The following is a 132948-nucleotide window of genomic DNA, read 5'->3' on the forward strand; positions in this document are numbered from 1 at the left end:
TGATGGGCCAGTTTATCTGAACAAAGTCCGAAACAAACTGTTTTCCCCTGTTCAGTGGTTTGCTAAGGTCCCTTTGTTGTCAAGGTTGTTGACTAATAACAGTCAAACTTTCTCATTGACAAAGTAAAAAATGAGCAAGCCTTTCGAGCGCTAGCACTCTTCCATAACGGAGGTCAAGACAAGAATGCAGTCGTAAAGCGGTCACAGCAGTAACAGTGTTTTATTCCCAACTCAAAACATTGGCCGCCTGTGCGTCCGATACTCGAAAAAACCTATTCCACGCACTCAACGCAACAGTGACCAAAGGAGGTCAGATATAATAAATATAGTAGTAAAAAGCAAGAAAAAAAAAAAATCAACATTAAGAAGTCCATAGTCTTTCTCGGCGCTTGCAGCATGGACCGCAGTTGCGCAAGCCGGCACATACTTTGCTAAACGTCGTCGTAAAATGTTTGAATGGCAGACTAGCTGAGCGAAGGATCTCTACTGGCCAAAATGAGGTACAAATTTAGGGATCTGTGGTTATGCAAAACAAAGGAAACGCCGAGGAGGCATGTTTCCTCAGTGATTACTGCTGTCGGAGTCGTCAGTCCGAGCTTCGCGCACCAGTCTGCGCCATCCCTGGACTCCTGAACCTGAAATGTGTTGCCAGTCGGGAAATCTGTTGCCAGCCGGGAAATTCGACATGCAGCGTTTCACCTGGCATTACACAGCCGTCTTGACTATGCAAGTTTTCATCTTTAATGGACCACATGAAAGTACTTGGGGAGTCTGTTGCTCGGTCAGCATTATAATATATAAGCATTATAATATCCCTGGGGGATTAACATCTTTGGGGAGAGAGGGAATTCCACTATTTTATGTGTGGTCTGGGTAGCATACTTTCAGCTGTGTTTGGGAACCTGTATATGTGTTTGCCCCCTTTTTCCAAGTGTTCTTTAGTGTCACTATTTTGAGAAACCTGTAACCCAGCCGTCATTTTCAGAAATCTGAAAATGACGGCTGGGTTACAGGTTTCCTTGTTAATGATCACTAAATTTTCTATTGAATATTGTCATACTGAATATGACAGCGAAATGCTGAATGAACATGCTTTTTAATGGATTTTTATATTTTGGGTGTTTTAAGATCGGGGCTTTTTATTTGTACTTGCCAGAAGTTTTGACCATGTATTGGACAGCAATGTTTGTTCATATGTAATATAAAATCACAATTTATACTTGGCACACATTGGCAAAATCGTGTTGCTTTAAACTCTGAAAATCTGAATCTCAACCATATGCTTGCAAAACCACCACAAATAGTTTACATCATGAAGGGTTTTCAAAACATTATTGCATTAAGATAACTTAGTTTGGTGCTAAATGTAAATCTAATGCCAAATTGTGGGAATGCTCGGAAACTTCTCCAGTCCAACTGACAAAAGAAAACCTTTGGAACTCCTTTCAAGGGAACATTCTCTCGAATTTATTTTTCATTCCTGGCTTCTTGGGCACATTTATGTTGCCCAAAATCTTATGAAAAGCCATTCTTCCGAGCCATCAACAGTGCGAGTCAACTTTACAGAACATTGGCTCTCTTATTTTGGCTACAATGCAAGTCTTACGCTATTGCTTAATGCTAAGAAAGAATAAATGGCATACTAGCAGAGTGCTACTTTGGCTATGCACAAGTCTTACGTTATTGCTTAATGTTAAGAAAGAATAGAGGGCATACCAGCTGAGCGCAAGTGATTCAACGATGCCAGCATGCGAATCATGAACGAGGCCGGCACAGTGATGGTGTCCTTGGTCTCTTCAAGCATCACCTCATTGCGTTTGATCATCTGAGAAGAGCAAAAAGTGACCATCCAAGAGTTCTCAGACTTGCATACAATGCAATCTCAATACCAGCTGCATTGTCTTAGAAACTCCACTAAGCATACCTCAGCAGCCTTTTCAGCATCGAAGAAGGGCTCTTCTTTGAGCGGAGCCCAGATCTTGATATCATAGTCTATACCACTGGATGCCAACACTGGAAAAAACAAAATATTTTTAACAATGAGTGGCACAGAACCATTGTCCACGGTTCAATTAGCACGACAGATCATTGGACATATCCAACGGTTTGGATGCTACTTAAAGGGAGGTGTCTAATTGCTTGGTTTTTCTGGTAATCGCACTACAGGAAAGACAAGTGCAAGAAAGCCTTAGAATGGCAACTCTCCTTTAATCACATTGCACTGTTTGCACCGAAAAAGAGAGCTTTTCTTGCAAAATGTTCATCCCAAAGCTTCTTTAGCATTCACTTAATTTTCCCAACAGTCAATGTAACAAACTTAACAAGGTGCAATGAAGCACTTATGCGTTTGGGACTCAGAAGAATAGGGAACTCTTTTTTCAGGAAACTCTAATGTAGCAAACACTTGAAAATAAAAAAAGGTTTGATTAGAGTCTAGTTAGATGTCCAAGTCCAAGTGCTCGGCACAAAGAGCTTATGTAAAACCCCTTTGCTACCAGAGGCGGATCCAGGAAGGGGGGGGGGGGGGGGGCGACGGGGGCGGCCGCCTCCCCCCCCCCCTCCCCCACCTCGGAGATCAATTTGACATGGGTGGACCGCCGGTGCGCACGAAAGAATGGGAGAATAGTATCCTTACAAATTTTCTGCCCCACCCCCAAAAAACAGAGTTCTGGATCCGCCCCTGTTCGCTACAAGTTGTTTTTCCAAGTTCTAGTGTTTGTCAAACAATAGCATGAAGGTCTAACATGCATGCAAAAAAATCCTCCCCTACCACACTTACCTGGGTCAAAGGGATGAGGCTGCAGGCAGTTCACAACATGATGATCTGCCTCCATGATCATGACCAGCTCGCAGGTCTCCTTGTCCCAGATGAAGATGTGACCACAATCCGAGCCGCTCATCACAAAGTCGTTGCCCCAGAATGTCGCCTCTTTTATCTTTGGCAGCACATGGGAAGGGAGACACAACATTTCTTCACGTTAGCCAGTGTCACCTACACTTTTCTGAATGACCGAGTGTCCCTTTTTGTGGCCCCTGCACTGGCACAAAGAGGAACAACCTTGGAGGGAGCTTCCAGAACACACAAGCTGCATGCAGTACACCGTTTTCCTGATTTCCAGTTTGAGTTTCTTTCGTATGAAGCTGCGTGGGCGTGGAACGAGCGAGCGCGAACATTCCTTCGAGCAAGGAAGCCTCTTTGCATCTTTGAGTTTCGGTGACCGAGATTAAGCTCCCAAAACATTGCTTTTGTGCCCATTGTGGTTAATCTTTCACCCCCGAATTGGTACAAGTAAGCTTCTCCCCTCCCCTTCCTAATGGTGCCCTTTGTTTCCTCGATTTTCCTAGAAAGGAATCCTCGAACCAAGTCTCCGACAGGGGGCAGCAGTTCTTCAAAAGGTGGTGGATCATGCCATTGGTTACCAAGTGCCGTTAAATAAATACTGTATGGTTGCCCCAAGAGTGTGCAAGGGCATTGGCAGAATGTGGTTTTAAATTACACGTGCTAAGAACAAGCAACAGCAGGGATGAGCAACTGCTAGGTATGTGCGAATTGTGGATTTTGAGTTCGAAGTAAATTGGAAATGAATAGTGGTTTTAACCGGATATTTTCTAATCGAATATCGAAGAGTTTCTCTAAGCCTTTCACTACAGTACCATGCTTGGACGACGACCCAGCTGAACTCGTGAAGGTTATTCCCGAGCTTCCACTTGTCCATTTCTAAGCTAATTTTAACCTAACTATATTTAAGGACTGTGGCCTCGGGAAGACCAATGCCTACATAAGGATGACAAGTAAGCGACACATTTGATATAGCATTAAACCTACGGAGATGCCCGGCAGTACCTCATCACGGAGATGCCCGGCAGTACCTCATCTAGAGGTACTGCCGGGCATCTCCGTAGGTTTAATGCTATATCAAATGTGTCGCTTACTTGTCATCCTTATGTAGGCATAAGGATGACAAATCTTTTTGTTAAAATTGAGCAGTCCTGCGTTAATTTACAATACAGTCAAAGCAACAGCTGCGACATGTCACAACGAAATCGTTGGGCATTGGCGTTGCATTCACGCACCAGAGACATCTGCGGTAACCATTTTGCTCGAGCCTTTGTTTCTTTTTTTGTTCTGGAGCACGTGAAAACATGTCCTCCGGCATGAGATCTTGACAGTGCTACAACAACCATTTGCTAGCGGCTATTCTTTTTTCCAAAGAGCATGTGCAATGGGCATTGGGTACTACAAAAACTTTAGCATAGAGCGGGTAGTTAACGCTGTGGCATGGCTCGGTGGTAATGCCTCTGCTTCTCATACAGAAGATCTGGGTTCAATTCCCATGGGCAGCAGGCAATCTTTTTCAAGGATTTGGCAACATTGACAACGGACGCCCTACAAAGCCAACTACAACATCAACAGTGACAGCAACTACTACTACTACAACATCAACAAAGAACATCATTTCCTGTGGTGGGAAAAGCCCGTAACAGCTATCGCTGTAAAAAAGACAATCGTGAATGATGAACACAGGTTGTCAGGACATCTCTCCCTAACATATACTCTTGCATAATAGCCACATCCTAGTTTTGAAAACGTTACTGTAATGTAGATACGTATGTATCAACATTTACAAAGTTTCCGTTTATTTCTAAATACACCAGGCGTGTGCGTGCACTATCCCATTTTGAAAGTGTGCTTTCCTCCTTGGCATGCAACTGCAATATTTGTAATTTTTTCAGTGTTCATCGTGACGGGTTACCCTGTTACGCACGCTTCTTACCAAGCACCGGTGCACCGTGGAGAAGCAAAACCCACGAAAATGAGCTCCGCGGGTGTTGTCTCTCCGCAAAGTTTCTCCGTAAAAAACGCGCTCAACGGGGCTAACCCACTGTGATCATCATTTAGAAAAATATGAATACTGCAGTTCATTTGGAAGCAAATACCTAATAGCGTATTGTATGAAATTACGATTTGAAAATTTGAACATTCGCAGAACCCTAGAAACTGTGGCTTACCATTGTCCTCGAGTTACGGTGACCGGTGTATCTTCTGCGGGCACTGGGCCCTAGCACGAGCCTTGGGCACGAGAGCTCTTCCACCTGATCCTTTTCGAGTTGCGCGTCCTCAGCCATGGCTCGCAGGACGCTCTCGGAGGCAGACATCACCGTCTCTCTGCAGAGACAACGCGAGCCAATTATTTTTAGGAATTATGCTGAAAAAGATTTGTAGACATATTAGCTTCCATGTCCTCATGTTGCTTTCCTTTATCTTAGTAATCTACGCTTTCCTTTCTTGCAGGAAGGAAAGCGTGGATTGCATCCATAAAAAAAGAAGGGTATGATTTGATTTGACATATGCAACATCTTTCCACTCATTCTTTGACATTCCTTCTCTTTGCAATGATTAAATGGGGAGGAATAAATTGTTGCCCAGACTATACTACACACTTCTGAAGACGTCGGAAAGCAATTTGAGATTACAGTAGTCATCGCCTGCGACGTTAAAGGAAAAAGTATTTAGTAACAGTCAATGTCTAACCGCAAGGCGACATCTGTAAGACTTACTCGGATCTTGACAGTGTTCTTCCAAACCGAGAGGCCTCCCGTGACAGAGGTGGTGACTGAGACCGGGCGTGTGATTGTCTGTGGTCATGAAAAGAAGATGTAGCCTTAGAAATGCTACCACAGTGGACCCTTTCACTACTCTGAAGAGATGGCCACTCCCAAAAGACAGTCCTTGTGCACATGACTTTGTGCGATAAGGTCATGTACACAAGCACGAGTGCAAGCTGGCATTCGAGGTCTTTGGTGGAATGTGAGCGACGCAAAGCACATCCTTGAGCAAGTCAGGCCTGCATGACTTGTTCAAGGATGTGGAAAGGTTGAGGGTCAAAAGTAGGTTGAGAAAAGGCTGAGGTTGATGACCAAAAGGTTGAGGATAATTGGAAAGGTTGAGGTTTAAAAGTAAATCTTTTGCAATGGTTGCTTTCTACTACACTTACATCTAGTATAACCGGAAAGCACTGGAGACAATTTATGCAAAACATATGGGCAAAACGCAACATTTACAACCAGGTTGAAGTGACGTCAGCTTACCTTCTCCAAGGAAAACTTCCGTCCTCAGTCAAATTTGTGCTTTCGTCCTCGCTTGTGTTCTCTGCACTGAGACTCCTGAAGGCCCTGGAGGAAGAATCTGCCACGAGGTGGCACTTTTAATTGGCGTGCAAGCTTCGCAAGAGACAACATTTCGTGCACATATAGTATTAGATGTCAATGAAAATGTGCAAGGGCCCAATCCAGACATGTATGGAAGCTTTTGTTGACTGCTCTTGTCCCACTATATTTGTAGAGCCAATTAAGCTTTGACACCACAATGTGACTTGCACTTTAACATTCGCACCTTACTAGCATTACTCTTATCTACCATCTAACGTTTGAGACATAAAAAAATTGCGTCATCCATTTCACTCCAAGCAGAGCGAGTCTTTGGAAGCATGCTGAGCACGGTACTATCACCTCAGGTTTTTAAAACGGAAAGGAGCTGCCACGACCTCTAGGGCAACCACTTACCTGCTAGAGGGCGGTCGTTTTTGGGCGGCAGCAACGCATCGTCCGATGACGGCTCCCCTTGTCCGTTTTCATGGGCAGGTGATATGTTCTCTGCTGCCGATTGGAAGCACTCGTTCTCCGATATGCTTTCCACCGAGTCGTGAAAGGCGACATTCTCGTCTTCGTCGTCGTCTTCATCATTGTTGTCGTTGCCGTCGTCCTCCGGACGATCCGGCGGACGAGGACCTTGAACATCCGGCGTCGTGTGCGACGCACTGTTTTCTGTTGCGTTGATTCCGCTGTTGCTGCTGCGTCCGCCATAGTGCAGTCGAACCATGAGTTCCGTGCAGTGCCTGAGGGTGTCATGCTTTGCGTTAGCGGGGGCACCAATGCCATGAGGCAGCGAAGCGTGTCTGTGCCGTTATGCTGTGAGCAGAACAAAGCAGTGCTTGTTTTGTTCGCATTTCGATGCAGGCAGTTGGGCTCGTGCAGGTCAAATTGTGTTCATGCAGGTTGCAAGGTCTATGTGAGATGGATTTAAGAAATGGCAAACTATTGAAGAACTAACCGGTTCGACTGGTGGCATGCACCTGGGAGAATCACTGTGATGTTGGCCATTCTGGGTTATCATTACTCTTTCTATGATAAACTTGGGTGGGTCTCAGTCGTCCCGCCACTTGTCGGCACTTGTTCTGATGTTTTAGCAAACTTTCCCACATTTTCCTCTCGTTCTAACAACCTCTAGTTAGCACTTTGCTTTGAAAGTGGTTTAATTTTTATGTTTTCGGGCCAGCAGGTAAACTTTAATTACTAAGAATAAGCATTGCATGTAAAAGTATAAATGGCAAGATTTGAGCTTCCTAAAATGCATTTTATGGTAAAAAAAAAAGAATACAGCAGATTTGTATTTACATTTTGGCAGCATGGAACATAGCAAGGTTTGTGGTACTCTTCCACCTCACTGAAATTGTGGTATTACACTCTGACAAATGAGCACAAAAAAAGACACTGTATCTAGAGTTTGGGCAAGGCAATAGCAAGCAGAGAATCAATACAGACGAGGCCTTGAAACACCTGAAGAAACACTGGGAACATTTCAATTAGTATATTTTAAAGCAACAGGCCACTTGTCTAAGTGCAAAGCTTCAGTTTATGCTCCCATGCTCGTACGTTTCAGCTGGATAGCCAGAAGACATTTCTTTCCATCACAGATCCATCAAAGAGTGCATTAACATTAAATACAAAGGAAAATTCCCAATGAGCAAATCATCTGGGTTCCAAAGACCCTTTCCCTAATGTCTCTCCAGATGTCGACAGGCCTTTTCCATGCTCGAATTAAGCTCGACGAGAATAGTCGTGTAACGATGGTTCACCGTAACCATGTCCTGAAGCATGCAGCAAAAGTGGTGCAGGGAATTAGAAACCGGTGGCTTCTTGGTCAGCTTTGCACAAACCGAAAGCACAAAAGCGCGACATTCCACTGCATGGAAGTAGAGACAGACTTGCCTGTTGCACACGAGACAAGAGGAGTCTTCTGCTTGCTGCCGACTGCTTGACTCATGTGAAGCCGCCGAGTTGGACGTGCCTGCCTGGGACAGATCAAGGACAGCAGCGGCAGTGGATGAGGAGCTGGAAGCTGCAGCAGCCAGATCTGAAGTGGCGGCATTCTCGCCATCTGCGTCAGGTATTGCTGCAACCGCTTCCGTTGTTGTTGTTGCTGTTGTTGTTGTTGTAGTTGTAGTTGTTGTTGCTGCCGTTGTTGCCGCCGTCGCCGCCGCCGCCGCGGCTGCTCTGCTGGCCATCTTTTGTCGGATTCGCTGTTTGATGGCTACACATAGGAAGAGTTACCACCCTCATTTTTTAGACAGAAATGAAAGCACTCAGCGCATTAACCCTTCGATGGTCAAGATTTTTTTTCTAAAAGAGGTTTTCCAGTTGTTGAATTCATTTTCGAAGGAACAGTATAAAGAAGGGCTCAATGCGGAGGTTTTTTTTTTCTTAATTATCCAGCGGCAGCACATACGGTGCTTGCAAGCTGTTCAGGTTCTTCCATTTGGTTTTATTTTGTCACGTCTGCTTCTGCGACATTTCTGCAGCTTCAGACTCCGAATTGGACGTACAAAACAAAGCTCCTCCACTGAATGGTAGGCTTTCATTCTCTAAATTCAATTTTGAAAAGTTTTGAAAGTTTGAACCGGAAGAGCTGGTGCTCCAATTACTGCCGTAGCAGCCGACAAGCGAAGCGACCATCTCGCGAGGATCATGAGCACAAAGCGTCTAATTTCAAAACTATAAATATCCCCAGCAATGTAACATTTACGGTTCCCCAACCCCATCCCCGCATTACAATCTCGTGGCATACCTTCCTGTGCTGCCTCACTTCCGAGTCTTCCTGCAACTGTCAATTAATAAACGCTAACCAAGCTGATGTTTCGAAAAGGAAACAAGGAGGATGCTGCTGTTTCCCTCACACCAGACACAATAGACCTCTTAAAAAAAAATACCAAAAATTCCGCGCTAAGTGCACAGCAAATTACGGGAACGCTCTGTATACTCGTCTTTGTCCCCTCAGCATCTACAATGTGACACTGAAAAGAGAAAGAAAGAGCGAGAGAAGGGTAGCGTAGCTGTTGCCTGTCCTCACCTGCTCGCCTGCACATCCTCCATTGCTTCCAAGGTCACCTGCTTCAGTTCGATTCAAACTGAATGCTTCAGCGTTCAGTTTGATGCCGTGAATTCTGCGAGGATGCCTCAGTCGTCTGCCACAGCCCGTTCTATACACTCAGTTCCCAGCATTCAGTTTGATGTCGCGGAAGTCTATTCTGCTCGCGCTGGTCGGGAGGACTTCTCTATAACTATGAGCCAGCACAACGGAAACCCACCTCTAGCCAACCTCAGGCTGCGGGAGTGGCGTGCAACGGTGGCCTCGGCGTCTTCGTCGGTGGAGCTCTCCCCCGCACTCTGCACGGGCGAGGGGGAGGAGGAAGAGGAGAGGGAGGGGGCTGCCCTGCCGCGGGACGAGGACGCCGTGGTGCTCGAGTTGAACATGCGCGTCAGGACGTCCGACATGCGCTGCATCAGGCTGGCGTGTAGGGAGCGCGGCTGCTGCTCGCCCAGGGCTGCATGGAAACGGTACGATGTAGTCTCTGTGAAATGGACCCCTTCTGAGAGTAAGAGCCCTCCAGAGGCAGTCTCAAAAGCTCCAATATTTCTGCACTAATGCCGGTGATCGGAGAACACGTTCAGCTAGATCAAGCACCCTCGATTTTGTCGATCAAAGGCAACATACAAGCATCTAAACATTAGAATTCATTCCCCGCTTTCTGCTCTACGCTCTCGAAGACGTTTGCTTTTCCTAGTGTGAAGAAGCTGTGCAATGCTGCCTTTAGTGTGCCGGGTTTGGCTCTGCACAGGGTGGGTAGACTGACTTTTGAAAAGTGTTGAGATTCTCACGCATGTCCACAGAATGTTTTGTGTGAGGGAGGTGAGGGTGGAATCAACGAAATATGTTTAGAGAGCACGATCGGGACAAATGGCTCGGTAAAGGCGGGCAAAAAAAAAACGAGACAAGTCAAAGCTGTACTCACAACCAAAGTTCAAGAGATGAAAAGGGCATGAAGAGAGCATGCCCTTTTCAAACAATCAGGTCGAAAACACACGCATAAACCGACTCGTCAACCAAGAACCACGTCAACACCGAGATAAGAACCCTACGCAATGCAATTTATTCTTAGCCGCAGGAACGCGACCTCCTTTTCAGATAGAGCCACAGGTTGGTGAATCCTTTAATGTGCATTTTCAGCCTGGTTAGCTTACTTGCTTTATTTGTGCCCCTTTATCTATTAAACTTCAGTTGCAAGTACAGCTTTGTCCTTTCTTTTTCTGTGTTCACTGAGCTGTTTGTCCCCATCACGTACAACATTTACCAACAGGCCCGATTTCCTAATATTTATCATTGATTTGCAGCAAAAAAACTTGCTATTCACAACCTTTAGTTATACGTCAACCCATAACTTTTAGAATGAATGAAAAAGAAAAAAATGAAAAAGGTTGGTCTACATTCAAATAAATACATAGATGGCTCACACAGTTTGCTGCACTACAGAAATGATGTGGGCTGTCTTAACGCACCTCTCATCTCGCACTCGGGCCTCGCATTGGGTCCAGTGTCCGACCAGTCTCCTCGCACCCTCAGTCGTTTCATTGACAGGCGAGCTTCTTTCTGTTTGGACTGAAACATCCGTGGAATCATCGCCTTGCAACCGTGAAGCAAAGTACCCTGCAACGACTACCAACTCAATCCCCCGTGCACACGTGCAAAGAGTAACAAATATTGTAGTCTGCAAGCTCGACTGATTTGCCGTCGTACTTCAAAAGATAATTCCTCCCGATCCAATGTAGGGTGCCAATGTCTCTGCTTAGTTCTCCACTGTCGAGGAAACATTAAAGCGGAACCCTCCTGGTTAGGATATGTACATAGAAATTGGTTTGCAAAATTTCTGAGCGTTCGTTTCATAGCTCGGAAGATAAGAAAATAAACAAGATGTGTTCTTTGCCTTCCAAATAGCATTCGTCGCGTGGTCTACAGCAGCTGATGTGTGTGCCTTCCGAGAGTTCATAACAGGAGTAGGGGAAATACTGAGAAACTGCCTTCATCTCGGCAATCGGTTACTGCCCAAGTTGAGCAGTATTGGATAATCAAAGTGGCAACCCGGCACCATTAATTTTGGGCAGGCCCCTGTGCATCATACTATTATAGTTTAGTGCAAATATAAACAGATAATGTCACTCATAATGCAAATGTATCGAAGATACATAATGAGAAACTTTGGAACCACGAACAGAAAGGACAAGGACGACACCGTCCCTTGTCCCTTTATGAGCTGATGCACATTATGGATGTGCACCAGCTGCGTTTTTACTCTAATTCCAGTATCAAAGATGCTGTATTGCCCCAACATGTTACTAACATTGTTTTCTTCTGGTTCAATGTACAATAGAAATATATAACAGAGTAATTTCCAATTCATACTGCCGTTGCTCTTAAATTTCTAGGTCACTCCTGAAATTCATCTGCTATAAACAGTACAAATTTATAAAAATACAATTAGTTTAAGGAGTGGATGAGCAAGAATCTTTGTATAAATAAAATAACCCCCTTGCGTTGAAATAAGCTTAAAAATGTTAGCTGCATATATATTTATTTTGGAGAAATATTAGAGCTAATTTAGTAGTTTAACACTTATTTCACACAATACGCTACCGTTGAAGAGCTATGTTGCATGTAGGCAACTGAAAATTTTTACCTTCAGTGATAACAAACAATTTGGGGGTGAAGCATTTCAACATTTTCAATGTTTTATCACATCAATATTTGTAATTACTAAATTTAATTCCAACGATGATTATTTCCATGTTACAACAAACTGAATTCCAGCAGCGCGATAAAATTAAAAGGTTCTACAGCTGAATACAAAAGGAAACAGCGTTAAAGTTTCATTAAACTTTCCTCTCACCTTCTAATCAAGACCATTTGCTGTGGTCATAATCAAGCTTGAACTTTTGAAATTCCTATAAAGCATAAAATGAGGAGCACCTCTGTGGTATTTGATGATTTTCCATCTGCTCCATAGACTTTAGGTTCTTGTCTACACCCCTGCATGAACAAGGCACAGAAAAGGGAACTTGAGTTGATCGAAGCACTAACAGACTGCACATAATTTGTGATTGCTGCGGTATCTGCTACATTAATAAGAAAATTACGGAAAACCTTGTAAGGCTTGTGCCTGTCATCAGAAACCCCCAGTAAGACTATAAAAACGACAAGTTCGAGCTTTATGCATGTACAGCTGTATATGCATGAAGCAGTTAGCCCAAACATACAATTGCCTATTTTTCCCTTTTTTTTTTACATGCCTAAAAAAGCTGCCATTAGAACTGCTATATCTAAGTATAGTCTAAGCTCATTACAACAGACCTGGTTACAACAGACATTTGGACATAACATACCGATTTGTGAAGTTCGGTTGGTTTTCCTCTACATACCATTGACTCAACTTCATATCTGCATACAACATACTCCTTTTACAACAGACCGAAATCTTGGTCAAAATCAAGGTCTGTTATAACGAGCTTAGACTGTATTGAAATGAAATAGTGTAAGAGGATGTTTTCTATGAGTGAAAGGCAGCAAAATGCTAATGTCATGTTTAGGCTAACTGTGCTTTTAGGGTACTGATTTGACTGGTAGCTTTTCTTGCTTCATAATTTTTTAAAGGACATTTTGAAGGAAAAGAGAATGAAGGAACATGAGTCATACAGAAATTTCCAACAATCGTTCCCTCGTTGGAATAGTGAGAGACAGTGCAAAATCACCAGTAATCAAAGATATAATACTTCATAAATGCCAGAGAGTGCAGAATCACAACAATCTTTCTTACCTCTGCGTCAAACAGATAGACGTAATCTGAAGAGTAGCTGACTAGCATCTCACGACCGTTGGGGCTGTACGTGAGAGACGTGATCCTGTGGCTCCGCCCCTCGAATTCGGGAATGACGAGCCTCGATATCATGGCATCCGAGCTGTTGCTCATGTAGTTCCCTGAAGAGAAAAATCGCATTCACACAGCATCATTGCATTTTAGGGTCCAAGTAATTGTGCAAAAATATGCTTTAAAGTTCTAGGAGTCCAACTGTTAGGGCTTGAGGTCCTAACGTAAATATTTTATGCCAACACTACATTCTTGCCTTCCAAAGTGTTTGTTAAGAATTATAAAACTACACCACAAGAACTGAAAATAAACACGCCAACACTTGTCTAAAAAAATTAGTAATTAACTATGATTAAAGGGAAGCTACGGAGCTTCTTGAAAAAAATGAGTTAGAAGTGAATTCTAGTGTATTTTTACCTCGTGAACCCGAATACCCAAACCATTTGCTGCGCAAGTATTGTTAAACGCGAGAAAACGCGAAAGAAAGTCGCTGTATGTGACGTCACCGACGGATCTTTTGGCTGCCCAAGGCTAGGGAGGCGGGGCTTCAGCCCTATTTTGAAACTGTTCTTATGGCTCTCCGGCGCGTCGTGTTGAAATATAGTTGTGATATCTGTTAATCTAAAGGCCAAATGAACGCAATTCAAGCGTTTTTTCTCAAATGCAGAAGTGCCCCATCTTCCCTTTAAAACTTGAGAGTTTATTAGTATACTATGGTGCTGCAAGTACAGTCGCCGACCGATTTTTCGGACGCCGATAATTCAGACTTGTTTGATGTTTCAGATCTAAAGGAGGAACCGTGACCTACCCGATAGATATAGTGCATATTCACGACCGATGTTTCGGGCAGCTTGAAATCCGAAAGTCTGACTTTTCTGACAAAATCGTTGCGAGCGATCAGTGGAAAACATCACAGAGAAGCCGCCATTTTAGGTTCTATGTTGGCTGCACATGGATTGGCTTGGTTTGGCGGCACTAGTTGAGTACTACTAACTTAGTACTAAGCCCTGCCACTAAATGACGCTACGCTATGGCTTTTTTTTTTTCTTCTCTAACTGCGCGTCATTATCATCATCATTGTTACCATTTTGCTTTGTTCATTCGACATTCTGCGGTCATGGACTTGCACCTCTCATCTCGTCTCGGTGAATCATGTTTTCGGACTATGCTGGCTCGGATGTCACGGCCCCATCTGTTCTTCCGCCGCCACGAAGTGATGCTAAGAAGCGCGGAAAGTACTCTACCATAATGCTTGAAAAGAAGGCAGCGATTCTCAAGCTAATAGAAAGGGGCCGAACGCTTTATGTCTGTGCGCCTTGATTCAGGCGTAACCTGAAGCAAGGCACTATTGACGGCTTCTTTTAGCCCGCTTAGAGAGTTTTTTCATCTGCTGATGTTTTAGACTGCTTTATTATTCGGACGTTTTTTTTGGTCCCTGCAAAGTCCGAAAAGTCGGTTGGCGACTGTATAGATCAAATGACTGAACGTAACTTATTCTTGCCAACCAAGTGATTTTTTTATATATGTGTGCATGTCCTACAATGGGCAACTAAGATTGCCGAAACAAATCCTGAGCTGGTGCATACCTCTGAACAGTGCAGAGCATCGATGCATATGAGAATTCGGTACAACAGCTGTCAAGAGAGGCATTGGTTCACCTGTTGTGCGTGTTCCCAGCATGCGCCTGTCGAACACCCTGACTGCAGAGTCGGAGCACCCAACAGCCAAGTGGAAGGGTGTCAGGGGATTCACCGCGATGGACGTGATGGCACGATGACAGTTGATCAGCACATCCTGGCCAGATCAAAGCAGAAACATGCGACATCTACAGACCGTTCCAATAATCGCCTTCTGCATGCCATCATTTTTTGTCTACTGGGCTGTCGAAGGCGTTCTGAGCACGCGCAGTAGCAGTCTCTGCGGAATATTTGATGCTGCGCATGCGTTCACAGCCCAGCGACTCTACAATTTTGGCACAGGTTATAAGCACTGGAAAGGTGTACAGAGGGGGCTTATGTATGCTCTCCAACACATGGTGCACATATTGTCCTTGGATGCGTTCTCGCTAATTATTAGGTATAGCACATTCGCCGTAAAACAATGAGCATTTTTATTTCTAATCTACATTAATGACTTGCATAATCTTCTTCAGTGTGCTCATTCGTCGACAATTGTGCAATTTGCAAATCTATTCATTCACATAAGGATCAGGTAACTTTTCAGAATGAAACTCACTGATGCCCAAAATGACAAATGGCTTTGAATTTCAATAAATATAAATCACTCTCATTCTCACGCCGTTCACTTGTTGCATAATTTTCGTGTCACCTTGCTAGTGATGCCTTGTTCATCATACAAATACTTGGAAATCCATTTTACCTCTGATCTATCATAGACTATTCGCAAAACCTCTGTCATTGCTAATGGTAACCATACTTTCGGATTTTTTTTGCTGTAACCTCAGACTAGCGACACTCTCAGTAAAACAACTACTAGCCTACAATACATTGGTAAGATACAAACTAGACTATGCTTCCCCAGTATGGCCGTTCAAAATGGATAACTTTGTTTCATTTATTCTGACTACTCTCCATATACAGTGCAACCCACTTACAACGATACCACATATAACAATGTACCGCTTATAGCGATCAGTTTCTAGAGTTTCTAGACTCGAAATTATCAATTTATAGTCCAGATACAACGATAATTGGCTATAACGATTGAAACTTCATGTTTTCTCATTACCGTTATAACTGGGTTGCAGTGTAGTAGCATTTCAGTATTATGCCGGTCAGCTAAGCTGGACACACTTTCTCTTTGCTGGAGAGTGTTCCACCTCTCTCTTCTTCATCATATCTTTTATCACAACGAACATCTCAAAGAACCTTTGCTATTACCTGCTCACCAAATTTTCTCTCGCTTCAACCATTCTTGCAAACTACAAGAAATTTCATCGTCCAGAGTCGCCTATCAAATGTCTACATTACCATTGGCCAGAAAAGACTGGAACACACTACCTGACCACATTGTTTCTATAAATACCACTAACATATTTGCAGCTGCCACTACCCTTTTCCTCTCTAACCCCCCTATATCTATCTCAGTGTTTTAGCACTTGTTCAAGTTGTGTTGATTGTCATTTCGTACAGTATAAGTATATGCTACCCCTTGTCTAATAAATACCCTTTTGGCTCTTTAAGAAAAATAAATGATGATGATGATGAAAGACGTGATCGTTTGGCCAATTGCGCATCGACCACAGCAACGCTTTTGGTTGCACATGCCATCAATATAGGGTGACCAGACGTCCCGTTTTGGCCGGGACAGTCCCGTTTTTGAGGTCCGTTTCGGCCGTCCCGTCTTTTTGTCTCAATAAAGAATGATGTCCCGTTTTCGCAGGAGTGTATAATTTCGAAATTTGCACAAAGCGAGTTGAAGCAAGCGGAAACTATGCCAACTTGTTACAAGTATATTTAACAAAAAAAGAAAAAAAAAAGGCGTAGGTACTTTAAGATATTTACCCAGTAAAATTGAGAGAACTGTTCTTGCCCACAAACACGTCTTTTTGTATTAACTCGTCAATAGAAATATCTTCTTCTTTTTTTTTTTTTAGTTACTGAATACAGCACGCATGTAATACGTTAACGCTTTGAAATAGCAGTTCTTGCATTAAATTTTTTCTCTAAATCTCAATCTTTAGTATGCCCCACTCCCCTCCCCCCCCCCTCCTCCTCCTCCTCCTCCTCCTCCTCCTCCTCCTCCTCCCCCCCCCCCCCCCCCCCCCCCTTCCGGGGTGGGCAGTCCAGTTTTCTGCCTTGAGGAATATGGTCACCCTACATCAATAGCAATATAGACATTCCCAACAACCACTGTCTTAATATCTCTGCTGATTTTCGGGGTTGAGTAAAAGTTGATGCTCAAAAAGCAGGCTGCTCCCCTACGTCAGAAATGTGAACACAAAGCGCCAATAGTACAGTGGAATCTCATTAATTTGAACCAGAGGGGGACCAGAACTTTGTTCGATTAACGCAAAGTTGGAATTACCGGGAGTTTCCTTTTAAAAACACATAGGACGGTACCTCCATGTTAGTAGTTTGAATTAGGGATTTTGAGTTGACGAGATTCCACTGTACCATGTACGAAATAACAGAAGCTCTATACTTCATGTATGATAATAATACATCAATAATAATAATATATCATAATTATAATTGTTTCTTATCTGTGCCAGCTTTCAGCGTGGCTTCGCACCTCGGAGCACTCCTCGGTGGAACAGCTGGTCTTGGTGCGCAGGTCGAACCACCGCACTGTGCCGTCCTCGCCGCACGACAGGAAGCTGTGGGGGTCGTTGGGGACCGTCGCAATCTCGTACGCAGTGCCGAAGTGGCAGCTGAACAGGTTGCGCAGGCTCGTCTCGGGGCGCTCCACATCCGAAAACAAGATGGCTCCATCGCCGGAGCAGGATACCAGCTGAGTGAGAGCAACAGGCCTGGTTATTCTATGATGCCAGCAATCAGCCATCATGCCATGTTTACAGTCGACTGACAGTACTGAAATGGCCCGGTTTGCCCACAGTATGGTACAAAAATGAGAAGCTCCCGCACAGAATTGGAACTCGCATACCGCCAAAGAACTATCCAAGTCACATTGCTTACATACACATGCCAACATGTTGTTAACAAACAAGCCCGCGTTTGCCCACACCGGGTGTGGGCACCGACCAGATTTGCACGAAACGAAACGTCTGTGCAGGCAGAGTACCGACAGCAGCGCCACTGCAGCGACCCGACGTCATAAAGTTGAGTTTCGGTATACCGGAAACATGACCAGTAAAACATACATGCTTGTTCTTTTTCAGCAGTCTACAGCTACAACGCACCTCATTTTCATATAGGTCAGATAAGGCGTTGGCGTCAGATAGTATAGAAAAATAAGGAAACCCTTTTGAAGGTAAACCTGCAAACCTTGCTCCAGGAATGATGCTGGTTCGCTTAGCTAGACTTTCTCTAGGGGAGAATGATCAACTGATTTTCTATATCTTTTTTGCAGCTAAATACTCACCAGTCTATCTCCGGAGCTTGGCAGGAACTTGGCACTGAAGATATTGGCTGTGTGGCCCGTTCTAATGAAGGCCAGTATCTATAGAGATGCAAAAGGGAAAATCATTGTCAAGCAAAACAAATCTGCCTTTGAACAAGCTTGACCTTTACCGCAGTCCCATCTATTCTAATAACAATGCTGTGTAAGCTTACCGTATGCGTGTGCGCATTTGTGATGCATAGGTGCTGATCGTCCGAGCCTGACAAGATGTAGGTGCCAGCTTCGTTCCAGCATATTGTGTTCACCTGGAAGGTATACGACCCTTAAAATGTGTATCAGTCAATCAAATTTTTATATGTATGTGGTTTGCACTTATAAACTTACTAGGCAATTTCAATATTAACTAGGCACCATATGAAGCTAGTAGAACTAACTGTTCACTGATTTTATCTTAGAAACAAGAATTTCCAAACACTGCTAATCTGTGGAAAAAAAAAAAAAAAAATCTCAAAGATGTGCAGATGTTTGGTCGTTCGGACCACCAATGAGTTCACAAACGGCTGAAGAGTGTGCGCTTTCAGATGGCAGGAAGGAGATTGGTCACTAAATTAACAAAACATTGGGCCTGTTGTAACACTAATATTCCAGATCAGACATTATGCAATTGATAACTTTTCAATAAATATCCCGACACTGACTTCTGGAACAATAAATGGCATCCACAGAACTAGCATTTAAAAAACAGGAGTCCAGTCAAGTTGCTGTGAAGCAACGTTCAATCTCCGTCACAAAAACTGGGAGGTAAAAAAAAAATTACCAATGCATAGGTCATTTCAATCAGCTGTTCAAATGCGCATCAACTTACGCAACCGTTGTGCACCGGTAGTTTCACTTCCAGTCGTAGTTTCTGCACGAACGATCGGCTCCCTGAAAACGTCAAAAAAGATCGGAAGAGCTTCGCAATATGTGTGTCCACAGCAGTAACTCCTACAACATCCGAGGATGACAAACGGGGCAGTGTGAATGGAGCTCGTTTATTTTTAGAACGCATAAATCCGCCGACGCGCACATGCATATGCTGCGCTTCCTGGCTCCAGAACCAAGGGCATCAAGGTTTACATTGAACATACCGAGTCCATTATACTTTTTTAAAAAAAGCGGCTCACCTTTGGCAGCATCGAAGAGTTCGTACGGTGTTGAATATCCGTAGGGAGACCCTTCAATCTTCCAAAATAGGCCTTTTTTACGGTGCATCCTTGACTGCGTCACTGTCACTGCTACCTGAACTGGGAAGCGGACATTTGCCGTGAAGGCAAGCGCTACATTAACGATAAATTCGGGGCTAGGACGTCTAGAAAACAACGCATCCCGTTCGCGATTCACTATGTTGCGATCGTAGGACGACAGTAGCCTATGCTGGTAGCGGGAACGGTGGCGCTGATCGGGAAATCAATCTCGGGATAGAACTTGCATTTTGGTCGCGTGGGTATTTTTAATCGTTCAGACCCAAAAGTTGTGATACTCAAGTTACATCTGACGTTGATCAAATCACGTCGTATTAGAATTGATCACTGGACAAATGTCAATTTCGATTTCGGTTTCGTGTGTCGGGTTTGTTGTCCGTCGGGTGCTGCCATCTTTCCCCTATTTTCAGAACCTCCCGCGAGGAAGCTAGGCAAGCCGACCAACTTCCGGCTACGCCCACGCGACCTTGAGCCATATGCTTGAGCCTGTTTGAGCCCTTGAACAAAATGCCTTGAGCTATCTGAGCAGCCAGCTGGAGGGCTGAGCCGGCTAACCTGAGCGACGGGACAACCTTGAGGCGGAAACGCCCATTGAGCAGGACGAGATTATTATATAAGGGCAAGGGCATAGAGGTCTCGTCCTATTTCTGTGGGTACGTCCACTGCGGGACATTGTAACTTTGTATCTTGTCGTCTCCCACGGAAGAGACCTTGTGCTAGACCGAAAAAATATCTATTTACTCGTGTGTTACCCTGAACTATTCCGTTCGTATTTTAACACAAGTTTGAACTGCCGTTCACATCAGTGGCCGCGTTCAAGGCCGCGATTACGCGATACACAACATGGGCGCGGCCATGTTGCACAACGTTGGTCACTTTGGCATCAAAGAGGGCTCTAAAGTGGGCAAATTAAATCGACCTCGGTAATTTCAAAATTTACGCTCCTGAATTAAAAATTGCGTGCATTAAACTTTTATTATATTTTCTTTCACTCGTAAACTGGCTTTTTAGCTTTAGATCTTGTTTAACAAATATTGCTTAAGTTATTTATCTAATGATGATGGTAGCTATTCGATTTTACTATTTGTTGAAGTAGCCAAGCCGATCCAGCACGGGCAAACGAGCGTTTTTATTTTTTGTGGATTTTGGCGAAATTTTTGTTGTTATGAGTATGCCCTTGCGAAGTTGTTCTGGGATTTTCGGAGAGTTTTTAGGCGCGTCAGAACAGTGAACCTAGTGATCGAACCGCGAAGTATGCGACATGAACACTTTCGTAAGCGTCCTCATTGCTGTTAGCGCTGCGCTTTTCGCCATCTTTCACAGCTACCCGGCTCCGCCGAAGTCCCCCCTACTCTACCAATGGGAAAAGAATGACGGGGGATCCTATTTCATCGCGGACAACTACGAAATTTTTTACAAAGGTGAGTTTGTGCCTCACTACAGAGGTTTCGTGGCCATGTCCACATAAAGTAACGAAAAGCGTTAGTATTCTTCGCTCATCTCGGGCGGCTAGCTCCGAGAAGTTTAAAACGAAACATTAACAGCTCCAATATTCAGTTATTTCGTGAATAAATTCCAAGACGCAGGAGTGAATGTTATCCTGTAGCTTCTCGCCAATAAGTCGCCTCATTTCAGTTTTCCGTGGTGGTCTTGTTGCGTGATATATAGGGTGCTTTATTGATGAGTTGTTATAAGTGTCGTAATTAAATAACGAAAGAAACGTTGCAGTGTTTTCAAACATTCAGAATAAACACTTCAAAGGCTCTCAGTGTCGGGCATATTTTTTATTATTCATTATATCCGTAACCTTTTTGTATGGGAGTCCTTAAAAATGTTAATTTCAGCTAACCTCCTCTGAGAATTCACCAGGGACACCATTTGAAAAGTCACATTTGTGGCATATAAATGATGTCTACTGTAGAGGTCAGAGCTCACAGTAAGACTGCTAACCTTGGGTCTTCAGCATGCTATGCAGCAGTGAATGTTCTGCACAATGCCAAGTGTGACACAATGTGTGTCACATTCAGAATGTCACGAAGTCTGCAGCATCTTTTAGTCCACGTGCTGTAAAGTCATGCTACATTAAACACGGCCGTTCACCCCAAACCCCCCTACAGTTCTTTGGATTTCATAGTTTTGTGTTGTGACGGCTTCACACATGTAATTCCACTCCGCAGTCGTCAGGAATTTAATCAGGTCTGTCTGCCCCTCCTCTCCCCCAATTTTTTAAATTTTTGTTTAGGCTAATTTAAGTTTTAAATTGTAAAATGCTCAGCCTCCTTTATTTGTTGAAATAAAATAAATGTAGCACTAGCGATCCTAACCAGATAACAAAGTTTCAGAACTAAACATTTTTTTGTTTAAAAGTTATAGGTGATTTTCTGAAAATTTCAGTTAAAAGATTTGAAGGTTCTACGGCTGCCATTTTCCCAACGAAAATTTAAGAAAATTGCTTATTATTATCACTTTATTTTCGGTTTGAACTGCTAGCAGAGGCTAAGCATTTTGAAACACATAATTTATTTTTACAATAGAAAAAAACCCTGTAAATTTTTTATTAATTTGTTTACCCCGTGTACACTTGGGGTCTTAAACACCCAATCCGCCTGCTTGCTGGGAAGTGGCCCGCAAACAATCGGCTGTGGACCCCCGTTCCTATATCCCGAGCACTATACTCCGTGTCACTAGTTGTGCGCAGTGCAGGTAAAGGCAACGCCAGGCGAAGAAAGAAAGGGCGAGCACTAGGAAGGTGGGACAAGCGAGGAGGGTAATGACGGGCAAGGGGAGAAGGGAGACCACTAGGGTTGTTAGAGAAGATAGGAGGTTTTTCTCTTCCTTCCCAGCCTTCCCAGTGCTTGCCTGTTCTCCCCTTGCCGGCTTGTAGTTGTTGCCTTTGCCTGTACTGCATGCAACTACTAGTGACACAGACTATAGGTAGGGCATGTGTCATAATGACCTCATGTCGCCGATTCATTTCCTCTTGAGATGTAGCTCTGCTTTATTACATATTCACATAGTTTATACTATTCTGTGTTTCATTTTGATTTTTGCTCCCCAGTTTTTTGCAATGTCAATCACCTGGACGGCAATTGCGGTACTAGGCTGCAGGCGTGAGCTCCTTGCTCAAGGATGCACCTCGGCTCCACAAACTTGCTCGGCTGGACCAACTGCAAACGATAAAACTATGAGCTTGGTATTTTTGCGTTCAGGAAATTTCACTGTTAGACTACAAGTATTCTCCCAGACTACTGCTATAAAAAACGTCAGGAAAGCAAAAACTGTCGTATGAAGAGTTCTTTTATTTTTAGGCATTTTGAGCTTGACTAATTCCCGAGAGAATTGAGCAATGAGAACGACAATGTGCTGACTCTCTTCTGTTCAAAAATGCCGGCACGTTGGTGGTGTAGTGCCCTTTTAATTCTTGTTATCAGATTAGGTAAGGGCCCAAAGTACCGTAAAATACCGTGGAAGCACCCACTTCGTTCAAGAGGCCACATTTCCCAAACTTGGGAATTCTGCAAATTGTACGTTAAGCGCCTGACTTGACCGGTCAAGCGCACATGTCAAGATTGACCCAATTTTCAGTGAAAGTGGGGTGGACGCTCCTCCGGTATTTTACGGTAGTCCTATAAACAAATTGAAGCCACAGATGTCACTGGAAAAACTGTGAATTTGCAAAAAGCAGAGATCTTGAAGTCTCCTCTTATCTCTTGACCCTTCTGCTTTACGTTGGACCTCGACCTTTTGGAGGTGGGCTATCAGGCTCCCCCACTTAAACGAGTTCCCCCTGCTATACATCAGTGGAAGCTCAAAGGCAGGTTCGGGGGTTTAGTATAGTCAAGAAATAACAGTGAAGTTTGCACCCACAACAAATATAACTTGCAGACATATCAGATAGCAAATTAAATCTGTGTTCTTGTTTTCAATGCAGATGTGACGGGGAGTGCAGACAGTGAGGACATCCTGTTGTGTCTCCATGGCTTCCCGACGTCGAGCTTCGACTTTTACCTCATGCTGCCCTCGTTGCGGAAGATATTTGGCAGGATCGTGTTCTTGGATTTTCTCGGACTCGGTTACAGCGACAAGCCCGTGAGTTGCGACCTCATACCTAAATTAGGGTTGTAGTGCGACAATTCTTAAGTTTGAATGTTATTTTTTTTACTCCCCTTATAGAGGTTTCACACCTACTCCATTTTTGAGCAAGCCAATATCACCGAAGCTTTGGTGGCCAGGCTGAGGCTGAGGAGAGTGCACATCTTAGCACACGACCTGGGGGACACCGTTGCCCAAGAACTTTTAGCGAGACAAAAGTAGGTTACGCTATTCTTTAGGCATTAATCATTGGGCCGTACTCCTGCCTTTTTGTGAATTTAATGCATGTTGGCTTTTCCACGGATTTGCAGCGAAGGGTCCTTACCATTCCAAATCAAGACTCTGTGCCTTCTAAATGGAGGTGCGTGCCATAATCTGTTCTTTGTGAGCGGAATGTCGCCTCCCCTTTTTTCACGACCTCAATGTTCCTTCTTTACCAGGAGTCCTTCCAAAGCACCATCATCCAAGATGGTCTCAGAAGGTGATGTTACTTCTCCAGTCCTTTCTCTCTAAAGCTGCCTAACCTTGCTGACTGCTTTTTGAGTGTGTGAGCATCACAGATTGTCGGAACGCCCATTTTCTAACGATAACCACATTTTTAGACTAAATATCTGCACAAAATTGACAAATAGAAGTTTTTACCACTAGACATAATGTTTTTTCGTGCCAGGTGAAAAACAAGATTTAAAGTGGAGCCACACATGTAGCAGTGGGAGATCCGTGCTCACAAACTTGAGTCTATAAGAGTTACATGTGCTACCACGAAAATAAATATTTCTCCCATTTCGCATTTTAGTAGAACTGTACCTATGTGCTTCAAGCCCCACTAGAAAAATAATATCTTTGTAATGGTTGTTTCCTTTCAGCTTCTGCGAATGCCTGTGGTCGGAGTTGTGGCCTCAAGGCTAATGAATCATCTAGCATTCAGAGTTGCGTACGTGTCACCTATGCTGTTTCTCTTCCTTATAAATTATTATTTTTGGGTGTGAACTCATACCTTATTTTCTCCTACACAAATTCCTTGCAACTTTTCCGAGAATGCAGTGTTGTAAGCATCACCGGAAGAAGTAGCGAAGTACCTTATCCGACATGGATGAAGAAAGAATAAACAATTAAAACAGGGACAATTCTTTCTTCATCCATGACTTAAACCAACACGCTCTTCTACTAAGCATACCTTATCCGTTACTTGCAAATTAAAAGAATGCGTTACCAACTTCCATTATTTTAAAATAAAAGGATTGTGGTTATTGTTACCAACAAAACGTAAGGCACACTACTTTTGCGTTACCTTTTATTTATGAATCAAAACATTTTTTTCTTTTTTTTGACGTTACAGGTATGCATAAGTACATTATTTCAAGAAACATTATGTCCATGCAGATACTTAACCTAGTTACCGTATCTTTTTTTTACAATTCCACCTAGATTTTGCCTCTCTTGGTTTCACCAAGAGAGGTAATGATGCCACACCTGCACCAAGATGGTCTTAAAAAAAACTAAACATAAACATGTTTTAATATTGGTCAATCTTGGTATTCAGACAAGTGGAAGGAGAGGTAAATGGTACAAATATGTATTTCACAACATCTACACTCGCTTCGTTTCATCTTAGGTTGGAGCACAGTCGAAGGCTCGAACAAAGTAATGTGTAACCGGTAATGCTGCTACTTGTAACGCATTACTGCCAGCATTGCGAGTATGTCATTGATATTGTGCGAGCTTTCTGCGAACATACTGTCCCCTTCAATTGAACATAAGCTTTTGTGAAGAAGGCATTGCATGTTTACCTGTTCAAAAGTTACCTGTCTCAAACTCGCAGACTGAGCGACGTTTTTGGCCCCAACACCAAGCCCACAGCAACTGACATCCACAACTACTGGCACCTGGCAAGGCTTAAAGATGGCTACAGAGTATTCGGACTGTAAGTAAGCTTTGTTAACTTCTAGGATTGATCCATTTCAAGCATTCCTGTGCTGTGTTACATGTGTGGATATTATGTCTGGAATTAAGTCTCATAAAAATCGAGGGTCAGCTACTAGCTCTTATTAGACTTGCACATTTTTTTTCCTAAACTCAAAAAAATTTTAGAATTTGCTAAAAGCAAGAGGGGGAAGGGAGCTTGTCTAAATCTGGTTGCATGCTTGGCATTTTATCATTAGTGTAAATTTAATTAAGTGAATATTGTCAAAGTAATTGACATGACTTACAATATGAGGTGCTTACTGGTACTATAAAATATTGCTTATGTGCACATCTGCTTGACACATATGCTATTGATGGAGGTTTTCTTGCATGTTATTTTGCTGCTTCCAATTAATGCTTGGCCCAATGGTATCCACATCCGTTGTTGCCTGTCCAGCTGTGTGACTGAGCAAATAACCCATTTTGGAAGAAACAATCCCATTTTTCTTGATTTCTGAATAAGGCTACTCCAACTTACTCACGGAGATGTCGTTAAAACCTGATTGATAACATTTGCATGGAAAATGGTTCGTAAAGGTAAATTCTTTTGGTATTGAATTTTTGTTTTGCAAAATCTACCATTTGTAAAAAAAATAATGCTTTTCCTGTTCCCGTACCACATTTAATCAATGTGAAGGGTTTATTGTGCCCAGGGCGTAAAATCGGGCATTCTACATTGTGCACTCCAAATCTCATTCAATTTTTATACCGTAAGTTGATCCCTAAATGGCTTATATATGGGTAGTAAATAAGCCATTTATTGCAATCTGCATCTAAATGTGGATATGTAAGGTATTGGCATACCTTGCATATCCACATTTTGCAATTATAAATTGTGACTCTTTTGCGTTCACAAAGCCTAAGAGCCACAAAGGATTGAAACACTCTGAAAAACACTACTTACATTCTTTGCTGTTCAGTGTTTAGCAAAAGATGGAACTTGTAGAGAAACAAACCCGCCTGAGAAAAGTGGTCTTCCCCTTGCGAACAAATGCACTGCGGGAAAGCGGCCCGCGCGACACCGTCCTGGTAGTTGTTGCTTAGCCGCAATGCATCGATGCTGTGGGGGGGGGGGGGCACGCACTCAAGAGGGCTAAAACATTGCCACTGCTTCGCTTTTGAACAATGCCCCAACTGGGGCATTGTTTTTGCTTGCGTGCAGGATCCAAAGCTTGATTTTACACCCTCACGTAGAAGTGTTTTCTGAAAACTCTAGTGATATTTATTACCCCTGTTTTGCGCAATCTTCTAATTTTTGAAATTGTTTGTCCCTTTTCATGCTAACTGGCATCTTTTATGGCTCAGTAAGTGGGTACTGTAAAATATTTTGTCCAACTTGGATTTTCACTTCTGTAGCTGCTAAACACAGCTTGAATTCAGGTGACCTGATTTGCATTGTAAATCTTGTTTGTGCCATTTAGGATGTTGTCATACATCGATGAAAGGGCCGAACACGAAGACAGATGGGTGGGAGCACTTCAGAAGTCGGCGGCCCCAGGTATGTAGAGAATATAAAAAATTAAAGCCTTTGCAGTTGTGGCCCTATATCCGCTGGTGGCTGTCACAGTCGCCCTCTTTAGAAGTGCGGTTACCCCCTTGCTGTTTGCCCGCCGGCCCTCTACAACGACTGTGAACGACATGTTTTGTTCAGGGCAGTTGGCACGTGCACCCAAGTCGGAGTAAACGCAATGAGCTAAGTTGGACACACATTGATTGAACAATTAATAACAATATATACTTAGGGAAAAAAAAATATATCGAGGTGCCTGTGTACAATTGTTGCACAAAGGCAACAATTGCAAAATAACAAAGCCAAGGTTCGAGTGGAGCACCGCACAATAATTAGAAAATCCGATAAGATGGCGCGCTACAACATTACTAGGGTTCTAAACAGAATGTGAGACAATGCTATAAAAGAACAAAAGAGCGGATGGCAGAATAAATTGAATAAAACTAAGTCGGAAAAGTTCGAGGGACAGGCCTCAATCAAATTGGAGCCTAAGGGGCATCGTCGGGTTCTCGGCGGTGGTAGTCCAGCAGGAAGACGACGGATGCGACGATGAAGAAACTTCAAATATGGTGTCGCCAGGCTGCCGTTTTCGCAGACCACCCCTCAACCACAAACGTCATGTCCCTTTGACGTCCCCACACAAAAAAATCTCTCCCTGCTTGCGGTCCGAAAACTGTCTCTCTCTCCCACGTCGCATTCCCCGCTTCGCCAACACCGATGGCACTCCCTTCACCAAGGGGAGAAAAAAAAAACGGGATTCGTCTTTTGTGCGAGGTTGCAAAACCCGGGGAGGCCCTCTAGGCCCATGCAAAACGGTAATTGGTGAAGGACCACCGACAAGCAGCAAAGATACATTCAAAGAAAAAGACCATGGGAGCATCGGCCGTGGCCAGGGTTTGTGAAAGTGGTGTACATAAGAACCAACTGTAGCACTCATGTTTGTGCTCTGTACAAGGTGCCATAAAAGCAGAGACACCACATGACTTCCAGAACAGAATTCTGGATTTAGATACATGAATGATGGCAATCCATTTTCTACGGCATATACAGCTGCCCGAACCTAATTTTTAATGAAGGCCGTTCAAAGTCTAAATACTGGAATAAGTGCAGAAGCAGTGCAGGTTATTTAGTATTTTATGAACGACTAGCAGACCTGATTTTTATGACACTGCCAAAATCCTGGAATAAGCGCATAAGCAGTACAAATCATTTAAAATTTTATTAACGACTAGCGCATTTTCTATTTTTACGAAACTGCCATTGTATGTCGCGGCAGTCTGATATTTCTTTTTATTCTATACCAGCTTAATAGAAAGCTAAACTTAGTGTGTCTAGAAGATTGAATAATATATAGATAAAATCTGTGCTGAAATTTCATCTCATGTTGAGCACAGTTTGTTTTATGTGTATGTGAGGAAACATTACTATTTAACATAGAAGAACTACATTTAGAATATTGTACCAGCTACAACAAAGCGTCATGAACCTAATATGCCCCAATAAAAATATAAGAAACAGTACAAGTCAACTTGTACCACTGTACTTGATTTGCTGAACAACGTTCTACAATTGTGAATGTGACTGACACCTTCTTTTCAGTTCACATGATTTATGGCCCCGCTGATCCAGTGAATCCTCCTCCTTTCCAAGAGCACTACAGGCAAGCTCTCTAAAAGATTTTGTAGAATCACACGATGCAACCTTGAAACCTCAAGATGATTTCATCCTTAAAAAACCTCTGACACGCCAAAAACATTTTTTTTTTTCTGATTGCTCCGACACCTTGTGGTACACTCTTACGTCACAGTGCACTGGTAAGAACTTTGAATTGGGCCTCGTATTTCTATTTTTTATAAACTCTGTAGTGAAACAATTCTCTTTTAATGTCCTGATATGCCATTTCAATGCCTAGCATGAAAAAAAAAAAAATTTTTTTTTTGGCGTGTCAGAGGTTTTTAAGAAACAGGGCGACAGCTGGATTCCACTTAATATAGTTTTTCATACACCCAACACATTAGTGGGACTGCCCATAGGAGACGGCTTCCCAGACATGTCAGTTTTCCAAAAAATCACGTATTTATTTCGATTAAAATTTCTTCCACAACATTAAAAGAAATTTAGCTGCATGACAGCATCCCTCTCCATGTTCCAGTAGCTTGTTGATGCAAAATTATGTTAATTGCCCAGTTAAAAAAAAAAAAAAATTGTTTATTAACGAGGCCAGTAGGTCATGGATCAGTGTTGAACTGGGCAAGTTGGTTATAGTTTAACACGCTAAGAACAACAGGTAAAAAAACGAGGACAATGAAAGGAACACTTGCAACAGGACAACAGCTGTATTCGCAATTGATCTTTATTACTATCGAATTACATGGTGTGCACACAATAAAAAGCCCTACATGTGACCTTTATTGTCAAGAGGGGACTACTAGACACCACTTGTGCCACTCATGGTCGGGCTTTCGTTGTCCTGTCGCAAGTTTTCCTTTCGTTGTCCTCGGTTTTTGGAGCCGTTAAGTACCAACCACATGTAAGCGATTTCGGCGAGTGACGAGACAAGCGATGGCAACCCGATTCGCGTCGCTCGGTCGGTCGCGCAATGAGGCAAACCGTATGAAAGCAACGGGAGCAAGAGACCAGGGCGATGAGCAACGTTTTCTAGAAATCCAAGAACCGAGCGACGCGACGGGCAACAGTGAGCAATCTCCATCGCTCGTCGCAGACTCTCGTTGCTTGTTTCGTCGCTCGCTAAATCGCCTACATGCGGTTAAGCCTTTATTCCTATCATGTTAAACCTTGTAGGTCTTCTTTCCTGCATAGCGTAAATTGTGCATTCCTATTCATCGGCTAAACGTGGCACCACTCCCTCCTCCTCGTGCCCTTAGGAAAGAGGTGCCAAGTTCGAGCATTCATGTTCTTCCCGAGCATGTCGGTCACTATGTGCAGTTAGAAGCACCACAGGAAGTCATAGCTGCCTACTTGCCATTCCTGGAGGCTAACGGTGTCAAGACCAAGACCATATCAGTCACCATACCCAAGAGACTCATCTGAACGCCAAGTTAGTACTAATTGGTTACAAGACATGTCCTCTTTTGAGGTACCCTAATTGCCAGCAGTGTCTTCTCATAACTTGCCTATACTTACCATTCGATTTATGTTTCGCTGTTCCTGCATTCAGTGTAGTGTTTAAAGAGTTCCTGTCGACACCCGTCTGATCTTGCTGTGCTTCCTTTTGGCCTTAACAGCTCATGCAGAGCAAGGCATTTTTACACCTGTGCATGGGCATGCAGGCTCTCTTATTGAAAACAAAAGCTTCAGGTTTCAAGTGGTTTTGTAAACATTACCTGGTGGCTACAATGCAGAAGATTCAATGTCGTTTTCCTGCAGAAAGCAAACTTTTTTAGCATGCACAGTGTTGTTGTGTGGATATACAGGATGTATTGTTTCTAAGGCTTTACGGATGTGTCTAAAAAAAAGTTGTGAAAGCTACGCTAATGTGGCTTGTCCAGGTGAGTTATACAGCCAAGAGGACATATAATATAGAGAGCTAATTGTCACAATAAGATGAAAAAAAAAATTGTTAATTAGCTTTTTAATTTGTGAGAATAAGTTTATGGTTCCATTTACAGACTTGCCGAGCATCATCTAAAACCACTAAATCAGTGGTTTTTACAGAGCCTTCGAGCACGTGGGAGGCACAGTAGTACACTGAAGTTCCCACTTGTGCAACAAGCAAAAGGCTAGTAGTGACAAAACGCAGATAACAAGAGACGGAAAAACCACGTGGGTGCGTTATCGCACCCGTAGCCTTGCTCCTGCTGCATGAGTGGTCATTTTAGCGTTCCAACGTGCTTCCCACACGCTCAAAGTCTTTCTAAAATTGACTGATTTAGTGGTTTTTGATGGCGCTCAACAAGTTTCCATGATTGTAACCATATGTTTATTTCCACTCCTTAGTAAGTTGATTAACATATTTTAGTTAATTAGCCGACTTATTGTGATGATTAGCCCCCAGTATTATGTCCCCTTGGCCGTATGAAGCACCTGCACAGACCACATTAGTGTAGGTTTTTAAAGACAAATCTGTAAAGCATAAAAAAAGAACACCCTGTATATCCCGTTCGTGCCTTCAGCCGCTTGTTCTTCGACCTAGATTTCTCTGGGTCTTGCAACTCTGGGGTAAAATTGCTTGCCAATCTCACCACTGTAGTGTAAGTAACTTCTTTTTTTTTCTTTGCACTAGTATTTTGCATCTACAAAATCCCAAGTTAGGGGCAATATTGTATCAAAAACCACCAGACTGTTGAAATTTGAAGTATCTTGCTCCGATACTGAAAAAACTTTCAGCATCTGTTGCCAGCGTGGATGTCTCCCAATGCCTGGGTGGTGATATTGTCTGAATAGCGAGTTTTCGGCTGTTGGGGCTTTTTGGGCGGATTTAACCGTCATACTTAGCATATTGTGTTCACAGAAGCATTCTGAATGGAAAAGTGAGACATAAAAAGAACACATATGGCGCTCCTGTGCATCATTATTATTAGGAATTACCAGATTTTATGCTCAACAATGAATCTGATCCAGGGGATTATTGTTCGACAGTTGTCTCGCAGAACTTCCCCAGTTTTTGCCGCATGTGTAAATGTGGTTTTGAGTCGGATATTCTTGGGGAAAGAAATGCCAATCTTTCAGTTCACTCTTCTAGCTCCTGGTAGTTGTCTAATGACAAAGGCCTACCTAGGCATTTGTGATGATGACTTCACATCAGATTAGCATTGGTCAGCCCATGGTAGCACTCTTACATTCTCTAAGGATGCATGCTAGGTGAACAGGAAGTTAAGTTTTCCTTCTAAACTTAGTGGAAAGAATTATGTCACATGACCTATGCACCAAATCAATTTCCCTGCTAAATTCAGCGAAAAATTTACGTCGCAACTTATGCACCAATTCAACTTTAGTGGGAAACCTGAATGGGTTTTTAGGTTCCGTGATGTCGGATTACGTGACATCAATTTTTCCACCAAATTTAGCGGAGAAACTGAATTGGTGCATAGGTCACGTGGCATCCATTTCTCTGCTAAATTTTCTGGGGAAACTGAATTGGTCACGTAACATAAATTTTTCCACTGAATTTAGCAGGGAACCTGAATTGGTGCATAGATCACGTGACATCAATCTTCCCACCAAATTAGGGTAAGCGGGGAAATTGAATTGGTGCATAGGTTGTGACGTAAATTTTTACGCTAAATTTTGCGGGGAAACTGAATTGGTGCATAGGTCGTGACGTCAGTTTTTCCGCTATATTTAGTGTGGAGACTGAATGGACCATTTGCTAAATCCCCCAAGCGCCCCGGCCCGCACTCGAGAAATCATGAGAACGGTGTTCCTTCAGCTCCCTAAGTGGTCGGTAATTTCATCCACTTCTAAGGTTACAGAGTCCTGGGTGTGATTCGGAGTCACACTAAACAAGCGTCGTACAGTGCCCAAGGACCTGTCGTACCACTTTTAAAATTTCTCGTCAATATAACAGTTTTCGATACTGTGCATGCCGTCACCCGTCAACCTGGCTGAGCTGCAGAAATCTCTGAAAATATTATCATTCTCTTACAGCTTCAAAGATGCTGATATTAGGTTATTAACCCTAAAAATGCCATAAGCAGCCCCTTTGACTCCAACTAAATCCTGTTCTTTTTTTTTTTTTGTGAATTCTCGGCTTTTTAAGCGATTCCTGCTAAAAGAACAATCACGAGAATGATAATATTGTAAGAGATTTCTGCAGCTCAGTCAGGTTGAAAGGTGGATCGCATACACAGTATCAAAAATGCTGACGTTGACAAGAAATTATAAAAGTGATAGGACAAGTCCTTGGGCACTATAGGATGCTTGTTTAGGGTGACTCCGAATTACACATAAAACTGTGAAACCATGGAATTGGTCGAAATTATCATCACTAGGGATCTGCGGGCCGGGGCACTTGGGAATTCAGCAAATGGTCTATGTGTGCACAGGTCGTGACATCGAAGTTCCCACTAAATTTAGTGGGGACGCTTAATTGGCGCATAGGCCACATGACGTCAATTTTCCGCTAAATTTAGCAGGGAACATTAGAGGCCAGATACAGAGAAATCGGTGATGAGTAGATTAATAATGCTATCGCATTAGAAATATTAAAAGAAATAACTGAACTTTTTCCTTTCGCAGTACCAGAAAGTTGGCTTTTTTTTCTTTCGGGGGAGGGAGGTCGGAATTAAAAATATTACTACGAATTTTTCTATTTGCTTGATTAGGTACATGAAATCCCAATTATTTCTGTGTTCTTTCGTGTAATGGCTCAGAATTTTCTTGCAGATATTTCATTAACTTAGTTTATGTTACGTTAACACCCTTTTTCCTCCATGTATTACAAGTTATCGACAATGCTAGTAGTATATTTGTTTTTAGAAGGAAATTCTAACACGCTTTTGTTTGCATTTCAGGGTAAAAATTCCTTGGTTCATTTACTGCACAAAATGGATAGTTCTCTCCAGAGCAGTATGCAGTATACAAGGACTAAAGAAGGTCAGCACAATGGCTTTGTAAGGATTGTGATATGCAACATTCCTTCAAGTGGATTCTACATTCATAAAGTACAGGAAAGAAATGTCGAAAGCAGGAAGACAAGTGTTGATGGGTCGGGTTGTGTGGATTTTATATTCAGAAAGACAAATGCCAAGCTCTACCAAAGGTCTGTTTAGGAAAACATGCAATATCGGTACACAATTTTTTGTGTAACAAAAAGTGGCACTTTTCTAACTTTTATGTGTCCTACAAATACATATTGATGAACATCACTCAAGGCTAAAATTTGTTCTAACATATGTTTGATTTCTGTTTGCTTTTCGCATGCCTTCGAACAACTTTTGTATCTTTTCGTAGTCCTTGGGAGACAAGACATTCCACAGGAAGGACACCTTGCATTATTTTGCAGAAGAATGACTCTTTATATCCCGTTTTTTTGTACATTATTAGGCAATAAATGTGCCATATGAGAAAGTGAGTGCCTTTGATTACTGAATAAGTGTTTTCTTTTGGTACATACAGAGCTGTTTCCGAAGAATGCCGACCTCTTCGTTCATTAAAGCTGTCACCAGTTGGGAACTCCAGTCCTTGCCTTGTGCCACAGGCAGATTGTAGTCACGTAGAATGACCTTGATCAGGGATGCAGCTAGACAATACTGGCTGCTATCAAGCTCCGTTTCTTCCGAGCAGAAGAGGAGGGATTGCCATTGTTTTCTGTAAATGCAGTAGTTAGTTGAAGTAGAGAGCCAGCTCTAAAAGTACAATTTTGATGTAAAAAAGACGGCCATCCCAGTGGACTTTGTACACAAAACAACACTGTTCGGATAATCTAATAATGAACAAAACCTGTAACTAAATACAACTATACTTTGCATCAACTTATTTTGAGTTACATTGTCAAGGTAAGCTGTTTCCAGTCTGCTGCAGCCCTGCACTGCTGTGAGAGCACGTGGCTTCGCCTTGTGTCTCAATTGCACATGCTCTTGTGCGAAGGAGATGCCAAACGAAGCCATGCTCACCCGCAGGTAGCTTATGACAGCGTTGTATTGATGCAGAAGCTATGCTAGCCTTGACAATGAGCACCAAAATAGTTTACACCCACTATAGCACTACTACATTGATAAAATTCCCGAAGTTTCTCCAGAAAAGCAAGGTTCCTTATGCAGCTCATGCAGCAAAATTCTTTAACTTGCGATGGATTAATTGCCAAATAGACAATACTAGAATGTTACCTGTCGTGACTCGTGCACAGCAAGGTCCGAATGACTGCCTTCCCATTCCAAGAGAGCCCTTCTTTGGTGAAACCAGTTGTGGTGCTTAAAAGTAAAAAGGATTGTGAGGATTAAAGAACAGACACCTCAGGTCAAAGTACAAACCTAAGGACATTCTTGCTCTCAAGGAAATCCAATTTAGACTGAAAGTGTGGCATTGTGTTCTCGTGCAGCGAATACAGCTTTACCAGGTGATCTGAAATGTGCAAAGCGGCGCAGAATCGGCATTATGTATAACTAGGGTTCGGAGTTTTCGGTTTAAACCGATAAAAACCGATAAAAGTACGCCGAATCCATTTTTGGAAATTCGGTTTTAACCGGAAAAGGTCAGTTTTTAGGTTCGGCAGTTTCGATTTAAACCGATAAAATTTCGTCGAATCCATTTTTTTAAATTCAGTTTTAACCGGAAAATGTCACTTTGACCGTCCAGTCGTACCGCAGAGCCGTGGCGAGCGTGTTTTCAAACTCGTTGTGAGGAAGACTGACTAGATGCAAGCTCTGCATGTTGTATTGTGCTTCAAAACGTCGCACCGCGTCTCTTTCGGCGATTTTGGCTCAGGCAGCGCGTCATCTCCTCGGCCTGCCAGCGTCCAGTGCTAGCGTTGAGAGGGCGTTCTCGAAGCTCAGTGTCATATATTAACAGGAAAGAAATAGTGTGGATCAAGAAGGAGAACCTGGGGAAGTACATGTTTGTGTGTACTATAATGAGATCACGTATTCCTGATGTACAGAAGGTGAGGTTGCATGTTTTGGGGGCATAGGCTTCATATCTGACTTGTTTGTACTTCTGCGTTTTTTTCTTGTTTCTTCTACAGTTGCACACATTTGCCAAATGAAGTGTCCATTTCTTTTTCAACGTATCTGTTCCGTTATTCTTTGAGTGATCACAAATATCAGAGCTACGTACAAGGATCATCTGATCCGGTGTCCGTTGGTGTTTATTTTATATTCACCGAAAAAAGCCGATAAATTTTTGCGGGCATAAATATACGCCGAAAAAAACCGAAAATTGAATTTTAAAATAAACACCGAAAAAAGTACGCCGAATTTTGAAAAAATAGAAACCGAAAACGCAGAACCCTATGTATAACGCCTGCCCAGATCTGGAGCTCACCTTTTGTGACCACAACCACGTCATTGGGGTTGTCGGGAAGCACAAATCCGTAGTCGAGGAACAGTCTCCTGTTGCTGTGTGGACCATAACTAATAAAGACTTGCTCATTGGCGTCATGACTCTTGTGACTCAGGATCTCGAAATTTTCTCCTACCATGGCAGTTTCAATCTATCGAAAAAGGCAGAAAAAAAAATGTTTCTCGTCAATCGGGGACGAACTAGAACCAAAAGCACTGACAAACACGTTCAATGCTTGGGAGGCACTAAAAAGGCCTGTGTAAAGTATGAAAGGTTAGTACTCGTATACCGAGTGGTTCAGCAAAGACAAAAAACGCAAAAAATGGGGTGGTTGAGAAATAAAAATTCTTTCCGGGAAGATACTGCTAGCCAAGGCAGATGTCAAGGATTGCAAAAACCATATAACATTTTAATTAGTGAAAATAAACATATGGTTCCTGTTAGAAATTTTGTGAACATCATTGAAAACTACAGCCTCACGAAAACCACTAAATTAACTCATCTTAGAAGGATATAAGGCAGCTACAACATTTTGCGGCATTCCAAAAAAATGCTTAGGATGAGCGTGTTTCTAGGTTTCGGCCTCCTATCAAAGCGAATCGGTAGTGGTTCTGAACCCTTCCCCCACTTGGCCGAGATGCAAACCTACCGCCTCGCTTCCTTTATAGGATGGAAAAAAATATGGCGCACAAGCATTGGGCAGTATATTCTCTCGCAGTGATACCAGCTGTGCCGTCTCTTTCCAAGCAAGTGCGAATTTGGTTTCTGCCTACACGCAGTGGCCACACCTCGTGCAGGAACTGCGCATTTGCCCACACCTCGTGGGGGCTGCGCGTTGGCCTATAGCAAGAGTGCGCGTGCACATCTTTGACAGGCGCTGAAGGTGTGCGGGAAGTGGTACCTTTAAAATTAATTTCTGCATCTTTTGTGCACTGAATTGAAAAATAATCTCAATTTTCGTGATCCCGGAGGCCAAACGAAGACGATGTAAGTGTTTTTCTCCAAGTACACAACCGCTTCAGTTTGCCTTTAAGTTTTTCAGTTTCGGATAGAGCTAGCACAATATTGTCTACTATAAAAAAGAATGCTACTACTTTAGAGACTAATTTTTTTTTTTCTGTTATTGTAATTCTTACAGTCTTATATGTAGCAGCTAAGGAGGTCTTCCAGAGGACAAACCAACCTCCGGGGACCACAGTTTAATGCAAAAATATCTTTACAATCGGATATTTTGACGATAACTGCGTCTTCCTCCTTATGAGGAGTGCACACACGCCGGTAACTCACGCTTGCTTTCCAGTGATGATTGAGACAGTCGAGAAACGGTGCGAGCGCGCAGTGGTCGTCCTCCCACAAGGAACTGGAATTGCTGCCTTGCGCGAAGATGCAGCGCGTGTTGACTGCTGTCCAGGCCCACACAAAGTTGTTCCACGTGAAACCGGTGCTCAAACACTGAACCTCTGGCTCCTCTTCGACGTGACCTCCAAGCAGCACCTTGAGCTTGAGGAAGGTCCTTTGGATGAAGGTTATCCCCGTCTGCACCTCCTCGCGCAGGTCCTTGGGGAGGCTCTCGAACACCTTCCTTCTCAGAAACACCGGGGTTGTGAAAGTCCTCGGCAAGCTGTCCACAAACGGCCACCATCTCGATGCCTCGCCGAGGAGCTTTTGATCCAGGACGAAGAGGGTCAGCACATCAATCGGCGTAAGCTTTGCATGGTGCCTGTGGAAGGAGGGGTCAATAGCTATTTGCTTAGTTATTGCTGATTGTGCTTGGCTCTATGTTTACATGCAATAAACTACGGTAGAAAGCAAAGCTTACAGGACATATGCACAAATGAAGAGTACTTGTTGGCCCTATTAAAATTGCTTCTGGCAAAGCATTTGGTTCGCAATGCCCCAGGCTTCTTGGTTTTGTTCGAATGCACTTTCACGATTACTTAACAGTAGGAAGCAAGGTCATGCGAATAGATCTTGCATATTCTTTGGTTCGGGTGTGCTCATTCACAATATTGCTCCTATGCCAATAAGCTTAAAATCATGAGTAATACAACCAGTTTTGGCCCTGGTCCATCGTCCTGCAGCCAGTGCTCGACTCGGCTGGTTGTGATGCTACTAGTAACAGCTGCGACTTCATGATACCTACCTTATTATGAACGAGTGTAGACGGCTTTGGAGAGCTGTCCGAGTGCTTATGAGCAGGCTTGCGGGTAACTTGAGGAAAGTTTCTCCGCCAACAAGCTTTTCCAATGCCACAACTCCTCTCCCAGTATCTTAAAGAAATATCGCAGAATTATTAAGGTTTTTGCTCGATCATAGTCCATCTACTAGTCTGTATGATAATTTGATGCAGCTTGGTGCCGTTTTTGGGAAACGACACGCTCAGAGCCGTATATTGAGAGTTTGGTCAATGGGAGGTGCCGACGGGAGCTGGGGTGGAGTGGCGAAAGTGTCGCCGCCGCCAGTGCAGCATATTCCTTCGTAATGAACTTGCGAAGTAAGGATGTGTTGGGACGACTGCGGCACTGGTCTTATGTTTCTGGATGAGGCTGAGAGTACATGAATAGGTAATTGTAAGAGATTGGTGTAAATAAAGAGTCTCAGAAAAGTTTTCTGAGACACAAGGCAAAACTGCGAACATAGGGTGCGCGTTCTGGGTTAGGGTCAAAATTCCCACGAAGTTGTGTATACGGTTTAAACTGTTTTCTTGATCGTTGCCGCGGCTGCAATCAGAAGAGAGATAGAGTGCATTTTAAATGTCACTGTGCAGCAATAATTAATGTCATGCGCGTTGTTCTTTCAGTTACGAAGAGTCGCAAATTTCAACTCTAGCGTGCTGAAATGAAATACTTTAATACATCCTTTTTAGAAATTGTGATTGGAGGGTATTTGTCAAGCTGATTGCCTCCGGTAGGGGAACATTTGTGGCTAGTGGTTGGTCACAAGTAGAGTGCCTACATGTCTGTCTGCAAAAGCGCGCGTGTGTATGAAGGCACTCTAGTCACAAGAGCTGTCAATCGTCGCACCCAAGGCCACTGAAACGATTCCGGCCAATTGACGTGCCCTTTTTTGGCCCTATTCTTACCAATTAGTGACCAAACTCTCTCCATTTACGGCTCTGGACACGCTCTACGGAGTCTGAATTAATACCTGGAAAATCGCGCAAGCCTAGCTTGCTGTGCAGACGAAAACCGTTCGCTTCCATCCATGTCAGGAGGCGGCCTTCGGAACCTCTATTCGAGCGAGCGCCACTCGAAATAGCCAGTCTCCGTCTCGTCCTTTTTCTGTGCGTACGTCCATCGCGGGACATTGTCGCTTGTCGTCTCGCATGGAAAAGGCTCTGTGCTATACCGGTAAAATATATATATTTACTCGTCTGTTACTTTGACCTATTCCATTATTATTTTAACAGTGAACTGCCGTTCCCATCAGTGCACCACTGGCCGTGTTGCGCGCGCACATGGGCGCGGCCATGTTGCACAACGTTGGCTACTGCGGCATCAAAGTGGGTTCAAAAGTGGGCAACTTGAAATGATCTTGGTAATTTCGGAATTTACGCTCTAGAATTAGACTTTTCGTGATTTAAAACTATTATTAAATGACTGTTCACTCACAAACTGACTTATTAGTTTTATATATTTTAAAACATATATCGTTGAATTTTTTTTTTATTTTAATGATGATGGTAATTACTTGTTTTTAGTGTTTTGTTAACAAAGCCAAGCCCATCCAAGCCCCAAGCCGGCCAAGCTGTCAGCTTTTCCTTCCACAGCGTCGCGCTCGCGCTTGTGTGTTGTCGCTTTATCGGGCTTCATTTCTTTCCAGCTGCGTTTGGTATCCAGGATTCCTACGCACTGTTCTATTTTTTCGCTCGTGTTGCCACCGAGCTTGTCAAATGTCATGCGATTCGAAAGGTCTTCGTGAATGCCGTTAGTAGTGGCCAACGTTGAGTAGCGGCCCGTAGCTGCTCGGAAATCGAACGCCAGTGGTCGACCTCGGCAAGATCATGGCTACATCCGTGGTGGCCATGAAATGGCTGGAACTGCTCGAGAAGGAGTTCGACAGGGCCTATTTGGACCTGGACATCTTGCTGGGTGAGCTGGACGACGAGCAGTGCGACATCTCGTACGAGGCACGGCGCAAGATGACTGCCCTGAGCGCCGCCTTCTCGCAGCTCTGTCACAAGGCCCACACAGTCTTCGAAACCAACGAAAAGCTGGAGGTAAGCGTTTCTAACCACTCTTCCTGCGTTATTTATCGTGGAAATACGTCTAAGAACTAAGAAGGAAGTAAGTCGTCACCGAACCGCTGAGACTCGGGCAGCAGTTTTCGCGACGATCAGAAGCTCAGCACGTCGTCCTCGTCTTGTTTATGATATGATCACATAATCATCATCACTAGACACTGCACTGCGCAACGTTGACAGCTCGGGCCTTTATAACACGTGTTTTTTTTTTTTTTTGCCTTTTTGCGGTGCCGCGCCTCAAGCGGTTACGTTGGTCGGTCGAACCGTGGCCGAACTAGGTCGAACGGTGTTGATGTCAACAGGTGTTGTAAAATGCTCTACTGCTATATATATATATATATATATATATATATATATATATATATATATATATATATATATATATAAAGAGTGACGAATGTTGACAAATGCTTCCGTTGATATATGGGCAAAAGTAATGTGCGCAGACACAGTAGCCATAGGATGATAAAAATAAAATTCTAATTTAATGGCGAAAAAAGTCACGCAAGAAAAAAGGGTGAAGTGCCGAAAAAAAGTTGTATTAGTTTACGGGAATAATGAAGACTAGGCACAAGAACGCTAATTACGCGGGAAGGAAACTTTTAAAAAGGACGGAGTAAAAGTCAAAGTTAACACACAAGACCTTACAATATATTACAATTACAATTATATTACTTACAATATATAACACACAAGAACTTATATATATAAAGGAGGCGCTTTTATATATATATATATAAAGGCACCTCGCGAGTCGCGTGGTTGGATCTGCTGCTGCAAAATCAGTTAAACATTGGTAATCCTTGTTCATCAAATGGCAGTATAGTATCTGCAGTTCACGCAGCTCTTTTTTTTTTCCTTCCAGTTACGTATTCCTGTTTTCTGTAAAATGGCCCCATGACTACAAAGTCAAGATTGTAGGCCAACAGGCAATGGACATTTTGGCGAGTTGGTAATAATCCATATTGAAAAACAGTGTGAAAACCACACGGAGAAAGAGAAGAGAACACAAAGGACAAGGTGCTGACTATCAACTACATAGAAATTCACGCGAGGACTGCTTCTTCTTTTTCGTTTTCCACCAGTTACTCATCATTTAGTGTGTACCATTATAAATCACATCAAATTAAAACTCACCAGCACATTAAAACACACCAGGCACGTTTTCAGAATAGATAGTTGATAGTCAGCACCTTTTCCTGTGTGTTCTCTTCTCTTTGTCCGTGTGGTTTTCACTCTGTTTTTCAATACAGACAATACACACTGCACAAACAAAAGTAGTGTTTGGTGAGCCCCAGGAGTTTGGTGAAGGTTCTTTGAATGTTCCTACTAACATTCACAACCAGGCCGCCCCAGGACCACAAAAACCCATAAAATTGTTTCCCATTTTTGCTAGAGGTTGTGAGAAGGTAAAGGTTCCAAGGGTTCGGGGTGTTCATACAGATACAAGACGAAAACACGAGCAGCGTACGCGTCCCGAGATCTCTAACGAGGCTGTCGTTCGTCTGTTCTGATCGAAAACAATTTGCGATAGCTCTATCCACAAGTCGCCCTCAGCGTTGGCAGAGGCACGGGCGCGGCAGGCTGGCTCTGCAGAACGCTTTTGTGTGCACGAGCAATCGCGCGTAGATAACCCTGTCGAAAACCACGCGCTCGCGCCTGTCCCGTTGCCAGTGCTGAAAGCAACTTGGTAATTGAAATAAAAGTTATTGCGCAGTCAAACCAATAATGCGTAGTTACGAGAAAAAAAAAATGGGACACGCACGCACACAAGAGGACAGGACAACAACCGTTGTCCTTCTGTTCCCTTTTGTGTGTCCCGCATCTCCGTTTTTTAGTAGCTTAGTTACTGATGACACATTAGCGGCCATTGTGGTGGTCTTGCTACTGAGCTTGTGACCTTCTGCAGCGTATATGCAGAGCGCAAGTTCGTCTGCTTCTTGCACCAGGGTTGCGATGATGTCAGAACACCGAGCTCTTATTGGTCGATTGAAAAAAATAGTGGGTAGACCTCGAGGCATCAAGCATTGAGGTCTACCCACTATCCTTTTAATGAAAGCCAATCAGAGCTCGGCGTCGTTCTGACGTCACTGTAACTCCTGCGCGAAAAGCAGACGACTTGCACTCCGCGTATGTTTCGCACCCCCGGCTAATTTCGAAGGAGCGAGCCGACGATCCCTCCTCTTCTCTCCGCGCAGCTGTTGAATTCTATATTTTACTCTGGAGGAAGGTCGTCGGGAAAGGTTAGTCGCCACACCCTGACTTTCTGTAAATATTCACGCTCTGCGTGAGCTCATAGGTTGGTAGTGTACTAGACCGATCACACCAGCAAGTTTGACTACGGCACCGCTGCCGCAATGCATCGAGGGAAGTTTAGTTTTTCTGCACGTGCGACAACCTTGCTGGAGCCCTGCGCGTGTAGAGCACGAGACGGCACGAGCCGCCTCGTGCACCGCAGCCTGCCTCCTGTAAACTAAAGTTATGGCGGCGTCACGCATGCGCTGAACGCTTGGCGCAAAGGCCCTTTTAGGTGCCCGTCTGACAGGGGTTATATAATCTCTCCCAAAAACAGAGGCATATATATCATTCAGAATGGCGGTAAATTTTATACACTGTTACTGAGCATGTATAATAAAGTTTTGTAACTAAAGATATGGTTACACACCCGGATAGTCGTTTGTGAACCAATAACAAGCCGCTAGGAGAGAAGCGAATATACAGGGTGATTCAAGGAGACGCCAGGCTCTTTAAATCGACCTCAAAATTCGGTTTCTTAACCTATCGCGCTACGACTTTGTGCAGCGTTGCCCACAGATGGTGCATTTGTTTTTTGTAAAATTTGCGAAGAGCGAACTTACCTGAGGAAAAAGTGAAGAAAGAAAAAGGCTTAGCTCCTATGGAAACGCAGCGACGCCACCGGTCTTCAAACAACACGGCGCCGTTTCGCACGGGAGACAAGAGATGGCGCAACGAACGAGCATACGGCGCCGAGAGCCGGCGTCTTTAGCAGACAATCTTTTCGACTCAAAAGCGGCGCGCGTTCCGCAGGCGGCGACAGTCGCAGAAACAAAAACTAGGGAGCCTTCATGTGCGCTTGGCACCCTAACAAAAACAGGCGCAGTAACAACAAGGAACTGCAGTTCCTTGTCTGCTAAAGACGCCGGCTCTCGGCGTCGTATGCTCGTTCGTTGGCGGCAGTTGGCGTCGCGACCGCTTGCGCCATCTCTTGTCTCTCGTGCGAAACGGTGCCGTGTTTATTTATTTATTTATTGAAAGTACCCTCAGGGCCCGAAGGCATTACAGAGGGGGAGAGCACATACATGAAACAAAGATAGTAATATAGTAACAAGTCAACAATATTAAATATACAACAAACAAAGAATAATAATAATAATAGGTCATGGGTCACTGCTAAAATAGCTAGTGATGGAATTTCTAAACAGGTTAGTATCAGTTATAGTAGCAATCAAACCAGGGAGGTGGTTCCATTCCTCGGCTGTGCGGGGTAAAAAAGAAGATTGAAATGTTGTGGTAAACGAACTTGGAACTCCAACTTTATGCTGATGGTCAAGACGGGATGAAATGTAAAAGGGGGGAGTAATCATCCGATTGCGTAGGAGAGGGATATGAAAATACATTTTATGAAATAGACATAGGCGTGAAATTTTACGTCGCAAGGAGAGAAGTGGTAAACATAAACTATTTTTCATTGATGTGACACTAGCAGTACGATGGTAGTTGGAAAGAATGAAACGGGCTGACCTATTCTGAATGGATTCCAATGCAGTGATTAGAGTATCGTGACCGGGATCCCAGATGGAGGATGCATATTCTAATCTAGGCCTGATTAATGTTTTGTAGAGGATCAATTTTAGTGAAATAGGTGCCAATGAAAAGTTGCGTTTTAAGTAGCCCAACATGCAGTTAGCACGGGTAGTAACATACTGAATGTGGGGTTTCCATGAAAGGTTATTTGTTAAGTGAACACCAAGGTACTTGTACGTTGCCACTTGCTCCAAAAGGTTGCCATCTAGGTGGTAACAGGGACTGTTGTTAGGCTTGCGGGACTCTCTCATCTGTTTACATTTACTAGTGTTTAGTTTCATTAGCCATAATTCACACCAACGAGATACAGAGTTAATATCAGACTGAAGTGTAGACAGGTCAGAATCGTGACAGATTTCACAGTAAATTACACAGTCATCGGCAAAGAGACAAACGGATGAAGACACATTAATGGGAAGATCGTTAATATAGATTAAAAATAGTAGTGGGCCTAAAACCGACCCTTGAGGAACTCCAGAATTCACAGACACGGGAGGAGAATTTTCGTTGTTAATTGTTACAAATTGTGAACGGTTATTTAGAAAAGACCGAATCCATGCGAGAACGTTAGGGTCAATGTTAAGTTTTGAAAGTTTTAACAGTAATAGCTCGTGACACACCTTATCGAATGCCTTGGCGAAATCTAAGAAAATGCAGTCCACCTGGGAGCCTCGGTCAAGAATAGAATGAATGTCATGAGTGAAGGATAGGAGCTGAGTATCACAAGATAATGATTTACGAAATCCGTGCTGTGCTTCGGTGAAAAAATTATTCGACTCTAGGAAATGTACGAGTTGGGAAAAGATAACGTGTTCCAGAAGTTTACATGGTATGCTGGTTAATGAAATGGGACGATAATTGTTAGGGGAATACTTATCGCCACCTTTCGGAATTGGAACCACCTTCCCCACTCGCCAATCACAAGGTAAAATACCATCTTGCAGCGACTGTTCAAACAATTTTGAGAGAATAAGAGATGAGTATAGTTTAGTGTTTTTTAAAAACTTGGAATTAATTCCGTCCACTCCTGATGAGGATGATAACTTCAGTTCATCTATAATTTTTGCAATACCAGCAGGATCAACAAAGATAGAATCCATTGGCAGATAACAGGAACAGCTCATCGAAGGGTAAGTTATGTTGCGAATATCGGAGAAAGATTCCATAAATATACTATTTAAGACATTAGCACATTCGTCACTGGGCACGCTGTCACCACTAGAAGTTGTAAGAGAAATTGAAAAACGGTCCTTTTTGTTAACAGTATTCCAAAATTTAATGGGGTTATTTACCAACATGTCTGGAAGACTATGTGTGAAAAAGTGAGATTTAGCGCCTTCAATCGCTTTTTTGTACACTTGTACAGAATTGTGATATGCGGCCCAGCGACGCTCACACTGGGAAAACTTGGCCGCACGGTACAAGCGCTTTTTTTTATTTGACAGTCTCTTCAGGGCTTTCGTGAACCAAGGTGACTGATTATTTTCAAGTATATTTCGGAGCGGCACGTATTTGTTGATAAGGGAGATTACCTTATCTTTATACAAATTCCAGTTTTCGTCAACCGAGCGCCCCGAAAAGTCTGTCAAATACTGGTCAAAGAAAACCGCAAGATCATTGTTGATCTGATCAAAATTCGCTCTACTGTAATCGCGTATTTTCTTTCGTTGGTCAGTCGGCCTAGATACCGATGTTTTGAAATGAAAATGTAACATAGAGTGATCACTGATCCCTCGAAGATAAGTTATGTCACTTGCATGTTCAGGGTGAGTAGCCAATATTAGATCTAAAACACTTGCTGTCGTCGGAGACACTCTGGTGGGATGAAGAACTAATTGCGACATTTGTTTGAAGACCGGTGGCGTCGCTGCGTTTCCATAGGAACTAAACCTTTTTCTTTCTTTACTTTTTGGCACTAACCTGTCCTGCTGTGGAAATGATGAAGTGAAGCGAACGGAATAACAGGACACAAAAGCTGAAGGTCGCGTTACGGCGCCGCCCATGCACAGCTGCCTGAAAGCATTTTGTAACACAACGAGCAATTTCATAACTTTTTTTTCTTCTTTTTAGTCTTTATAATTAATGAAACCATAAACTCTAGCAGTTATTGTATTGCAACATTCAACTAGAAAAAAAAATTATTATGACTGTTCCCACTCACGTGGTCGGGCACTTTTTAAGCGTGTAGGCTATTAACAACTGACCTTTTTCTTTCTTTTTTTTACGTGTGCATTTAAAATATTTAGCACTGTCGCGTTTAGCGAGATATATAAAGAAAAAAAAAGTAAGAGCTGAGAGAACGAGGGTTGAAGACAGGTTGGCAGCCTCGAAGACATCACCCTCGGTAATTTATTCTTCAACAGCTAGAAGTAATGTCTATTATATCGAAATGTACGTAAACGATACACCTGTTCTGCACCTTAAAGGACACATGCAAAGGAAAAAAACATTTTTTTTAAACGGCTTAGATGGAAAAAGGACGCCATAAAACGCTTTTACAACGAAGAAAAAAAATTTTTAGAGCTATATTTACGGCGCAAAACGAATTTGTAGTTGGCGCCCGCGGGCACCGCGGAAAAGTGGTCTGTATTTATCACGTGACTGGTCTTTATTTATCACGTGGTGCTTGCACTCTTTCGGAAGCTTCCTATGGCCTCTAAAAGTAACTTATTCATCTTTGTTTGAAGTATAACAAAAAACCAAGACGAATAAGTAACTTTTCGAGCCCAAAGGAAACTCCTGAAAAAGCGCAAGCAGACGTGTAGACCTGTGCGCCGGTCAGACGACGGCGGCGGCGCCCCGAAGCAGACGAACTTGTGCGGCGGCGGCGACGGCGGCGTGGAGAAACGCGTTGAAGCGGCGTTCGCACAACGCCCAGCGTGCGGCGGCGACGCAGCGCGGCGGCGCGCGGGTCTACCACGTGACCAGCGGCGGCTCCCGCGAGCGCCAACTACAAATTCGTATAGCGCCGTAAATATAGCTCTAAAAATTTTGTTTCTTCGTTGTAAAATCGTTTTATGACATCCTTTTTCCATCTAAGCTGTCTAAAAAAAATTTTTTTTTTCCTTTGCATGTGTCCTTTAAAGCGCCTCTAGCTTATAGCACAGACATTGGTTAAAAAGAAATTATCCTATTGTTGTTGTTTTGTCTTAAAAGCTCAGTATGTCTGAACATTAAAATAATAATACAACTTGTATTTTGAATGATATGTGCTACAATGTGTAATAAATTAATGAACCATAAAATGCTAATGCGCCTCCACAATAAAACCTGAAGAATAAGTTTGAAAATAAAAAGAAAAATCCCGGAAGTTCTAGAGGGATAGCCTGAGACTCGCGCGAGAGCTACATTTTTAATGAAAATTCGTTATGTATGCTGTTGTGCCAACCAAGTCGGAACTTGCAGCATGGCTTCGCGTATACTAGAGTTCCACAAAAAAGCTACCGCGCTCGTTTAAAAAAAAAAAGAAAAAAAGAAAAGAAGAATAGTAATAATGTGGTGGGAGAAGTTTAGTTACGCTGAGATTTCGCCAGGTGGTTCCTGCGTGTAGCTGCATAGTAGGCAATATGAATGTTCTATTTGTGGAGACGTAGCACCTGGCAGGCCTCTCCATATGCGTCACGTGACTTGCTGGGCGAGAAAAAAAATCTGTGAAAAAAGTGTGATCTGTGACGCACCTACTGGGAAGAGGTGCCTCGTGTGCACGGCAGCTTATCGCACTCAAGGTTGTCTTTTGATTGAATGTCACCGTTAGATTGGGAATAGAGACGGGGGAGAGAGCGACCTTGGGGGTCTTGATCTCACACAGGACGCAAGGAGTTGTCGAGCTGGCCATGAATGTGCGCCGTGCCTAAGGCGATTAAAAGTACCACGCACAATCCGGTCAGTGTAAGCTTCCAGTACTGTAGAAATGTATCCTCGAGTTTATGAAGGGATCGATGAGTCCGCCTGAAAGCAAAACGGCAGAGTTCAGGTCCTGATAAAAAGCAGGATATCTATATACAGGTAAAAGTAAAATATTGGTTTATAAAGAGAGACAAGTATTTGCGGGGGTGACGCGTTTCGGTCACTGCTCAGGTTGGGTGCAATGGTCCAAAAGAATCGCGTGGTCACTACGCGGAGGTAGCGCGGGTTCGTTCCGGTCTCCATGAGTTGAGCCGTGTCCGTTTCTATTTCCTTTCTTCGCACCACTGCAGCAGCGTGAGGGCAGGCGCTGGTGAGGGAAAGCTATGCTCCGTTCACCCCAGGCTGACAGAACTGCGGAGGCTACGCGCTGGACGGACCAATCAACCGTCTGCCGCCTGATCACATGGCCAAAGATTGACGCGTGTATGACTGGTTCAACGAGCACGTATATCTGCCACCGCGCTGTCAGCTTAGCGCTACAACATTGGTCGAAGAGGGGCCTGACGAAGCAATATGACGTACACGGAACTGTGCAACCTGGGAAGAACGGCGTATTTGAGTGTTTGCTTCTAGTTCACTTTTGGATTTTTCAATAAACAGTGACGACACACTACTTAACGTCATCGTAGTACTCGTACTCTGCGGTGCCGTTGACGGACGTCCTGGCCAAGGTCCGTTGCAAGGGGACTGTTGCTGACCTGCCTGTCACTGGTCTTGTGGAGGGCATGGTGGGTGTTGAGGCGTTCGTCGAGACGTTCGTTGCCGCCTTTAAGCACGGCTGGCGACTGCAGGGTTCAGACACGAGCCGGCGTACCTCGTCGAGCGTGCTGTTTCCGGCGGCGAAGACGGCGTTGACGGCTCCCCTGAGCAGGGCGGCCACGTGGTCGCTGTGTCCCTGCAGCTGGTCGCTGATGCGCTGGGTGTCCCCCTGGGACCTGTTCCTCATCTCGTGGATGATGCGCTCGAGCAGGTCGTACAGCTGGATCTCCTCCTCCTGGATCCGGTGGCAGGAGGAGATGAACGAGTTCTGTGCCACGAGCAGCGTGGCGAAGCTGTGGTCCACGGTGGCGCTCAGCTCGGAGATCTTGCGCTCGAGTCCCTCGCTGAGCAGGCTGAGGCGCGGCTCGATCAAGGGCAGCGGCTCAATCTGCTCGTGCAGCTTGCGGAACTCCTCGCGCACCATGACCCGCGTCCGATTGCCTTGGGCCACGGTGTCCTGGAAGGCCCCGCGGACGAAGTCATCGGTAGTGCGGCGCAGCTCGTGCAGGCCATGGATGCCGTTGATGACCTTGCGCGTGTAGCTCTCCACATCAGCGTCGATCTCGTTGAACTGCTCGGTGCCCGCCCGAAGCATCTTCTCGACCAGGTCGGTCAGGTTGGTCACCTGCTCCCAGGACGGAGACTCCGGGCCGCTCCGGCAGGCGGCCGAGGTTCTCGTGGCGTCCGTCTGAATGGCGCGCAGCAGGGACGCCACGGTGAGGATCTCATGGCTGAAGAGGTCCATCTTAGCGTCAGACCGCTTGATGACGTCGGAGACGTCGGCGCGGATAACAGTGTCCATCTGTCGCTGGGAGGCGTCCATCTTGTCCAGGGAGTCTAGTATCTTGGACACGTCCGACTGGAGCCTAGCGCGGGACTCGTCACCCCTGGCGATCTTCTCGAGCGCGTCCTCGGAGGAGTCTTGCAGGTCCCGCTCCATGAGCTCCAGCTTGTTGGTGAGTCGATCGGCGCGCATGTCCAGCTTGGTCTCCAAGAAGGACATCCTGCAATGCCATACCCCAAGGTCATCGCGTGTCGCACCTCGACGCTCAAAGCCCCACTCTCGAGAATTGCACAGAAGGACAGGGAGCATTCAGCCTGAATTTGATGAGCTACAGTTCGAACATGGTTCGTTGGTGCTCATGTTGGTTCCGAGTGTTCCGAGAGCATCTATACTCTTCTTTACTTGCGCAAGATGAAAACAAAGAAGACGTCTCGGGAAGGGAAGAAAGAAGTAGTGAGTCGCTTCGTTCCTTCGCGGCACAAAGACGCCTGTTGTAGGAACGCCATCATTATCGCGTGTTTTCGCTGTGAAGGACACGGCGCCCTTTGATTTGCTGTTTAATGTTCACACAAGGTACCAGGCGGAGCTTCTCCTGTCACCAACTATAGAATGGTTAAATCACTATACTAATACGGGATTTAACATCTTGATTCTAAGCGGACTCAGCTTCTTCAATGCAGCGTATTATTTCACAGTATATCTCGTCCGATCATAATTGAAAGGCTCCATTTTATATTTGAAGGAGACAAGTCGGATTAGGTGCTCTGGAAAGGTTCAGTGGACCTTGTTTATGCCTTGCAGCACAAAGTCGTGAGTGCAGTGGCGTCACTAGGGGAAAAAAAGGGGGAGGGGGGGGGGGGGGGTCCTCGCGGCGGTCTGCCACCCTGGGTGCCACTGACCCTATTGACGCCACTGCGTGGCTGAATTTAATAAATCAAATAGGATACCCCTCTCACGTTATAGACTGCAAAATCATAACATATTATAGTTATTTTTGAATTTGAACGAGCATTCGATGAACTCAACTCTTTCCTATACACCCGCTCACATGCTTGCATAGTGCAGGCTCATCGTCCTCCAAGAGCTCTTGAACGCAGGTACGGAAAGCCGCCCACATTTCCGTTTCAGGGTCGAGCCGGAGGGAATTTAATTTCTGGTGGTTTATGTGCCAAACCAGCGGAATTCCAAGAAGCGAAAGTATGTAGGCGAACTGTTTAGGAAGCATAATAATCGAAACCCTAAACCCTGTCGTCTTGTCCGTTATTTTGTTTCTGCATGCATCGGGTATTATGATGGTACAACGGAATTCATTCAGCACGCCCCAGCAAGACCGATCTATTTTGGTCACCCCAACGTGCACTCGAAATCTGAGTTACGTCTCGGGCTGTCCTCGTGAGATTGCGGCTGGAATATTCTGCTCGGACTGTGGACCCGCCTGCCTCGGGGCCACCAACACGAGACGTGTGGACAGAACAACAGCGAGAAAGAACCACGGCGACGCTCACTTATTGTTGAGCTTGTCGGCAACGGCTTCGAGGCGCCTGGACAGGTGTTCGTCGTTGCCCTGTGCGACGCTGTCTTTCCTGCTCTGGGAGAAGGCGTCACTCTCCAGGCGGAGGTCCATCTTGGCCTCGAGCCTGCCCAGCCGGCTGTCCAGGGCGTCCAGCTTGCGCAGGGTCTGCTCCAGTGAGAAGTCGATGCGGGTGAGCCGCAGCGCCGACCCGAACGCGTCCAGCCCTCGCAGCCGGTCGTCGATGGCCGTCAGCACCTGCATGCGCGGGACGTGTGCCCCGGAGACATTGATGCATCATTCCAACGGTCGGAAGCGTTCGCGAGGCTGCTGTTCTTTGTTCCATCACATGTCCGAGCGGAGTCGAAGGCACAGACACACACAACCACGGAAACACGTACTAAAAACGCAAGTCACTGGGTCACTGGAGTCGGGGAAGAGAGCTCCTTGGGGTTCTTGATCTCACACTGGACACAAGGAGTTGTCGAGCTGGCCTTCCTTGGACATGATTGGCTTGGCGAATAGATACAGAAACATGACGAAAGTGATGACATTGTGTTTTTGAGACTGATTGATTGGTCCCACAGAGTATTGGCGTAGCCGTAGCGCTAAAAGAGCGCACTGAAGGTACGAATGACGCAGCGCTATTTGATTTGAACCGTGATTCGCAGTCTTTCCTGAAAGTTTGCTTTATGCCCGCTGACAGGCATGACCCAACGTAGTACGCTGCGCGTCACATTCGTATTTTTGTTGCAGTCTTTCGGTTTCAAGAGAACAGTGAACAAACGGTGAACAGCTTGCCCGTGCCCGTTTCTTTTTTTTATTTTTTTTTAGAGCGCAGCTCTTAGGCGCCCGTTTCCGGCTTGAGCGGCGTCGCCGTCGGTATAACTGCGCGGTGCATTATGGGTAAATTTCCCCGCTAAATTTAGCGGAAAAATTTCCCCGCTAAATCTAGCGGAATAATTTCCCCGCTAAATCCAGCGGAAAGTTCCCCCTAAATCTAGCGTAAAAATTTCCCCGCTAAATCTAGAGGAAAAATTTCCCCGCTAAATCTAGAGGAAAAATTTCCCCGCTAAATGTAGCGGAAAGATTTCCCCGCTAAATCTAGCGGAAAAATTTCCCTGCTAAGTCTAGCGGAAAAGTTTCCCCGCTAAATCTAGAGGAAACATTTCCCCGCTAAATCTAGCGGAAAAATTTCTCTGGGGAGTCACGTTATCCACCAGAGAAATTTTCCCGCTAGATTTCACGTGACCCCCCCCCCCCCCCCCACCCCGAGGTCACCTGACCCCACGTGACCTCGGGGATGGGGTCGCGTGACCCCCCCCCCCCCCCCCTCGAGAACACGTGACCCTCAGTACCCTTTCCTCCTCCTCCTCAAGAGCTGCGCTCTAATTCACCGTTACAGGGAGTTGTAAACGGCTTTCTTTTTTTTTTTCCGTGATGCATTTTGAAAAGACGCGACGTGCGCGGCGTCAGCAAAGGACTTCTCATCGACGGAAATAAGAGGAATGTAAGAACTTCAATTTTTGACGGTGTTCGCATTGTTGCTTTGAGAAAGCAGTGATTTCAAGCGTCCATCGTGCTAATTACAAACACCATCGAACGTGTTGTTCCCAAGGTAATGACGCCACGAAAAGGAACCATAGGAGGGCGCTACCAAAACATCTCGTGGCGGTAATGAGAGGTGACCGCGATCTGGATGTCACTCTTGCTTTTGTATTTGTTGTCTTTGTGACGCGCGAGGGAGATTTATCATTCGCACGTGGCTTCAAGGTCGGTTTCTAAGTTTCCCGGAGGATTGCGAACGGCCTCACTGGCGGACACGTCACCTCGTGTTGCGCGCGTGCTCTGTTCTGCGCGCGCTCGCTCCAAGAATCTCGAAAGACGGCCGTCGTGACACGGGCGGAATCTTCATAATCATGGTACCCGGAGACTGACCAGAAATTGCCCCTAAAGGCTATTTCTGGTCCCGTCATTTCCGTTTTGTCGGAATACTGAAACTGACGGTTCGAGTGGTCATGCCGCGTGTCACGCTGTTCGCGACTGAGTTTCATAAGCGACTTGTAATTTTATATTCCATCAGTGTTGCAGCAACACTGAGCGTAGAGCACCGAGGGGCGGACGCAGGTATTTCTTGAGGGGGGGGGGGGGGGGGGGGGGGGGTCAGGGTCAGGTGTTGGTCAGCGTATCATATGTTTAAGATCCTCCCCCCTTTCCCGTTTCCACGCCCTAAATTTGTACACATACAGAATTCAAGAGGAGGTCAGACATCCGAACGGGTCCATATCACATGAGCGAATGACGTTTTAGCGAACAGCGACATTTGAGCGAATTGACGTTTTAGCGAATAACGGGGGCGCGCGTTAACCCATCCGCCGAGCTGCGCTTTACGCCGCTTCGCGGCGACAGTCTGCGGCGGCTCATTACAAAAATGTGAACCCATTTGGCCCACCCGAAAACGCCGCTTCGCGGCGTCCGACTATTCGCTGAAGTGTCATTCGGTGAAACGTGGGCGTTCGCTAAAACGTCATTCGATCAAGTGAGCGCCTCCCCATCCGAACCTCCCTTCTAAATCCGCCCCTGAGAGTACCTCTCAAGTTAACGCGCTTGTTACATATATATATATATACACACTCTTTTTTTTTTTTTTTATCAATCCAACGACGGTTTAGGAATTCCGGTGAAAAGGTTACCGCAAAACCGGTGGATGCGGATAAAAGCTCACCGGCCATTGAGCGTACGCAAAGAAAAGCGCACCGATTATTTTTTTTTTTCTTCTTTTCATATGGAGGCTGTTGGATCATGGGTAACATATATCAATTTATTCTCATTAAAATTCGTCATCTTTGTGTAAAAAAAAATTAATATCATTTTTTGTAATATTTGTTAAGCTCCGAAATTAATAATTGCGGGCGAGTGTTTTCTGTGGTTTAACTCTGTAGGCCAGTGGTTCTCAACCATCGATGTTTCGCGGACCCCTTTGTGGATTGATGGAGATGATGGAGGACCCCGTTTGAAGTGAGGGGAGGGAAAGGTATAGGTTAAATATAATGATTTAAGAAATGTATATAACTAAGGGCTAGTGTGAAGTAGACCTCTCATATTGACATACACACGAGGAAACTAGCTCGAAAACTCAACATTTCTTCTCGACCTGAAAAAATGGGACTTTTATCGCCGGGCTTGGCTGATGCGGCAGGGCTTCGCGGACCCCCATTTGAGGACCACTGCTTTAGGCAATGAAAGCCTAACTGAAAATTTTATGAACTTGAAGAACAGGAAAAAGTTCGGAAACTAAATTATGTCTGCCTAAAACCTAGAAAGCAAAACTGTAAATGCCGAAAATCCGCAAGTGCATGCGCAACAACTCGGTACCCGAAAATCTCTTTGAAGCTTCGGTTAACCTTTGAAAACGGGATAGAACGGTCAGTAGGATATCGAGGTTTCTTGCTTCCACGGACATGCACGTTTTCTAGCCGTTCGTGCTGGTGTTTCCACACGTTGCCTTTGTGTGATAGTGCCCTTCTACGGCGAGCCATCCATGACCTTCGGAGCTGCACACTCGCCGTTGTTACTCGTGACTAGTCTTCTGTTAGGTAGCGCATTGGTAAACGTTATACACGATGAAAGCCGCTCAAACGACGAAGACGGAGTGAAGACAAACATGACAGAACGAAGCTGTTCTCGCAAGTAAAGTTTCATTAGCGAAAATAACAGAAAGCGATAACAGCGTAGCCGACACTGATTACATCAACAAACACTTACTTATCTATCAGACACCACACAATCTTCGGAGCTGAAACGGTTCACCACACCGCTATTCATATTAGCTCTCAAAAACCAAACCTTTTTATCTGACAGAGCCACTGACGGCGCGCTGTCAAGCTGTCAATAAATTGTCTTTTTTACGGGTGTCCGATGTTGTGATTTTATACTTGCGGCGTCATTAATAAATGAGTGATTACTAATTTCTGAGGAATTAGTAAATATGCCCAACGAACTTGAAGAATATTAGAAGAGGACAATTATTTTTAATGAAGTGAGGAATTCTAATTGTGTTAAATTGCCACTTGTGACGCACAATCCGCTAAGCCCCCCCCCCCCCCCCCCCCCCCTTCCTAAAAAAAAATTAAAAAATCGGCGAGCCTTTTCCGCATCCGCTCAAAGGCCGGTGAGCTTTTCTCCGCATCTGCCGGTTTTGGGATGAGCTTTTCTCCGCCGCCCACGGTAAAGGACTTTACGCCAAACTTCGCTCGCATGATTTTGTTTAACCACCGCGGGGGCATCGCGAGGTTGGAAAGATATCACAAGAAAAGGCAACGGTCTCTCGTGGCTCTTCCCTGTGACAACTCTTCCAAAGCAGCAACTGTCATCCGTGCGACGAGGGCCTGTTCCAGTCAGAAGGTTGACTGGAAGGTGTGGAGATCTCCGTTCGTACTACATTTCTCAACACACTTACGCAGAAGTGCCAGATCCCGAGCAAATAACTCGTATCGCCCTTGTTGACTCATCGTCTACCCTTGCTGTCATCTGGACGGCGTACCGTACTCACCTGCCTGAGGTACGGCGGGACGCTGTGCCAGGCATCCAGGGACAGGTCTAGACCCTTGGGACTCGGCTGGACGTCCAGGAGAGGCTCTCTCCTGGTCCTGGACACCGGCCGCTGTCCCTCGACCGAGCCGGCCTCGACGCCGGTCCAGGAGCACGCGATGAGCGCGGACAGCAGCAGCAGCAGGAGGAACCTCATCGCTGTCTCTAATCGCGCCAGATAGCCTCTCCTCCGTCGGAAGCCGCCTGGTTTCTCGGTGCTTTGGCGGGCCCTCGGGGCGACGAAAGGGCTCGCCGCTGCTGGAAGCGTCTCGCGTCTCGGCCTCCTCGAGGAAGGGAAAGGGAACCGCGTGTTACATGGGCCTGGAAATTTCGTGTCTCTGAAGTCGCCGCCGCCGTCGTCGTTGCTGTCGCGGTCAAGCATGCTGGTCTTCGTCAAGCAGCGGGGACCACCCACTGGAGGGGAGCGTTGTCGTTCGCCGTCGTCTTGCGCTCTTATTTTCTTTTTTTTTTTCTTTTTTACATTTTTTTATATTTGTTTGTGGTTGGTTTATCTGGTGCTCTGGGGTTGGCGAATATGTAAGACGGATAGATTATGCGCCTCTGAGCGAGGAGATCTAGACGCGGCGGTGCGACCTTGAGGGTGCTGTGGGTATAAATAGAGTTTTTTTGGGGAAAAAGTCTCAAAAAAAAAAAAAAAGAAAAGAAAAAAAAGAAGAATAAAAACGAATCATGTGGACGGGCAGTTCATCGGTGCTGCTTTGCGTGTACCGAGCTGTCTGCGTTTTGAGTCCGGGAAGTCCAGCTTAGCCCAAAGGAGAGACAATATGCCGATAACGGCCACGTATGTTGCTGACTCTAATTATTACATGACGGCCCGCAAATTAAATATATTTAATAAAATAAAAACAGATTTGCCTTTGCTTGGAAATTATGTGAAATATTAGGCCAACTAGTCTGTCGTTTTTATGGGGAACCTTGAAAGCTAGTGGAACGCTAAACCATGGCCGGACTGGAAGCGCACGCTCTCTTTCTCTTCTTACGGCCTTTGCAATCGCCCGGGAGTCAATGGCATTTTTTCTCCGTATGTAGTTCACTTGCTTGCCGCCAGGGGCGCAACCACCTCACTCCACTTCACCCTGTTGAAGCAGTCTTTGGACGACTAAGGTCCATGTGTGGAGGAAATGACATGCTTGATGCAAGGGCTGTCACAGCAGCCCTTGATCACATTGTCAAAGAAAAGGCCCCTTCTAAGCAAATAGATTCTGAGCAATTGGCAGCGGCTGTGCCCGACTCGGTTACCACTGACCTGAAAAAACTGAAAGAGCCTTGCGCTCCATCTCCATCCGTGACATACTCTGGTCTGGTGTACGTTGGTGGCTATCTGGTGAAACTCATTAGTGAGTTTGGATGCGACGCCTGTGTTATGCTGTCGACTACGAGTAACAGAGGTGGTCCTCTGTTCGTCTTATTGCAAAGCCAGGATAAAAGCGGATTTCATTATCCAAATCCTAGGTTCCTCGCACTTCTGCAAAACATTGTTGCTTTTTTTTTTTTTTAAAGGCAATTAAGCACCTTCTGCGTACAAATTTGCACGAAGTTCTGCAACTACTCATTGCACCCTATCTTGAAGACGCGCCAATTTTAAGTTGCCCAGAGGGCATTGACAACAGTCACTCAAAGCGCTTGGCTGGTTTAATTTGCAACAAGTTCCTCTGAATACTTCTGATTAACCATGCAAAGACGGTCACGGACAGAAACGAAAAATCAGCTGGCTATGTGCACAAGCCCTCGAGGAAGCACTTTAGACTGTAATATGCACTGTGCGAAAATTGTACACACTACTACACCCTCGTCTAGAGCAGCTGACCGACTTCATGTGCGGCCTATAAAACGATGATGCAGACCCCGGCAATATGTAGATTGGGCCTGCTTACATTTCGCGAGAGTGTCTGAATTATTTATCATTTAAAGTTCCTCCATGTAGAAGGGGTTTGTCTCCTCCTGTTCTTGAGTCGCAACAGAAGTCCTGGAGGTAAAAACGAGTGTACTTTTTCCGCAATTGCATTCGCTGTCTCTACTTAGTACTTTTTACTCCCGAATCTCTCGGAGATGTGCGTCAAATATTCACCGTTTTGGGCTCATCAGAAGCGCATTCAATAGTGGCTGAGGATCTAAACATAAGAATCAGGTGTCAAAGCCCATAAAAATCTCGGCCGCAAGTTGCGACAGCGCTAAGATACACTGTCAGACGCGCTCTATGCAAACGTTAAAGGGTAGCCCAGGGGTGAGGTGACAGCGCTCGCCGCGAATTGCGGCGGGAGGTGGCGATTGCCCCAATTGCAAAGGCCGTAAGAAGAGAAAGAGAGCGCGCGCTTCCAGTCCGGCCGTGGCTAAACATTGTGGTTAGGAAGTGGCACATTATTGCGGTATGCATGATTGTTGGAGACAAAGTTGGGCATATACGTAGAAGACATGTGCATGTTGATAGCTTGTCTTATGCTTGGGAGTAAACAGTCATCAATATTAATTATAGTTTTTGACAAAAGAGATTAGGGAGATGTCGAGCGTGCAGGTATTGTGCATCAAGTTGCCTGTCCTGCACCGAGCAAACGCGGGACATCAACCCGAATGCATTGGTGTAATTCGAGTTCAATTAAAAATTGATTTCAATGAAGGCAAGCTGGTGTGTTTGTAAACCCCAAGACTGGAACCCCAGTGTCCGAGTTTAGCATCTTGTTCGAGTTTGACTACACATAACTTGTATTGATGTCACACTGGCTGACACTGTGGTGGTCTAATACCATCTTCAGCATACATTTTGCATCACCGAGGGTCCCTATATCGTTTCGTCGAAACACTTTTCATAAAAACTCGTTTCGTAGATACCTGTTTCTGCGACGTTTCATCGGCAGCATATTTTTGTTTTCTGAGTGGGTTGGATTGAATTTACTGGATTTATTTCGTTCGCTGACAGCATACGGGAACTAAATTGGACTCACCCAGGTAGCTCCAGTAGGGAAAAAAAAAAAAAGGTTCTCGAGTCCTGTTCTTTAAAGAACACTGAATCTAGGGAAAAAATTTATTCCTTCCTAATTAGGACAGTCAGTTTCCAAAATAAATGTCCGAAAAAAAAAAATATATATATATATATATGTATTTTTGCCCAATATTTGTGCTATACTATAAATTTTTCGATCTGCGGGTGAAACCGAAATTGTACCCCTGTGGGATGATCATGATAGCGTTTGTACACGACTAGTGTGCACTCTGAAGGCCCGTTCACACTCTTGCGACCTGTTAAACCTGGGTTCCTTAAAACTTCTTAAACCAGAAAACACACTGGCGCCATCTATTGGGAAGCAATGTAAACTCAACGGTCTGGCATATTTTTTTTTTTTTTTATTTCTCGTGCATTATCTTTTCTTTCTTGGCTCGAAAAACTTTTGTCATTGTTATAAACGAGCCTTTCTATGGGTGTTACGCACATTTGACCTCGGAAATCCCGCAAAACCTTCGCTCTTGTGAAATGCAGTTCCAGGGTCACCGCATAGATAGCGCCACAATACCAGTGTGTTCCCTCATTCTAAAAACATTTAAGAAGTTTTAAGAGATCTCGTTTCTCTCAGTCGTACTCGGTCGCAAGAGTGTGAACGGGCCTTGAGGTCCAGCGATCTCGGAGCGCACACTAGTTGCATACAAACGCTGTCATCATCATCATCCCACAGGGGTTCGATTTCAGTTTTGCCCGCAAATTCCGAAACATGCCTGTCCTAAGCAGGTAAAAAAACATTTTTTCTTAGGTTTACTAGTGTTTTTTTTATATATACATTTTTTTTTTAAATAGTCTGCGCAACGTGCAGTCACCAATCACTCTGCTCGGGGAAGCTTTAATATAATCTCAGGCTCGAGCTTGCACGAAACCTCATCGGAAGTGCCAAGGGTTCGGCAAGCTGGTCTACCATCCAAATGCATGTGTTTTACGCAGTCTGTTGAGTAAGAGGCCTGTATACATGGTGGCTCGGCTGGATTTTGTTGCGTCTTTTTAGCGATTTCTTTAGTCTACATCTTGCAGGATATGAAACAATGACTTCATGTTGTCTCGCATCCTCCTATCGCCCATGTATTTCGTTTGCTTTTATTATAGGACACTTTGTCTTTTTTTTAAGCTTGTTTTCGGTAGTTTTCCGAGTTTTCGCTGATTTCTGGACGACGGAAGTGTGCCCACCGCAATGACGTGGCTGCGGACCTCTCCCCCAGAACGAGATGTCCGAGCTGAAGACGGACCTGTACGAGGCGCAGTCGACGAGCGCTGTGCTGAATAAGGAGCTTCAGCACCTGGTGCTGCAGCTGCATTCAGCCCAGCTGCAGGTGTCTGCCCAGATGGGACACGCAGGGGACTCCTCGGCCATCAAGCAGAGGCTGGTAAGCGCCTGTGCAGACACTCAAGTCACCGCCTCACGCTTCTCAGTTATTCAAAATGCCTTAAAGACCTTTTCATCTCTTTAGTTGCCTGGCTGGCGGATAGAGGACGCTGACGCACTCTCCGCCTTTAGCTTGCTTCAATTAGTTTGGTTTCGATTTCACCGTGTACTCGGACGTGTTGCTGTTTTATGCCGTTTTAGCTTAATTGTATCGTACAAATGTGTCCCTCGTAGCACACAACCGATGAAACAGTGATACTAAACTACTTTCTAGCTAAAAAAAAAAAAAAAAAAAAAGACTCAGTTTATGCACGAAGAGAATTACCATTGTCTACAGTCGTACCCGCTTGCAATAATTTCCAGCAAAATAAACAAATAAAAAAACTAATACATGAATGATGCATCGTAAAGATGCATGTCCACAATCTGATTAACAGTGTATTGAGTTGTGAAGAACTGGTTCTGATCACTGTATGGTTCTTGTGGACTCCAACTTCTTGTGAATTGTGCAGACTGGAAAAGACATCTATAAATGCACAGAATGTAAAAGAAAGTGATATGTGTAGTCTTGTTTTCTTCGAATGAGTTAAGTACTCGAGAAATATTTAGATAGTCCAGTAGGAAATGTCTTTAACTGTTGGTTCTGTTACAGCACTCATTAACAGCATTTTACAATATTGGCCTTAGTAAACAGTAAATTATTTGTTTTATGAACATTTGCTTACATCGTTCTAAAGATGCGAAATAAGTGACAGGCCCGTCAAATGAAGTGTGACATTTTTGTTCCGTAAGACTTGGAAAATTAAGTAAAGGGTGCAAGAGAAGTGTGGCCTTCCGTGAACCTGTGTAGACAGATCTTTATTTGTCTTAACAGATGCATTTTGTGGAATTCGGCATTGCCAGCATCTAAAAGCAAAAATTTCTTGACTAATTGACAAGACAATCCTGCGATTGGGTAATTTTTCCGCCAATGGCTTCTTTTCGGCATTATACTCCAGACCCCTGCACTCAAGCTATCTGCGACAGTATCTTACCTGGGCAGCCCCAACCTTTGTGCTGAAATAAATAATTAAATTGAACTGGTTATCTTAAGAAAATAATTAAGGCAGTTAAAGGAATTCAGCCATATGGGACCGAGCACAGTATGTTATTTATTGAAATTATTGAAATTTATAAATGAACCAATCAAGCTAATGTTAGTATCGAAACAATGGTTAAGAATGTCGAACACATGTAGATGTGACACTATGAACAAACAAATCGCCGGATGTTGACGTATTGTTATTCCTAACATGACTTTTTTTTTTCGACAGTGAAAATGCATTTTATATTTCTGTTAACTGTGTTTTCCACGAGTTCCTCCGTATAATCTAAAGCAGCTGTTTTTGATCTGTTATTAATACAAAGAATGATGGTTTCAGGAAACACGCATATTGGCCCCTTACCCTGACTATAACCGTAGGCGAATTTCGACATTCTCAATATCATGAATCTTGGAAAGCGTGGGTTTCGGGAATATTTCGTGGGTACAAAATTTTGCGATTGGGAATGGTATGTCCTGTATTTTTTACCACGAAGTAACGTGTTCGCGTGATTAATTTTTTCCGATATTTTCCAAATCGCAAAGTTTGCCAAAATTGGGGTTTTTTGAAACTTGAGTCCTTTACAGTACCTTGCACCCTTTATTGTGAATGTTCTGCCACTATTAATAAGCAAGTTGTCATAAGTAATTGGCCTTTTCTAAGACAGCCCTTGGGCTGTCTTAGAATCATCTACATACTCAATGTGCATGAGCGCTTACGCTGATTCCTGTGCCTCCTCTAGCCTCTTCACACATATCCGGTACGCTGACGATGAATATATGTCAAGAAGTGTTAAACAGTTAACTGCAGAATTTGTACAGATACTGATGTAACGTAGTAAATAGAAATATCGGGCGACACTTTACAGAGCAAGAGAAGGAACACGGTGAGGTGCGACGAAAACCACGAATGCAACATGTCCGCAAAGGCGCGTAGGGGAGAGCAGAGCGACGATTTGAAGCAACCTACTAATGGCGGCCGCATCACATGATTCCAAGATGGCAGCACACATGCGACTAAGGGTGAAAAGGTCTATAGTTTTTCATACACTTAACACATTAGTGTGACTGCCCTTGAGGTGCAGCTTCCGGACAGATCACTCGGTTTTCCACGTCATGGCACCCGCGCAATTTGCTATGGAAACTGCTGCGCTGCGCCCGTTTTCTTTGCTCGCATGTCCCCTGCTTAAGTCGACGGTTGGGGCCTGATGCGTTCCATCGTTTCCCGTTCCCAGGAGCAAGAGATGAATGTGTACCGGCTGAACCTCGGCCGCGAGATGCAGCTGGAGGCGGAGGTGTCACAGCTGCGGAAGGAGAACGAGGCCCTGCGCAAGGACGTGGTGTCTCTGCACAGCGAGGTGTTCGGGGCCAAGCTTGCCGCAAAGTATCTCGACAAGGAACTGGCCGGAAGGTGGGTGTGGGCACTGGGCTTAAGATAGTGCCGGGCTGGATCGAGGATACGAAACCCGATTTTTTTGGCCCCCATAAATTAACTATGCGTCGCAGGAAGCGGAAAGCTCGGTGGAAATGTGACGCTTGCGGTGGTGATGAAATGCGAAAGTTTGAGTGTGTGACGTTACCTGGATCAAGAAATACAAAAGAAAAACAAACTTTCTATGTTGGCCCACATCCACCTAAGCGTAATGTTCATCAAACCAAGATTTGAGATTGTGGGTGCCTCTAGCATTCATTTCAGTTAAAAAACGAATCAGCAACAAAGAAAATAGTATTGTCTTTCATACTGACAAGTTTTTTTCACTAAAATAAATGCTACAGACACCCACAATCCCAAATCTCGGCTTGATGAACATTAGGCTTAGGTGGACGTCGGTTCATAGAGAAATTTTGTTCTTCTTCTGTATCTTTTGACCCATTTAATGTCATGTGCGCAAACTTCAGAATTTCATCGCCACCGCTGGCATCACATTCTCACGGAGTTTCAGCTTTCTGTGATGCATAGTCTATTTATGCGAGCCGAAAAACTGGGTTTTATTTTCTCGATCCAGCCTGGTACATCTGTTCAGCTATGCTATTGTCAGCTTCATTGTTTAGTTTTGTCTCGCTCTTTTGCTTCCTTTTCGCAATGCCGAGAATTATTATTCTCCGCGTATATAGAAGAAATTTTGGTTGAAAGAACAGCCGTTGTGAAATGCTGCCAAAATTTGCAATGGTCACTGGCATTAAATGTATGCTGTGCTCCATTTTGCGGTGCTCTTTTGGCGGTCCGAAGACTGCCCGCTCTTCGCTTTTTTTTACCTATTTTCACATACTTTCTTTGCTTCGTTTCCTTTTGTGCACCACGCTGAAGGCGTCATGCTGTTTGTGGGCACGTATCAAATAAATAAATAAATAAATAAGTGAGAAAATGCAGCGACTCCATGCACCATCCTTCGCAGCGCTCCGTACCGACGGTTGGCACATCAAAATAAATTTGCCACGAGGTTTATATTTCTTGTCAATCCTTCAGTGACATATATGCTGGTTTATCAGTCCAGTTTTGTTACTCCGACCGTGCGCGCAACCTGCGCAAAGGTGCGACTTGTTCTGGTTTGTCCACAGATACACCACGACAGTATTAGCTAGCACTGGAAGTAGCACTGTATTAGTGAGTCAGCCAGTGATGTGATTGCCAAGCTAAACTGTGCTCAAGTGCTTACCCTGCTATATCCTGCTACATTTTACCAAAAAGTGATAAATTTGTGCCAAAACTTAATTTCTCTTTTATAATACCGAAAATATAATAGCTCAGGTCTCGCTGCCTGGCTGGACCGTTACTATATGCTTGTGTGAGTTTTCAGAACTTTTGATTGTCGTCTCAAATAGCATACTATTCGATCGCATTCGGTATCACAACTGACAGTACTTGGAAGTTCCGCAACAATTCTCATGTTCATGGTCTGTTCCGGTGGGTTAGTTTGACTCGTTGAGTTCTCTTCTCACCGCACACTGGTGTACTGCAGAGAAGCGTCCACCACAAAGTAGGCATAGCGATTTTGTGTGCCTTGCTTTGCTGCAGAGTACCCGCATGCTAGGGGAAAGCACTCCTCCAAAGTGCGACATGACACAATTTCTGAATTTCACGTCACCTATGAACGAATTCAGTTTCTCTGCTAGATTTAGCGGGAAAATTGATGTCACGTGACCTGAATGCCATTTCGATTCCCTGCTAAATTTAGCGGGGAATTGAATTGGCGTTGAGGTCACGTGACCTCAATTTTCCCGCTAAGTTTAGCGCGGTTACGCCGACGCCGCTCAGCCAGGAAATGGGCGCCTAAGAGCTGAGCTTTAAAATTAAAGTGTGTGGTCATGCTCCAGAAGTTCTTTTTGCTGCTCCAAAATGACTCTGACCAATTACATCACTGTACAGCACTGCATCAGTGCTGTTGTTTTGTTTTGCTTGTTTGTTTGGTGTTGTCCAGTGAAAAGGCAAATAGCCGGGAGAGGTGTGGGAATTCTTTATGAAGCAAGTCGCTATCAGTGCTGTTCTTAGTGCTGATTTAGCACTTCAATGTATATGTGACCCAGCCTTCCTAGGAAAGCACAATGTAAACAATACAATGGTGCATCCTATAGGCAGGAAAATTCACTCGTTTGTATGCTCCCAGGATCCAGCAAATCCAGCTGTTGGGGCGTGACCTGAACCCCAACGAGCATGACCGCCTCTGGAACCAGCTCGAATCAGAGATCCACCTGCACCGGCACAAGGCGGTGATCCGCGCCTGCAGGGGCCGCCCGGGGACGGGGGCTGGCGGAGGGCCGCCCCCCCAACTGAGGCAGCAGCAGCAGCAGTCGCTGCGCAGGCACCAGTGCGTGGGGGACGTGCGCACGGTCTGCCTCTCCAAGGGCAAGGACGAAGGCCTCGGCATCTCTATCACGGTGCGTCATAGTACCAAGAAGCTCTCCCCGTAAGGTTCTGGGGCAGTGGAAGCAGCTTAGTTTTGTCTAGTGATACCAAACTCCCAGGAAATTGTCCCTTTCCCCCACCACCATGGCAGGGGCAGGGGTAATGCAGAATGTGATGCAGCATCAAGCTGTACTTGTTACATTAAAAAAAAAGTTCTGCGCATTTTTAAGCGCTGCTTAAAGTATAGTTATTACGAAACTTTGTTGTCGAAAAGAGAAACTACAGTATGCTTTTGGCCTTGGAAACTTGTATGTCTCGATAATATGAGGTGAAGCTAACCTAGGATGCACCTACGTATATCCTAATTCAATGCATGAAGGGGGAAATTGATAACGTTCCGCAAGGAGTTGGATATTTCTTTACTACGGTTCTTGAGGTGAATACTAGTCTAGATGCGATTGCAGCGCCACCGCTTTTGACTTTGCGGCAACTTTGGCCCCGTAACTATGGGAGTGTGACATAACGAAACAGTGAAGGTGAAAAACTCCCGCCACGGTGCGTCTTCCTTGTGAACAACCCTATCCAAAAAGTGCACTAAGATATAAAAAAAAAAGAGTGTGCATGTTTGGCAGATACGCTAAAAGCCTAGAGGGTTTGCTCATTCAGTGCTTGCTAGGAGTGGAGCGCGTCGCTGGTGTCTGTGTTTGATCCCGTGACATGATCCCCGGGAGTAACTCGCATCCGCTCGGCAAGACCCGCAGCTGCCGCTCACGTCCAATCGTCGAGGAGACGAGCGCTGCATCAGCGTTTGGCTGGCACTCGCGTTTTCTGGTTTCGTCTCGTCACTGCAGCAAGGACCGTCAACGGTCAGATGTCAGTCATGTAACACATTCTGTATTAAAACGTTGGGTAGGACGTATATGTCACAAAATACATGTCACATGAATGCTAGCTGTGAAAGTGGAGATACTTGCAGTTTCGATGGAAGTTCTCTCACTTGTTCAAAAGGCTACCTTTCATCTTTATTACCAATTCCCAGCTATGACTTTGACGTAAAATGCTGTTAAACCATGCAAGTACCCAGTTTTGCATTGCAGGGTGCAAAGGACTTCCTGGAATTAGGACTCACCAGGGGCCAATTGTAATTTTTTCATTTGAATGAAAATGCAGACACTGTTTTTCTAAAAGGAACTCACACTTGAAAATTGATAAATTGACCGAGGAAGGCCAGACAGTCACCTCTCTGGAAAATAAAGTTAGAAAAGGATTAGTTTCGCACATAATAGAGTCGCACCGTCGGAAGTTTGTCACGACGACACACTGGCATCGGAAAACCTCAGCTGGGTTTAAGAAGGACTGAACCTTTGATTGATGCCAATTCTTCTGCAGGGTGGACTGGAGCATGGTGTCCCAATCGTCATCTCGGAGGTGCTGCAAGACATGCCAGCCTGGAGGAGTGGAAAACTCTTTGTTGGCGACGCCATCTTGTCTGCCAATGGTGTTGATCTCAGGGAAGCCAAGCACAACGATGCGGTCAAGGTTCTTTCCAGCCTGGTGAGGAACGAAACTTGTCTGGAAGCGACACATTGTAGCTGGGCGGTGGCATTTAAATTCAGCCAGTGGGGTGCATACATATTTTTTCTTTTTATATGTTATGCCTAGGGTGTGTACTTTCCGGTGTTTATTTGTGAGAAAAATCGGCGGATGTTTTTCGGTGTTTATTTATTCCCAAAGCACCGATGTATTTCGGTGGAACGTCTCGCGACTAGGCTAAAATCGGTGATTATCGGTGGAAAAAAATGCGATGGATCACAGACAGAGAGTTCCAATTTTATTCACATATTTCATACACTTCTTCTCTGGGAAGAATTTATTTTCACACTTGGTTATTATAGTAGATGCAAGCATACTTCGAGAGGCTTGCATCCGTCATGGCAGCACGTTCCTTGCGGTTCAGAACCCGCAATTATGAAAACGCACGCTCCTGTACGACACGGACGTTGGCAGTGTCTTCCAGGAACCACGGCAGCCTCTGAATACATGGCTTGCACCGACATCACTTGACCAGACACAATGGGGAAAGCGCACGTGAGAGCCTACCCTTTACTGCGTTAACTTTTCCACAAAAGGGGGCCATGGTAGACACAATAGGGGAAAGGCATGTGAGAGCTTAGCTTCCAATGCGTTCACTAGACGCTTTTGACCGCCAGAAAGGAGGGCAGACTGACGCCACGTGCAAGGCATGTATAAACACTGGAAGAATGCAGGATCCACGAGATAACACGTTTGACGAACCTCTACGAGGAAAGGGTTTTGCTAGGTCGGAAACATGCAACAGCCGGTGTTTTTCGGTTTTAACCAGGGTGAAAATATCCAAACACCGTTTTTTTTTCGGTTTTAACCGATTTTATATTTTTGTCACCGACGGATGTTTATCGGTGTTTTTCGGTTAAAACCGTAAAATACACACCCTAGTTATGCCGTGTACTTTACAGAAAACATTGTTTTTTTATTTGAAAGTTCAAACATGTTTAGTTTTTAAAGAAATAAAATCCTAAAGGAGCGGATAAGAACGGTGGGGTTTCGGCGATTGTCGTCGATGACATGTTTGATTTGCGCTCAATCAAAAACTGTTAGCAACAGACTGGCCATATTTTTTTAGGGTAATAAATTTGTAATCTGGTCAAACAAGCTTTTAAATAATGCTTACCTGTAGACTAGAATTTCGTAAGAAGTCCCAAACACGCCTCTGTGGACAAGCTTGCCCAAAACTTCTGATGGTTTTCCGAGTAGAATTTGTGGAGTATCAGATTCAGAATGGTGCTATGTAGTATGGATGTCACTGCCTTTCAAACTATAATAAATTATCGAAGATACATTTTCAAATTTGTAGAAGTTCAGCATGCTTAAAAAAAAGGCCATTTTAATTATTTTTTTCTCACCTCACATTTTTTTAATGTCATTCTTTTAGCCAACACATTAAGTAATATTTGTTTAGTATAGGAGGGCCAAGGTTCTAATTACGCTATACAACGTCAACTGCAACTGCCGGCGGCGGGTTTTCGACACTTGTCGTCTGTGCCAAGTTTTATTAAGTGTCAAGCCACTATTAGAGGTATATGGCCCATAATTAAAAGGGAGGTTCAAAGTTTCTGAAACAGATAGAAGCTAGATTTGAAAGTTTGAAACTTGTTGCGCCCCTGAACGAACAAGATTTGGAAGTTTGAAGTTTAACGAATTTCCGAGCGTTATAGACTTGAAAGCTCAAAGGAATTTGTTGAACCCTCTTGTTTGATCTTTAACCCTTTAATGCCTGAATTATCAAGGGCGCCCCAGAAAAAATTCTTAGGAAACATTTTGGCTTCGTTTAGTCCGTGTAATCGAATTCAATACATGTTTCGCGCAGAAAAACACTCTTGGGCGAAATTTTTGGTATGTCGCGAATTCGCGACAATGGGCACTTAAGCCGGAAATATTATATGCGGTAGTCGCAAGTAAAAAGTTTATTTCTTGAGTAATTTCGAGTGCCAGAAAACTCCTCAAAAGCATAGGAAAATGTTCGGTTTTCAAGAGACACTGCAACACTTCTCTTACAGCGTCCTAAGGTTGGTGAAAATCAAGAAAGCAGTTGACATTCTTGTTTTGACAAAGGTGCACTTGGCATTTCGTGCACATGACAACTGTCTGGCCTTTGCATCCAGGTCGCTTGCACCTCTGGCGCACGCTGTCTACAGCTGGCCAGTGGGCTGTGTTGTCCGTGCGGATGCTCGCTACTGGCACGGGCTTCATCGGGCCTCTCTTCTTCTTCGTCTCCAGCTGAGTTTCCAGTGATGTTGACGGCCGTCCTCTTCGCTTTGGGGTGGTGTCCTTGCCCTGCTTCAGCAGACGTGTGGCAATATAAAACTTGAACTTCAGGAGGTCGAGTTGCCGTCGGGCTGGAATGGCTAGTGAGTCGCAGTCGCGCCTGTAAAGCAGCCACGACACGACAATCACCATGTCGATGAAATGAAAAAAAATCTTGAGGTAAAATTTCTTGGACCTGATGTGTATTCTGTAGAAGGCAATCAGGGCATCATTTTGGTCCACACCACCCATGTGCTTGTTATATGTACGCACCGAGCTTGGGCAGCGACTTGTACAATCCGTTTTTGCATGCGTTCCCACCTGTCAACAGATGCCACTGGCTGAACGCCTGCAAAGGTGCTTGCTGTTGTCACGGCGCGGTTGTCATACCACCTGACAATTATGATTTTTTGGCCATCAATGACCGTCTCAAATTCTTCGAAGGTGCCTCGGCCTTTCTTTTTGAGATCCGCATCGCTTGGCAAAGGACAGCCTTGAAGACGGTTTGCACGCGCAGTTCCAAGGCAGTGAACATCCTTCTTGGCCAGGGCAGTGAAAAGGTTGAGATGTGAACCAGTTGTCACAATATAGATGATGATTCAGGCCAGGCTGAATCAACTTGCACAGCTTGAGAACCACGTTACCAGACGCACCCAAGTCTGGTTCGCCAGGAACAGCGTCGATCTTCCCAGTGTAAATGTCAAAGGAGTGTACGATTCCTTGCGAATCGCAGAGCAGAAATATCTTATAACCCCATTTGTGTGGTTTGCTGGGAATATATTGTTTGGGGCTTGAGCGGCCCTTAAACGGCACCATTTGATCGTCCACGCACAGAGCTTGGTTTTTTGGAATAGCTTCAAACTTCGGGAGGAGAGAATCAAGGAGTGGCCGAACCTTGAAGAGACGATCCTTTCGCAGGTCATTGGGTGAGGGCATCTCATCGTTGTTGTTGAAATGTAAATTTGATTTAATCGCTTCCCAGCGGTCACGGGACATTGTGTCAGTAATGGTAGGTATTCTGCTCTCAGCAGCCCAGTACAGGCGGGTTCGTGGGAGGCTACAGAAGGACATGAATGTGACTGTGCCCAGGAACTGCTCCAGCTCTGCACGAGTCAAACCCAGTGGTTTGTTAGGATTTTTCTGGATGGCAAAGAGGTTACTCTGCTCCACGATGTATTCGAAAAGCGCATCATCAAAGAACTCCTTGAAATATTCTATCGGGGTTCGAACGCTCTCACTTTGAGGCAAAGAACCATTCCACGATGGAATCTGGTGCTCTTCTTGACAATTGGTTTTTGCCCACTTAACAGATTGTTTGTTAGTTGTGATGCGCGCAGCCCGCGCAGTCACTGTGCCACACTCGTCATCTTCGTCGCTACTAGATTCTGACGCCATTAGGGAAACACCTTGCGTGGGTGGGTTGTAGTCTGGATAGTCTTCATCACTGTCACTAAGACAACTGTCGTCACTTTTATCCTCAGGTGGAAGGCGCGTCCGAAGCGTTTTCTGTCCATAGAAGGCGCCAGGATTCATTATCTGCCATCAATCAAGAAGAGAATTCGTCAAATGAATAATCACCGCTTATTGTATCATGACACTATCACTGGATCAAATGCCGAATGTCGCGAATTCGCGACAGACCATGTAATTGGCCATCATAGAAAAAGAAACACGTGTCGTGAACTCACAATATGCTGTGGGTAATCTCTAGGATGTAAGCGAAGAAAAGCAATTTGTTTTAGACCTGAACTCACCTTTGTTTTCCAGAAAAGATCGAAGAAATAAGGTCCGTAGCACGTGTTCTGCTTCTTTGGTAAAGCGGCGGACGAATCTGGTTATAACTTTATACCACTGCCGCTAGATGGCGCTACGCGTCCGTGGCGAAAAACTGGGTTTGTGGCGAATACGCGACAACCGGCATTTGGGCGTGCCAACACTTCGCTGCGGCACTGGGAGCGTTCTGCCGGTATGTGTCGAATTAGCGACAACCGGCAGTAAAGGGTTAAAGCCAAAGTTCAAATAAAGTGTTTGCTTTTTTTTTTTTTTTTTTTTGTCTTTTTTTGTCTTTTTTAATTGTGGATGAATGGTGGCTGTGCTCCTTTTGGTATGCATCACGAGAGTCTAGTTTTTTTCTTGGGATTCCAGGAAGGAGACATCACGCTGGAAGTGTTCTATGTCTCCCCCGAGGACGACAGTGATGAGGAGGCACAGGACAACAACCAGTCTCTGAGGTGAGTACCTCTCGAGAAGCCCGTGCGATTTGCGCGACTCTACCGGTGGCCAGGAGAAAGAGCGGCCTTTGGAACTCGAATGTTGCCACGACTCAAAAGGGTTCAGTTGAAGGTCGCTTCTACGGTACTTCTTTCAGACGAGGTCTCTTTGTTTTGAATGGGATGGCTCGCAGATTAGCAGTGCACTGAAAACCATTTTTAACCGAAACAGGCGAGTTCACCTCCAAGGGAAGCTGAAGAAGTTCCTAAAAGTAATGAGCTGGGCATGAACTCTTGTAACCCCCTGAATTCGAGCATGATGACTAACTATTTGCCCCCAAAATATTACCGAGCGAAATACGACAGCCTCACGCCACTGGCCGTAGTGTCAGAAAGTGACTTCTGACTGCCCAGCAAATGGCCACTTCACGCTCAGGCAGCAGTGCTTGCAGGCGTGGGACACCATACTCCGCTTCATTTCGCGGTGAACTGCAGGGGACGCTATGCACCATCGAAGCCAGCCCAGTGCGGCTTGACTGTCACACGACCCTTGGGTGTGACGCTCCCACACGAGGGTCATGACACGTTCGCAGCACTGAATCGGCTGGGATGGCTTCTGCTATGGTCCCTCGTAAGGTGAAGCAGACTATAGTCGAACCCGGATATATTGAATTCAAAGGGGATCGTAAAATAGTTTGATATGTCGATAATTCAATGTACAAAGTTACGTTAGTTATGATAACTTAAAGACCTACGTGCTATCTCGGTTTTCTGCAGAGAAGATAATCCTCTTTGCGCTCCCTTCTCCTGAACTGCAAGGGGAGCCAAGTTGGGGCAAGGTAAAAAGTGGAGAGGATATGGGAAAGGAGGAGGCAGGCAAAAGTGGAAAGCGCCAAGTGTTGAAATCTTGCGCATCTCTGCCAATACTGAAGGTTGTGACAGACGGGGGTTTACCAAATGGAGCATCCAAGAAGTGCTAGATACAGTAGAACCTTGTTAACGCGTTTAACTGCGGGCACCTCCGTTTGCGCATGCACCTCGTTGCATCTACATGCGCGCATGGTTGCGACTCGACAGCGTGGGTAACGTCACATGAAAGTAATGAAAAAATGAAAGAGAGAGCGGAAAGACTGGGATGTGTTAAGAAAACCTTTCTTTTTCCATTCAAAAAAGGACAACAGAAGAAAACTGGGGTGAAATCAAGCAGCAAAAGAATGAAACTGAATAACGAAAAGAAAAACGTCCACACACAGCGTGCTGCGATTGTCAGCGGTAGTTGCTGCATTGTCGAAAGGCATGTTGAAGAAGATTTGCCTTCAGCCATTGTGCTGTACAATGTTTGCAATGGGTTCTATGCTTTCAGTAGAATTAATGTAGGAGATGTGTGCTTTGGTGGAACGATTGTGCAAAACGTTGCATGTGTTGGAGAAGGACACAAAGACGTCCTTTTTTTTGCTGAAACATTTTTTTAGAATGGTTGTGACCGTGCCTGCGGTGGAAGAAGCAAAAATATGTGTGCAAGCTGTTCGTTAGGGGCGTGGAGAATACACGAGAATGGAACCTGGGCGGCGGCAGTGGGGAAACAAGGTAGCGAAGCGCGACCACCTGGTATTTTACAATGGTGGCTGCAAGAGAGAAAGGGAGGGAGGAAGGAAGGAGGGAAAGACGAAGGAGGAGGAGGAGGAGGAGGAGGAGGAGGAGGAGGAGGAGGAGGAGGAGGAGGAGGAGGAGGAAAAGGAGGAGGAGCAGAAGAGGAGGAAGAAGTCATCATCATCATCATCAACGATGCAAGAACAGCGGTGGCCTACAGGGGGGAAGGTACAGGGGGGAAGGGAGGGTGGAGTGAGGAGAGCCTTGCCATGTGTGAGGAATGACAAAGAGAGGGAGAGCAGTGCCTCCGCTGTAGAGTGGGGTTTGGCGTTCGTATTTGAGTATTTTTTGCCGGGAAGGGACACTAACAGCTGCTGCTGTAAAATGGCGAAAGGAAAGGGTAAACAAAGATAGACAAGGCGTTCAAAGCGCGATTGTGCAACCGTTGTCGACACACTTGACTAGCCAATTTTTTTTGGGGGGGGGGGGAAGGGGTGTTTAGGAGTTGAGGAGGTGTGTCGTTTTTCTCTTCCGCGGCTTTGCATCTTTTTCTGCCCGTGGCCAGAGTTGTTTATCCCTCAGCACATGCAAACTGCACGGCGACAGCAGTGTTCGGGGAAAGCCTCCCTACCAGGGGCTCGGTTCTATGTATCGAATGTCCCAGTTGGCGATTAAGACATATACCTATACTTTTACGTGAGATTTTCGAGAGAATGTTTTGACTGTTTGAAATGGACAATGTATTGAGGCACCTGGGTTTGATATAATTGGGCTCAACTGTATAGACCTGATGTCGTGCGTGAAAATGTGACATTCCTGTAGAAGTGAAGAGAGCAGCACCCGAATAACTTTGATCGGCACTCGGGGTGCTCGAGCGTCTCGAACCGATTGAGGTAAAGGAGAGCTAAGTTTCGAAATGCACCTGTGTCGCAGGTACCGCTTCTTCTATCCCGAGGACACGAGTGAGAACAGCACGGCTGCCAGTGACGAGGAAAATGGCTTCGCCAACCGGTCCCTTTCGCGATTTGCCACATCGCCGCATGCCACCCCCAGCCACGAAGCCACTCCAGCGTCAGCCGCCGCCGAGCCGGCCGTTGCCAAGCCGACAACTGACGCGAGGTCCGGTCCTAAACCACCGGCTCAAAATCAGCCGCCTGCAGAGGTCAACAAAGGTGGCATTAACGAGAACAAGTGAGTGCTTGCTCGTTTTTACTCACTCGAGACGTTTTGGGATGGGGGCGGGTAAGCAGAAGTCTGCGGGCCCGCAGTTGGTAGAGGGATGGACGCAAAAAATATTTTTTTACCTTGTTTGGCGGTGAATAGTGTGGAGTTGCAAACGCACCTGTTTGCTTGCTCGTTAGCTCATGAGGCTGGCTCACTGTTGATTGGCAAGACTGCAAAATTACGACGCTGCAAAAGTTTAGCTGCCGAGGTATGTTGCCTATTTGTAAATCTGTCTGTAGAAATACCAAAGTTATCCAAGCCGATAGTGAAAGGAAATGTGCCTGCGACAAAAGGAGGTTCTGCCTTGGGCACAGTAAAACAGACAAGCATACCTCACAGTTAAGTTTGTGTGGTCAAGGAAGACCTACAAGTTTTCACACATTTTGCCAATATTAATTTTCTTATAAAGATTTCATTAGCAAATAAAAAAAATTATATTATCTGTCAGTTGATTTTTAAGGGTTCTTAATGCTTCCTTCAGGTAAGTTTGCTCTGTCGCTGTCAGTTGGGCGCTGATCTATTGGCTCTGTTTCCGGCACCATCCAGTTGTTACTCTTTCTTTGTTTCTCATATTTAGACAACCGGGGTGGTAGGCACAACATTTAGGGTAGGCCTTCATTTTGCGGGACTCAGCTATGCAATTTTAGTCTTTATGCTAAAAAAAAAATTTATGATGGAGCTGTTTGTTTTGTCAACAGGTATTGGTGCACAGAAAATGTAACCACAGTGAAGGTGGCCAATAAGTTGATAACATCAACCTACCATAGAAATCTGAAGCTATTTTTCTCTATAGTTATTGAATGACCAGTGTTAGCGGAGAAATGTATTTAATATTTTTAACAAGATTTTAACAGACTTCGGAGGACAGCACACAAAAAGATGAACACAGATGCGCTGTATTTACCTTATTTACAGCATGTAAACTAACACTTTTAAGGCACTTTAGACGGCTTGCAAAAAATGTTTCTCTACTTATAATGCTGCAATTTACTACAGAGGTGCAAGCAGGTAGTAGATGTTTACAGTGAAAAAATCAAGGAATGAACTTGCCTTGTTCAGAAGAAAAATCATGAGCGATTCCACTCTTTGAAGGTAGATGACCAGCGAAGCTGTTTAGCACACGACACAGACCTGCCCCGATGAGCCGGAGGGAACTAGACACGGGCGATGGGACCGCCACCCGGCGGAAAGTAGACACGCGCGACTGGACCGCCACCCCGGAAGAGTGGAAGGAAAGAAAACTCAAGCGCTTAAAACGACGACAAAAAGAGGGTGATGCGAGCGTAGACATGGCCGACGCGGGTCGCACAGCGGCAAATCTTTTGAGAAACCTTTATTATCTACCCGAGAGCCTACTGATCTTGAAAATGGTGCTTATTGATAACTAATCTACAGAATAGACCTATTGCTAAATTACCCAAGCATCAAGGAGAATGCAGGGAATGGTGTTCCATGCTCCGCACGTGCCGGCATCTGCAGCAGTAACTGTTCTAAAGCAAAAGTCTAAAACAAATGGCATCTTGCACACGCGTTCGTCAACGCTTTATTTTGGTTATTTACTTTGAATTTTTATACGGGGAGGGCATGCACGTGCGACGGTGCGAATGTAGAGTTTTTATTCACTGCACACGAAAATTCCACAAAACCCTAGCCACTAACAACATCGCTGTAAAAAGAAAAAAAAAAGCTGATATTGGCAATTTATGTTGCCACTTCGCAGACGATGCATCCGTAGAACAAAGTGCTGTTGACAGATGACTTACGCCACGTCGAGGGAGCACCGGCCACTTCGGGTTAAGATGGCAGACAATATCGCAAAAGAACCGATTTTCGCGGGCCGTCTAAAGAGCCTCAGAGGCGCTAGTTCACATTGTAGCCACGAATCAACTCGCCTACATCGCTACATTAGTTCAGAGGACAATCTGTACAAGAGAACGCATAACTGAGAAGAAACAGTATGTTAATTGAGAAGAAAGAAGAAAATTTAAAACATGAACCGACGAGAATTGAACCCATGACCCCACAATTACGAGCCCGACAATTTACCACTGCGCCAAAGGGGGAACTTGCAAAGAGGAAAGAACATGTCTACTCACTGTTCGAACGCCGAATGCTGAATGCTGGCGTTCGGCATTTGAACAGTGAGTAGAGACAGAGGCAGCTAGCTCTACGTTTACCCATTAATAATTCCAACCAGAGCTTGGTGCCCCGACACCCTCACCCACTCTTATCTCCTCCTTTCTCTCAGTCTCTGTCCACGTAACAAAAGACAATTAAATGCAAAAAATAACTGCAAAGTCCGTCACAAGCCCCAAGGAATGTTGCAGAAACACACTTTGTGTATTCCCTTTTTATCCTTAGGATGAAGATATTTTTGGGTTACGCGTTTTGTAAAAGGTGATTGTGCTAAGAGTTCTTTTTCCATCCTTTCAGGAATGTGACCACGTGAAACAAGGCGAGCTTACACGGTGCCTACACGAGCTTTGGATTGTGGAGTGATGCAGGGAGCATTAGGACGTGGTGAAGATGTCGCACGCTTTCCTCGGGACTGCTTCCTTCATCGACAGCCATTCATTCCTCTCATTTGCTTCCCGATAACATTAAAAGGTGTTGGAGGCAGGGTTGTATCTTGGGTTGTTGGCAGACCTTGGAGGCGAGTTTTCTACTTTATGGGGGATTGCTTCTTTCCAATGTTATGAGCTTGGACATTGCTTTGTTCGATCTGAAGAATCTCATTAGCTGCTCACTTTGGACCTTTATGCTTTGCCATGTTCCAAGGCAGCTACAACTTCTTTGCAGCTTCTGCACTTTTTGTTGTTTGGCATTCTTCAGACTTTAGCAAAAACAAGGTGCTTCATTGTTCGTGAAGCTTGCGTCTTTTGTACGAAAAATTTACATTTAACTGATTGCTAGAAGATGGAATAAGTTTGCCACCAATACGAGGATGATACTAAACCAGATCCCATCTACCCTGTAAGCTAGGTAGAGTAGACGCTCATGAAGTTGTCTACCCCACTTCAGTCTAGTATCTAAGGCTATTGGAGCTGCACTCCTACAACAAAACAATGTAGGAAAGCCCACTAGAAAAGGATGGTCGTGGACAATTCTTCTATAATCAATACAGTTGACTCTCATTAATTCGAACTCTCTTAATTCAAACTTGTGGATAACTCAAACTAACATGCAGGTCCCATCCTATGCATCTCTATAGGAGGAAGCTCCTGGTAATTCAAACTTTGCTTTATTCAAACAAACTTTCGGTCCCCCTCGAGTTCGAATTAATGAGATTCGACTGGATCAAGGTATTATTGAAGTAGTGGAGGTTGCAGAAGTGTGGTACAAAATGATACCGCTCGCAGGCCATTCTCTGCAGTTATTCAAGTTAAGAAAAGAGTCAGTGGGCCAGAAAAATATGTGGGTCTGCCCTGTCCTCTTAACGTCTGCAGATTTGATTGTGGTTAAAGGGAACAAGGCCATGCAAGTGTACTATTTACATGTAAGAATGTTTTTTACATGACATCACTAAGCACATTCGATTTACTTGTCCTATTGTGCGCCGATGCAGGGCAGTGTACTCCCAGTGCATGTTGCAATTTCGAGGTAGGGGCAATCTCGCATCAAAGGAGGCATGGGGTACATCTGCAGCGGTGCAAAGGGAGCAGGTAAATCAAACGCGCATACTGAACTTGCCTCGTGATGAGCTTGTGCCAAGGTACACGCTGGTTAATGCTCCTATAACCAAAAGATATCCTAGGTGTTCCTACCGCTGATGTCAGCTAGTCATGTTTTCTATGTGAAACGTGTGTTTATGTTCATATATTTACAGCCCACTTTGAATAAGTAATAGACTCTCATGAAACTAAATACAAAAAACAAGGGTGCCTCTTCATCAAAGTGGAAGGCGTGGCTCCAAGATTTTTCGACTCTGCATTGACTATCTAGTTTCCTTGCATAAACAAGTGTGTGGAAGTTGAATGTACAGAGCTTTCAACAAACTGCTGGTTGACCACAAATATCCTAAATATAGATACCATTATATTTTCATAGTTTTTGACCGTTTTTTGTGGGTACTGTGGTATCTTCAAATAAAGGAAACCTTTGTTGAGTATGTTGTCCTTTCTCATTGTTAACTTCTTTTTCTCAACTAAAGTACACTGGGCTCAGGCTCACGCTTGCGGTGCGTCGTAAGTGTTCATATAGGTGGTATTCATTGGCGGCCATACTCGACTCCATTGTTGCTGTGCGCGGGGTTATGATGAGCTTCCAGAACGCTTCTGCAAAAAGCATTCCACATCACCAACGTTGTAGTTCTTATAATACTAGAGGGGGCTCGTTCTGAGCATGTGTTGTGAACACCACACTCAAATATGACACCCAGTCAGTACCCCTTAATAAGCCATTTACTAAACATATCAACTTGGAGCTTCCTCCAGCCTAGCATCGGACAGAATGAAGTCTACTAGTGCTGTTTGGATGCCACCCATAAACTGTTGGATCTTATGTCTGCCAATTGCGTTCAACTCTTCGCCATTGACGTCAGTTAGGTAATAATCGCTACTCTGTGATGCATACTAGGCCCCATCTTATTAATTGTGCTGCACTAAATTTTGTTCAAGAGTCTATACAGGGGACAGGTAAACCTTGAGCTCTTGCTGGCCGTCTCTGTCTCTGTCCCCTTCTTCGTCTTTGTTCATTCGGCGCTTTCCATTCAATGGCCGTAAAGTAATTTTTTGTCCCTTCACATGGAACAACATGCCACAGAAGGAAAGATGTCTTAACATGGTTAGCCAGAAATTTAGTGAGGGAACTTGGGTTCTGCTTAGCATGGGTATGATGGTTGAATTCAATTTTGATAACAGTGGGTCAAAGTGGCACTTGCTCCAAGCGCTCTCTAAAACACTTGCTTGAAGAATGTAGAAGTGACACTGACTTTGTAGGGTCTTAAGAAATATTTTAATGAGGCAGCGTTAAGGAGCTCGTGTTGCAGAAAAGCCGGCGTCGGTGGCGTGCGCTAAAATCTAGGATTGGTCGGTAGTCACGACGTCGCAGCCATATGAACTCGCGCAGGAATTTCAAACAACGCTCGCGTGAAATGTGACATCACATGTGGACTGAAAGCTGAAAGCAACGTTGACTGAAAGTGATTAAAAAAACATGACATGTAATGCGAATTAAAGGTCACCATGTCTCAAATTATTTCACTTTATAAAGTAATTCATTTGCCTTAAAGAAAAATTTAAATAATTTTAGGTGCAATTTGAACCCACAACCTTTGGGCTCCGAGCCAAACAGTACTGGTTAAGCCACGCAAGGCACGCTTTGGGAAAGAGTGGGGGTTTATGTTTTGCTGTCATGTTCCACTCTAAAAAGGACACTGACACCCCCCTAAAAAATTTTGTTTGTTTTGTCAAGCACTCTATTATGGTGTCAGAATAGTACCCAATCAATATTTTGCTACAGCGTCGCATATATTTTTAATAAAGTAAAAAAATGCAACTGCTCGAAACCGAAATTGGACTGGGAAGGAAGAAAAAATGTAGAGGAGGAGGAAGTTACAAAAAATCATGTGGCTGTGCAACTTTTTTTTTTTTTTTTTAATCAACATATTTGCAGCTTTTTAGAAGCCACGAGAGGTGGGTATCATATTTTTGTTCATTTGTAGTATTAAGTGTGTGCCTTCGATGACTCGCGACTTCGATTATCTTTGGTGGTTGTGTCTAAACCATAGGAAACGATACGTGACCACGGAGAAGAGTGTGGCCGAGACTCAAACCGGCCATTTCTCGATTAGCTCGATTAGCGGGTTTTCAGGCGGAAGGAAAACGAATTTTGAGCCGCAAATTATGTTCTGGGTAGCTAGGCTCTCCTATGTCATGTACAAATAAAAGCCTTCGCGAGCATAAATACCCTGTCAGTGTCCCTTCAAAGACGAAGCTTATTTTTATCTTGGATGTTCACACCTTACGCCTGATGCTTGGAATATGTATAGAGGTAACCTGTTCTTGGAGACACCCTTGGCATTTTATTCCACCTTGCTCGAGACAAAGCAAGCATTTTTTACAACCAAAAAAAGTTTATTTTGCACTGTTAAGATTTCATCTTGGAAACCGTGTAAACAATCACACAGGTCAGCGCGCAGTTTCCACCACCACAGAAGGAGCAAAAAGAGAAACAGGCAAACTTTTTTCAAATCTGCAACTGTGCATGAATGTGCACATTAACATACTGTAAATAGCATATGGACAATCCTGCCAAACAATGTATAATCACACACTCTGAAAGCTCAACAATTTCTGATCATCAATGGCTGCTAGGGTGAAACAAGTGTCGGCAAATACATCAGTCAAATAGATTAACAAAGAAATAAATAAAGCAAGGGCAAGGCACAACCAACTAGCGAACACAGTGCTTCCAGAAACCTTACGTGAAGCTGTACACAATTGACAGGATGTGACAGAGACGTACCTACTCAAGGCAAACAGTAAGCTGTTTACCATGCCGTGTGCTGAACAAAGCTGGAAGTTTTCAATAAAACCTAAATCCACCAAACTTTCCTGCTAAACTGTTAGCAGGAAAATTTGGTGGATTTATTGAGAATTAGGGTAGTTTTAAAAAAATCAAGTCAAATGTGCCCCCCCCCCCCCCCCCTCTCCCCCAATGTTTCAAGCACTGCAATTTAATAAAATCCAGCAAAAGTAGGGTTAAAAAAAAAAAATTTGTAAAATATTCTTACAAGCTGGTAAAGAAAATAAAAGTCATGGTGACTCCAATGAAAATGCATTCTTGGCAATAGAAGCACACTTCCACGGACTTGTATGCTTACTCTCTGCCCCATCGTAAAAAATTCTGGATCCACCTGTCAACAACAATCTATTGCTTACTTGCAGCATGTCGCACCTGTAAAGCATGTAGACGGTTCAGAATCTACGCCAAAACACATTGAGCAGTCAGAATGCATTCATGCCTTGCCTAAAACTTTATAGTCAATACATTACACTATCAAGGTGCCCTTACGTGCTTGTTATTCACAGGGAAACAAAAAAAAAACAAGTTGTGAGAAACTTTTCCAGGAGGAAATGTATAGGATGCATTTTTTTAGAGGTTAGTAAGCAACAAGTCATGTATTTATGACACAAGGCATTCCTCGAAATATAAAAGAATTTCTTGCAACACGCACACAAACAACATGGCAGATGTGACGACGGAACAATCTCAGGCAGTGGTAATCAAGCAAGCCTTGGATGGGTGCACAAGCATCATGCTGCAAAAGAAGGCAAAATCAAACTGGGTTAGAACGGATAACTGCAACTCCATTTTTTAAACTCCAAAAACTGCTAATGAGGAAGATTATTTCGGCACACAAATTTTATTGAAAACAATTTTAGCTATGCAAAGGGAAACATCCTCTGAAGACAGGAAAGAAAATTAAGCTTTAACACATCTTCAAACGTGGATATAAACTTAGCATAATGCCATTTCTGGTTGTCGTATTGTACTGGTATTCTGGCACTGCTGTTCTGATAATTTGCTTCAACATGCTGGTTAAAAAAAAAAGTATACATACTAAGGTTGGAGAATAACTAAACATATTGAAAGCTGCCAAACCTAACTCGGTAATGTTGCACTGTAAGGGTCATCACCACTAGAGGCACCAATTTAGATTTGTGATAGTATTATCTGCTAAGCTTTAAAGAGAAAAATACTCTTCTATAAAGATGCAGTAACATTAGGGTATGTATTTATAAGTTTCAGAGTAGAAAAGGCAAGGCAACCACTCTCCGGTGCCCAGAAGTGCTTTCTGCCATTATCAGTAACATTCCCACTCCTATCTTTGCTGGCATCACCTTCTCCAGTAGCAACTTCACAACTGGTTCGGCATGAACACTGCAACGCCGGTAGTGTGACTAAATACATAACCACTGGGCATTCACATTTTACTTGCATGGCTTTGAGACAATCATTGGAACTACTGGAGCACACTGTGTGCAGAGAGGAAAACTTGCGCGATAGACTTGCGGTGCTCATTGCTAACATGCTGAGTAAAATGCGAGTGAAAAGGGAATATCCAGTGGTGCTGATAATTATTTCATTAACACTGTTCATGGGCCAGCCATTTCATTGAAAACATGTTAAAATCTCACTACTCCAACATTTTTGTTGCAACTATACTCCCCAAACCGATTACTCAAACACGCAAAACATGCTTGTTAATACATAATTATTTTACCCGACATAACCTTGCCCAAAGTGTGGGAATTCAAACTGCAAGTGCATTGAAACGGGCAGTACTGGGAGTGTCCTTCAGAACTCGGAGACCAGTCCCAGAACAAAACGGAATTGCTGTTGTCAGCACATCTTGGGTTTGTAGTTCCCCTTGAGATTTGTCTCGTGGAATTTATACCGTAGCTAGTACAAAAGTAATTGATATTCATCATTATGTCCTGTGCAAGTCTGTCGCATCTTTGCCCATTACAAGGAAAGGTTTTGATCTCTCTTGTGTTTGGACCCCCTCGTTATCCACTTTATGGCCACCATTTGGGGAAACGCATCCCGTCCCAGAGACTCTACAAAGTGCAGTGCTGAGACCTTCCTTCTTGAATATCAATGATTTGTGGACACTGGATAAATGTCCCTCCAATAATCTGCCGATATTGTTGCTTACAAACGTCCTAGCGACAAACTGTTCAACGTGAAATTGTTCAGGCGTGTTTTCTATGAATTGAGATGTCAATAAAATGGGGGCCAGTGAAGTAGGTGCTACTGGTTAAAAGGTGACGCACAACAACATCCCCCCCCCCCCCCAAAAAAAAAGAAAAAGCATGATGTCATTGATAGACATTTAATTGCTGGTCACTTGCACTTTGCTCAGACTAGCAATGAGCACCGGAAGTTAACGCGCAAGTTTACGTCACACAGATCAATGTGCCAATAGTTCCAACGTTTGTCCCTAGGTGAATGAGCAAAATGCAAGTGACTACCAATCAAATGTGTTAGGGGTGCCGTCCACTGGGCAGCACTTAGATCGCGAATATAATGCATAGCCAGGCAAAAGAGGAGCCCTTTAAACAGCGCGGCTCACTTTGATAACAAATCAAACTCAATGGCAAAGAACCAAACACACACACTGTCCAACTGCAGGTCACACGCAAACGACTTGCAGCCCCTTTGCCCTTTAAAGCATGAAAGATTCTCCAGAAGAGCAAATGAGAGTGGACCCATAGGCGACCACTCTCATTTGCTCTGCTTCTGTGAATGCAACTCGTCCAGTCCGATACTAAATTTGCCAAGCGTCCTCCTCAGACGTGAGCATGGGTCACTCTTCTTTATCTTCCTCGTCTTCGGCTGCTTCTTTTCGCCCCGTTTCTTCGTCGTCGTCGGCTTCTTTGACAACCTCTTCGTCGCTGCCTTCTTTGACGGCCTCTTCGTCGCTGGCCTGCTTGGCGGCTTCCTCTCCGTCCATTTCCTCGTCTCCTTTTTCATCTTTCTTCTCTTCCTCAGCTTCGTCTTCTTTTACGTCTTCCTTCTCCTTTTCGTCCGCTTCTTCCTTCTCGCTTTCCATCTTCTCTTCGTCTTCCCGAGCTTCGTCTCCCTCGCCCGTTCCTTCCGCGTCCTTCGTCTCTACCGTGTCGTCTGTCGCTTCGGCATCGTTAACAACGCTAGGCACTGCGTCCTCACCTTTGTCGCCTGTTGCTGCGATGGGCTCGAGACCCTCTGGCACGACGTTCTGCAGGAATTGGGGGGAAAGAATGTACGAGGGTACGGTGAAAAAACGGCACTCGCAGGCTGGGGCAGACTGAAGCGCCCCTCCTATTGAAGGTGTGCAGTTTGCATTTTAGTATGTGCGTGGCCTGCAGTGTGCTGCTTCAAGCGAAAAAACTACATTGTTGCACATGTTTCTGTGGTTTTAAGAGCCCCAAGGATTGTCACGATTTCGTACCGATACACTATGAGAATAGTTGTGCATGATCTTGCACGTTTTGAGACCAGACCGATTCTCTCAGTGAACTACAACTACAGCTCCAGATTGAACTGGGCCGAATGCAGAATGTTACAAGAACAAAGTAAAATAATGAAGAACACAGATTCACACGATAAGAATGTAACAATCCCCACAGTAGCACAGTAGAGTTACTCCCTTGCACAGTTGTCACGCTTTTGTAAATTGGTGACTTGTGTAAGCTTGCCATGACTTGGAAAATTTTGTAACTACAGTGCAGTCCACTTATAACGATACTGAGAAAACCCAAAAATTTCAATCGTTATAACCGATTATCGTTGTATCTGGACTAGAAACTGATTATTTCCAGTCTAGAAACTCCAGAAACTGATTGTTATAAGCAGTACATAGTTATATGTGGTATCGTTAAAAGTGGATTGCACTGTATTATGCAGTATAAAATATCATTTGAGCATTCCAACACCTACAGTTTTCTTGTTTCTGCTTTGATCTTTGGTTTATTACCCTCTACTGACATTTTCTTTAATTCTTTCATTTGTTGTTTCAATGCTTGTTAAATGCCCTGAGTAGTGTGGACATTGACATGTTGTGTTTCTAGTTACCCATAGAGGTCCGAGTTTTCTTAATTTATGTGATGCAAAATTTGGGAGGAGTTTTTCAGAGTTTATATTATGTCGCAAATTTGACGTTCATCAGTCTACTTCCGTTAAATCTCAAATTCTCTTAAATTTAATGTTTATTAAAGTTAAATTTTTGTTACATTTTCAATTCCCTACACTTATGAATAAAATGAAATAATATTTACAAATGCCCCAAAGACATCGGAAGCCATTTCAATTGTGTTATATATAAACATAAGATATGCAGAATCATAACTTCCACTATTCAAAACTTTCCCCCCTCTTGTCCTTGTAAGATGCCTAAATGGTAAAGGAACATTGACCGAAGAATCATCCAAGGTTACAAAGGAGAGGAGGGCACCCTGTCCTTAGGACTACTACCCAGCATGTTACCAAGAAGAATGTGGAATGTCTCATTTATGTTGTTTTTGTCTTTTCTATGGAGTTTGGAATACTTAAATTTTTTAAATAGATTTAAATTGTCAACTTTTCTTACCACCAAGTGATTTTTGGATTTTTTGGGTTACTTAAAATTACAGAGCTCTAGCTATCCATCTCTCGATAGACACGGTGAGCATACGACAGCGTTGTTTGCTTTCGACAGAGTACTGCGGAATGTTCGCTGTCTCTATTGAGAGATGGCACCACCAGCACAAACCCTCGGTTCGAGAGCCAAAATGAAGAGTTTGAGGTCACGTGGTCGCGTTTGCGATACGAGCAGCGAGGAGTTGGGAAAAGCATTGATTGTCCGCAAGCGTCTCCGCCTTTCTGCCCGCTTCCGTCTTTACCATACGACAATGCAACGCAATGTCTGCCATTAAATGCTTCATGAAAAGACGGGTTCATGACTAACAAAAAAAGACAGTAGTCAGTGGCGTAGCCAGGGAGGGGGGGGGGGGGGGGGGGGGGGTGATGAAGGGTTGAAACACCCCAAGCAAGCAAGCGAGCGAGAGAGAGAGAGTGAGCTCTGACCTTTTGTTTATTACCCTTTGCTGACATTTTCTTTAATTATTTCGTTTCTTGTTTCAATGCTTGTTTAATGCCCTCAGTAGTGTGGACATTGACATGTTGTCTTTCTAGTTACCCATAGAGTTCCAAGTTTTCTTAATTTGTATGATGCAAAATTCGGGAGGTGTTTTTCAGAGTTTATATCATGTCGCAAATTTCCCTGTTCATCAGTCTACTTCCATTAAATTTGAAATTCTATGAAATTCAGTGTTTATTGGAGTTTAATTTTTGTGATATCTTTAATTCCCTACACTTAGCAATAAAAGGAAATATTTACAAATGCCCCCAAGGCCCACCTCAGACGGAGCAATTTTGCCCAGCAACTTGACGTCGCAACACGGGCCGCCCGCGTTCACACGCAGCAACCGAATTGCTACGACTTGCCATCATCATCATGAAATTGTATTTTTCTTACACTCTTTAGACACATAATTACGTGCTATAAACGTCTTTTTTATTAATGTAAATGACATTGAGAGTACTAATGCATCTTTCTGCAACAGTTTATTTAAGAAAACAATCAATTTCAAACCAGAACCAAGTCTTAAGGCCCGCTTCAGACAGGGCAACTTTTCCAGCAATTTTGAGGTTGCTGGCGGGTTGTTCCCTAGCTTTCCCTAGATCGACGCGAATTGCTGAGATCGGGTCCGGCTCGAACAAGCGAGCAACTCGGAGCAATTCGAAGACGGTTGAAGCGGCTGCAGCCAATCAGAGACGCAATATTTTCATGTGACACCCCTGTGGTGGTGATGATGACAGCTAAAGACTTAGTTCTGGTTTGGAATGGATCGTTTTCGGAAATAAACAGTTTCAGAAAAATGAGTTAGTATTCTCAACGCCGTTCAAAGATATAAGAACGCGTTTTTAGCGCGGAGCTGGGCATCTAAATAGTGAAAGAAGAATCAAATTTAATGATGATGATGGCAAGTCGGAGCAATTCGGTTGCTGCGTGTGAACGCGGGCGGCCGGTGTTGCTGGTGTTGCGACGTCAAGTTGCTGGGTGAAATTGCTCCGTCTGAAGCGGGCCTTAGTTGTCATCATCACCGGCACGAGGTATCAGATGAAAATATTGCGTCCCTGATTGGATGCACCCACTTCAAACATCTTCGAATAGCTCAGAGTTGCTCGCTTGTTTTGAGCGAGGCCCGATCTCAGCGATTTGCGTCGATCTAGGGAAAGCTAGGGAACAACCCGCCGCAACACCAAAATTGCTGAGCAGGTTGCTTTGTCTGAAGCGGGCCTAAGACATAGGAAGCCATTTCAATTGTGTTAATCATACGAGTTTCTCTTTCTGTTCGACAACCCACTACGGCGAGGGGCCGGGCCCACAACATTCCAGAGTAAAACGAGGATGACGGCACTGTTCGTGGATTGCGTGGAAAATGCAAGTCCGGCTCTAGCTCTCCGAAGAGCTCTCGCCAAACTCGGCCGTGTATCCGAAGCCTTTCTTCAGGCTAGCAGGTGCGAATGGCTCAGCTCCCGACATCACAAAATCCGCGAAATCCTGACCTCGAAGGACGCTAGCCTCGCCTTAGAGAATGCAGGCGACTTGACTAAACTCCCCCCACCCTTTGAGTCTCAAGGACTTGACGGCAATTTCAGGGAAGCAAACCCTAAAATTAAAACAGGGCGACGAAATCACAAACATCTTAGCGTTTTTTTTTTTCTTGTTTTCATCCAGTTTCTCTTTTTTTGAGAGTTTACCAGCCTGCACTCCTTTATTTTCAGTAATGTACCAACCAAAATGTAAATAAAAAAAAGTGAGAAAAGTGGCAGCATAAGCACTGTGGAAGCAACTTTGGAATGCTCATTGTCACTTTGCTTCAAAGCCTACCCTGTTGACTTCTTTAACCGCTGCAGTGGGGAATGTTTATAATCTTCCGTTCAGCACGCGAGTCGTGAAAGTAATGAATTCATTAGCCAAGCTATCGCTTGACGCTTTTTTTAACAATGATTATTAACCTACAACTTCAAGCATGTCATTGAGGTCTCCAACAGAGTCGGCACATTCACATCTGGCAGCATCGTCCTCCCTAGGTGAGAGCGATGTTGTGGCCAACGACGTCGGTCTCTATGTCACAAGCCTCGACTTCGAGCAAATCTCCAGCCTGTGCGGAGTATTTGTTTCGTTAAATATACTGCCTGGGGAAGTTCTGGTTTGGACACAGATGTGAAGGGACCGCACAGCTTAGCGCGTCTCAGCGGTACAGGCAACTTGCCTTTGCCCGGAGGCCTTGTATCCTAATGTAAACAGCCTGCTGCAAATCCTGGCCACCATGCCCGTTAGCGCCGCTGAAACAGAACGTCCGTTCTCGAGACTACGAAGACTCAAATCATACCTGAGAGCTTCAACATCCCAGGAGCACTTGGAGGTTGCGCTTTTGAACATTCACCGGAACATCCAAGTCAGCCCCGAAAGTGTCCTCTCGCTTCTTTCTATCAACTGACAGCGGCTTCCACTAAATGTTTAAACCCCACAAAATGATAGGAACTGGCACTTTTCTCTGCCCCTTTCCCGTAAAACGACACTGAAGAACGGAAAGAACCCAAAGCATGACCATAGCACAATCATTTCTGAAAAATGTGATCCGTGCAGGAACAATAAGCGTGACGCTTCACTTGCTCATTGTCCCAGTGTGCATTGCAGTTTTTATGTTTGATCGTATTCTAAACTTCACTATTCTCTGGCGCTCTTCCATAGTTTTTTTTGCCATGAAATACCCAAGTGTTTCGCGGAGAAGTGTATGCACCCGAATATTTTGGAGGCCTGACTGGACTCTCTTGTACAAAGCTCATCATTATGTTTTATGATTGCATGTTTTTGTTGTTCGCAATTAAAGTTTCTCTTTTTAAAGAATGGATGAACGAGATGTGGCAAAAAAGGTTGAATTTTTGTCTTCTAAGAAATAGGAGTAAAGTAACTAAAATTGTGTTTGTGCAATTTCTTTTCCTCTCTCCTGTTTTCTTTTTCTTTTTTGCATTTTGAATGGTTTGAGCAAAGAAAAACACGTTCTCAAAAAGTTTCCTGGCTACGCCACTGATAGTAGTAGTACTATTCTAAAGTGCAGGTTGAGGTGCAAACAAAAACAATGAGCTCTGTCTGAAGCAGCACTCAATCGCGAAGCGCACAATATGCTTACAGATCCATTGAGATTGTATTCCGCGGGATCCAACTTCAAAAAGGTGATCAGCTTGTCTTCCTCCGTTGCTTGGTCGAAGTCGTCGTAGTCCTGTCGAAAGACACGGTAATTAACGTTGCTGGTAGGAACCGTACAACGTTCAAGTAAATACTCCAAAAGCCTACGTGCACAATCCACTTGGTAATTTATGAACTGCTAGGGGTTCTCGCAGCAATTTTGTAGCTGCACACCTCTTACAGTAACCCACTTATGTGTGGCTCGTACATGAGGACATCGCACCATACCGATGACCATTCCCACTTGTTCTTGCCGAGAAAAACTAATTCGGTGGTAAGAAATACATTAGCGAAGTCTTTCACAATGGCTGCTGATGTTGGTGCAAGCCATGCATTGTGTGTGCCCCCACGTACCCCTAAATAGTCGTTGCCGCTGAAGAAGTGGGGTGGGGGTGTGCAACCCCCGGCATCTGTCTTCTTGCAGTGCTCCCTCATGAAGTCCCTCGCTTCTTCCTGGCCTGGCTCCGTGATGTCGATGGACTTGAACGGGACCTTGATGGACTGAAGGATCATGAGTGCCCTCTGCTGCTTCTTCTTGACCTGCACGCACAAACATCAAGAGCTTCTTTTTGTTGCATTTTCTCTCGTGCATCGCTGTTTAGTGCCACATCCCTCGTATAGAGAATTCAACATACAGATTAGGGCTGTCCAAGTGAAGAAGGACGTGTGTGGAACCAGGTGTGTTTTCAAACTAAATGCCTGGGTCTCTGAGCTGGACACTCGGCGGGATTTCTGACTGCTGCGATTGGCCAGCACCAAGGTCAAGCGCGGTACTCACCAATTGCAGCGGTCAGAAATCTTGCCAACATTCTCGCCGAGTGTCCCGCTTAGGGTTCCTGTTCTCACACACACCATAGCGCTAACTGAGCACTATAGGCAAAGTGCTGACTTTGCACTATACCAGCAACGTGGCAGCTCTCCGATGCTTGAGATCCAGTTGTCTTGTTTACAGATGCAATGCAGCGCTAACCCAGTGCCAAGTCGGCGCTGACAGTAGCGTTGATGCATGTGCTGATTTCACGCAATCTCAGAGCCGAGACACACATGTAAACCGGTCTTAAATCTGACATCTGAATTTACATACTCTTGAACATTACGAGAAGGGATGAACACGGCAAACTCGGAGCCAGATATTTTATCCTTTGGCATATTTTGGCCTTTCACTCCATATTTGCCAGTGGATGTTTTGCTATTTTGAGTGGTCATACAAAAGCATGTCACACTACCTAGACTCTGCAATTGTAACATGCCAATACATTAAAGCTTTATACTTATAAGTGGTGGAAACTCTTTCATTCATCTGCATATTTTCGATAATATATATATATACATGTGTGTGTGTGTGTGTTTGTAAAAAAGACCTAGAATTTATTAAAAAAAAAAAAAGAAAATACAGCTGTGGCATAAACATTTTTGTCTGTATGTAGAGAAATCCACCAGCACTGTAACGCACCTATAGCACATATTGGATGCATCAAGATCTAGCAAACCATATGCCATGCATCATATGCCATGCACTTTCTTCGTAGCGGTTATCTACACGCGCAGCGTGATGTGACTCACGTTTTTCACGTGACTGATGTTTACGTGCAAAAAGAGATCGATTCCGGCCCTGTTCAAGGCTGCCATCCTGCCGACGCCTCCGCGGCCGGGTTTTCATTTCTGTGCTCCAAGCATATGCGATCGCTATGCCGAGGTCGACCGACCGATGATAATTCTTTCGGTGCCGGGAAGACATCCACGACCTGTCTCGGGGTACGGGCGGCACGAGCCGATGAGGTTCGGTTCCAGAGAGTACGGATCGAAAGCTGCTCGCTTCCGAAGAGCAGCGGCGACGAGACTTTTCACGCGACCGCAGCTTGCTCGTCCCAACACCAGTTTCGGTAGCGTCTCGGGCGTTCATTGCGTACAAGGCCAGCAAGTTAAACAGTCCAAAGGACGCTGGTGTTGTCCACTTATCAGCGACAGCCAAGCGTCCTCATCTTTCTAAAAATATCTCGCATGTGCGATCTCAAGATTCCCGACTAGTGTGCGGCGACGAAAGAAACAGCGGTGCACAAAAAAGAGTCGAAGGCTTTCGGAAATCCGGTTGGTGCAGCGGAACCGGTGCACGCTGAACTATCGGAATATCCCCCGCCGACGGGATGGGCCCCAGTTGCAAGGCCTCTAGGGTGCAGCCCCTCTACGGCCCTGCCGATAACTTCGTCTTCGGAACTCGAGGACTTGAGATACGCTGTGGCCCTAGGCTGTGGTTCATCGAAGAAACCAAACGGCTCGTAGGAACACTGAAATCTGCTTGCGCTAGAACGTGCGTAAAACAGTCGAGTGCGGTACACCAACGACCTACCTCTTTGCTCGCTGAAATGCCGGAGACGTACACTTTGATCACCATCCTGAATAATCCAGAGGACGGAGGTTTGCAAGAAAAAGAAGTGGGGAACGATGAAGTCTTCAGAACTCAAGGTGGTGGGGGGCACACGATGGCTCTAGGCGTAGAAATAACAAAAAGAATCTCGCTAATATGCTGCTGCTGCAGCTTTTTCAGGTTTCCTTTTTTTGTTCGGCGCACTCAGCGCACTACTCGCCAGAACGCTTGACGGGCGAAACTGGCTGGCGCGAAATGCGAAACTGCTCCAAAAAGAAACGGGAGAGACGGCGACGAAGTGACGTCATCGACATCACGTGCTAGACGGCGTCACGAAAGAAGGCGTCGTCTGTTTCGGTTTCGGTCTGCACCGCCGAGAGTCAGCGTCGAAGCTTCTTACGCTTTTATTTTTTTGTTGTTGTTTCTTTTTGCTACTTTAAAAGCGTGACTTACATACAGCTTATTAGATGGATGAAAGCGATGTGAGTCATCTTTGTCGATCTATTGGCTTGACGACCGCGTAATCATGCAGCTCCTTGACGCCACATCTGTTACCAGGAGTGAAATACTGCGTAAGTAGCGCAGGATAGAAAAAAAAAAATTGGACTTTTTTTGTTGTTGTTTTTAGCATAGGTTTGGATGTTCGTGGTCACGATCTTCATGCATATGTCGTACAGACAACCAAAAAGGTACGAAAAACATTAGAATTCCATTCGAAGCACGTGAAAGAATTGCACGACTCTTACAAATGGAAAAGTAAGATCCTCAACTTACGTTATTTGCAATCCTTCGTCCACCCGCAAATTTGTTTTAAGTTATTTAATAGAAGAAGAAATAAAAAATAAACGCTTTAGTTACTGAACATAAGTCGCAGATATAATTTTGAGAAAAACGCCGTTGCGATTTCTGCGCGATAAATACCCTCGCGTAAATAGTTCTTTAAAAGAAAAAAAAAAAACTTTTTAAAGATTATTTGTCTTCGTTTCGATTTTTCTTTCTGTTACTTTGTTATTTTGGTTGATATTTTTACGTGTTATAAGCTTTATCGTAATTTAATTCCAGATAGCTTTCTTTTCTCATCGCATGCGCAAAACCTTTTGTCCTAAAGGAACCCTTAGCCACCTTGAGAGGATTCCCGTTGTTTCTGCCATATGCTAGAACCATGGCACACAGTTAAACTTCATTTCAAAGTCGATCTAGCTACCTCTGTCTGACCGTAGCCGACGTTGCGAACCGATAGAGTCAATCAAGCAGCACCAAATCTGCATCGTCACGACGCTCGTTGTTGCAGTGTTTAGAGTATTTACAAAAGCAGGTAAACGACCCTGGGCGGGGACTTCCAAAATGGCGTGAATCGATAGTGAACATTTGTTGCAGTTGGCATGTAGTAATCTGGAAACAGTTGTCCTTGCCGGTTTTGTTACATCACCGGCTAAACCGACCACGCGTAGAAAAAAAAAAAAAGCGCAGGATCACGCCGCGTTGGGTCTCCTTTTTCTGGACTAAGGGGACAGATTGGGCTCTTGCGGCAGCCTCGAGGGCGGGAAAATATTTAAGACAATATAAATGAGAAAATACTAAATAAATAAGCCCAAATGAGCACTTAGATACAGAAATTGAAACAGTGCAAAACAGTTCAAAAAGAAATGTGGTGGACGAATACATATATTTTACTATTAAATCTACTACTACCTCGCTAATAGGGTCACGTCGCTAATTATGACAATAAATCGAAGCGCAGAAGACTAATGGGAATTGTAGGTCTGCAGGAAACGCTAAGGAGTTTTGTGTCATAAATATACACGGACATGAAGCAGAGAACTACGAATAGAAATGCTGGGGATAACAATGTGCAAGATATTGTGGAGAGAGATCCCAAGTTCCCGTGCGGTTTTCTCTCATTCTTTCCGGTATCTTTGTTTGCGCTTATAATAAACGTCGCGGTGCCATTTCTTTTTTACGCGCGCACTTATTTTTGCGTGTGTAGTAGCAGCAGGCCGCGAGCCGGACGTCAATGGAAAGACCGCGTTCATCCGTGGTCCAGCCGGAACGCAGTCCGGGGTTCGGTAAACCCCCTGGTTTAGATTGACTTATTGTCGAGTCAGCAGTTCTTGCACGTGTCATGGAGATGTTCTCGGAACAGCCCGCCCACGTGCCACTTCCAGCCATCAGGCGTCATAAGGCGATACGCTTCGCATCATTAGTTGACGGCCACAAATAGAGACGACGAGTATTACACGGTGACGCAGTACAGACAGTCATTATCGGAAGCGACCGAAGCAGCCAAGCGTATCCCGCCAGCCCTCCGACTACGGTGTCCTTGCGGTGCACAGACTATCTGCGCGTACGTGACGCATCGCGTACTAATGCTTTGCTGCTTTGTTTGAACAATGCCTTATCCGTACACCTTCAGATCGCGGACGCAAACCTCAGCACTTCGCCGGGCTACTGAATGTCCATAATTGGCTCGCGTATTAATAGTGACCTATATTTTTGTGCTCGCAGTTGCAAAATCTAATTTCACCATTTTCATGGCGTAGGAGTATCGGGAATTTTTTCCCAGAGACAAGAAAAAAAAAAAAGGGGGGGGGGGGGGGCTTTAAAATTCGTAAAATGTGCCCACACATGCAATTAATAAGGTACTTAAGTTCACCATTCCTCAAAAATGAACTACTGTCACAACGTACATATAAAAGTGTGCACCGCATAAACAAATGCGCGTTAAAAAGAAAAAACGTACAGGCTTTTTTTTTTTTTTGCTGCACTTTAATATTGAGTGAAACTGAGAACTGCTATGTTCTTCCGTGTCATGACGTCCAAGCAAAAGTGTAGGTCTGCTGTTCCATTCTGGAGATTTTTTATTGCTTGGGCTTCGATCTGAAATCGTCATTCAAGGAAGACAAAACATCACGCATAGCACTCACGTAGCGTCAGTTTCAAACGTGCGTAATGTAGTGATTATATTCGCTTAAAGGGGCGGTGCAACGATTTTATGATTAAACAAATTTGCATCTCGTCATTTTTACGTTGTTTACCGTGTCCCAGAGGATACAGAAAACACTTCCTTCATTGAAAATGTCGCGATTCCGCTGCATAATCGCAAAGCAAAAGTCGAGCTTTTTCTTCCACCTGCATCCCCAAGTGGCAGCCGAAGGAACTACGGCGGAAAGATTAGGTGACCTCGCTCGGCTCTAAGCTGCAGCATAGCGCCCGCTAATGTACGCAGAGAGAGGGAGGGGAAGCGTCCTCCGAGATAGCACACGGGAAGCTACACGGCACTCCGAATGACGTCACTGGGAGTGCGACTAGGTGTGACCCTGAAGACTGGGAGTGAGTTGAGGGGTGCCCGAAATGCCAATCTTTATCTTTTTTTTACGCAACAACTAGGACACGCAGGCGAAATCGGTTTTCTGTTCTTTACTTCAGAAGTGTCAGGGGGCAACTTCCAGAAATCTTTGACCGAAGTCCGAAAATCGTTGCACCGCCCCTTTAAGTGCATACTGACGAGCTATGAATAGTGTAAACGACTTCATTTTCGCAAATTAAAATAAGAAAAATATATATCTCGACGTAAATCCCGCGAAAACATTACCTTACGGTAACTAATGCATCACTCCCAATCGCGAAATTTTGTGCCCGCGGTGATATTCCTGAAATTCGCACCCAATTTGCGAAATATCGAGCCCGCGAAATGGCTCGTCACAGGGTTTCATCGGGAACTCCATTCTCTATCGAACTGAAAACGAAGACACAACGCAAACACGCGTTTCGCGCTCTGCTTGTTTTGCAACGTCACCCATTCGTTACTGTCGTAGAAAAATGCTCCGTGATTGTATGAAAAGGGAGAATATCGCAAACAGCCGATATTTTTCCCATTTGCTGCTCCTCGATCATGGCACGCACGGACCAAAAATCGGCTTCCTTTTGTCACAAGTCAGTTTGTCAGCATAGGGGCGGCGACTTTTACGGGTGGGGTGTCGCCCTGTCTTCTGGTATAGTCATACGTTGGCACAGCCACAGAACTGTCGTTCCGCAGCTGTGCCAAGCTGTGACAAACATTTTTACAAAAAAAAAAAAATGTCTGAAATAAAAAGTAAACAATTCAAGCAAAAAAATAAAACAAAAGGTACCCCCCCCCCCCCCCCCCTATTTTTTTTCCCCGTCGCCTCCATCTCTCAAACACTTCAGACGCCAGTTCTAGGACGACCCGAGTTTGACGATCTGAATCACTTGACAGAAATAAGCTAGCCCTACTATAGTCACTGACAGAGTGAGAACGGAAAGGCGTGTCTTTCGAACACGCCCTTCAGGCCTTCCGCCGTGCTTCAGCTGCGCGCTCGCACGCGAGGTGCACGAGACGCAGAAGCATTGTCGAAGGTAGGAAGCTCGCGTGCTGGAGACAGCTCATGCTCCTCCCTGCCTTTCTCGCCTTTTCAGTGTGAGCTCGACATCGTTAATCAATCGCCGTTTCCTTTCTTCTTCTATTTTTTTTTTCTTCTGCTTTTGCACGACAAAATGATGTAATTGAAAATAGAGGGGTGTCGAAACCCCATTTCTTGATTATGTTGTGGGTGCCGCCATCTTTGTGCTTGGTGCAGAGCGGGTTACCATTCGAAAATAAGTCAAAAGAGGCTCAGCAGGCGATATCGTTTGGCTTTTGTCGCGCACTGGTTCGACATTTCTGGAGGACGGAAAAGCATTTCCCGCTCTTTATGCAGATAAGGCACCGGCAAACTGGCAACCATGAATTATAGGCACGATAATTCACGGGGGAGCTCGTTGTTATTCGAGGCTAGAACGGGAGTATCGAGGACTAGGACATATAAGACAAAGTATGAGGAAATGGACATGCGGTGTGCCGTATGCCAAGGGGAAGACGAGACAATAGAACATCTGGTGTTCAGGTGCACAGGGCTTGGTCCCGCCCTTCTGAAGGGGGTGACGGATTTAGCCGGAGAGCTGGGCTTTGCAGACGACACTGGAAGAATGGATGATAAGCGCATCTTAATAACAAAGAGGATATTGGAAGACTGGTGGAAATTATCTAGGGAGAATTGAATGACGTTCAACTATATATAGTTGTCTGTGTCAGTTATAACTGGCACAGACAGGCGGGACACAGGAATATTGGGACTCCCTCCCGCGTGGCACGGCCCGAAGTGTCCATTCTGTCTCCCAGGGCCCTGGTACCGGGGTAACGCCGACTAGCTTTGACTGGGCTCTGGGTTTGACCCGAGGAAAATTCGCGACTCCCTCGCCGGGGGTGAGAGGTGGGGTGTGACGTTTTTAGCTTGTTTGCCCGATCCCCCAACGGTCATCCTGGTGACTGCCAATGTTGCTCGAGGGACTTGACGGAACATAGGCTGGCGTGTGGCACCAACGGTTTTGGTAAAGTTTTTATGTTCGGGCTAGCGGCGTATCGTGCGCATTTTAACCTACGAGTTTTCGGTAGACCCTGAAGTAAGGCAGCGAGCGACGACGAACTCTATATGTGGATTTTATTCCGAAATCGGCGCTCCCCGCCTTCGTACAGCTGGGGAACGCCCTGAAGCGTGAAAGCAAACCATACATCACAACAGGGTAGATAATAAAAACTAACGTGATTTAGATGGTCATTTAAGTCAGGCAAGTTTTACTATATATGATATATATATATATGATAATTTAAACGAAACGTATACCTTCCCCGAAAACATTTTTTTTTATTTACCGTTTTGTCTAACACATTTGATGTGCATTTGTTTTATATTTAAATGATGGAATCCTCGAGCAAGAAAGATTTATATAAAGCTGAACACGAGCAAATCGAACTTCTCTTCTGAGTGATTTGGAACGTTGAGCTTGATTTCTACCTTCCACGTCGTTCGTTAGTTACGTATTAGGGGTCTAGAAACGTTTTGACTAAGGGACCGGATTGGGGATCTTTCGCTGCCTCGAGGGCCGGCAAATAAATACGCAAACATAAATGAGGAAAAACTAAATAAATAATCTTAGATAGGTACATAAATACACAATTTAAAGTAAAAGTAAACAAAAATATCATCTAGGCTGTAAGAATGTATATAAACGCATACTTTATTGTTAAAATCAATATTTAGCTAATCATAACGTTGCGCAATATTTGGGACACAAAGAACTCACCAGGCGTAAATTCAAAGCGCATAGGAACTTTGGTGTGTTCGCACAGCGCAGAAGACTAAAGTGAATAATATAACTAATGCTGACAATATGTAACAGGTACGACACGGGACAAAGCACAACATACATCGGAACGCGAGGGAATTTGCACTCGCGTAGTTACCCAGTTATGACACAGGGGACCAAGAATATTTGATGCTAGAAGACGCGCAATACGATATCAATTTTATCTCGTCTTTTTATTTCGTTTTTTTTTCTGCTATTTTTGTTTACACGGTTGTCGCACGTTCAATGTCTTTTTTTTTTTTTTTTTTTTTTTTGCGGCGGTAGCGGCAGGTTTGCTGGGGGCGGGCCGCGTGCCAGGCTTCATTGTTAGGACCACGGCCAGCCACGGGCCAGTCTGAAGAACCCCGCGGGCCCGGGGTTTTAGAGAACCCTGTTCTATTGCAACAAAGCCAGAACGTAAAAGAAAGGAACAAAAAATAGAAAAGTAATGTCCTATTGAAATCAAATCAAAATTTGAAAAACGAAAAAGTTCAGATAAATGTTTGTTATCTAACTGAAGAAAAAAAAAATCTACGCTATTATTGCGCTAGTATGGCGAAGATGAGAGAAATAAAAAAAAATAAAAAAAAAACTTGTTATATTGGCTGTACTTTACATTTACAGCAATTCTTTCTTCTGCGTTGTTTTCAGTTATCGGACGAATTGATCAATCTTTCATGTTAAAAATACATGTAATGGTGAAGAATCATTATTTCTAGCTACAGTGATTTAAACCAGATTAGTCTGATTTAAATTAAACTGATTCAACTAAAATAAATACGATATATTTGATTTGAAACTAATATTTTTTTTTCTCTACCTTGCACACGCAGTAGACGGCCTACGTAAACCGAAGACGGCTTAAGGCTAGCCCACATGGTGCGCTTTTCTCCGCGTCTGCGTCGCGTCTGCGCCTGCGCTTTGACGTCACTTCCGGCGCCGGGACGAAACGCAGCGTTTTTTGGCGCATTCCGGCGTATCTGGAGGAGCTAGATATTTTGCGTCCACGCGTCGCGTCTCGCGCTGCGTCCAGAAGGCAACAACCAATGAACCGCCGTGTTCACTAGTTGCAAGGAGCGTTTGAATTTTCTCCACTGTTTTCGCCACTGTAGGGACTGTAGTTTTCGCCACGGACCTCGCGACAAAGGCGATAATAATAATAATAATAATACTTTTTATTTGCACTGTGGGAACCACGAGTTTCCCGTCTCCCTATCTAGGCCTAGCACAAGCAGGCCGTGGGAGCGTTATGGCGACGTCATCCCGGATACGGGGGTAAGGCCGCATTCCTCGAAGAGGGCGTGTCTTCCCTCGCCCTTTTGGGTGAAAGTGCCTCCGGCGCATCCTTCGGAAATGATTGTGGACGTGGCCCATCTGCGGGATAAGCCACACTACCTACCCCGGGCGCGTCCACTTTCCGCTGGCGAGATAAGCGGCCGCGAACGGCGGCCCTGGCTCTCGGCCGGGGAAGGCTCTGGGCCACGGAGCCTCGTTCTTTTTGGAGCTTTCCCCATTCCACGAATCTGCCTAATGCGGCAGCGTGGGCCCCCTCCAGGTGAATCTGTCTAATGCGACCGCGCCGACCCTATTCCGTTCTTTTCTTTTATTAGTTTGGCCGACGGGCACAGCGTGGTGGCACAGCAGCCAAATAAACCCGCTTCTTCAGTATCTTTGTGTTTCGGAGTGAATCCTCTCCTCGGAGTCCACGGCAGCCTCCGGACGGACCCGGCCGTAGCAGTCCTCAACATCGAGCTACGGAGTGGGATCGACCTCGTGGTGCAGTAAGGCAAGTCGAATCCCACAGCACATATTGCAATACCCACTCGGCAGAGTGCGAGGCTTGGCAAAAAGGTTGAGACCCTTACGCAGGTGGGCCTGCTAGCCCGCCGCCAAGTAGGGAAAGGGATACGGCAAAGGAAAATAAATAAAAACACTCAAAACAGAAAGATACACACACAAAAATGGGTAGCAGCCCCGTGCCATTCCAAGGCAGAGCGCACGCGCGCACGCACACACACACACCCGCGCGCGCGGAGTTTACAAAATTTGCACGCTCGCGGCCTTAAATAAAAACGGCTTTTAGGCCCCGCCAACGCTAGCAGCAGGGTGAACATGGGTAGTTACGTCCTTCCCCCCGCGGATATCAGTTTATCATACCTTTTACACAAGTCCAGGGAATCCTCTCTGCTCCGCGGGAGAGGCTGACGCTGCTTCAGTGGAACAGAGAGGACCTAGCGAAGTACAAAAGCGTCCTGCACTCTGGCAGGCCAAATGTAAAGAATACAAGGACACCGAGAGACAAAGGTACAAAATTAATACTACCGGCAACAACCGCAACAACGTAACCTCTGTAGCGGCCAGCGGCCAGCTGTAAATGTTTTGGCGCGGGCGATGGTGATGCCAATGGCGTATCGAAGCGTGGATGAGGCGTACGCACTAAAAAGGATGAAAATTAGTGAAATTGAGCTTCATTGCGATTGCTGTAATAAAAATGAGCGCTTACTAATACTAAAATTAAATATTACGGCATGTAGCCATCATTTACCGCGCGATTTCTATTTAATATTTGCTTTTGTTTCTTAAGCGCGTCTGGCTACGTTGGGCAGACGCTTCGGAAACGCAGACGCGAAGCGCTGCACGGTAGCGCTGCGTGTGGTTTGACTGGGCGCACGCGTCCTGCTTAGCGCGCGCGCCAAGTCGAGACGCGCGTGTAGACGCACTGAAAAACGCGCCATGTGGGCTAGCCTTTACGCCCGCCGACCTGCGTAAACGCGGCCGCCACCGGCGCAACTCGGTTCTTTGCGAGGGAAACGGAGGTCGCCGGCCCTGGTGTTGCGATGAAACAAAGCCGGAAGCCGCAAAAAAAATTGTTTCACGGTCTGCGTCCTCGGAAATGGAGCGCCGGGGCATCCTCGGTCGGGGCTGGCTGCGGCCACGCCACTCGACGTCGTTCGTCCCCCCTGGAGCGGGAGGGGCGCCACCAGAATCCAAGTTTCGTCCGGTGCACACCCTAAGCTGTTCGCTCACCAGTAATTTAGGACACGATGATTATGATCAAATATTTTGCTCTAATTTTGTTGCGACAAAGGAGGACCTACTCTTTTCGTTTCTTTCGTAGAAGAAGCGAGGGTCTGCTGCTGTCATAGTTTTTCCAAAAAACGTTAACTCAAAACTGAGATTTAAAAAAAAAAAAAAAAAAAGGCCTCTGGCCAGTGTTATCTTCACTTGTTTCCCAAAGGTATGTACATTCGCGTGCTGTGGAGATCGGCTGGCTGCAGGCACATAGCCAGGGGGGAGGCCCATGGGGCCCGCCCCCCCCCCCCCCCCCCCCCCGAAATCTATCATTTAGCTGGAACCCTCCTCTCCCCCCTCCCCCACATACAGCGTTTTGTCATGGGCGGGGCCCCCCCCCCCCCCCCCCCCCCCCCCCCCCCCCCCCGAACCAAAATCCTGGCTGCCTTTCGAACGACCAGGCTCCAGCACGCGGTCTATGCCTTCCGCCGTGCTTAGGATGCGCGCCCGTGCTCCAGGTGCACCAGACGCACGCCGAAGCATCGTCGAAGGCAGGAAACCTTCGACAACCGAAGCCTTTTTTTTAGAGGGTAGGCCGTAGAAAGCTCGTGAACATGTAATTCTGGGGTGGAGACACAAGACCAGAAATCAGTGAGGGCATCGATAAATCTTTCATTTGAAATCGCACGTACCAAAAGCGAGCAAAAAACACACTACTACTACTACTACTGCTACTACTACTACTAGTACTACTACTACTACTACTACTACTAATAATAATAATAATAATACTTTTTATTCGCAGTTTTATTTAGCCGCCCAGCAGCGAGCGAGGCCGTTAGGGCCGCTTTCTTCCTGCCGCTTTGAGGCGAGCAACGGAAGCTCGAGGCACCTTTTGGCGTGTTCGGGAAGTCCCACGTACCGCTCCCGAGGAAACAAGTAGCCGAGCAAAGAAAAGCCCGGCTTTGCACAGAGAGCGGCCGGGCGGCGAGGGACATGCTTCGGTCTGCGAGGTTGTTGACTTCTCTCCACTGGGTGCTTCTTCTTGCGCGGGATTCCTGTTCGTCCCTGCAACTCCAGTTCATCACTTATTCCGTACGACCTCGTCGCCGCGGGCACCACGTCTGAGCTTCGGGTGCCTCGGAGTTTATTGACAGCGACGACGACATCGCTATGATATAATGACCGCGACGTAAATTTTATTAAGATCTCCGTCAGATTGTAACAAATTTCAATATTTTGTTTTTCCGTGTGTTATCTCAAGACGCACATCTGCGTTCGCTTCTCCTTCGATGACGGGAGGTGAAATTAGCCGAACTAGTTTTAAGCTGTTTATTATTTTATTCCTTTTGTGACCTTTCTTTTGGGATTCGGAGACCTCTCTTGTGAGTTAGTGCGTTTCACTCACGGTCACCTGAGCTGGTTTGTCCCCGTAGACGCTGGCTTTACTTTTTTTTTTTTTTTTTCGATGGAAAGGTGGCTCTTTCCATATGTCTGGTAAGCTTCCATCAGCTTTGCGTACCTACAAAGTTCGGATACAAAAGCGCTGGTTTTCGGCGGAATAGTTAGTGTGAGTGGCGCCGTCTGGCCGGCACTCCGTTCGTCTGCACTCTGGTCCCGTCGTGAGGTTTTAAATCTTTGTTTCACTGGACGTCCGAGACCCTCGTTGTCGCCCGCTCGGTGTTCCGCCCCCGGGGGCTTCCGTTTGCCTTCGGGTGTTCTTTTGTCTTCGGGTACGTGTGCTTTTGCCTTCGGGTGTGCTGCCCTTCGGGAGTGTTCTTGACTGTGGGCGGCAGTGTTCCGGAATGGGCACCTCTATTCCATTCCAATTCCATTCCGGGGTGTGCCCGACTATTCCATTCCTTTTAACTCCTCAGAATGGGTATACGTGGCCCATTCCCACTCCTGGAATGGCTGAACTCCACCATTCCACACCTCTAATGCCTAAAGGTCAAAAAATGGCCATTGACAGACACATTCTGTTACTGAACGAGAAGCAGCATAACGATGTTAAAGTTATCAAACGCGTAGTCGAACGCAAAAGCATGGGAAAGCATCATCAAAGCACTAATTCTGATAAGCCGAAGGGTGGTCACACAAAGCGCTTCGTGGCAACCTCTCGTCACTGCTGTCATCGATCGCTCGATCAATCGTAAAAGGCTAGCGAGTCCCAACAAACGCCAAAAATTAAAACCACCCATTTTCTTCGCAAACGGACCATGTATACCCTCCGCAAATACATGGGGGAGGCACTCACTTGATCGAATGACGTTTTAGCGAACGCCCACGTTTCATCGAACGACACTTTAGCGAATAGTCGGACGCCGCGAAGCGGCGTTTTCGGGTGGGCCAAGTGAGTTCATATTTTTGTAACGAGTTGCCGCAGACTGTCGCCGCGAAGCGGCGTAAAGCGCAGCGCGACGGATGGGTCAACGCGCGCCCCCGTTATTCGCTAAAACGACCATTCGCTCAAATGTCGCCGTTCGCTAAAATGTCATTCGCTCTTGTGATATGGACCCGTTGCTCTGTGCTTCGAATACTTTGCAACAGCACCGCCAATGCGCTGCTAGAAGCGACACCGCGTACACCTGCCCCAAACCTCCATGCACTCCGGAAAGAAGAGACCACTGACAAAGTGCAATCGTACCGATTGCACTTTGTCAGTGGTGCCAGCACAAGGGACTGTACCACCATTTACGTTTGCTGTACATTCAATACATTTTTTTTATTTGTGTTCCATGCAAATACTAGAAGATCGACTGGGTTAAAAGCATGGGAGTCGAATCAGTCATTATTCCGGTTCGATTCGGGTTTGGGTTTCTTTACATATGAGTTTAACACGGCGTCATCTTCATTAAAATAAACTAGGTCATCAGAAGCCATGCTGCGGAAACGGGGACAGCAAAACATATATATGCTTAAAGGAGCTGTGCAACAATTTCAGTGCTCTGCTCCAATAATTCGGGAGTTGGTGTCTCGATTTTTCTGAAATAAAAAAAAAAAAAAAAAAAAAACTTTTGCTTGCATGTTCTAATTTTTATTTTAAAAATGAACAAAGATTGAGGTTTTCGGCACCTTTCAACTCCTTCACCATCTTCCGAGTCACGTGCGCTGTGACGTCAATGGGGGACGTGCGGGGTTACGGTGAATCTCTCTCTCTATGCTTCGTTTCAGCTTCCGTCCGAGCGCAGCCAAAGCTACGTGTGGCCGGAGCCAATCACACGCCGGCAATGGGTCCCGCGATCTCGCCTGCACTTTTGTATCACTCCGCTGCGCCGCTGGTCGCCCGCGCCGCCCGCGCTCGCTGTGTATTTCGTCTGCTACGGGTGTATCAACAATATCGTCTGCTACAAGTTTAAAAAGTGCCCTTTCACGTTCTGAAACTTAGTCACAGGGGATGTCAGTACGTAGGCTGGCCGCTGGCATCTGTGTCCGAGCTTTCCGCTTGTTCGGCATAGTTTCGAGTTGTAAGTACACGTTGCAAGGTCCCCGATGACCCGGCCGTTGATGTTTCCTTGTATTGTTTGGATATACCAGGGATCGAGGCGCAGTCCTTTCCACCAGCTTCTCGGCGTTCAATGTGATCGGCAGGTAAAGGGGTGCCCTGATTTCGCCGCGTATCTGAATTGCAGTGGCCCGGACGCTTTGCTTGTTTACAATGCATTCGCGGTACGACGCGGCCGGATCGAGTCTCCTGCCGAATTTGAAAGTAGACATTCAACACGATCTCTCGCGCCTGACGCCCAAACTTGCCTTTGCGAAAGGGCGTTTTGAAGCGACTCGGTGAGGAAAGCAGCGAAGCACATGATTCGGCGATTACGGGAACGAAATCACACAGAAAAACCGAGCGCTGCAGCCGTGTTGCCAGAGGATATACATGTTTTCACCAAACCACATGCATTTACATATATTAATAGAAACATAAACTTCAAAGATTTGATTCCTTTACTTGCAAATCATTCTCAGCAGTACACATCTGGAAGATTGTGCAGTTTTTATGCACAAAGCAGTTATTTTAAAAGAAATTACTTTTGTGAACTACTTTGTGGTGCGTAGGAATGCTCTTCTTGAAGTTGCGAACCGTCCCTCAGCCTTTGGCTGCGCTCGGACGGAAGCTGAAACGAAGTATACACCTTTCCAAAAAACACTCGACCCCAGGGGCCACAAACCGTTTTCGAGCCCAGTCACTGAGTTTGAGGCTAGACTCTCACCGGCGTCCCTCCTAACCCTAACCGAGTGGACTGTGATTTCAATAGGCGCAGCCTGCGTAGGCGCAGTTTCAAACGCTGCTGGCGGCTAAATTATCGCTTTTTCCCGCAATATTTTGTGTTTCATTGTGCATGTATTTTCCCGAGGGCATTGAGAAAGCATTGTGCCACACTAAAAAAAAAAAAAAAAAAAAAAAAAAAAAAACTGTAAACTGTTTTTGTTGGGTACGCGCGCGACAGAACGAGTGCGACTGGAATGTATAGTTCTATAGTCAGTTACAGGTTAAGAAGGTAGCGGCAAATGCCCCTCAAAGGGAATCAGATATCCCTCCGCCACCTTTGCATCCAATAGCGTCCCACCGTTTCCGTGACGTCGCGGACAACGCGCGAGGAGGGTCTCGGCTTTCTCTACATATTTGCTTTATTTTTCGACTTTGACTTAGCATTGTGGAAGCCACGAGAGGGAGATTAGAGTTTTCCCCCACCGACGGAAACAAATACGACTTTCGGGGATTAGCTTCCCCCCCGATGGATACAAAGGCTGCTTTCAGGGGATCGGTTCCCTCTCCGATGAATACAAAGGTCGCTTTCTTAAAAAGTGGGATCGGAGACAAGTGGGAATCCATTGAAGCGGAACAAGGAGCGTTTCCAGTGAACTCTTCTTTCGACTGCGGAGAGATTTGAAACGGGCGGATCACACTTGTGGGAGGAGCTTCTCCTACCTTCTTGACTTGTAACCGACTATAGTTATTTGTTTTTTTGTTACGATCAGTTTTGACGACGCCGCGGGATTCGCCGCATGTGAAGCGAAAAGCGCTTTGCTGTCAAAAATAAATTGCAACAGAAGACGGCCGAAAGGCATGCATTTTTCACGCTCACAACTAACGTGTTTACCGATGGACAGGACACGGACGTGCAATTGAGGAAGTGGTAACATTAGAACAATATATCGTACATACCACACGATGCAGCGTTATCCAAAAAGAATTTATTTGAGAAAGATCTCAAATAACACAGTCACAGTCGACGACAGTCACATCTTGACGATCGGACGGAATCCGAGATGACTTCGTTTGGGGCACGTTCCGGGGAGAGCTTCCTTTTTTTCACAACCGCACCAAGGCAAAGAAACAAACGTGACTGACCCGTTTCTCACCCCAACCCGGGCAACTATTTTTGGAGATGACTGAGGATTCTACGCGGATTATCTCTGGGAGGGGGGAGAACAATGTTCGCAAAATCGCGTCGAGGGTCGTTCGACGTCCTTCACCTGCTTCGTTTCCCGTGAGTGTCGAGTAGAAAAGCTTGAATGACAGGCACTTACCAGCCTTATTTCTCACAATGGAAGATAACACAAGAAGGGTAGGCAGCACGCATAAAAAAAATGAAGTGGAAACTTTCAAGAACGCGAGAAAACGTCGAATGCAAAACGGCTAAAATGCATGTAGAGAACCGCGCTGAGCGGGTCTTCACAGTCCCAGAGAGTGGCAGAAAACTTCTAGCTGATAGAGGGCGCGAGAGTCGCACCAGCCGCATCAGCATCAGCAACATGGCGGCGGCCTAGGCGCGTTTTTTGGAAAGGTGTATAGACCCATCAGCGAGCAGCGAGAACTCACCCGCTCGCGAGCGTGCACGTGACCACGTGCTTGCGCAGCGGTGTTGGCGCAGCGCGATCAACATGGCTAAAAGAGGAAAGTCTCATCCGGGTCCGGCCATCCCCGTTCGGATCTGCCCCCGTCCCGCTCTGGCTTCTGGCGGCTGTTCGCAGTAGCAGATAGAGCTGACGGTTATGTTGATCTCGGATAGATGGCGCCACTAAAAGTCCCGATAATAAAAGTTTTGTCGTTGATACCAGGTTTTTGACGCATTTATGTTTATGTTGGGATGACATAATGAAAAAATTACCTTTTATCGAGCAGGTATTTGCACAACTTCCTATCCTTTTACAAGTACCCCCATTGACGTCATGCCGCGTGGTTCTCATGGCCGCCGCTCGAGGCTGGAGGTCGGGAAATATTCTAACTTTTGCCTCGCAATTACGCGGCGGAATCGCAACATTTCGAACCAAGGAGATGCGTTTTCTGTCCTTTGTGACATGACGTCAATGGGGTAGCGCTTGTACCTTCAGTTTGTTTTTCACCTTCGCGCTATTTATTTCCGGAATGCATATCCAACTAGCCCACCTTAATATTTTAAACAATATCAAAAGCAGAAGATGCAAATTCTTTCAGTTAAAATCGTTGCACTGCTCCTTTAATTTCATTTTGTGATCCATAATTTTTTAACACCAACACCGTTCTATGAAAATTACGTGGTTATACAGGCGCTTGGAAACAGCACCAAAGTATAGTACTCACAGGTAAAGTCAATCAGACAGCACGCACACCGTACAAGCAAGCTACCCACAAAAACACATTGGTTCACTGCTGTTTAGATAAGAGTTTAGACTGCCAGAGTATGGCGACGTTCTATACTCTGTTTCACCTTATGATGTACCGCAGGAAAGGCTAGAAGCGCGAGCTCCTGGCTCTGGGACACATCTCGGCTATGAGCTCGCGCTTCTAGCCTTCGCTGCGGTACAACATAAGGTGAAACGAAGTATACCTACTGTAGATGCTCATCCAGAGCTCATCCAGATTGAAACTATACCCGCGCTGCACGCCCGAACAACTTGCTCGAACGACTGTGTTGAAGAGAAAAACAGTGAAGGCCAGTCGAAAAACGATAAAAAAACAAGACATAAAAATACAACAGGCGACTTGCTGTTTCTAAAAAACGCACGTACAAAAATTGTTTTCTTCAAGCAACGTCAGCTTTGGGCGACTGTCGTCCAGGCGACCGACGCCGCAGTGTCGCGCTTCGCGGCTTCGCCTCTGGTGCCTCCAGATGCGGAACAAACGCGCCGACGGCCGTCAACTTTTTGTTTTTACTTTGATGGTCAGCTAGAAAAGTAAAGAAAAGAAAAAAATGAACGACGTTTTGCAACTTCCCGTAATGCCGATTTAGAGCGCAGCTCTTGAGGAGGAGGAGGGGAGGGTACTGAGGGGAGTGTATGCCCCTCTTCCTCATTCATACCCTCTCTTCCTCATCATAACGAAACGTCACCGTGCCGAAAAGTCCGCGCGGTGCATTATGGGAAACGTCCCATAACGCACCGCGGTGACGTTTCGGCAAGCTGCTGAAACGTCACCGTTGTGCATTATAGGACGTTTACCATAATGCACCGCGCGGTTACGCCGACGGCGACGCCGCTCAAGCCGGAGATGTTGCGCTCTAACACACACACGCACGCACACACGCGCGCGCATATGCACACACGCACACACAAAGAATGGCTCTTAGCCTCTTACCGCGATGGACGCTACGATCTACACGAGTCAATCCGTAGCTCGTAGCTGGTCTCGTGACTTCGCGTTCCCTGCGTCGCTCCGCCCACTCGGAAGGGCACGTGACACCCTCCGAGCTATGAATTAGCTCCGGTGGCTCGTAGCGTCCCTTGTGGTCCATCCTCCACACCGGCATGCCGACGTCAATTCGTGCTGTACATAGACGTGCAATATACTTTTTCTTGTTGTTGCATTATTATTTAGCTGTCTCTGCCGCCTGTTTAGTCAAAACTGAGCCACATGTCGCCACTTCGCGCCGCCACCCGCAAGAAGGTGCGGCTCACATTTTGTTACGCCGAACCGTTTTCAATGAACTGGTAACCGCCACATGAGACTACGGTTCTGTTCCGGCTCGGGTTCAATATCCAGTGTTTGATTTCGGTTACAGTTTTGATCCGGTTCAGTTAAAAATAATGGTTTTGATCCGGTGTTCGGTTCGGGTTTGGTTCGACACCCTGACTAAAAGCTGCATGCTAATCGCGCATGATTACAATAGCCGCTTTGTCGCGTCTCGCGGCGCCATGAACGACATCTTGTCCGTCTACCGTTTGGTTGCTTCACCGAGGGCGCGCCATTTTCATCCTCGAAGGAGCATAATTGCCAGTGAGACGATGAATCCGTCAATCTCCTGCAGTGCAATGATGCTGTTTCAAGAGCCACTTATCACGGGGTAGCAAATTGCTAGATGTTTATGTGGCGCCCTCGTATGGTTACCTTCCGTGACGTCATTAGATTGTAAACAACAAGCTCGATGGTGTTTGTAATCAGCATTCTGGAAACCTGAAATCATAACGGTCTCAGAGCAACACAGCCAACACCCTCAAAAATGAAGTTCTGACATTCCTCTTATTTCCGTCGATGAGACATCATTTGCTGACGTTATAGTCAGCATTCGACCAATTGTGGTAGCGACACTTTCGATCGCTCACGTCGCCCTAAATGGAAATCGACACAGCTCGCAGAAGAACCGAGCCCATTCCGTTCCCATTCCATTCTCCCCAGCTGCCTCATTCCATACCATTCTATTCGGGGGTCGCGAAAGTGCGGAATGATTCCGGAATCCGGAGTGGCAGCTCCTCAACACTGGCGGGCGGTGTGGTTTTCCCGTTTCGGGAGTTCGGTTTTGCGTCGGCCCGCCGAGCAACGAGACGGCGATGATCTTCCGGACCCTTCATCAACCTGTGAACGTTCTACTGGACTTCGGGTGCAGCAGTTCTTTTTCTAAACCTTTCCTTTTTTTTTTTTTTTTTGTCATCGGTGGATTTTGGTTTCCGGCTGCATTTGTGATGCGAGCGGTGTGTTGTTCCGCTGTGTCTTAAAAAAAGGAGTGTTTGCTTTTTTTCAAAAATACGAAAGATTTAGACAAAAAGGGCGGACAGGACAAACATCAACAACAAAGATGTTTGTCCTGTCCGCCCTTTTTTTCTAACCCTTTCGTATTTTTGAATCTATTACCAACGCGCTCAATCCAAGTTAGCTTTTTGTTCTTCGTGGCCACGGTGCCCGAAGTTTTGTTGAGCCTTATTTTTAGGTAAAACGCGTGTATGCGTTTTTTTTTTTTTTATGTGTTTAATGTTTTGTGTTTATTTCTGCGTGTCATCGTCTTCTTCGGTCGACTTCACACCTGGCGTGCACCTGTCTCTTTCCACCGGTCCGAATCTAGCATTTCTCTTCTTTTTGAGTAATTGATCGTTTCTCAAACGAAATTTTGCTTTCACTTATATTAATTTTTCCATCCGTGACACCACAAAGATACATAACTACTTTCCGTGCTTTTGCAGTTAGTTCGTTTTCGTAAAAAAAATCTTTGTAGTAACTGCCTTGCTCCATCATTATGTTTTTAAAGAGATGAGGCAGTAGTAGGTGATGATACCACAGCAATATATACTAATCAGGGATTATTGATATATAGGTTATAATTTTATATTAGTATCTTCGCGGGGTTCTGAATCGTGCCGCGTTCCCGCGCTTGCACATGCAAACCGCCAAGATGCTCATGTAACACACACACACGCGTGCGCGCGCGAGAAAGAGTAATTTTTTAATTATTTTGGTCTAGTCATATGCGTCGTGTTGTTGTTCACAATATATAATCCTTTTCTACACGGGCACCTGCACCTCCGTCCTGGGTCGCGGAACTTCCGGTATGCGGAAGTTCCGCGACCCAGGAACTTTTAACTTTTCAAATTTGGCGCCCATAACGGTGATCTTTTGGATGCGGTAGACTGGGGAGCAGGTCTCGAGTCAGCTACCGCCATCTGTTAGTAGAGTTTTAAATCTCCTTGGCTGAATTATGGTTAGATTCTTCGAATTGGGCGGCATTTCGCGCCCCCTACCCAGCGTTTGATTACAAACCTATTCAAGGGGAGACTCGGCCAGAATGGCAATGATCCTGGACTCGTTGCTCCTGTATTTTGAGAACAGGAGCCTGGAGTCGACGTTCTGAGCCCGGTCGTTCCTTCATGACAAAGATTGCCTCAGGGCCTGTTCTCTCCTCGAACCACGCCTAGGGCGACCGTTCGAATGTCTCCTGCAAAAAACGTTTACTACTCATGATGGAACTGCAAGCTCTGGAATCGACCTTCGGTCTTTCTGCTGTCACCAGCAGCTATTCCAGTATGCAAACAAATGCCGGTACGACATATCCCTGGCTTGTTCTAAGAAGTCCAGGCTGAATGAGGAGTTCTAAAACATGACTCATTTCATACTTCCTATGGCAAGTCTTCCAGTATTCACGCTAGTATCGAGCTATACAAAAACTCGTTCCATTGGCTGGAGATGCAACGTTGCAATATTAAATGGTAGACAGACGGCAATGGTAGTACATTAAATAAAGTGTGGGCCAGGGTTGAATTCAATGATCCCCACTAGGGGTCTGGATGGCGTATTGAGAAAACAGGTATGAAGCAGACAGTAGCAAGCGGCTTGTCCCGCAAGTGAGTGCTTGACAGGCTCTTCCGAGTGCTGTTTCGAACAGTTCTCAGGGAGCTGAACTTTTTCTTGTCATCTCAAGAGAGCCTGCTTGTTGTGCAGAAACAGTACATGCAGACTCTAGTAGACCCCTGGAAAGCTAAATATCTTTAGATTCTAGTTGAACAAGCGTGCACATGTCTTACATTCAAATGCCTTATTCTTGGGATTTAGTTCAAAACGGGATTATTGAAACCGAAAAGCATCAAACTTCTGGTGGCCTCACTTGCGCTAGGCTTGGAGAGCAGCTATGCACCATCCAGTCCCCCTATAGCAGAGATAAGCGGTTCAAGTTTTGTAATTATGACAGAAATGAAGACTAAAAATACCCCAGCCTGAAATTGTATTAAGCTGCGAGCACAAGACAAAAAATCAGTCACAGAGAGAACACGATCCAATGCAAGTTCAATCCAGCAGAAAGAAAGTCAATCAAGTGGTGTAGTTCCTCAATGTGCGAGCAATCTGGAGCTGGCAAGTGGCCCTCGCAGCCACCTTGCGTGCCCTCGACGTCTGGAGACTGCTCAGGGCCAGGACGAGCTGGTGAGACATCAGATGGGGCATGCTTCGCACCAGCTGAGGAACCAAGCCAAGCGGTGCAAACTGGAGCACCCTGTGTGCCTCGTCTCCAGCACACAGCACCACCTGCTCAAACAGAAGCAGCGGAAACACCGACCGCTGGCTGATCACTGAATCGGACGCAATAACCATCAGCAGCCGCATCGTGTCCACAACTGCCTTGCTCAGGGGGTCCAGGGAGCGGTAGTTCTCTTCCGAGTGGCACTGCAGTGCAAACGGGGTGTCGTCCAAAAGCTCGGAGTCATTGAGTCCCCTCCTCATTTTGTTGGGGCGCACGCGCTTAGACTCGTCCATGGCTTCTTCGAGCTCCATGTCCCAGTGCGGGCGTTTATGGCCTCCCCGCTGCGTGCCGACAGATGGCTGGCTCGTCCTGACCTGCAAGGCTGCAAAGGTTGTGAGGACAGTGAGTCTTGCCAGCGCAGAGCCTCGTGGCTCGGTAAGGCTGTCCTGTCTAGTCTCCCAGAGGAGGTAGCTGGGAAGGACTTGAGTCAGGAGTGCCAGAGCGCACTGCTCTATGTCGATGTGGAACAGTCCGAAGGAGAGGTCAATGGCACGGTGCAGGTCTTCCAGGTGGTCGTGCTTCAGGGCTTGGCGCACCAGTGTGTCACAGAACCACTGGGGTCCTCCGACGCACATCAAGGTGTCCAGACTCTGAATAGCACGCAGGTCAATCCAGCCCCGAGCGTGGGCAGCCGAGAAGACGGAGTCCATGATTTCCCAGAGCGGTGTTTTGTTTGTTAAGCCATGTGAGATGACCAAGGGGCCTTTAAGCTTCGACTGTTGCGGAGGATGCAGGTCATACATCATCTTCTTTACAATGTTTGTCATGAGCAGCGATCGTTCCTTGTACAAGGAATGTGGCTCCTGCGGGATTGGACGTTCACCGCCTCCCTCGGAGTTCCCTGAAGCATCTGTGGATAATGGAGTCATGAAGTGCTGTAGCATATTCATTGGCTTCAGCTGTTCCTGGTGATGCAGGACATTGATGTAGCTGCATAACCAAGCTGAGATGCACACGGGTAGGCAGCATATGCGACTCTTGACATTGTCGAGGATCATCTTTACACTGTCTGTCGAGATAGCACCGTGTTCCCAAGCAACCAAAATCTCCTTTATCGCCATTGGTATGTTCACGCACACCTCGTGCCACTTGACCTGGTTAGTCATGAAGTCATTGTCATTATTCATGAGCTGGGCCAGCAACAGATCTACTTTGGCAGGGTCACAGCCAGCCAGCATTTTCTCGGGGCAGTTGTAGCGCCCACCCTCAGCTAGGCACTCGGGAACCCATGTTGTAAAGAATGAGTCCCTTGTTTCTTCGTTGAAAACTACAGAATGAATTCCATAATTCTGCACAATGTGGCAGAGCATCAAAAATGTAATGTCGAACAGCAAGGTCCGAGTCTGGGCATTCCTGGTGGTTTCTCCGCTGATCTGCTTGTTGTACTCGTTGAATTTGATAAGCTTTTTCACAAAACTATTCAGCTTCCCTGTTGCTGCAGCAGCAGAGAGGATCAGCTCAAAGCTTCTCCCTGTGATCATGTGGCACAAGATCCCAAGCAAGCCATCTTGGTTCTTGGAGTAGTCTGCATCCAATGACTTGAGGATGCTCGTGACAGTTGGCTCTGCCTTCAGGATGAGCGTAGCTCCAGCCTGCGATGTTTGTGGACCTTGCCTAGCCAGGTTTTGCTTCTGAGTGTTGGCCTGCCTGCGATGCATTAGGGCTTTGGCTTGGGCTTCAGTCAGAAGCTCTACTTTCTGAAGCTCATTCAGAAGGTATTGCAAGCAATCACAATGACACTTGGAATCTGTCAGATCGAGCAATGGGGTGTAGTTGAGGAGTTGCATGAGACCGGCTTCTAACTCTTCCTCCCACTGTCGGTCGTCCTTTCGGGCACTGTGGATCTTCAGCAACAGCTGTGGAACCTTCAGAAATGTGAAGGCAGGCCACTTTAAGTCTTCACTGCTTCCGTTGGCAAGTCCCATGAAACAGGCTCGGATGATCTCACAGTAGAGCTCTGCCGAGGATAGGTTCAGAAGCTTCTTCATGAGTAGAAGATGATCAACACTTGCCTGAATGTCACTTGCTGGGTTCAGCACAGCTTCAATGGCAACGTTGGCATTCAGACTGCAAACGAGGGGCTGTTTTGGCACACGGCCGCTGACGCACGACGACAACGAAATATGCGGCATATCATCCACTAGCCTGACCAGGTTAAGTGCACATTCGAGGGTGTCCTTCGAAATGTTGAATCCCTGCGACTGGCTCAGTTTGGTTTCTAACTCTTGCTGCTTCTGCACAAGCTGCGAATACACTGCTGAATCCTCGTGCTTTCCGATGTACAACAGGGACTTGAGGAAAGTCGATTCGCTGAAAAAGCAGAGCGTCTCGCAAGCCTTCTCCAGGATAAGGCCGTGTTCTGTGCTCTGCTTCAGCTCCACGATCTTGCTGATGGAATGGCACATGCACATGTAAAGCCAATGGGTGACGCTGACGATCGCCTTGCACAGGGCAATACACTCTTCCTCGTTGCCGTGACAGGTGACTTTAGCTTGGATGCTGTACAACAGCTGCAGCAGACTTAAAATGCACGGCGGCTTAAAGAAAGACTGGAACCTGCCGATGCTGGAGAGCACGGCTCCGTAGGAGACCACTTGCGCGCTCAGGCAATGTGTCAGGTAGGAAAGGAACAAGTTGTTCGGCCCAGGGCCAACCAGCGCTTCCTGAAGGATGCAGTCCGCCAGGTCGTACACATCGCCACTCACGCCGCGAGGAAGAACGTTCTTGATGTTGATGCCCCATCTCACGTCCGTCCACCGTTCTCTCCAAGCTTGGAGCAGGAGCGACTTGATGCTGCTCGTCTTGCTGGTATCCATGGCCGTCCCCTGCTTTCGCTACTAAATTTTCTCTCGATGGGGATGAGAAATGTGGGACTACCGGCCGCGGGACACAGCAAACATTGCAAACAAGATCAGGAGGGCCGCCATGTTGGCGTCCCTTGCGTCCATTTTGTCAATTTACTCGCGATTCGTGAAGCTGCCGTGTGAGGGCGGAGAGGGCAAGCGGAAGTCGGCAGCCATGAAACTTCCGAACACGGCGCGCAGTTTCGGTTTCGTTTTTATTCACTTGCGGCCGTCTCACAGGTGCGGCAACTCAAGATAGACGTCATTTTTTTTTTTTTGTATAAAATAGCCTAAAAATAATATATGTCAGTTTAAATCTAGCAACCTGCGTGTAAAACAAATAACGGCGCAGCTAAACATTTACCACCCCTCCCCCTCCCAAAAAAAAAAAAAATGTAGGAACGGAATTACTTGTAATTCCTTACATTTATCAGTAGTTAAGTAACGGAAAAATTACATATTTCCTAGAGTAATTTTAAAGTAATTCCCTTACATTTTTTTACGTAACGAATTCCTTGTTATCTGTTACATTTTTTTTTCAGGACAAACCGCCCCCCCCCCCCCCCCTTTTCTAAAGAAAGGGGTGTTTTTATTTTGGTAAAGTCGAGCGCAGTGACACTGTCACGCGGATCGACCAGCGCAAAGGGAGGATTGACACTCTTCAGTTTTGCAAAGCCCTTTTTTTTTTTTTTTTTTGCAACACTAAGCTCTCGAGTTAATTTTTTAGACCCTAACAACAATGTAAAAAAATCCAAATTATTCTGCGAAAAAAAAAAAAAAAAAGGGGGGGGGGGCAAGTTATATTTGCTCTTTTTAGCCCCTCTGTTTTTTCTTTGCGATCGAAGGCGGGGAGAGGAGGACACCAAGTGACTGTGTGCCTCTTCGAGAACCTCGAGGCGGTAAGTGCACAAACAAGAATTAACAATATGTCCTTCGACCATTTTTGTAATGTCACAATATTAAAATCCACTAAAAGGGATGTGATAATTTGTGAAGGTGCTTTGCTACAAGCATCCTCGTTCGTTGCTGCACACTTATCTTCTCTTAAAAAGCAGGGTGTATTTTTTTATCTGCTTCTTTCACCTTATTTGACCCTGTTTTAAAAGCTTACTTTTTGTGGTCCAACTTCTAGGGTTGGCCCACTTTATTTGTGAATTCCAGCCAGGTTATCTCATCTCAGTCACCCTTTTTGTGAGTCAGGTTTTTGCGAGCACTTCGAAAATGGCAATAGTCTTCCTTTCTTCTTCCTGTTTTTACCCCCACAGGACGCATCTTATCTCAAGCAGATATTTTTATACAAGTAAAACATGGTGGTGGCTGACGTAGGCTTGATATTCTGGGCATGAGGAGAAAGTGAAACTCGTGAGTGGAGCCAAAGCGCGGCTTACTTGGTACTCTGCCCTTCGCTGCCCATGGCATCAGCGGACGTTTATCTGGAGAACACCGGAGTAAACTGCAGTCGGTCCGTGCTCCGTGCGTTTTTGAACGGCGCCAAGAAAGGTACACACGACAAACGCGCATTCACATTTCCTTGTTTTAACCGACGTTCTAATTGATTGTTGTTATGGGTGTCCTTTTTTTCGATTACTTATATGAATATACTGGAAACTTATTTTTATTCACCAACGTCTCAACCCAGGCTCGGCCTGTTCAGAACCAAAGGAAGAAGAATGTGGAGCCAAACCCTATTGATTATTTAATTATCACCTTAGTGTTACAACTATGTTTTCTTAATGTCTGGCAATATATGCCGGTATAGTAAGATGGACACAAATCAATTCTCATTCTAGTTTTGGCTAGATGTACAATGACTTCTACAGCTTCGCGATTTCGGCAATGGAGAATTTTAGTAGATTGTTCCGATGACTCCGATAACGATACACCGCCGCCGCCTTTGCGCATTCATCCTATCGTTATCGGGGGCATCGGAGGTATCGAAACGATCTACTAAAACTCTCGAATATCAGGCAACGGCTGCAACGAGGACGCTTTGCTCTATCTTCAAGGTAAATAGTACTTCCATTGCTTCGCCGAAGAAGCTCAATGCAGAGCCTAAAACATCCGTGAGGCACACTATGCCACTCCCATCCAGTGCCACAGTTAAAAAGGTGTTCATAGCAGTCGACATATTAGGGAGTTTTCGTAGACCGCGTTTCCCCCTCCGCAACGAAGAAGCCGCTACTGCGCCTGCGCGCCGATGGCCTCGGCTGTAGAGTCCCGGTATCGTAGCGGGTTGCGAAGAACGTAGCGGGACGGCAAATACGATCTGCGAAAACTCCCTATTGAGTCAGAAATAACGCGAAATGTCTGACGAGACTTTCGAGAGTCAGCTGTTGCTTCAAGGTCATTAAATAGAACAAGTTGCAACAATAAGAACTTGAATAACCCTCTTCCTTTTGTCTCCTAATTGAAGACAATATTGTTAAAAGTAACGCCACGAAAGTAACGGATTACTTTTTTGGGGTAACGGTCGCTTACTTTTAGGGGAGGGTAATTGTAATTGTAATAAATTACAATTTAGCCTTGAGTAATTGTAAAGGTAATTCCCTACTATTTTTCAGTAACGTGTATACGAGTCTGGCTCCTGGTCGGTTTCATTTTCAGTGTTCGTACGTACGGCGCGTGATTTGCTCGCTTTCCGAACCGACGAGCATGCGCGTACTAGGCTCAGGACTTGTAAATATTGGAATGGTGTAGTAGAGTAGACAGTTGGGCGAGTTGGTAGTTATTGAACATAGTTACAGTTGCGCACACAGGGACAAGGACAGAGAAGAGGAACACGTAGACGACAGACAAGCGCACACTCACAACTCATGTATTAACGAAAGAAAAGAAAGTGGTAGAGAACGCGGAATCCGCTCGAGCGGTGGCCACACAGGCACGAGGGACCACAGGCCCGAGGGCGGGGGACAGTTTTACCCCTCCCTGGCAAATTGTCTGCGGGAGCCTGCACTGTTGATTGCGCGCGCTTAGTAATGAAATTTTTTTTTTATTAGTAGATTACATTGGGAGGGGGGGGGGGGGATCCGGATCCTGGTAACCACCGTCAACCGAAAGGAGGCCTCCGATGGGAGCATCGCCGAAAGGAACGGAGACCAGCATAGAAACCTCCACATATGGTACCTCTGGCACCTCCGAAGTGCAATTTCTGAAACGTGGTAACCTTCCCAACTGGAAACGGTGCAGCCAGTGGACTTCCGATTGGGAATGGCTGCGTCCAGTTAACACCCCAACTGATCCCAGTTGAGCCCCAATGGGTCCCCATTGAATCCCAGGTAAGACCAGTTGATCCCCAGTTGGGATCATAGATTCCCAGTTGAGACCAGTCGGTTCCCAGATCGGGGATTCCAACTGATTCGAGTAAGACATTTTCACTCGGGTTTGCGCACCACCAGAACTTTGTCTCGGCGCATTTGTTTCGAAATATCAGCGGTGTTTATTCGAGGGATCACGTGACTTATGCGAGTCCTCGTGGTTGTACTCCCATATGTGCTTCCCGTAACCTCCCTTCTTATCTCCCCAGACGACAACGGTCTCGACGTGCGCTCCCTTGGCTGTCTCCATCCTGCCGACGAAGTGATCCGTGTTGCCCTTCCGGTAGCCGAAGCGGTGCTCTCCGTACGCCGGCACCTCTGCAAAGCTGCGCCAAGTTAGAAACACGGCGCATCTTGAAATACACACATTGTTTTTTCTTTTTTTTTTTTACCAGTCGTTTTTTGTACATTTTGATTTCGGCTTCAACCGTTATCATATTCAAAAAGTTATACGGAATTTTCTGAACTTTTCAAGGGCAAAATGGCGACCGATGGAGCTCTATGGCACCAAAAACAGAAAACGGGTGAAAGCGGGCCACATTTTTCCAAAGAAATTTCTAGGAAAGCACTTATAACTTTTGAATGAAATAACTATTAGTTCTGAAACTTTGGCATCTGGTCCGCTAGCGCTACATTTGGGCGGAGAATGAGCGTTCGGCGATGCGTTGTTCATTTTTAAGGTAAAAAAAAGGGGAAAGGGGGGGGGGGCAGGTGACACGCTGTTGTAGCAGCAAGAGGGAATGCTATTCATACGCATAAAATAGGTCTAGTTGTCACTGAACATTGAAGAACAATGCATCCATCTTGGTGCTTTATTTCTGCGTGACTGCGGGAGCATACGCACCTGAAGAATGGAGCCGCAGATTTGTCCTCTTTAGCGTCCTGGGTCTCCTGGGGCTCCCTAGCCTCTTCAACAGCGGCATTAGTGTCACTGCTCATATGACCTCGGAGTGTTGACGCTGCTTGGTTCGCTGAAGCGATTGGAATCAACTGTGAACCCTCTTTAGATCCGTACTCCTTGTTAGTTTCAGTCGTGCTCACATCGTTTGCAGCGTCTTGGGACGATGCAGGTGCCATTGTGGTGGTGGCCACCAGCAGTATGAAGCCTTCGCCATCAGTGACACTTTCCACTTGCTTTTCCTGAGAAACCTTGGCATAATGGTTGCTCGGCATGTCAATCCGCTTGAGGTCTTCAGCTTCCGTTGTCACTGCATTGACCCCACGTTCTGAGTCCTTCTCTTCGTAATTCACTGTGGTCAAAGGTTCTATTTCAACGCCCGTCTCTTTCTGAGCACCTTGGAACTGGACGCTTCCTTGGTCATCTGAGTTAGCGTCACCGAGGTGATCTTCTGGCCTGTTGGTGGAGCCCTCCCCTGCCGGAATTGCGTGTTCCCTCTCACTACTCTTCGTTTCCTTGGAATACTCTTCATCCGTATTCTCCAGTGGCTCGTAAGAATAGTCGCTGTAATCTTCGGGGGAGTAATCGTAGTAGTGGTCGTAGAGCCTGTTGTCTTCCTTGATGCTCGGATGATTTTTCGTCGTAGCTTGGGATTTTCGATCGCTATCATCCGGGTCCCAGTCATAGATCTGTGGCCTCATCATCGATGCTTCGGTCTTTTGATCATTTTGTTTGTTTGCGTTGTTTCTACGCAATTTCCTACTTTGGAGAACAGTGGATCCATTTTTCTTAAGACCGCCAAGGCGGTTCGGCCGAATCCTCCGTTTCTTGGGTTTAAACAGATTAGGGCCGCGGCTTGGACGAGTCACGTGGTTGGTCTTCTCAATCGTCCTCCGCCTCGTGTTCCTGGTTTCCGGTGACAATGTTGTGCTGCTCCGTTGATCTTTTTTGTTGCTCACCAGAGAAGACTGGTTGGATTTAATGACGGAAGCTTGTGAGCGATAGCCATATTTTCGGATTGGTCGGAAGACGATGGTCCGCGGTGTCGTACTTGACGCAACTTTCGTATCGTTCAAACCACTGTTTAGTTGTGGTGTTTTCTGGGCTTCAGCCAATTTTAGCATCGATTCGTTTGTGTGGGATGAGTCACTCATGATGTGCAGCGCAGTTTGGGTCTTCGCTTTTAAGATGGCTGTGATGTTTGGATCCCACGCCCGGATAGTTGGCATATTAGCTTCTGTACGATTTTCGTCTGTTGAAGGGGGCGTTGTACTTCCGGCAGATATAACTGCGTCAGCGCATGTTTTCTTCCCTGGCTCATTTACAAGACCCAATTTTGAAATATTTCTATTTTCTCCTAAGCGTTTGAGAGCGCTCCTCAAGTCTCCCTGATGCCATTCACTATTAGGCGACAAACGGTGTTCTCTATTCTGGCGCGCAGGAGTCTTTGCAAGTCGGCCATTAGAAATAGATGATGAAGGCGCATGGTCTACTGGTCGCGATGAACTGGGTGCAAAGGTTGGTTTAGGTTGTTGCGTCCTTACAGGTGTATCTTCTATATCACTGGAAGAGATATCTGAGGCTGAAATAGTGGGCAATTTCACATTCTTGACCAGCCATGAATCCGATACGTTCCGCGTCGTTCCAGTCGGGCGCAGACCATCACTGGCCTGTGGAGCTTCAGCGGAGGGCTTTCCTGCATAACCGATGTCTGCCATTGGTCCGAGGTGTAATGTCCAGCCGAGTTTGTTGGATGCAACTGTCTTGGTGATCGGTTTCCGGTGCCTCGATTCAGTTTCTTCCAAGACTGCGTTGTAGATGTCGGGAAGTGGAAGAGACGTCAAGGCTGTGAGCATCGTGCAGATAACAGGAATCTGCAAAGATATCGTAGCCGATGGTAGCGTCAGCGAAGTCAGCCCGTGCGCTAATATTGCTTGACTAAGAGCGATCACTTTGAGCTTGGTACTCATTATATTAGAATTTTTTTAGGATCGTGTTACAAAAAATTTCAAACGTTGTGTAAATTTAAGGTGCAGTAAAGATACGTTTATAATCGGAACAGCACATGTTCGTGAATAAACGCTTTTCGCGAAATTTCATTACCCTGGAAGGGATATAAGGCACACCCGGTAATTGGTTCATATCTTTATAATATACTTTTTCTCAGAAATTTCAAGCGCATCTACGGGCCTGCCAATGTCACAAGGGGGCTTAAATGAGGAGAGTGCCGAAGAGAATAAACCACTTCGCCGATATTTGCGTTGTGCTATCTAGCTAGGGGAACTTGTCGGAGTGTGCTTCCGGGCATGTGTCCCCTGGAGAATTTGCGACTCCAGCGAAATCGAAAGCACCTCGAGGCTAGAACAAGAAGGCTGTGGCGGCAGATTCGCTCGCTAGCCTTCTCGAAGGAATCAGGTATTTTTCAAATCGAGTTGTGGTCTAAACAAAAAGCGGTGAAAGTAGGTTTGAAAACACGCGATGGAGATGGCCAATAGGCTATTCAGAGCAAGGTTGCAATACGTTACTCGAAGACAGTGACGTAGCCAGGAATGTCTGGGATGTGCATGTGAATCTCCATAATCGGAGAAAAAGGAACCCCCCCCCCCCCCTTTTTTTTTTTTTTCTTGTTTGTGGTCATTTTTTGCAACGCTGTATAAGTCAAAGCTAGGGGCACTCAAGGCCTGTTCACACATGCAGCGGAGCGCTACAAGCATAGCGCTAACCTCGCGCTAAGCACGTGCCGACGGGAGCGTCCACCAGCTTTGTATCGCACCGTCAAAACTGTTGCTCATGGCAGACGATAAGTAACTGACGGCACGTGAGCAGCGCTACATCAGCGCTTCGCTGCATGTGAGAACCGGCCTTCATGCACAAATAAAGTCCCGCTCATGCACAAATCAAAGTCCCGCTCGCGCACACATCAAAGTAGCACTCGCGCACTCTTCGCATTCTGCCAGAAAAGAAGGAAGCCCGTCTGGGACTCCCGACAACCAGTAATTCGACGAAGCGTGAAAGAAAGGAGTTAGCCCCGAGGGCAACGAGACCTACATAAAGTACTGAAGGGGCTCTGGACAGACGCCGCACCACCGAGAGGTCGGAGCTTCTTGCAACGGAACCCGGCGCTCTTAAAGGCTATTTATTGCATACCGGGGAACGTTACAAACACCGACAGTTTGTTGACGTGCCTGGCGTGGACATGTCGCATAGGAAACCACAGCGTCGCAGTATCCGTGATGAAAGCGGCATTTGAGCTTTTGCAGCAGGTTCTGTAGCGGGCAAAACATTGGTCTGGAGCAGATGCTAACATCTGTATGTACATTAATTGAAAATGAGAGAGAGAGAGTGGTTGCATCGCTATAAATGAGTGAATCTCTGATAATGACTGAGGGTTCCTCTTTGATACAGGAGCATGTTACTTATGAGCTTTTAAAGCTATCGCTTTAAAAGGCGACAGTTTGCAGATATTTCGACCTCGTGCATTGTCGTTGCCACGCGCGCAAAAAAGGGAAAATTTTTTTTTTTTTTTTTTTTTTTTATCTGCGCTCTTGGCGGGAAGCCAGGGAAGTCGGGTTTTCCCGTCAGTCCCGGAGTGCGCTCCTTTGCTCTTACTCCGACGCTCCGAGTTTCATACTCCGAGCGCATCAACTAAACGGCGCATAGCGTACAGGAGCGCGACACACCGAGGCTGCGTTCCAAACCTACTCGAATGGATCCGAGTTACCCTGGCGGATTATGTCACGTGACAACAAAAATAGAGAAACGCTTGACGCGAGTAGGTTTTCGATAATCATTCGTACCCTATAGAGTTAAATCGAGTTAGTTTTGGATCACGGTCAGAAACTATCGACCAGCCGCACGAGCTCCTTTCGACCGTGGATACGGGTGGCAGAAGCCGAAAATATATCGAAGATAAATAATTAGGCTCGTATGGAGCGACAGAGTCTAAAGCAAAAAAGACGGCGACGTTATGACGTTTCTACAAACGGTTTGAAGACTCGCTTCGTGCACATATGTGAAAGGTTACCTTGGCCGATCTATTTATTGTCCGTGCATGCTGTTCCCATTTAAATTGAAGACAACGTTGTGAACCCGCTCGTCGACGCAGGAAACCCTCAAATCTGTCAGAGATTTCCCCGCTTCCGTCGTCGGCTCCGTCTCGCAGCGAGACGGAAGCTACGCTGATATTGGCGCACCGTCGTTAGGTGGTATGCATGAACAAACCTTTCCCGCAACGCTAATTGGTGTTTCGACTTTTCAATCTAAGCACCTTTATTCGCTGCGGCTGGGCTAAGCATTCTAAGCAGGGCAGCGGTCTGGCTGTCTTTTCATCACAACTTTTCTGTCGCTGTGCTATCGGCACGCTACCATTTGATAGATGAACTTCTTTTTCAGGCGAGATGCACGAACAAACCTTTTTAGGAACGCTAATTGCTGTCCTGGCTTTCAAATCAAATCATTTTCACCTGCTGGATTAAGCACTAATCAACTGAAAAGGGGCAGCGGTCCGGCTACGCCTTTCGTCTCGACGGTCTCAACAGCAGCGCAGCCGTCTTGTTTGTTTACGTGACGTCACGGAGCGCGAAGAAGTCACTCGCGCTCCGAGAAATTCTCGGTGCATGAAGAGCGCGCTCGAGTGTCACTCTCCAGTGGCACTCCTGTCCGTCTAGTGAAAGGAGCGCCAAACTCTCGCGCTCCGGAGCAGTACCGACATGACGAAGGGAGTTTTCCCTGTCGTCTGCTTGAAAGACTTGTTTTCAAACATTCCTCGCGTTATGCGTAATCCTTCTTTTAACAGTATTCAGTTGCTACGCGTTATGTAAGACTTATCTTTCTTTTTTTTACTTTTACCGCGCTTACTCATTTACTTCACGGATCACCGAGCACTAGTGGCGGTCGTCAGTGGCATCCACGACAGCTATGAGAATTAAATCACGTCGCACCTCCGTTCTCAGCTACGTGACGGTACCACTCCAGCCGCATTGTGCGACCGTGCTGCAGCTATCGCTCTCGTTTCTTCGTATATTGTGAGCTAAAAATGCGACTTTTTGTAATCAGAATAGATAAGGCGCCAAAGGAACACAAACTATTCTTTTTAGAAGTAAGGCTCTGGTCAGAAAGGACGTTCTAATGAAAAATGAACCATAGCGCAACACTTCAGTTAGGATAAAGCCTCTCCCCTCACACGTTTACAGACGGTAGGTTATTTAGCCTGCATATATAAGTTCCGTAAAATGCCCGCAAAACCCAGCTCGTCTATCAAAAAAAAAAAAAAAATCGTCCCTAAAGTTTTATGAATCTACCAAACTCGAGACTTAACTACAAAAACGACCACCCCCAAATACTGTGAAAACCTACGCTTGTGCCAGTGACACTACTCCTTAGCGGCGTTGGAGCCAGAGTGAATTCACAGTTCGCTGTTTTTTCGGTCGACAGCTGCAAGGGAACAACATTGGCTACAATTAATTCAAATACTAACCCGCATCTTTTTTTTTTTTTTTTTTTGGCGCATATTTTTTGGAGATCAAGCTACCATTAAGAAAAAAACAAAAAAAAAACAAAAAAAAAAACAAGTAGACTTGGAATACCACTGAGCATGATTACTGAGCCTGTGGCGCTAACCCAGGCTCCTACTCATGTCAGCCGCTGCTCCTAGCACTCCGGTGCAAAGCGGTGAAGCTCGATTCCCGCACGCGCTGGTGAGACGATAATTCGCTGATCTCATCGGAACTACAAGACTACAAGACTCTGGTTTCATTTTATCACAGCAGACACCATCCAACAATTTGGAAATGTTTTCTCGCAACTTTTAGCTCTTCACATCGTCGACATCGTCTGGAAGTTGAGACGATGTGGGCGATCAATCCGCCAGCGCATCAAACAACCAGCGGGGTTGACGAATTCAAGCGCAGCCGCCGCTACGAGCCAGTGGGACAAACCGGCGCCAAAGCGCTACATCATGACATTCGTCGTTCTTTCTGCGCGTGGTCTTTCGTCGGCTAAACGAATCAAGTGCAGCAAATGTCCCGCGACTTGCGCTGTTAGTATGTGTTTGTGGTTGTATGTGTGTGTTCAAGGCCTTTCACTGTACTCTGACCTAAAATAAAACAAACTATAAAATGAACAGAGATGCTGTGAAACATATATTTGTACCATTTTCTTTTTCCTCCTACTTTTCTTAATATTAGAATCGACGACAAATGATGCTTTATTTATTTTTTATTTTCTTTTGCATTGCTTTTTAACGTTGGTGTGGCGTAATTCTTAGCAAAAATCGCACTTTGCAGACTTTTTAGAATTCGAAATTTGCAAGGCATGCAAAATGTGCTGGTCCTTACGGCCACACCCTCTACTTACAGATTGACGACAGCTACAACACAATTTTCACATGTGCAGCCACCACTCGGCTGTAGTCATCGAAAACAAAACAAAAAAAAAAAAGTGATTTTATAGATTTTAGCGAGGTTCTTGTGGAACCTGTCCTCCAAAAAGCATAGTCGAGTGAACGCTAGAAGACTTTTAAAAATTGTTCCTACTACACCTATCTGCCCTTCAAAACGCGCGCGACTTTACGAAGACATTGTTTGAATCGCTCTTTTCGCTCTCAAAACATTAAAAAAATACTTGTTTTTTGCCAAGACAGGCTTCACAAGGCTGTGCAAATGAAATGACGCTGGTGGCTGTGACGTAAAGTATGCCTAATTCTACCGGAAACAGAGGTTCACCCAGCCGAACGAAGGAGCCGCTTTAGACACGAACAGCTGCGTCACACGGACATATGCGCTCGTTAAAACAATCAATCCGTCGACGAATATTTGAACTCGCGTTCGTGGCCAATGGGTGCTGTGATGGCGCGTATCATCACTTGAGAATGACAAGTTCCATGGTGTGCGGACGGTGGAAGCTTGGAGTCGTCGTACCGGTGCCCAAACACTTCACGACTGAGTGATTTCTCATTTCGCTTTTGAGATGAGGAGGAAAGCAAAGGAGGGAAGAAGTTGAAAAATGTTTTCATGGTCCCTTTAAAAAAAATAATGCAACTTTTTTTTTTTTTTTAACGTTTAGTGATTATTGCTTAGAATTATTTCTTGGCAATGGTAACCTATAAAACACACGTTGTCGAGAATCGAGAAAAAGCGTTTGCGCATTCCTGAGCATATATCCACCCAAAACAAAGAACACACATGACCCCACGAACAATCAAGAGCCCTAAAAACGTACCAGCATGCCGTCGAAGTGTCTCTCGTCCAGTGGGTATCGCGGTGCTTGCCGAAGAACTTTGAGGCCTGCCTTGCGCGCACAGTGTGTGTGTCGGCCGCTTTAGAAAAGAGTGCGCTCGGCGAAAGGCTTACACCTCTCCGGCGTGTCCCTAAAACACGGAAGAGTCCAGCGGGCAACCAACTGTCCCCGTCTTTTGTCCGCCTTCAGAACGAGATCGGTGGAGCGTGTAGGCAGGGAGACCAACTGTCGAAGCGTTGCGGCTGCTTCTGAACTGTTCGAAACTGTCGCTTGTTTATTGTACTAAATATATGCAATTTCCAGAGTCCGCGGCGCGAAACCTATTGTTTTTTCTAGCTACAGACACCCCCCGACTTCGAAAACACGGACTTGTATCTGTCATAGAACTTTCGCTTCTCCAATGACGTTCTCTGTCGTGATCTGTTTTAGGTAAGCTCTTTTGAAAACGATGTCGAAGCGCGCGATTATGGCCAAGGAGTAAACGCCAGTTTCGACTGCTTTAAACCCGAGCTTTTTCGGGTCACACATTCAGAACCCGATCCTAAAACTTGAGCCCTCTTGAATGGTACTTACACTCGTTGTTGTCAGTTGTTCTTCTATATTTCTTATGTGAAATGGCGAGCATTCGATATACCGTCCTTCAGAAATGTTCAAACAATTCGGGACAGGTAACGATATCATATCACCTGAGCTTCTCTGACACCCTATCTAAAGTTTAAGAAGACGCATATGGGTGCGTTAAGAACCAAAATGGCGGCGCCCACAAGATGCTCGGGAAGTGGGTCCCCGCGTAAAAACACCGAAAACCAAAACGCCGAAAAAGACTACTTTCATAAATCCGTCACCGCGCGCGTTGCGTCCTGGGAACTTGCTGGGGGCCATGAGCGGGCCTGGAGCGTATGGATTTTGATTCCCGCTGATTCCCACAGTGCACAACGTGGCATTACGCCGCGATGAGGAGCTGCGAGTTCTCGAATAAGTTTATTGTGAAAAGGCCGAACATCGAAACGTCGAAAGACCGAAAATAACGTTGAAGAGCAAAACGCCGAAAAGTGTAAATGCTAATCATGTCTGATTGCCAACTTTCTGGGCGGTCAGAAGTGTATCTATAGTTTACGTGCTTTTGTTGTGTTCGATGTGATCTTCATTCTTTCAAACAACACTCGGCTATTGATTTTATATTACAAGCGAAACACTTCGTTGCCATTACATCGTCGTGCGGGCGCCATGCAGAGCACATTGTGGTGCCGCTTTTAGCTCGTAGTGCACTGCAGTCAAACTGATGTAAAAATTTACTTTTGTAATCTCTAGTGCATCAACCAGACGAACGAATTCTGGCCTGACCAGAAAAGAAGGTAACGCTGCACAGTGCACGCACGAATGCCGGAACAATGCGTAGCATTAGTCGTTTTTTTTTATTTTTTTCGGTGGTTTACGAATAGGGATGCCGCGAACTTTTTTCAAATCGAAGTTTCGATGATCGAATCAAGCGGTTCGAAAGGTTCGAAAGATTTCGATTTTTCGAATTGTCTATATCGTAAAATTCGACGGAGGTCGAATTTTCGAACTTGTTAAGCTATGAAGTTCGACGCTTTTCGAACCGTCGAACTTATTACGCTAAAAAATTCGATCTTTTTCGAACTTTCGAACTTAGTGCGCTGCAAGGTTCGATGCTTGTCGAACTTTCGAACTTGACTGACCAAAAAAATTCGATAAATTTCGAACTTTCGAACTTATTTATCAAGAAAATTCGAAAAGTTTCGAACTTTCGAATTCTGAAAAGTCAGAAGTTCGACGAACTTCGAACTTATAGGGTAAAAGTTCGACGTTCGTCGAACTTCGAAAGACCGGCGGACGGTTTCATTTGATTTCAAGTAGTGGGGTACATTCGTAATTTTTTTTCTGGAACTTTTACACGCGGTGCTGCGTTCCTTACGAAAGACAATGTCATTTATTTCAATGTTCTGGCATGCTTAGGTTTAAAGAAATAAATCCCCGAAGGGGCGAGGACGGACGACGGGTTTTTGACGATTATCGTTTGTGCCAGATTTGAAGCACGCTGCAGCCGGAGCTATTTATGGTAGATATGTTATACTTTTTTTTTTAAGAATGATCTATGTATAGCGTAGGTAAGTGCCGTCTTAAGATGTGATTATTGTTATTCAACGTGAGTTTCGAAGAAATGTCCAAACATGTATCTGCATGCAATTATGACCTAAACTTGATATTTATTTTCGTCTAAGTTGTTTGAGGTATCGTTTTTAAATTAACACCACAGACAGTACATATCATTGCCATCTGCAGAATACAAAATAATATATTTATTGTTTTTTCACGTTAAGGAATAAATCAACTCATGGCAGAAGATTTCTAGTAGTGTTCAAGTTCAGCACGTCATTAAAAGAAAACTTTTTTTTTTTTCGCTTCACGTTCCTGGGACGTGTTTCTTTTAGCCTGTACACATTTTGGTAAAAGAAACTTGTTTCGAAGTTCTGAACCTCTGAATATGCAAGAATAGAACACTTCCGACGAATTCTTGATAGTTTTTTTTTTTCTCCTGCTTTTTATTCCCGCATTTATTATTCTTTTTTTTTTTTTTTTGTTACTATCGGCACAGGTGTTTAGGTCGAAAAGACAGCTTTGAACTTCCGAACCACTAAGCATGTAACCATCTACGGAACCTTTTATGCAGTGAAGAGCGACAGTAGCTATACATATGCATAAATAATTTCAGATTAAAATAAGCTCGACCACGCCCTCTTTCCCCGTATTGTTTTCTTTAACAGTCCAAAATACCTGCAAGGGGGAGAAGGAGGCTGAAGCCCCCCCCCCCCCCCCCCCCCCCCCCCCCCGCGCTACCCTCTTTCCCCCCGTTTTTCCTCTTCCGACGCCACTTGTATGGTAGAACGCTCCTCGAGCTCGAGTTGTGTCGGCTTTTGTGCTTTTTGCGAGGCGATTCCTCCGTCCCAGAAAATAAACCTCCAGTACAATTATAAACTTCACCGGATCGGATTACTACCAGCGTGCAAGGGGTGGCGAGCTATAGTTTGCCAGGTCGCTTCAAGGTTTCTCTGAGCCTCAACCTCCTGCTCGCCCCTGGCCGTTTCGAACTGGATGAGTCTCGTAAAACAGTGTGTTCGTGCAATCACTACTGCGTGATAAAGACCCCCCCCCGGGGGGCTGGCGGTCACAATTCTGCACTGGCAAATATTCTAGCACGTCCGGGACACTCGTCGTCTCATTTAATTGCCTTACCAACTTCACAGAATCTAGATATCACACCCTAACTTTTCTAAACTTGATTTTGTGAAAACAAGTGAGTCGTGAAAACGTTATTTGAAACTGAAACTGTAGAAAAACTTGAAAATCGGACTTCAAACTTTGAAAACTTGGATTAAAAAAAATTCAAAATCTTCAAAGTTTTTTTTTTTTTAATTTAGCGCTAAAAGAGGATCGAAACTTTCGAACTTTTCGAACTTTATGCCAAAAGAAATCCGAAATCTTCGAATTGTTCGAACTTCATGTCTATAAAAATTCGAAGCGTTCGAAGTTTTCGAATTTTTTTTTACAAAGAATTTCGAAATCTTCGAATTTATCGAACCTGAAGTAAAAAAATATTCGAAATATTCGAATTCGAAATTTTAGAAACCGTGAAAGCTTCGAAATTTTCGAATTCGAAATTCCGCTGTGGACAAAAGTTGCGAATTTTTCGAAATCGAACCTCGGTCGGAACGAAAAAATCGAAATTTTTCGAAATCGAACCTCAGTTCGCTTCGCAAATATCGAAACCTTTCGAAATCGAACCTAAGGTGGTTCGCGACATCCCTATTTACGAACGGAATGGCGTACGAGGCCGCAGTTGTCCCCAAAAGGGAAAAGCAAACCTTAGCTGCAAAGATGGTTACGCGTACGTGCTTGACAAAAAATAAATAAATAAAATAAACATAGGTACAATGAACTACTGGAGGTGTGAAAAACTGAATAAGTGCAACGCCATAGGAGTAATTTAGAGAGATTGGCTGTCGTTTAGGAAAGACGCCGGATACTCCATAACAAGAAAGAGAAAGAGAAAGGAAAACAAATGGAGACAAAAAGTGCAAAGAACAATGTATTTGTAATAACACACCAAATGAAGGGGTACAGGGTGGGCATCCTTTAAGTTGGGTTGGGCATCCTTTAAGTTTGGGTTGGGCAACCTTTAAGAACAGAGAAGCAACAAGTTTGACCAAAGGCTAACGGATATGAAGCAGATGAGGTGGGCAGCTAAGGAATACAAATTGGGAGAAACGGAATCGAAGGCCCAGAAACAAAGTTTTACAGGCCGTGTTACGTATGGCCCGTGGCGGGGTCAGTCGACGCACGAGGTCCACCGGCCTGCCCGATATTGTCGACGGATGCCGCACCCAGCCAAGTTTCGAGAGAGGATCCGGAGCGGCGGCGTCACCTAATCGGGAGAAAGGTCAAGTACAATGGATGGACACAAGCAAGTTTCGCCGGAGAGGGAGCGGTCCCAGTTCGGGATAGCCCTCCACTTTAGAAGCGGGTGTGTCCCTTCCGAAGTTCAACTCTCGTCGTCCAGCGGAAAGCCCGTCCACATTTCCTCCAGCCTCACCTGCGGATTAGTGGATTGGTGGTCGAAGCTGGATCCGGTTCAGTCCGAAGTCCGGCCATTGCCTGCAACGATAACGACTCCAGGCCCTACCGGACCTTTCCACCGAGAGTACCTCGGCCGCAGCCCCGGATTAGTGGATTGGTGGTCCGGGCTGCGTCCCGTGCCAGCCGCTAACGTTGACTCTGACGTCCCCCCCGCCATTGGTCAAAGAGCGTGTGGAAAAAGAACTCTTACAAAACGGGCAGCGGACGGCTGCCAGATATCTTCTGTGATATCGAACCAACTGTAGTGTAGATCATGTAAATAAACAATGCACATTTCGAGAAAGAGCGCGGCTCCTCGTCGTTCTCGCGGAGTTTAGCCCGGTGCCTTGCTCGAGTCGCCCCTCCAGGAGAAATTAGGGTGCCTTCATGTGCGCTTCGAAATAAGGAAATAATGAAAGAAACTTAGATAACTCTCGGGGTAGCTCTTTACTGTTTTGAGGCCAGAACTGGGGTACTAAAACCGAATACTTATAGGGCACAATTCGAAGATATAGCTACAGTTTGTTGCATATGTGATATGGAGAGCGAAACTATGGAACACGTTTTGAGGTGCAAGCGGCTTACACCTGCCCTCCCTGTGGGGAGAACAGACGTAGAGGGGGCCCTGAATTTCGATAACCCCCCCCCCCCCCCCCCCAAAAAAAAAAAAAAAAGCGATTTTATAGCTTGTTCTAAAGGTAACATCCATCCATCCGGCTGGCCTCGGTTCGCGGTAGCGGCCTTGGATACAGAGCCACGGAGGTAAAGACTACCCATTGCTTTCTAACCGCATCACCCCGATCTGAGCGAGCGCCCAAAAAAGAACTCTGCACGGCAGCAAACCCGTGCCCCTTCTTGACAGGTAGGTACAGCGACGCGGTAGCTCCAGAGAGTGCTCGCCGATGTAGCGATTGTGCTTCTCTGTACGGTTCCTAAGGATCCAGGTCTATATAACGAATCTTTCCTATGGAAACGACGACGCATTACTGCGAGACAACGAAAATAGAGACGCAGTGACACGCGAACTCGAGCTGTGGCGGTGTGCACAAGTTCCGGAAGAAAAGTCCCCGAAAAAAAAAAAAAAAAAGGCCCCAGGTTGAAAGTAGGAAAAGATGTGCCCAAAGGGTTCACTATCGCTGGGTTTTCCCAGATTCTTATGGCCTTCGGGCGGTCTTGTCATTATCCGGTCACAAATGACCTGACCCACCTAGAGGTAGAAAGGGAGACTGGAAGTCACACAAAGCAACCGAAGTAATTCATTGTAGGGTATTTTGGAAACCAAATTATTGTTTGTCAAAAATATTTTTTTTTTTTTTTTGTGTGTGAAATAAACAATTATAAGATTTCTAGCCAAAACCAAATTATTGTGTTTGGGGAAATTTGAGAGGTACTTGTGTACCATTTCCAAATAGGTAAAACGCGCGAGACTGTTAGCACAAACAGGCGATCGTGATACAATAGTAAGGGTGCAGGCGAGCTGGTGGATGTTAACCATGTTGAATATACCTGAGACTGGGGTAGAAAAACATAAAAGTCGAAGAAACAGAACGGGAAGCGATCGTTTTTTTTTTTTTTTTTTTTTTTGCTTATAGAAACGAAACGGTTGTCATCAAAGTTATCATAGGTACTGAAAGTGCTCATTTGGGGATATAATGCAGATGGTGAAATTTCGTTCCCACTAATAATACTCCTAAGTAAAATATGAAAATGCGCCGATGTCGTGTTCGCGCTAACAGGGTCGCGATGTGCATCTCGGGGCATCGTCTATTTCCTCATCTTGTTAGGGCCGTTTTTTTCTACTTGCCAAAGGGGGCCTTTTTTCCCAAGCACATATGAGCGGACCGCCCGAAGGCCATGAGGATCAGGGAAACCCCGAGAATCCTTTTGGGGACATTTCTTCCTACTCCTGCGGCATTTTTTTCCAGGAACATTTTTTTCCGGGGACATCTTTTGAGACGTTCTCTGCGCCTGTTCCTTCTACTGAAAGTTCTTCCGATTTCTTCCACCGCAGTCTCAGGTCCGACACGCAGACGTCCGACACGGATGGTGGCTGTAGCGTTTATCCAACGGTAAACAACATGGGGGTCGAGCGCCACGGGGACGCCACCCTGACAACACGGGCGCAATGGTGGACAGTGGCGCTATCTATGTAGTGTATATAGAAACTGCGGAAAATTTAAATACAACACAATACTACCGTAATTTGGAATGCTTCTACTTTTTCCTGACATTATTTCTCTATTCCAGCCTTCTGTATTCGGTAAATACACCGCTTAGTTTGAATTGTCCTTTCCGATTAAAAGAAACACTGCTGCAGGTCCCTGAAAGCTTCCTCACCCTTCAAACTCACTACAGCTGGACTTCCTGACAACAGAGGAAAACAGGAGGAACAACAAGCATTCGAACGGCTGGCCAGTGGAAGATGCTGCGCTAGTAGCAGAAAATATTGAACCTGTGAAGGACGACAGTTTGCGTGAGAGAAGCTTCTGGTATTTTAGCTTCAGGACAGTTTGATTTAAATAAAATCTAAATTTTAGAGTATAAGGGACCAATAACGGGCTAAACACCGTCGCTTACATTTGCTGTACATTACTTGATGGATGATTTAAACAAGTCCACAGACGCCACCAGCGGAGTCCATTGAAATACCCCCGAATCCAGCAAAAATCAAATGCGAGAGCAATGTATATAAATAAATGTTCCTTTCTTTACTTTGCCCCTGTACTCGGGCTGTCTCACTTACGATTCTCTCTTTATAGACCAGACTATATTTAACATGTTGCTCGAGCAGCATGCAGCTTTTCTGCTTCGGCGTTTTTGTTTAAAAAGATTAAAAAAAAAA

At 45.3% G+C, this 132948-nt stretch overlaps 7 protein-coding genes across 11 annotated transcripts; 2 read left to right on the plus strand and 5 right to left on the minus strand.

Moving 5' to 3' along the window:
• Positions 1-201: 201 nt before the first annotated feature.
• Positions 202-19688, minus strand: LOC8033752 (DDB1- and CUL4-associated factor 6). 3 transcript variants are annotated; one of them, XM_029995771.4, is made up of 19 exons: positions 19244-19688; positions 18943-19004; positions 18290-18382; positions 18099-18176; positions 17289-17507; positions 14693-14828; positions 12984-13144; positions 12140-12199; positions 10675-10765; positions 9426-9662; positions 8050-8371; positions 6565-6896; positions 6091-6187; positions 5560-5637; positions 5011-5167; positions 2780-2936; positions 1925-2013; positions 1717-1825; positions 202-635 (listed from the first exon to the last, which is right to left on the minus strand). In XM_029995771.4, the coding sequence occupies exons 1-19, from the start codon at positions 19329-19331 to the stop codon at positions 562-564; spliced, it is 2640 nt and encodes an 879-aa protein (XP_029851631.3). In that variant the 5' UTR covers positions 19332-19688; the 3' UTR covers positions 202-561. The 3 variants fall into 3 exon arrangements, with proteins under 3 accessions (XP_029851631.3, XP_029851632.3, XP_029851630.3); XM_029995772.4 differs by having other exon boundaries at positions 6565-6851; positions 10675-10774; XM_029995770.4 differs by having other exon boundaries at positions 10675-10774; positions 19244-19687.
• Positions 19689-20402: 714 nt separating this feature from the next.
• On the plus strand, positions 20403-33917 carry LOC8033746 (mesoderm-specific transcript protein). 2 transcript variants are annotated; one of them, XM_002405712.5, is made up of 11 exons: positions 20403-20742; positions 23253-23410; positions 23495-23631; positions 23725-23774; positions 23854-23894; positions 24280-24347; positions 25236-25337; positions 26800-26876; positions 28488-28548; positions 29774-29946; positions 33362-33917. In XM_002405712.5, exons 1-10 carry the CDS (start codon positions 20583-20585, stop codon positions 29937-29939), a joined length of 1020 nt encoding a protein of 339 aa, XP_002405756.4. In that variant the 5' UTR covers positions 20403-20582; the 3' UTR covers positions 29940-29946; positions 33362-33917. The 2 variants fall into 2 exon arrangements, with proteins under 2 accessions (XP_002405756.4, XP_042147642.1); XM_042291708.1 differs by having other exon boundaries at positions 20433-20742; positions 29774-29949; positions 33803-33917.
• LOC8033747 (SET domain-containing protein 4) lies at positions 33842-39312 on the minus strand. 2 transcript variants are annotated; one of them, XM_002405713.5, is made up of 7 exons: positions 38994-39312; positions 37990-38116; positions 37134-37566; positions 35829-35997; positions 34820-34910; positions 34676-34759; positions 33842-34157 (listed from the first exon to the last, which is right to left on the minus strand). In XM_002405713.5, exons 1-7 carry the CDS (start codon positions 39151-39153, stop codon positions 33932-33934), a joined length of 1290 nt encoding a protein of 429 aa, XP_002405757.4. In that variant the 5' UTR covers positions 39154-39312; the 3' UTR covers positions 33842-33931. The 2 variants fall into 2 exon arrangements, with proteins under 2 accessions (XP_002405757.4, XP_040062863.2); XM_040206929.3 differs by lacking the exon at positions 34820-34910 and having other exon boundaries at positions 33951-34157.
• Positions 39313-39560: 248 nt separating this feature from the next.
• On the plus strand, positions 39561-77742 carry LOC8033748 (Golgi-associated PDZ and coiled-coil motif-containing protein). The gene is made up of 8 exons (XM_029984147.4): positions 39561-40065; positions 59682-59846; positions 62162-62337; positions 64532-64802; positions 66160-66324; positions 70759-70844; positions 73347-73604; positions 76071-77742. Exons 1-8 carry the CDS (start codon positions 39850-39852, stop codon positions 76084-76086), a joined length of 1353 nt encoding a protein of 450 aa, XP_029840007.3. The 5' UTR covers positions 39561-39849; the 3' UTR covers positions 76087-77742.
• Positions 47818-55879, minus strand: LOC115323762. The gene is made up of 3 exons (XM_029984146.3): positions 55426-55879; positions 50869-51131; positions 47818-49583 (listed from the first exon to the last, which is right to left on the minus strand). The coding sequence occupies exons 1-3, from the start codon at positions 55843-55845 to the stop codon at positions 48431-48433; spliced, it is 1836 nt and encodes a 611-aa protein (XP_029840006.3). The 5' UTR covers positions 55846-55879; the 3' UTR covers positions 47818-48430.
• Positions 77743-79690: 1948 nt separating the features above from the next.
• Positions 79691-91064, minus strand: LOC8033749 (SH3 domain-binding glutamic acid-rich protein homolog). The gene is made up of 4 exons (XM_029984144.4): positions 90767-91064; positions 88774-88959; positions 88364-88453; positions 79691-83361 (listed from the first exon to the last, which is right to left on the minus strand). The coding sequence occupies exons 1-4, from the start codon at positions 90809-90811 to the stop codon at positions 82951-82953; spliced, it is 732 nt and encodes a 243-aa protein (XP_029840004.3). The 5' UTR covers positions 90812-91064; the 3' UTR covers positions 79691-82950.
• A 19807-nt stretch (positions 91065-110871) lies between these two features.
• LOC8033750 (mediator of RNA polymerase II transcription subunit 24) lies at positions 110872-114176 on the minus strand. Its single transcript, XM_002405716.4, has one exon. The coding sequence runs from the start codon at positions 113994-113996 to the stop codon at positions 110973-110975; it is 3024 nt and encodes a 1007-aa protein (XP_002405760.2). The 5' UTR covers positions 113997-114176; the 3' UTR covers positions 110872-110972.
• Between the last annotated feature and the right edge of the window lie 18772 nt (positions 114177-132948).

This window comes from Ixodes scapularis, unplaced genomic scaffold, assembly GCF_016920785.2.
Source record: "Ixodes scapularis isolate PalLabHiFi unplaced genomic scaffold, ASM1692078v2 PGA_scaffold2__306_contigs__length_199485367, whole genome shotgun sequence".
Lineage (NCBI taxonomy): Eukaryota > Metazoa > Arthropoda > Arachnida > Ixodida > Ixodidae > Ixodes > Ixodes scapularis.

Bases quoted from the DNA above. Each gene is read 5' to 3' on its own strand.
- LOC8033752 (XM_029995770.4), bottom strand. From the start codon at position 19,331: ATGCACCGTAAAAAAGGCCTATTTTGGAAGATTGAAGGGTCTCCCTAC. The intron at 8,372-9,425 runs GTGGGTTTCCGT...TCCTATGTGTAG, and splicing joins CAGCCTGAGGTTGGCTAGAG to CCATCAAACAGCGAATCCGA. The intron at 636-1,716 runs GTATGCCCTCTA...AACACATTTCAG, and splicing joins GAATCACTTGCGCTCAGCTG to GTTCAGGAGTCCAGGGATGG.
- LOC8033746 (XM_002405712.5), top strand. From the start codon at position 20,583: ATGAACACTTTCGTAAGCGTCCTCATTGCTGTTAGCGCTGCGCTTTTC. The intron at 23,775-23,853 runs GTGCGTGCCATA...CTTCTTTACCAG, and splicing joins TCTGTGCCTTCTAAATGGAG to GAGTCCTTCCAAAGCACCAT. The intron at 26,877-28,487 runs GTATGTAGAGAA...CCTTCTTTTCAG, and splicing joins TCAGAAGTCGGCGGCCCCAG to TTCACATGATTTATGGCCCC.
- LOC8033747 (XM_002405713.5), bottom strand. From the start codon at position 39,153: ATGTCCCGCGATGGACGTACGCACAGAAAAAGGACGAGACGGAGACTG. The intron at 38,117-38,993 runs GTATTAATTCAG...TATTTCTTTAAG, and splicing joins AGGCTTGCGCGATTTTCCAG to ATACTGGGAGAGGAGTTGTG. The intron at 35,998-37,133 runs GTGAGTTACCGG...CTTTTTCGATAG, and splicing joins ATCATCACTGGAAAGCAAGC to ATTGAAACTGCCATGGTAGG.
- LOC8033748 (XM_029984147.4), top strand. From the start codon at position 39,850: ATGGCTACATCCGTGGTGGCCATGAAATGGCTGGAACTGCTCGAGAAG. The intron at 40,066-59,681 runs GTAAGCGTTTCT...CCTCTCCCCCAG, and splicing joins AAACCAACGAAAAGCTGGAG to AACGAGATGTCCGAGCTGAA. The intron at 64,803-66,159 runs GTGCGTCATAGT...ATTCTTCTGCAG, and splicing joins GCCTCGGCATCTCTATCACG to GGTGGACTGGAGCATGGTGT.
- LOC115323762 (XM_029984146.3), bottom strand. From the start codon at position 55,845: ATGCTTGACCGCGACAGCAACGACGACGGCGGCGGCGACTTCAGAGAC. The intron at 51,132-55,425 runs GTGAGTACGGTA...CCGCGCATGCAG, and splicing joins TCCCGCCGTACCTCAGGCAG to GTGCTGACGGCCATCGACGA. The intron at 49,584-50,868 runs GTGAGCGTCGCC...ATGGCATTGCAG, and splicing joins GCCGACAAGCTCAACAATAA to GATGTCCTTCTTGGAGACCA.
- LOC8033749 (XM_029984144.4), bottom strand. From the start codon at position 90,811: ATGGTGATCAAAGTGTACGTCTCCGGCATTTCAGCGAGCAAAGAG. The intron at 88,454-88,773 runs GTACGTGGGGGC...GTCTTTCGACAG, and splicing joins GCGGCAACGACTATTTAGGG to GACTACGACGACTTCGACCA. The intron at 83,362-88,363 runs GTAAGCATATTG...CAATTCCTGCAG, and splicing joins AATACAATCTCAATGGATCT to AACGTCGTGCCAGAGGGTCT.
- LOC8033750 (XM_002405716.4), bottom strand. From the start codon at position 113,996: ATGGATACCAGCAAGACGAGCAGCATCAAGTCGCTCCTGCTCCAAGCT.